General features: G+C 37.0%; 6 protein-coding genes across 11 annotated transcripts; 1 reads left to right on the top strand and 5 right to left on the bottom strand.

The window, feature by feature from the left end:
- Positions 1-1,192: 1,192 nt before the first annotated feature.
- On the bottom strand, positions 1,193-8,271 carry plxdc2a (plexin domain containing 2a; the record flags this gene model as incomplete). The annotated part of the gene is made up of 13 exons (XM_079877257.1): positions 1,193-1,836; positions 2,087-2,247; positions 2,382-2,574; positions 2,654-2,714; positions 2,820-2,901; positions 3,105-3,200; positions 5,084-5,183; positions 5,279-5,397; positions 5,488-5,610; positions 6,133-6,202; positions 6,310-6,450; positions 6,529-6,740; positions 8,184-8,271. The coding sequence occupies 13 exons, from the start codon at positions 8,269-8,271 to the stop codon at positions 1,609-1,611; spliced, it is 1,674 nt and encodes a 557-aa protein (XP_079733383.1). The 3' UTR covers positions 1,193-1,608.
- A 2,065-nt stretch (positions 8,272-10,336) lies between these two features.
- LOC307161033 (MAM and LDL-receptor class A domain-containing protein 1) lies at positions 10,337-34,079 on the bottom strand. The gene is made up of 51 exons (XM_079875486.1): positions 33,971-34,079; positions 33,126-33,254; positions 32,712-32,840; positions 32,526-32,625; positions 32,227-32,389; positions 31,867-32,110; positions 31,233-31,355; positions 30,645-30,772; positions 30,337-30,571; positions 29,981-30,249; positions 28,813-28,903; positions 28,502-28,633; positions 28,230-28,355; positions 26,980-27,107; positions 26,734-26,902; positions 26,231-26,350; positions 25,988-26,145; positions 25,069-25,164; positions 24,878-24,968; positions 24,680-24,802; positions 24,498-24,600; positions 24,233-24,383; positions 23,125-23,350; positions 22,835-22,961; positions 22,614-22,743; positions 22,440-22,518; positions 22,148-22,312; positions 20,811-20,936; positions 20,508-20,723; positions 20,257-20,376; positions 19,962-20,114; positions 19,726-19,802; positions 19,477-19,647; positions 19,156-19,356; positions 18,892-19,000; positions 18,568-18,690; positions 18,385-18,481; positions 18,068-18,224; positions 17,789-17,903; positions 16,920-17,063; positions 16,648-16,835; positions 16,373-16,538; positions 15,330-15,551; positions 15,052-15,230; positions 14,640-14,868; positions 12,914-13,073; positions 12,708-12,822; positions 12,475-12,595; positions 11,837-11,927; positions 11,696-11,762; positions 10,337-11,616 (listed from the first exon to the last, which is right to left on the bottom strand). Exons 1-51 carry the CDS (start codon positions 33,996-33,998, stop codon positions 11,533-11,535), a joined length of 7,194 nt encoding a protein of 2,397 aa, XP_079731612.1. The 5' UTR covers positions 33,999-34,079; the 3' UTR covers positions 10,337-11,532.
- A 5,169-nt stretch (positions 34,080-39,248) lies between these two features.
- Positions 39,249-51,984, top strand: mrc1b (mannose receptor, C type 1b). The gene is made up of 31 exons (XM_079877432.1): positions 39,249-39,393; positions 39,585-39,968; positions 40,546-40,722; positions 40,883-41,035; positions 41,168-41,281; positions 41,546-41,683; positions 42,931-43,110; positions 43,228-43,385; positions 43,507-43,623; positions 43,738-43,853; positions 44,106-44,254; positions 44,353-44,552; positions 44,670-44,791; positions 44,987-45,059; positions 45,153-45,306; positions 45,415-45,450; positions 45,567-45,733; positions 45,879-45,940; positions 46,041-46,141; positions 46,314-46,456; positions 46,742-46,844; positions 47,042-47,184; positions 47,327-47,371; positions 47,464-47,560; positions 47,666-47,895; positions 48,253-48,418; positions 49,413-49,568; positions 49,672-49,785; positions 49,942-50,130; positions 51,044-51,076; positions 51,303-51,984. The coding sequence occupies exons 1-31, from the start codon at positions 39,330-39,332 to the stop codon at positions 51,515-51,517; spliced, it is 4,299 nt and encodes a 1,432-aa protein (XP_079733558.1). The 5' UTR covers positions 39,249-39,329; the 3' UTR covers positions 51,518-51,984.
- A 760-nt stretch (positions 51,985-52,744) lies between these two features.
- cacnb2b (calcium channel, voltage-dependent, beta 2b) lies at positions 52,745-88,871 on the bottom strand. 5 transcript variants are annotated; one of them, XM_079877795.1, is made up of 14 exons: positions 75,803-76,231; positions 67,525-67,602; positions 65,863-65,985; positions 65,626-65,765; positions 64,035-64,096; positions 63,783-63,805; positions 63,589-63,669; positions 63,206-63,264; positions 62,975-63,084; positions 60,921-61,072; positions 58,583-58,678; positions 57,907-58,080; positions 56,888-56,936; positions 52,745-55,840 (listed from the first exon to the last, which is right to left on the bottom strand). In XM_079877795.1, the coding sequence occupies exons 1-13, from the start codon at positions 75,818-75,820 to the stop codon at positions 56,928-56,930; spliced, it is 1,125 nt and encodes a 374-aa protein (XP_079733921.1). In that variant the 5' UTR covers positions 75,821-76,231; the 3' UTR covers positions 52,745-55,840; positions 56,888-56,927. The 5 variants fall into 5 exon arrangements, with proteins under 5 accessions (XP_079733921.1, XP_079733922.1, XP_079733918.1 ...); XM_079877796.1 differs by having other exon boundaries at positions 56,912-56,936; XM_079877792.1 differs by lacking the exons at positions 56,888-56,936; positions 75,803-76,231 and adding an exon at positions 88,446-88,871.
- Positions 88,872-91,120: 2,249 nt separating this feature from the next.
- Positions 91,121-93,696, bottom strand: tmem236 (transmembrane protein 236; the record flags this gene model as incomplete). Its single annotated transcript, XM_079877144.1, has 4 exons — positions 91,121-91,774; positions 91,864-91,987; positions 92,899-92,971; positions 93,449-93,696. The coding sequence occupies 4 exons, from the start codon at positions 93,694-93,696 to the stop codon at positions 91,164-91,166; spliced, it is 1,056 nt and encodes a 351-aa protein (XP_079733270.1). The 3' UTR covers positions 91,121-91,163.
- Positions 93,697-95,706: 2,010 nt separating this feature from the next.
- On the bottom strand, positions 95,707-108,832 carry stam (signal transducing adaptor molecule (SH3 domain and ITAM motif) 1). 2 transcript variants are annotated; one of them, XR_013821724.1, is made up of 15 exons: positions 108,615-108,829; positions 106,001-106,085; positions 105,843-105,918; positions 105,621-105,716; positions 105,390-105,536; positions 103,457-103,547; positions 103,173-103,368; positions 102,593-102,687; positions 101,320-101,408; positions 100,248-100,335; positions 100,097-100,151; positions 99,774-99,927; positions 99,500-99,630; positions 96,802-97,265; positions 95,707-96,720 (listed from the first exon to the last, which is right to left on the bottom strand). XR_013821724.1 is itself a non-coding variant. In XM_079876131.1 (14 exons), the coding sequence occupies exons 1-14, from the start codon at positions 108,652-108,654 to the stop codon at positions 97,058-97,060; spliced, it is 1,551 nt and encodes a 516-aa protein (XP_079732257.1). In that variant the 5' UTR covers positions 108,655-108,832; the 3' UTR covers positions 95,707-97,057. The 2 variants fall into 2 exon arrangements, 1 of the variants encoding a protein (XP_079732257.1); XM_079876131.1 differs by having other exon boundaries at positions 95,707-97,265; positions 108,615-108,832.
- Between the last annotated feature and the right edge of the window lie 2,551 nt (positions 108,833-111,383).

Raw genomic sequence — 111,383 nt, 5'->3', positions numbered from 1 at the left:
GAAGTTATAAGCAAAAATAGCCATTTTTCATATCTCCGGACCAGTAGGTGGCGCTGCGCCGAAACGCAGCATGTAGCCTCAGGTCATGCTTGTGAGTACATGTACCAAGTTTGGTCTGAATACGATAAACCGTTGCGGAGATACAGCCTTACGACTGTTTTTGCTAGCGCTACGTAAAATGTATTCATGCGTTTATCGAAAACGGTTTGACGAATCAACAAGATTTTAATAACTTTTTGTCACCACTGCCTGAAGATGATCCGATTCAATTTTCGTGCAAATCGGACAAACCGTCTAGGACGAGTTCGAAAAAGTACCTTTTTAGGAAAATTCAAAATGGCGGCCATGTTTTTATGACGGAAAATGACGATATAGGGTGCAATCGAATCGGCATGAGCTCAGGAATCAGAGGAAAAAAGGATTTCGCTGATTGGCCTTACGGTTCAAAAGTTATTAGCAAAGTAAAAGTGAAACTTTGGACAGGTGGTGGCGCTAGAGGGAATGACTTAGACACACCAAAATTGGTGTACTTAATGTTGGGACTGTCCTCTATCAGAATGTCAAACCAAAACAACTTTCCCGCAATCGGTTCTATGGGCTGCCATAGACTCCAAGAGCGGAAGAAGAAGAAGAATAATAATAATAAGAACGCGAACGGATACAATAGGTGCCTCCGCACCTTCGGTGCTTGGCCCCTAATAAAATGACCATAAAACCAGAGAGAGCGAGCGAGAGAGAGAGGGAGGGGGGGGGGGGGTATTAATTCAACCCAGCAAACCCTTGAGTTTTTCCAATGTTTGGGCCCAGTCTTATCTTAATGGTACTGTTAACAGATTTTTGTCGGTGACATTCCGATTACATAACCTGAACAATTTTATGGTGTTCATATATTGAAATCGTTGTTAAGGTCTATATTTCAGTTGTTCAGAGTAAAATATACCAGTCAAAATACATATTTCAAAGCACACAGATATTATGAGGAGGACTGAGGGATGTTGATGATCCAATACCTTTGATGTGCACGATTACTAAGAGTGCTATGTGTGTTTTCTGTGTTTGATCATTATTGTATCTCAGTGTTTCTCTCATACACTGCAAAAATATTTTAATCAAGAAAATTTCAAAGATCTAACAAAGTAAGGATTCTTCTTTACAACTAGATTATCGAGAGTTATCCACATGAATTTAGATTTATTGGATCAGTTACACAAGAGTACAAAGGTATTATGTTGCAAAAATACATGCTGTATATCCTTCAGGCTTCTATGAGGTGTTTGCAATACACATGCTTTAATGACCCATCTGGTTTGGGGACATTCCCAGGAACATTATCGGGCCCTGGTAAAGAAGTGGCCCTTTAGAGAGAAATGAAAAGCTCAAATGTGAAGGTTTTTCCTGAGCACTGCAACTCCACTGGCGTCACTGGGTTGGAAACGCGTTTATGTGTCCACATTGTTTATATTGCACTTTGGTGTGATGGTACAATAGATCTCTCACATTTGTAGCACTCCCTGCTATGAGGTCAAACAAATACCCCATTTATCCCAGCAGCCAGTGCTACTTCCTCTCAAAAACAGAGGAACTAATTCACAAACCACTGAATTCACGTTAGCGGCGTTCCATGATGAGAAAACGTTCTCTTTGGTCAGCTACAATAAATCCTTCCCTCTGGTCCGTCAGAAACAAGCTCTCTCTCCTGTCCGACACAAGAAAACTGTCTCTAGGGTTCATCATGATGAATCCTTCTTTGTCTTGTCCCATTGCCTCTACCTCGGCATATGACGGATGTCCTGAACCACGTCGAAATGTCATGGCAGGCCAGTGCGTTGGTCGTCTCTAGATATCAAGAACAAAATTACAACATTTTCAAAGCACCTACATATAATTCAATTTGAAGGCTTGGTACGCTACCATTCAAAGGCTTGAGGTTGGTAAGATTTATAAAAAGAAAACTGAAAGAAATCTCATGCTCAGGCTACATTTATTCTACAAAAATATGGTTAAAACAGTAATATTTTCAGGGTTTTTTCAAAGGAACATAATAAATTTCCATTAGCTGAATATGCTTTAGTTACTTAAAGCTCACCTCTATGAAGAAGAGACTGGCGCTGGAGGTGGGATGGTAGTACATGTATATAGTGGCCAACACAGCGACCACCATGAGGACCATGGTTACGAGGATGCCAATGAGCAGACCAGTCTGCTTCTTCTCCTCTCTCTGTTTCTCTGTAATTTCCATCTGAGAGTCTGAGAGAGAGAAGAGGATATTTACGCCTGCTTGTAAAGAACAACAACCACAACTACATTTGTACATTTTCCGAAAGAAATGTGAGTGGCACTTGCCAAAATGATCTGCAGTACATGACAAAACTGATGCATACCATCAGTGAGGAAGCTGGTAGGAAGGTTTCTTATGAATAAAGGTGTGCTGGTGATTTTGGTGGTGAGCGAGGAGGCTGACGTGGTCGATGTTGTTGTTGTTGTAGTTATAGATACAGCTGTTACTCCTGTCTGCACAGCTGGAGTGCTGCTTTTAATGAAGGGCCGTTTTCTGTCACAGCTCTGGTTTTTTATCTTAAAATACATCCACAACAAGTCAGTAAAAATGAGAGATGGTGGACTGTAAAAGAGGAACGAAAGAGGATCTATTCACCTCACTTAAGCACCCACTGTCAACCCAGTCTTGACGATACTGGTCAAAACCACTGGAACATCTGCAGAACAAGGATTATTTGCAGCTGTTGAGTAAATGTAGAGTTGAAGCACACCGCACTTTTCTGGCTATTCACATCAAAAATACAAGTGAACCAAGTGTATACCTCTGTAGGCGACTACACCAGCTACAGTTGAAACCGATCTGAGCCGTAACACACATCTCACAGCTGGAGAACTGAAGGCAGGCTGACAGCAGGAGGAGCAACAGAGCAACATTTTAACAAAGACGTGGGTACTACTTTCTGTTTTCTCACAATATGTGATTAACTGTACTGAAGTCAAACATAGAATTGGTCTTAGTTCTAGGGAAAAATATGAACCGCTGTTTTCTGTGGATGTGATGTATTTGGTCTAAGCTGAATCTAGTTGTGTCAGCAGTTCAGACTCACTCGGTAGAGGAAGCATCTCAACAGCAGTGACGGCCATGATCTTGGATTTTAAGAGCTCTACCCGATGATATTCATATATTGTTCTCCTTCTAACATCTGTCATGAAACAAAAGACAATGGAAGGCCAGTATCGTTATTGTTAACTAAAACTATCGCTCAAACAGTAGAGCATTGGCGCTTGCAACGCCAAGGTCATGGGTTCGATTCCCAGGGAAAGCAAGAACCGATAAGAATGTAAAATGTGTACCCTGAAATGCAATGAAAGTCGCTTTGGATAAAAGTGTCTGCCAAATGTGTAAATGTAAGCTAAATATAAATATTTCATGAATAACTTGGTAACACTACAATAAGGTCCCATTAGTTAGTGCATTAACTGACAGTGAGCAATGCATTTGTTACATTATTTATTAATTAATCTTTATGTTAGTTCATTTCTGTCCTGACAACTCTCGGAGTGTTTGTCATGGTAATGGATTTGACAATTTTGATATATTTGGTCTTGACGGTCTTGAATAGATCTGCTGCTGCTGCTGCTGTTATTGCTGCTGCAGAGCAAGTACGGGACTTGCTATTGCCAATACACACACAACACTCAGCTGTGAGCAAGTAAGACATGCTGCTGCTGTACAATATAGCGTACATGAATTACCCAGAGTAGATCAATACAGGTGGAGCTGGGGAAGGTGGAGGGTTTCTGTAAGCGCGCTACACTGCTAAGGCAAATGCTAACCAAGTATTTTAAGGTTGAGCACGCAAGCTCATTGGCTACTGATACAGCAGGAACCAATCAGCTGTGCCCTATAGAGAATAATGTGATTGCAAGTGGATTGAGTTATAGCAGAGAATGTCTAATAAGGGGAGAACTTCCACTCTCAGTAAACTTCCAGCTTCTGAACTGGTTGCAGTTCCACTCTGGTTCCATATGAGGGCGCTCACAGGACGAGTGCAGAATGAATGGAGGTCTATGGAGCTCAAAATCCACTTTTCCCAAGTTATAATTTTTTGTCTAGTAATTTGAATGTTGTATCCGAAAGGAGATGCAAAGAAATTACACATTGCTGTGTGTTAGATTTTTTAGAGTCACTTATTTGCTTTAAAAAGTCTTTTAAAATGTCAATGACGTCATACACATCGTACGACCAGAGATACTGCTTTACGGCAATCCTTCAGTCACTTTGGTGCTTTCGCGCTCTGCACTTTCTTTTCTCTCGAGGCATCGACAACACAGCCGACACAGGTAAATACACGTGCTAGAAGAGTTTTTGTTTTGTTGTTTTAAAATACACACACACACACGATGCCATCAAGCGGTATCTCTGGTCGTAATCAGTCCTTCACTGACCAATCAGCGTTCATCAGCAGAATGCTAGCGTGTTATGGGCAACAACAACTCAACCTGTAAGAAATCGAAAGGACATAAGTACTCGTTCATTCAACTCAGATTTGAGATTTATCAACGGCAATCGGGTGAAAGAGACAAATTTAGCCGTCTAGCGCCATAGACTCCCATTCATTTTGCACTAATGGGCGATCGCCCCCAGTGGAACTCTGGTGGGACTACAACCAAAATTCGGTACAATAGGACTTAATAGGGAGTGGCCAGGCTCTCCGTAGATGGGTTCTGGTTATAGATCTACTAGCCTGCACCATCTAGAGTTTCATGACAGAACTTTGTATTAAAAAAATACAACTCTTCATTGTTAGTTCATGTTATAGCTCAGGTCCATTAAGATGAAGTACTACAATTGCTACAAATAAAAATGAAATTCAAATAAAATAAAATAAAATAAATCAAAGCTAAAACGAAATATTGAAAACAAATAAAAGATAAAATATAAAATTCAAATAAAAGCTAATTCAAAATATTAATAAATACTGTGATTGTATATAAATAATACTAAAATAAAACTAGTGAATTTAGAATTAACAGGTCAAAGAGAAGAGAAGGATAATTTTCCCATTCAAGAAGAGTTTCTTACTGGGAAGCTGTTCGATCTTATGAAGAACCACAAATGCATCAGAAAGCCCGACTTTCACTGGATGATTCACTGAGCTGATCTTATTAATGTCAATGGGAACCTAAAAGCAGATGAAAGCCGACAATCAGATATTGCATCATCAACACCATTACAGTGATGGCGGCTGCATGTAAGAAGTATCTCAAAAACATCAACCTCTTTATATGCAAAGGTGATTCTTCCATCGTTGTATAAAGCTGCCTGGAAGGTGAAACTGCCGAGATGTGATGCATCCTGGAGATACACATGGTCCCACTGCACAACAAGAGCTGTGGCTAACAGATAGGAAGTAGATTAATAATACAGCCATTTACATATATCACATTCAACAATGAAAATCAGGACACTTGTCTGTTCCATTTTACCATTATCACAGTACTTGACTGTTGAATTCTGTGAGATGCTGAGGTCAAAATTAGCCATGAGAGGAGCGATGTACTGAGTAGCAGTCAGCATTTTGTGGAGAACATCTCCAGTGTAGATGAAACCTGAATAAAAGATGTATTAAAAAAAATATATAATTTTTTTTTTTCAAGAAAGCAATACTTTCATTCAGCAAGGATTGATGTGACAGTAAATACATTTACTATGTTACAAAAGATTTATATTTCAAAAAAACTTTCCATTCAACTAAAAATGATGTATCAAGGTTTCCTCCAATATATTAAGCAGCACAACTGTTTTCAACATTAAAAATAATATGAAATGTTTCTTGAGCACCAAATCAGCATATTAGAATGATTTCTGAAGACACTAAACACTGGTTCAGCTTTGCCATCACAGGAATAAATTACATTTTAAAATATATTAAAACATTATAGAGCAATATTGTTTTACTGTTGCAATATTGTTTTATTTTTAATTAAATAAATGTAGCCTTGGTGAGCATAAAATGAACTATTCTGAAAAATGATGTATGTAAAATAAAATATACTTAAAAAGTTAATTTAAAATATATTTGTGAATAATATTAAAATAAAATATAAATCACTCATTTGTTTTGCACTTACCCCCTGTCGCTACATGTATTTGCCTTAATGAATGCCCGTAGAAAGGGAAATTGAAGGTCAAATTCACTCTCTATAAAAACAAAAACAAAAAAACAACTCAACTAAATTTCATTATGTGCACAAAAATGAGTAACAGTTACAAAAATTACCTTTAAGAAAACTTTGTAACTGACGTACCAAAGTTTGTCGATGTGTGTTGGAGAGAATTTCATGAACTCTTCCCATGTTCATTTGCTCAATATTTACCCACAAATCCTTGCCTGCACTGTCTGTGGGCCCATAGAATTTGGATGTGTAGTAGACATGATCCATATCTCTCTGATGAGCAAATACACCCGTTATCTCAGACGAATGAATATATGAGAAGATATATAAGAGATATTCCTGGATGTTCACCTTAATGGATAAGTTGCCATGACTGTCATTTGTCACAACTTCAGGAAAGCGCTCTGAATCTAATCTGCCGTGCTCTTCATAGCGCTCCAGACTGATCTCACCCACAGGTTTGGATGAGAGCATCCATCTCTTCCATCTTTTATTGTAAAGCTTGAGGTTTCCACCAGCACTCTCTTGCTTGGAGAGCCTCTCAAAGGCGAAGTTAGAGACACCTGATGAATTAAGATTATTCACATTTTACGAGCTGCATTGTCTGTGTTGCTACGCAAAGAGATTCATTCATAAACGAAATGCATGCTAATAATTGTTCTCTGAATCAAAATGAACATAAATGTTTGTGTTTCACATAAAACAGACGATCACATACTTTCAGCTGTTTTGATAACTGAAGAATGTAACATTGACAAGGATTTTTAGCAGCTGTGGGACTGCAAATGACCTGTAATGCAAATAAACACAGTTCCTCACATCCTGCAGTGACGGGAGTGTGTCCAAAGTACTTCTTTCACAGAAGAGGGTGAAACATGCTCTGAATTCCTCAGTGCTGGACGGGTGGAGTGTGAGGGCAGGGCAGTGTTTTGACTGGGGTAACACACAGTTCGTTCCAGTGTCCTTCTCATTTGATACCTCAAGCACAAAGGTGCATTCCTTTTTTTTCTGTTTGGCATTGTGACATGTCCTCTGGTTTATCACATGCTGACAGATCGCAGGGTACAGTGAGCAGGCATTTGCCAAAAGCTACTTGATGAGTAAAGATATGATGATAAAAAGATAAATTATTATACAGTTACACTATGACTAAGCCGGGCAATATAACTCTTTTACCCCTGTTTTCACAGACAAGGCTTAACCCAGACTAAAATGCATGTTTTGAGCTGTTTTTGAAAGCAACTTGCACTGATATCTTATAATATGTCAGTGCCATTGTTTTGCCTTTAGATGCACACCAGTAATGTTTTATAGGGCACATTTATAAATATTACTTAAATGTCCCAATTGAACTAAGGCTTAATCCTAGCTTAATCTAAACCCTGTCTGTGAAACCAGGCCTTAATCTTTCTGTTTTACTTCTACTTGAGAATAATGGCTGCCAATGCTTCTTAGATGATTTATGGGCCAGTTCATTTCTTTTTTTTTTTTGTCTGGATTTCAAAAATATATTGAAAATCCAATACAGTCAATGATTAGAATATGCTTGTTCTATGATAAAAACAAAAAAAATTGTATGGTGCTAAACAAAGTATGTAGGTGGTCTGTATGGAGAAGATACTTTTTATCTTCTAGGCTAAATCATTGTAGTTTTATTACAGTAATAGAATAAGGAATACAATGTACTCTAACGTTTCGATTCAATTTCAATTCATGTATTTTTAAAGCACATTTAAAGACACGTTGATCCAAAGTGCTGTACAAATTGAGCCATAACATAAAATAAAACAAAGCCCAACCCATTAATGAAATCAGAGGGCTAATCAGTATTAAAAGCCAGAGAATAATATTTTTAAGTGCAGATTTAACACATGAAAATTAATCTTTCTAGTTTGCCAGCGAGTAAAAAGAAAAAGCAGTAGTAAAGCATAGTAATTACTTTTCGTCACTATATGTGATATTTTAGACGACTGAACGAACACATGCAAAATAAATGAATGACTTACCATTGGATGGCAATTCCTGAATGGCAAATTTAACCTGAATAAAGGCGAATATTCCTAAGAAAATATATGGTCTTGCCGGTAGTGCCATAACCAATTACATTTAAATTGTCTTTGCACATTAATATCGAGGGAGAAGAAGCCAAGTACGATGTTGAACTGCACGCGAGCGACGCGCATAATCCGGTGGCACGTTCAGATCCGAACACACCCACGCGAGACTGTCCAGTGACGCGCGTATGAGAAGTTCATTATGGGCCATTCTACAGAATTGGTTCAAACATCTGAGAAACATCTTCAAATCTTCATCACAAAATGTGTCTTTTTCCAAAATGTTTTAATGTATGCAAATAATTTGCAGCAGATTGTATAACATCCAAGTACACAATTTTAATTGGGCAGTTAGTTCTCATTATTATAATTTCAGAAAGTTTTAAAATATTTTGCCTCTCCTCAAATTTGTCATTACCGAAAAAACTATCATATATAATTTAATAACAAGGGTTAAATTGACCTATTAATATTTTGTTTACATCTACCTTGTAAATATATATATATATTTGTGCAAACTTTTTATTCAAAAGTTTTCACAGGTAAATCAATAACAATTACAATTTTAACAATATTACAAGTGTATTTTATGAGAATTGTATTTTCAAACCAATCTTTCTTTGTAAAAGGCATAAAGTTAATCTGATTTCAAAGTTAAGGATTAGTTTGAATATACATTGAACCAAACACCATCATAACATCTTAGTTGATAATTCAGTATAGGCCTACTTTATTTTTGACAAAACATCCCGTTTCAGTCGAGAATGCACATTTTGACAGTAATGTTTTGGTAGCAACCACATCACATAACAGAATTTGAACTTGCATACTAAAACATACTACTAATGATTTGCATAATTGTACTAAAATTTTGTTTATTTCCACCAAATAAAGGATTATGTGTTCCCTTTTGTCACTACCAAAACAATGATGTCTGTTTTGACTGTTTCGGTAGTGACAATTTTAGATACTTTTGAGCCTAGCTCAAAGATGCTAAACAACACATGTTAGCTAGCACAGTTCTGAACAGTTGTACACACATAAAAAAGTTTTATGGAAAAACACCCCAAAAAAGTCTGCTTAATTGCAGAAAAAAAAGTGTTTGGTAATGAGGTTCATTAAAGTTACACACAGATTTTCTGACTTTTGAACACATTTACCTCAAGATTATGGGATCTATCTACTTACTATGTAGCTGTGTGAGAGAGGGACACACAGGAATATTTCCTGATCAAAAATGTAAGGATGTTGTTAAAATCACTCTCAGCCAGTGGACTAAAACACTATTTCAGTAGTGACATGAAAACACAGGACACATTTTACAAAGAAATTATAAAATAAATGTTTTGATCTTCACTTTAAAAAAAAAAAAACAATGGAAAAAATTGCAAAAATATATATATTTTTTAATATTTTCATGAGTTGAAATTTAGGGGTTAGGGTTCGGGACAGCCCCCGTCCAATGCAAATTACCCAAGAAATGATGGTTTTATATATATATTACGCTTATTGATATTTTAAATATTATTGTGGGTTTCCATAGTTAATAAAAGGATCTTAGTAAACATCTAAGATTTGAATACTTAAATGATTTTTAATGTTTTTTTTTGGTTGTGGGAAAGCAGTTTGCACCAATTCTGTAGAATGGCCCATATAGTCAAGTCAAGTCAAGTCAAGTATATTTGTATAGCGCTTTTCACAATACAGATTGTATCAAAGCAGCTTCACAGTATTAAATTAAAATAATACAACAAGGTTTGTTTCTAGTGGAATTTATTGATTGATAAAATAAAATAAAATATCCCCAAAAAGTCAAAGCTGGTCAATAGCCGCAGAGATATTGTTAGAAAAACTAAAACCTTGACTTCCTAATTATGTGTACTTGTTTTATATAATTATTTTATTTTGGTCTGGTTAATTTCATGGCATCTGTTAATTTCTGACACAGCTGAAACCTATAATAAAATGTTGATCAAAAAAAAAAAAAAAAAAAAAAAAAGAGGCCCATATAGGCTCCTTTAAGCTATTTAAATAAACCTGTAATATTAGCCACCACTGTCAATGTATTATGAAATATTTATTATAGTATACTCCTAAATGTAGTTGAACTTGAAGGGAACATTGCCGCACCAGTTTATTTTTTGTGTGTGTGTGAGTTGCACAAAGTGAAACTACTGGTACAACGAAGCACAGAACATAGTATTCAACCACATTGAGCATATCACTCCGGAGTCAACAATGTCTCCTGAATGTGAACAGCAGACTTTGTGTCAGCATAAACAGAGCCATAATAAGCAGTGGATTAGCAATGTTTTTAAACAGAGATATCACCGGCATAAAAATCAGCTTCCACCTTTTACTTTCATTTATCTGGGCACTTAACACTCACGTATTGCATCCTTCCATGTGGGCCTACTTGTAAGTGTATGGATGAATGTGGTTATGTGAGAGAGTGTGTGCTTGTTTGAAAGGCAGACAGTAAGAGAGAGTATTGGCTTACTGTGAGGAAACTGGTTCCTATGAGAAATGAGTGGATTAGTCGAGTGTGACATGTCTCATAGGGCTGAGAGGATTCTCTGGCCCATAGGTTTGGAAAAGTCAAACAGCCCTCTCCTGAATCATGTTAGGTCAACTCAAGATTCAGGGGTTTAAAACAAGTGAAATATCAGACATCCAAACCTCTACTTGCAAAGATTTCTTTTTGTTTTAGGTGAAGTCTAAATTGTCTGGTTTCATGGGTCAAACCCTATTTCCAGTACATCAGAAAGTTCTTGTAATTTGTTTCTCTAAATAATGTTAGTTGCACATAAGTAGTACGTCTCGTCAACATATTTCAGTGCAAATCTAAGTAGTATGTGAATATGTAAAAAAAAAAAAAAAAAAAAGAAGAAAAATAGTGTTAAAAATAAATGAAAACACCTTTGAAATGGCACTGTGGCATGCATGCAAGTGCCACATGCTAGGCCTGAATTTGCATGACAGACAATATAAATGATATAATCTAGAAGTATATAAATGTTTTACTTTTATACTATATAAAAGTTATTATATAGTACTTGAGATCGTAAGAAACACATATAGCCAATGAGCCATTTTATTGTATTTCCAGTACATGGTGCTGTGTTTGGCAATGATTCAGTCAGCCAGGCATTTAAAGGCCATTCGGCTACTGTTATTCCAAATGGTTGTGTGAATTTAGTGTGGAGGATTCCAGATTATTTTTCAATATAATAGGAATATGGATGGTCATAAAGATGACATGCGATATATTTGTTTCTATGTGAGTTTGGGATTGCTCATTTTATGTGAAATATTCGTCATTTCCATTTGTTGAAAGCGAAATATTGTCATTGGAGCTGCCGTTCTCTGCTGTGGATGTTAAACCCTGGCAAAAACAGGAATAGAAAACCTTAAAGATAAATTCTTACAACATTATATGCATGTAATTTAGAAAAAATACTCACACTCATGTTGCAGTCAAAGGGGCTATAAGTAGAGTTGCTAAGCACGTCATCTTCAAGTATAGATTCCCTGTAAAGATACAAAACATGTTTGTCCTCTTTTCTTTTTTTGTCATTCTAATGAATTGAGTAGTACATACATACCTTTTTCTTTTTTTATTCAGCACAAAAAGGACAACACCAACAGTAAATATCACCACAAGTGTCACTCCCACTCCAACACCAATACCAACAGCTGAACAAACCAACAAATGTTTTTGTATAAGGAAATACAATGAAAATTAAAAATCAAATACAAATAATTTTTTATTTTTGGACCAGTTCATGCTTCCCTGAATGAGGAAATTAAATTACATTTGAGCATTTGAGTTCTCAATTGAGCAGCCATTTTGAGAGTTTGATTTATTATTTGATAATTTGAGCATTTGATTTATCATTCAAGCCACTGTTTTAAGAGATTATTTTTTATCAAAATGTCTTGTTTGAAATATAAATATCACAACTTTTTGATCCAAAATGCCATGTTTCGATTTATGAGGAAATATGAGGAACTGAAATCATGATGGATCTCTACATTTTTGAGATGAGATGAGCTGATGAGATTATGCTGCGGAAATAATAATAAAAAAAAAAAATTCCTTGTCCAGTAAAAAAAAAAAAAAAAATCATGACCAGAAATGAGAATCATTCTCAATTCACCCTCTATATGCAGGTGTGGCAAAGAGTTTGGATCCTGTGTGAGAGATGTACATAAGACTGGCAGGCATTAATATATCTCTTACTGTCACTAGAGTGTGGAAGTGGTGAGGTGGGATCTGAGTCACAAGGCCCAGGAATAATGTGAACATCATCAATAGCTATACTTCCTTTCGGACCTTCTCCCTTCAGGAATTCAAATATAAACTGTGGAGAGAGGAGGAGACAATGATGTACAAATGTTTTGTGGTTTTGCTTTGAGTAAATCTTAAAATGATTCCCATTGATCCTGTGAATTCTGCATGATAGAGTTTGATACCCAGAAAGGCTCTCGGTATGACACATAGATGTTGCCTGTCCTCCACACGTCGCCCTGATCTCCTGACTCCACCCATACTATCTGGCCACGCTTATTCCCGCTGTTATGGATGGTCCTAGGAAAGACAGAGTCTCAATGAATTGTGATGAAAGTACATACACATAAAAGGTGGGGTTTTTTTTCTTTTTTTTGTCATGGTTCTGTACCTGTTATTGACGTATAATATGAGCGTCCCAACTTTGTATCCATACATATGATACCAGAATGTAAAGCAGTGCCCCCTGCTGTCAGGTGTGAATATCTCACTCAGAATCATGGCAGTGTCTCCCCAGATCCCCACAGAACTGTCCATATAAAGGTAATAACCTACAGGCACAAGAGCATCACAGAACCTGTTTACACCTTAAATGAAAATGTGACCACCTGTGATCATTTTTTAAATAAAGGGTCCGATTTCATCACTATATAAATTACTCACTTCTTTAGTGTGTTACTGTGTGTTGATAAAAACCTGTTTTTTATCAGATTTTGATTCATCCCTGGGAATCAAATCTGCTGAATAATTTACTAAAAAGACTCATTTGTTCATTAAAGGTGCAGTAAGCGATTTCTGAGAAACACTGTTGATATTTGAAATCACCAAAACAAACACGCCCCAACCAAAAATGATCACACCTCATCATCTTGATAGCTCCGCCCACAAAAGGCACCTCCCCCCTCATGAGTGGACACGCCCCTTACTGCTGATTGGCTTCAAGTCTGTTTTGGTGCAGGTTCTGATCCACTTTCAATAGCGTTTCTCGGAAACCGCTTACTGCACCTTTAATTCGTTCAGTGATTTGAATCAAATGAATCACTCATTCAATTATTTACTCAACTGATTCATTAAAAACACCTAATTATTTACATCCAAAACAAGTCTTACTATCCTAAATTAAAGGTTGTGTGCTTCAAATTTACAAAGAGACTCCAGAAAGACTGGTGTTTTCCAAATTGTTCATGAACTAAACTAATTTTAATGCACAAATATATTGTTTTTCAAGACCAATTATCTTGATTGACAGGTGACAGATGACTAGGCTTCCCTTAACTCTTGTCTGTATTTGCAATTTACACCACAAAAGTAATGAGGTTAAGTGTATTTGATGATCTCTAAATATAGTTGGAATGACTAAATCACAAAATTTGAAACCCATTGTAACCAAAATTAAAAGCTACACTATCTAGTTCGCTGAAAAATAAAACTGCAATGCGTTTTGAGAAATAACATTATTTTGTTTCAATGTGACAACAATGATAGATTATGTGTATAGATATGTGAATTACATGCAATCCCACAAAAATGCATCCCAACAGCTCTAAAAAGTAAACCAAGTTTTTCAAAGAATGGTTGGGTAAAATAAAGACTTGAAGAAGATAGATTTGTTTTACACTCTCATTGTGTAGCTTTAACGCTGTGATTGGATCACCCGAAACAGATCTTAATACAACAAGTAAACAGAGTCACAGTTTAAGATGTGCCCGAGACATAATTCCAAATTCAGAAAGGCACGGAAAATGAATAACGCATTCTATGGTACCGTGCTCCCTCTATGCAGAGAATGCGAGATTGCGAATTGGAAAGTGAAAGTACAAAGCAAGCGTGCATTCAAAAGTGATTTCATAACCCGCATATTGATAGCAGCTCCCTGATGCCCACACATTATATATACAATATAATTACCCAACTATATAATTGCAAGCAAATGCAAACCTATTGAAATATATTTTTCCTCCCATCTCATTTCCCTTCAGGTTTTCCATAGAATGCGTCATTTCCTTTCCGAACATGGTATTCAGCTTCGGGCACATATCAGATCTATCTATATACTTCCTTCATAAACTAATTCTTCATCACATTTTAATGAAGCTCAGTGAACTCCTTCAGCCCACCTGTGGAAGTGTTGGTGGTGTGGTCCACACTGGGTCGTGTGTGATTTCCAGTATGTGCCTGGGCTCTGAGCCAGTCTGCATCATCCACCTCTATCAGATTCATCCAGCTGCAGAAGTTTGCCTCAAAGTCACATTGTCCTGAAGGAGTGCAGGGATAGTTTGAAACCTGAACATCATCAAGCGCTATGACTCCCTGTTCAGTCTGGCCTGCAATTCCCTCCACCACAATCTGAAAAGACAGCTGTATTAATGAGGACACTCCTGCAGTTCCACATCATTAAACTCAAGGGTACAAACTGTAGTATAACTTGTGGCAGGGTTTAAAGGCCATTATTTGCAATAATATGTGATTGTAATTCTGAAACAATGCGCTGGACGTTTCAATCAGTCACCAGATGCAGCGCTGACTCACTCTGTAGTTTGACCCTGAGAGGGTTAGAGGGGTCTGGGCAAACCTCCACAGTCCTCCCTGCTCTCCAGACTTGGTCACCAGCAGGGGCCGATCTTTGTCTGAGAACTGTTGATACACATTTAAGGTCCCAGTGCCCTGTCCATCCATGTAATACCATAGCTGGAGACACTTGGCATCACCTGGAATGAAGATTATGTCTTCTCATGAGAGTTTTCTACCCTGAAATTAATAGTTTACATATATCACAGATAACAGAAAGATACACAGTTTTCTCTCACCTGTTTGAAGCAGAGGAGATGTCATTATAGCTCTATGTCCTTGCACATGGGTAGGTGCACTTTCCATATAAAAGTAGGATCCACTCGCTGTGTTGGTTGTATGGTCGAAACCAGGTCCAGATTTAGATTTTACATTATTTCCTGACACTCGGATCCAGTCCAGGTCATCATCGGCCTGTTGTTTCCAGCCACAATCCCCCTCTTCAAAGTCACAAAGGCCCTCTGAAACAAATATTATCTGGTGATATTCATAAACATGTATTTATCAATATGTAAAGATGCGCTGATATTAAACTTCTGTCCAATATTTTTTTTTGATAATATTTAAAAAAATTATTAAAAAAAACAGACTTTAAAAAAAAAAGACTTTTATTCTACAAGTGTATTTAGGCATTACATTATAATGTGTAATATGTAAATTAGATATTCATTTTGAGAATTGCTAAATATTTAAATTAACAGAATTATTTAACTATTTTGATATACTTTTTTTGTGTTTTTAAAGATTAACTTTAATTGATCTGTAGATCACTGCAAAGGCAATACAAATTGTATGTTAGTTAGTGATTAGTAAATTAGTGATTAAATATTCTATTTTGGCTGTTACCAAAATATCAGCTGATAACGAAAATGTCACGCATCTTTATAAAAATTATTTAATCAACTGTAAATGTTAAAAAATATGTTATTTGTGAATAATCACTACTCAAACCTAGTTCTATAAAGAATTTTCATTTAAAGTTATACAATAAAGTTTTATGGTCAAGATCCCCTTAATCAAATCACCCGTCTTCCAGGCTCACATTTTTTGTATGGTATATTTAATCAGATTGTCTTTGACATGAATCAAATGCATTAAATTTGGTCAATGGTCACTAAGCTGACAGTTTGATACTGAAGACAGTAACTAGATGGATGAATACAACATTATGTTACAGCTGTGCCAAATGCTTGTGGTGCTCTAATAAGCATGGAGGACAATTCAACAGGGTAATGTGAAAAACAACAGACCAAATACTAAGCTTAGCTACGTTATTAATTACCTGTGGGAGCACAGGCACCCTTAGTGACGGATAAATCATCTATAGCAATGTGCCCAGACAGTCCTCCAACTGAAGCCTCAATTAATATCTGATGAACATCTGTCAGTTTCACATGACTCTGAGCCAACTGCCATTCGTTCCTCTGAGACCCTTCCCTTAGCCACATCTACAGTTTTAGAGACAAAAACATTTTTTGGAGTTAGTATAAAACATTTTGCATTCCTTACATGTGACATTAGAAAATGCCCAGAAAATGTTTTTCTTTTGAGTCTTACTAATGTGATGTGGTTGGATGAAATGTCATATATAGACATTCTTAATGATCCCACTGTTGCTCCAAACATGTGATACCAGAACGTGAAGCAATATCCATCAGGTCCAATAGGGGGCGACAGAGGAGACTTCAAATGAGCCATTTCCCCAGTTCTGGCATGACTTGAGCTCTTGATGTACAAATAATACCCTGTAAAATGACAAAAGACACATAATTAGGACATACATGATGATTGACCTGACACGGATAAGGTGGAAATGGTTGCTGGCTTACCCTTTCCACTGGTGTGGTCACCCAAAGGACCTGTATTTGGAGTCTCAGTCGGTCCGCTCCATCTCTCCCAGTCTAGGTCCTCTGCAGCTCCCTGGATCCACCCACACAAGTCCTTCTCAAAGGAGCATGTGACCAAGGAAAAGTCTGGAGTACAGAGGAGAAGTGAGACATGATCTCATCATCATAATGTGGGCTCAGGTCACTGAGCAAAACTTTCTCAAATTTAAAAATGTAAACTACTGTTCAAAGGTTTGGGGCTGGTGAGAATTATTTATGATTTTGAAAGAACCAAGGCCTTGATTTGATTGATCAAAAATACAGTAAAAACAGTAATATCGTGAAATATTACTTCAATTTAAAATAATTGTTTTCTATTTGAATTTATTTTAAAATGTAATTTATTTCTGTGATGGCAAAGCTTTCAACAGTCATTACTTCAGTTTTCATTGTCTCATGATCCTTCAGAAATCATTCTAACATGCTTATTTGCTGCTAAATACAAATTTCTTATAACTATCAGTTGAAAACAGTTGTGATGGTTACAATTTTTGTGGAAACCATAATGCATTTTTTTTTTTTTTAAGAAATCTTTGATGACATTCTTTTGTTACATTATAAATGTCTTTACTGTCACTTTTGATCAATATCATGCAAACTATTTTTTCTTTTTTATCTTACTGACCCCAAACTTTTGAATGGTAGTGTAAATAAATAGTCACAATATTTCACTTTAATCATTTCTAGACTACTGCCATGGCCAGGTAAAATAGGATAAGCTTGTATTATATAGAAGAAACAGGATCATTATGCAGTTCAGATTTGTATACATTTCCATCTCAACTACTGTAACTTCTCAGCAGATTCCCCACCTGGAGGTTGGAAGTCCTTCTCACAGTTGTGGAAGGAGACATCGTCCAGGGCAGTTGTCTGAGTTGTGGGCAGGGAACCTTCCTTTTTGAGTGAGGTCTGGCTGCTAAAAATTAACTTAAATGGGACACAAAGAAAATATGTGCATATTCATGCAGAACACTTGTACATGCAGAACACTTATTGTGTATAATTTGAGCAAGGGATCCTAGAGAATGAATCCCAAAAGATCAGACTCATGATGGGTGCTTTGTGTTCCATACACATTCACTGTGACATACCCTGTAAGGCTGGTCTTGTTTGCCCAGTGGTAAGTGTTCTGGGACCCACTCAACTGAAGTGCTGCTGGATCGTGACCAGAGCAGCTTCCTGTCCTCTCCCTTCTGCAGGATCACGCTGAGATTGCCTGCACTTCCAGCACCCATGTGGAAGTGAAACCTAGTGCGCAAGAGAAAGTAAGGACAGTTGGGTTCAAGGAACATGGCAAGTGTTGTGTAACAGTATTTGTCTGTTTCACAAAAACAATATTTTACTTCCCTCCACATTAAAATGTGGTCTTGACCACAGTTTTGCACAACATAATTATGAGTGAACTCACAGAAGCTGACAGTATGCAGAGCTGATAGGCAAGGATGGGCTCTGAAACAGAGCCTCGTTCTTAGACGGATCCATTATAAACGTCTGCATGTAGTGCCCTGAGGATAGGTAAAGGGTAAAAAGAAATATGAATCATATTTACTTTGATATGTTTTTGTCGTGGATTGATATAGCATTTAATTACCTGTTCCAGTGGTGTGGTCAGTAGGCAAGTCTGTGTTGTCTGTGGCCTTTACCCATTGCCACGTGTTAGGACCTACACTTATATCACTCCATTGGCACTGTCCATTCTCAAAATTGCATGGACCTAGACAGACAGACAGACAGATATATATATACACATATACATTCATACCGATAGATAGATAGATAGATAGATAGATAGATAGATAGATAGATAGATAGATAGATAGATAGATAGATTTTAGAACATTTGAATTTTGACTATTATATGTTATTTTTATACATATTAATCCTGAAGAAAGAAAATAGCAAGAAAATGACTCACCACAGATTTCTTCATCCTCCCCTAGAGGGCAGTCTAGGTCATAATTACACTGAGCACCAGCTGCAATGCATGTTACGCCATCTGACCGCCAGCAGTGAAATTCATTCTCCTGAATTTGACAAACCATGTCAATTTATTAATAAAAAGATACAGCTTTCACAATTATTTTTCTCAAAAAGAGTAGCAAAAATGAGAGAGAATATTCACTCTTCATCTTTGTACATACAGTAGTATAGTCAGTGTATGCAACTGAAATTTCCTGACCTTACAAGGGTTGACTGTTGGTGAAGCTGAAGAAGCATCAGTCACTGGTGTAGTTGCTGTAGCTGGTGTCATCGTTGGCTCAGGTGTGACTGGCAGCTCGCTGTTGTCAGGATCATGAGCACATGTCACAGAGAAGGAAATATCATCCACCGCTGTTTGCGATGCATGAGCCTCACCATTTCCCACATACTGGAAAACAATCTGAAAATAAAGGCAGTTTTATTTAAAAATGATGTTATACATTATTTAAGCCAAGAAATTATGTAAATGACACATATACTGTAAAAAAAAAAAAAAAAAAAAAAAAAAAAAAACTCTGACCTTGCTCTTAACTGCGGTAGAAAAGGTGACTTCTGCTCTGTGCCAGAGGAAGCTCTGTGTCACAGTCTTGTCCCAAAGTATATTGTCATCATCTCCATTACTTAGCGTCCTCAGCGTGACGACTAGCCTGGAACCAGCGCTGTCACCATGAGAATAGTGGTAGAACCTCACCTGCAAGAACAAGGTGCATCAGTACATACAGTATGAAAGAGACTTTGCATTACATTATTTGATCGACACATGACTCACGGTGCAATCAGAGCTGGGCAGCAGGGTGCTGGAGATGATCTCTGCTGTCAGTTCATGTTCTGGAGTGATGAAATGACCTAGAACATGCCACATGTCCTTCAGAAATCATTCTAACATGCTCATTTGGTGCCTTAAAATGCCTTGACTGTCACTTTTGATCAGTTAAATGCATCCTTGACCATAGTGACACAAAACCTTTGAATGTTAGTGTACAGTATGTGTATTATTTTGAGCACCTGCTGCAGTGTTGCGGGTGTGGTCTCTTGGTGGTCCATGCTTAGGCCAGGCTTGTTCTCCATTCTGCAAAATCCAGCCAGCTTGCAAGTCACTATTCTCCCACGAGCACATGCCCTGCTCGAAACTGCAGCGATGCTTATAACCCTTTACATCTAGACCCACAAAAGACAAGAGGTTATACAGTTCCTCATACAATGTTATTGTCCTTCAGAGTTCATCAGTGCCTTTAAAACTTTGACACTATGTGGCCTTGACAGAACCACGTTTTTGATAGCTTTAAACCGAAATTCATACCACAGAACTCTTCATCAGTGCCATCACCGCAGTCATCGCTGTAGTCACACACTCTGTTCAGCTCCACACACACATGGTTGGAACATTTGAACATGCCCTCTTGACAAGAGTCATGAGGCTCTGAAGGAGAAATAATGGATAATGGACTAATGTCTTGGCCCATTAAATAATGCTGTGTTAAAGGTTAAAGTGATCTGAGAGCTTTAAAATGGATTTATCAGTAAGAATAAGTTGATGTGTTTGTAACCTGCCTGGAAGAGTGCAGTTGAAAAAGGTAATGTCGTCTATAGCAATGTCCCCGAGCTCGCTGAAGGTTCTGGTAGCTTCAAAGAGGAGAGTGAAAACCTGATGGGTGCGACCCACACTCAACTCTGCCTGATGCCACTCATCTCCATGGTTACTAGACATCCACCACAAGGGTGTCCTCCTTGGACCTTCTTGGAGGTACACTTTCAGTTCCCCAATGCCTGGCAAAGACGAGATTGCATTAACTACAGTACAAATCTTTTAGTATTACCTGAAGTAATTTAACACATAAAAATGTCTAGTCTTACCCTCTCCAAACATGTGGTAGTAGAATTCAAGCAGACACTCATTGCTGGCCTCTATCATGGCAGGACTCTGAAGAGCAGCATAGCTGTTCTGGTCACCATGGCTGGCTTCTACTGCCATGTACCAGCCTACAACAAATATATGTTTTTATTATTAAATTACACTGATAGCATTCTGTTTTTGCATTATATATTAGTTATGGGAATTCTGACTCATTCAAATAGTTTGTTTCAAGAACTGGTTAAAAAAAAAGAAGGATTCAGCAATTCTTTACGTCATTATGTGGTCCATGAAATCCCTGACTGGCATATCACACGGTCTAAAATTCTCAAGAACAGCCATATACGTATGTGCAGTTTTTTTTCTATTAGGTTGTACTATAAGGGTGTTTATTGTAATTGAATTTATTCCAGTTCAGTTGGTTGCTGTCATGATTCAACTCCATTCATGTTATGATTCAATGCCATTTCAAACCTAAAAATTGTTTGCGTTTACAATAAAAAACAATAAAAAAATAATAAAAAAAGAAGAAATTAATACTTTTATTCAGCAAGGTTGCAATAAATTGATCAAGACTCTGAAGAGCAGCATAGCTGTTCTGGTCACCATGGCTGGCTTCTACTGCCATGTACCAGCCTACGACAAATATGTTTTTATTATTAAATTACACTGATAGCATTCTGATTTTGCATCATATATTAGTTATGGGAATTCTGACTCATTCAAATAGTTTGTTTCAAGAACTGGTTAAAAAAAAAAAAGATTCAGCAATTCTTTACGTCATTATGTGGTCCATGAAATCCCTGACTGGCATATCACACGGTCTAAAATTCTCAGCAAGGTTGCGCTAAATTGATCAAAAGGGACAAACATGATGTTTATAATATTACAAAATATTTCTATTTTAAATAAATGCTGTTCTTTTCAACTTTCTATTTAGTAAAGAATCACAAAAAACTGCATCACAATAATAATATGTATTTATGAAGGAATAATATGCAGCACAAATGTTTTCATTGATAATTACATATGTTTCTTGAGCACAAAATCAGCATATTATAATTATTTATGAAGGAAGACTGAAGTAATGATGGAGTAAAAATGTAGCTTTGCCATAACAGGAATAAATTACATTTTACAATATATTAAAATAGAAAACAGTTTAAAATGTAATAATATTTTAAAATACTCCTGTTTTACTGTATTTAAATTAATGCGCATAAGAGACCTCTTTAAAAAAAATCTTAAAAAAATAAAAAAATAAATAAAAATCACACCAACCCCAAACATACACATTATATAATACATTCCAGGTTAGTTGTTCTCCAAAATATTTTACCCAGCTCTGTGCCAGTAGTGTGGTCCACTGATGGGCCAGTGTTGGCGGTGGTTGTACCATTCTGGTCCCGCTCCCAAACACACTGCCCGACACTGATATCTTTCCATTCACAAGTGTCTGTCTCAAAGTCGCACCCAACAAACACTCCACTTTCCACGCTGATGTCTGAATGTTAGTCAATGAAAAGACACTGACAGCAAACATCCCTCAAATAATGCTTATTTTTCTTGAGAATCAGCTACCATCAATCATTCAAAACAATTATTTTTCACTGATTAAAAAGACAGTTTACCTTTGCATGGCTCATTTGTCAATCTAATGTCATCCACTGCAATGTATCCTTCACTGCCTGTTTGAGCCTCTATGCGAATCTGATAACAGGTTTACACAGGTTATATGATATGATTACACACAAATGGATACAATATGATGGTGAAAGTTTAAGAAATAGATAGGTATTCCACACCTGAAAGGGTTTGGTCTCAGCCACAGTGATAGAGACATTTTCCCAATTGTTCCCAGTGACCTGTGTTTCAAACAGCAGTTCTTGCTCTGTTGCACCTGAATCTAATAGCAGTCTAAGGATCCCAGGGTCACTGCCAATAGAAAAGTGCACAATAAAAACTGCATTATCACGCCTGACAGTCAAACAGTGGAAGAGAGTGCAGAAAGCAATTAAGAACAGACCTTCCATTTATTTGGTACCAGAACTCCAAACAGGAGTCACTGGTCAGCCGGATCCTTTCAGAGGTCAGCACTGAACTACTTTTTTGGCCTTGCCTGTTCCTCTGAGATGGGCTCAAAAGAAATTTGCCTGAAAAAAGATCAGAAAAAAACATCATGTGTTGTGTCTCATCAGCTGTCCTGCCATCTCATTTTGACTTGTGTCAAATATTGGCATTATCCACAAACATAACTACTACAGGAAATCAGGAGATCAGGGAGGTTAAGTCTGACATTTTTCCTCCAGTCCTCACCATCTGCAGTGTGAGTAGTGTAATCGAAAGGAGGACCGCTATAGTGACCGTCTGCATGAATCCAGTCATGTTCATCTGTGAATCCATTAGCAACATTCACCCATGTACACTTTCCTGACTCAAAATCACAACTTCCTGCTTGGGAACAAGCTCCAGTTTTAACAGAGACATCATCCAGAAGAACAAACGACTCCGAGTTTTGACTGAGCTCTGCTCTGAACGCCACCTGTGTGCGCATGCAAAATTAGATGAATAACTGCAAAACAAACCACATGACATACAGTAGCCTATACTTATTTCCATGACTGAGGATACTTCAACACAGGAACTGCAGATATTTTGCAATTTTGTTTCTTACTTTCAAAATAACATTTTTAAAAAGCAAATGAAAGTTACCAAAGTATGTAGAATAAGAATCAGGTAAAGAAAAAATGTATGACCCTACAGTCAAAATAAGAACAGACGAGAAGCAGTGATGAATCATCAGACTAGTTCTGTAAAACAAATCAGCTGATTCATTGAAAAACTCTGACTCAAAAGAATGATTCATTCTCAAAAGAATGATTCATTCACAAATTCCTACTTGGTTAGGATGATCACAGAAAAACAACTTCAATTTTGTTTCGTTTCTCACCAAAAGCGATCTTATAGTTTCACAGAACATAGGGGGTGAGTAAATGACATTTTCATTTTACTAAGAAATAGAACCAAAGTCCCTTTCAAGGAAAGTCTGTTCACTCTGCGGCCATATATGCAATGCCTCTGGGCAGGTATTTCGGGTTCTATCCATTTGAATGGGGGAATCCCGAAATCTCAAAAACTGCTTGCTGAACTCACAATTAAATAACATATTTCAAATCAGAAACAAAATATGTTGTCTTATGCTCAAACAGCATTAAAAAAAAGCTTATTTTTCAGGCTAGACCAATGCGCATGTGGAGTCCTAAGCGGGAGTCTAATAGTAATTCAATGACTTTACCATCAGCGATTGCCTCTTTTACTTAGAAGGCGGGACATATTCTACCCTATTACGTATTGCAGACTAATCCGTTCATTAGTAATAGGAGTGAACCGTTTTTCTATATCTATAGTCTTTGATAGAACTCACTCTGAATTTGGAAGGAGATGACACAGTGACCTCTGCTACCTCCCAACTATCAGAAGTCGCTCCAGAAAGAGACCAAAGTGCTGGACCCAGCTCCCCATTCAGAAGAACATGCACTGAGAGTGAATCACCTGAGCCTGCAGACAGCCAATACCTACAAAAAACAGCCTTTATCAAAACATTACTCTTAACTGGGTTAGAACAGAGCTTAAATACAAAAACTGGATCCATAATAGACCAATATAAGACTATATTGAGAGAAGCATACCAGAACTGTACGCAGGACTCTGTAGATGGGCTATACTCTGGTGTCAGAAGATTTGAACCCTCTGGTTTCTGAAGATTGGACCCAAGCACAGCCATTGAATGGCCTGCCATGTGACAAACACATGACATGGGTCAGTACATAAAAAAAAAAATCTTTCACAACAAAAGCGATTGTTCCCTCACCAAGTTCAGTTCTGTACGTATGGTCAGTATGGCCACTGCTGCCGTTCACATGGAGCCAGATATTGCTGTCAGTCTTATCGGGTTCAAAGCCACACAGCAAGGGAGACTCAAATCCACACGGGTCTTTGGTAAAGAGATCACTTTAATAGCTGAGAATGTCTGGTAATTAGATAAGATGCTTTGAACGCTTTGACTCACTGTGTTCCACACAGGCTCCTGCAGTCACTCTGAAGTCATCAATGGCTATGAAGCCGCTGCCTCCTGCTGTTCTGCTCCCTGAGAACTTTACCTGTACAAGGTGATAGCTATGCTCTACCTGTTGCTTTGTTGGTAAATAAGCATACATGTGGATTGATATTTACAGTAGAAAATATGTCAGGGGGCCTTACTCGATCAACGTCTGCAGTACTAATAGAGACTTGTGCGTTCAGCCACTCAGAGGTCTGGGTGCCTCTTCTTGTCCATGTGATGGTTTCCATTGTTTTCTGAAACCAACAATACTAATGTTTTTAAATGACAAAAAAAATTCCTTTAAAGGGGTCATGAACTGCATTTGATTAACATAATTTTTCCTGAGGTGCACTTACCCAGCTCCATTTTCTACCCTGATTTTAGACCTCTGATTTGAACGCTCAGTTGGAAGTGGCGTGTCTGCTGTGAGACTTCAATGTAAATGGCCACTACTGTGATTGGCTAATGAAATAAGTATTATATGTAGAACTCTCTCGAAAACTTTTACAATGTTACTTTTACAGCTGTCGAGATGAACTAATCTTGAAAAGTGTTTATAGCCGTATATTTAGATCTATTCCCACCGCATGAAAGGTTGCAGCATTGTGGCCGATGACAGAAAAGTCTGTTGAGCGCATGAATGCAGTGATCTCCTTATTGCAACTTGATTTCTGCACTCTCAGGAATGCTTTAATTTTAACTAACAGTACAAATGCAATGTAAATAAGAGATTGTGCAGTGTAGACATCACCATTGATTATAATGGGAGTTTTGGCAAGAGTCCAGTCATTGATAAACTCATGCTGTGTGATTGACAGCACCAACGATAATAAAGGGAGGGTTATTTGATCTTCCTTTCTGAGTTTCTGTATATCATTTAATCACAATTTAAATAACAGATTATTTTTCATGCTACTAAGATAAACAATGGAAAATTGTTGAAAAAAACTGACTGATTTACTGACGCATAAATAGCAATACATTTTGAGACAAAGATGACTGCACATGAATCCTTACATATCAGAAATCATATCACTACATATCATGACGCAATTACACATGCCATGTTGAAAGTACCGTCTCAATAAGCAGATCTAAGTTTCCAAGAGATGGTCCTAACATGTAGTACCAGAATCCAATACAGACATCAGTGCTCTGAATTATCATCGGCGCTGAAATGACTGCTGTCTCACTGGTTTTATGTTCTCCAGACATATTTACAATGAGATAAAACCCTATAAGACAAAATATGAAAATGTATGACAAATTATTATAGAATGACCTGATCTGCCCACTAAAGGGTAAAATAATGAATCTTACCATTGTAATTTTTTAAGGTGTGGTCATATAAAGGTCCTAGCCATGGTTCATTCACCTTTCCACCCACTTGATGGATCCAATCAAATCCATCATCTGTCTCCTGGATCCAGTCACATAGTCCTGAAAGCAAAAATATGGAATAATTAGCAGACAACTCACAACACACACACACACACAGGTTTCTATGTTTTGGGGACTTTCCATACACAATGATTTTTATACTGTACAAAATTATATGCCATAACCCTAAACAGAACCCTCACAGAAAACTTTCTTCAATTTTTATCAGCATTTTTTTTTTTTTTTAAATAACATCAAGTATGATTTATAAGCTGTTTTGTACATTAAAAGTGCAAAAGTTCTAATTATAATTTATTATTATTATTCATTTTTTTACACCATAAAATCAGGCTTTTTTAACAGGTGTGTAGAAGTTTTATCTCCACTGTACAAATACATACATATACACATACACATTCATGTTTTGCTCATTCATCTCTTACCCTCCTGAAAGTTGCAGTCCAAGGCGGACGCAGGTGGAGAGGTTGGCTCGGTTGTGGGTACTGGTGTTGTTGGGATCAGGTCAGAGCAGCGCGTATTCCTCCTGATATAGATGTCATCCAAAGCAATAACACCTGTGTCTGTGTATCCACTCACGGCTTCAAACACAATCTGCAAACAGTGAAGTTTAAGTCAGCTATTGTCAAGTATCTGATGGTGTGGCATGTGTTTGTGCATCAGTCTCTCACCTGGTGTCGTTCAGATGATTGGTAGTCTACAGTGACATGATGCCACACATTCTGATAAATGGCAGATCGACTCCACAGACCACGTAGAGAACCGGACTCATTTACATAAATTGCTAGTTTAAGCTTTTCTACAATAATAAACACAAAATATACAATGGAAGAAAAATCATGGTGTTCATACTGCCTCAACTAGTCGTAGGAATAGACATTAACAAATCAGTAGCACTTTATTTTACAGTCCTGTTCCCCATGTATATACTATGTACTTCTAATTGCAATAACTGGATAATAACTAGGCACTAACCCTGAACCTACCCCTAAACCTAACCTAACCCATGTAGTTACCCTATATTACCCAGTACTTTCTTAGGTAAGTTCAATGTAAGTACACGCAAGTGCACGTACTGTAAAATAAAGTGCAACCAATAAATCATTTTAGATTTTAGACTTTTTGACTCAAAGGCCCCCTGTTGTCCAATACAATTTTTGAAGGCTAAGAAATTTCTGGTATTTCTGCTGTAGTTATGACATTAAATAGCTGCTTGCTTTCAAACTTTTATATATTAACAGAAACTGGTATTCATGAATTCAATTAATTGATCACAATTAATTTTGTGACTCCAGAAGTTTCAAAAACTGTGTGTACTTCAATAAAAAAGTAGTTCAATAAAAAACTACTTTTTAGCATTTTAAATTAGGATTACAATTTGATTATTTTAATATACTAATTATAATTGATTAATTTAAATACTTTTGAAGTCACCACAAAAATCTACATTGACAATTCTTGTTTTTCTTATAGAATATTGCAATATTTATTCATCAAAATAAATAAAGTATTAGTCTTTCAACAAAATAACTTCCTCCCACTTGCAGCGACATCTCCATTTTATCTCTTTTTGAACTGAAGTGTGCATACGATGAACACTTTACTATGCCATGAGGCGACGCAAGAGGATTTTTGAATGGCAGTGAAGCAACGTAACTGACGCTAGTAGGTCACATGATAATGACAACATGACGAATGTAGTACGTCCATATTATATTCATACTACACACATTCATACTATAAAGAACATACTTTTTTAGCGGTCGTGAAGAAATTGCTTATTCAAAATAAGTACCTACTCAAGAGAGTATGCGATTTTGGATGCAGCCACTGTTTTAGATCATTCTAAACAATCAAGTCTCTCTTCCAATAATATTTCGAAGTCTAAAACACAATTGAGGTTCTCTATGTAGATGCTCACCAATGCTCCACTTCTGCATGTGGAACCAGAACTCCAAACAGCCTTGAGATTCAGTATCCATCATCTCACTCTCAAAATGAGCAATCTGATCTGGTTTGCCAAATGTGTCAAAGGCCATGTAGTGTCCTGGATAGAAGAGAATGAGTGGTTGTCAAAACACAGTTTGCTGCACTTGTGCACATGGGTTTGATTCCAAGAGTCAATAATTACATAAAATGGAGCACTCTATTACCTGGTGTACATACAGCATTACGTAATGTGTTGATATTTACCCATGGCAGTGTTTGTGGTGTGGTCGACCTCGGGGTCATTACTGGTTCCAGAGGTCCAGCTCCAGTCTACACTGGAGTCGTTGACATGAGTATTCACCCATCCGCACATGTCCATCTCAAAATCACAAAACCCTGAAGAATGATGTGCACAGCTTTATTTAGATGGTAGAGCAGTTTTTAGTATAAAACATTTGTTTTGAAAATATTTGAAGTGCTTTGTGAGGTGAATAGACGTTAATTAATTACTTAATTTATTCAAGATCAGCAGCAATGAAATTATAATCTTGTGATTATGAAGTTCAAGGACTTACCATGAGGGGGGCAAGGGTCATTTAGAACTGTTAGGTCATCAATGGCAATATCATGTTTCTGCTCATTTCCAACCACTGCTTCAAATATGACCTGTTATTCAAGAAGTAAACCAGAGGCTGAAACATAACTAGACTGCATAAATGTGCAGAATTCCAGAGGTCAGGGTTTGGCTGGTTAGCTTTAGCAGTTAGTATGTGTCATAACTACATAATTTCATAAGCAAAAGGCCTCTTTCTCCATTGACAGGTATTCAAAAGTACGCATTCTGACTAAATTTAAAAAATGTGGCCTGAAGCAAAAATGACCAGTCAGTGCAACTGCCATTGAGATGAAAGGGAATACTAATGGATGGCTTTTTTCCAGGAATTATAAGCCTCATTGTTAGAACTTATAATACCAATATGATTTTTTATATTACCTGTATAATAAATAAATAATTACCTGCCTGCACACCACTGCACATGCAGGTCATATTTATTGGGCAATAAACATTATTGGACTTCCTATCACTTCCTACCAAATTATTATACTGACCATCTTTAATGCTCCCAGTTAATGTTTTACAGGTACTGGCATTGAACCTGTTTATGGCTCTACTTAAAAAAATAAAATAAATGGATGGCTGTATGAGTGTGTGTGTGCAGACACGCTTCACATTCATACTGCACATGTTATTAAAAGCAAGCAGAGAACATAATTAGAAGCTGTGCCATCCACAATGAGCCAAAACCTCCCAGTACGAGCATAAAATATGTGAAATTAAATTACATAAGAGAAGAGTACTTAGACACGTTTTACAAAATAAAAAAAATAATTACAGAAAACATGTGTAAAATCATATCAGTAACCCTATAAAAAATGTTCATTTTACATGGAGCTGGTCGCCACATGTAGGATGACATGTTGAGATCACCTGACCATTCAAATACTACACTCTTTATGTTATAACCACCATATTGTTGGACACTTTCACTCCTAAAATAAATTAATCATGTTTGGCTGTTAGTAATGTGTTTCTTCAGTGAATCTAGAATCAGAAACTGAAAACTTTTCTTTTACTTTCACGCCACCATTAGTCAGTTTAAGTCCCAGATGATAACATACTGTAAGCACAGTGCAACATATACAAAATTACTGAGTGTACCTTTTAAACTCTTCTACACGCACCTTATATGGGCTGTGAGGACTTATGACTGTTGCTCTGCCGTGCCTCCACTGTTCTCCTTGATCTCCACTCGCACTCCACACGGGCATTTGAGATCTGGCACTGTGCAGCTCCTGGACATAGATGTTAAGAGAACCCACGTCTCTTCCATTCATGTGGTACCAGAACATCAAGCACTCTCCGTGCTCAGAGGAAGGGTGATTGACATCCATCAGCATGCTGCCTCTGCTGCCACTGGGGTTCTTCCACAGCTGTGCACTCAGGTAAAAGCCTATGGATAAAAACAATATGAACTATCATCACATTGTTGCTATTACTATGATGTCTGGTATGCTGTAGCTAAGGTGGATATTCAGACCCTTATCAGTCTCTAAAGTATGGTCCGTTGCAGGGCTGGGGGTGCCAGTTGCCAGTTCTCCATTAGTTCTGATCCAGGTAAAATCAGCTGTAGGGTCGGACGACAGGCCGCATAGAGAGCCTTGGAAGGTGCATTCCCGCTCAGCTGGGCAGGACCCATTTATACTGTTTGACACCTGCACGTCATCTATGGCGATGTAGCCTTCAGTGCCTTCCAGGATGCCCTCAAATATAAACTATTGGATGCAATGCATGAGAACAAACATGTACACGTATATCCACCTGGGTATAGTGTGTATGATTCAGTACCTGAATTGGTTCTTCACTGTCTGCGAAACTAAGGTCCACAAAACGCCACTTGTTGCCTTGAGTCCCTGTCCTCATCCATATAAGCGTCAGATTTCCATTAGCATGCTTGGTGATGAATCTGAGAGAGCCTTCAACAGCCACAGACACCCAGGATTATTATAACCACATGTAAATATGTACACGCAAATAAGTAATAACATATGCTGTAACATAAATATGTGTTTGGTTAGTTTTTGACTGTTCACATAAAGAGCTTAGACAAAAGCCATCTCTCTGACCAACTTAAAAATCACCAATATGTTTTTGTGAGGTTTAGGGGTAGATAAATGAAAAGGATGCACAGACCCTGATTTGTGCAAATGCAAATGATTTGCGCACCATAAATATGAATTCAAAATTGACCTTATACAAGTTCTTACACATTCCTGGTCTCATTATGCAGAATTTGTTGGTGCACATTATTACATGAAAAACATTCTTTCATGAAATGTCCACTTTTACAATCCAAACAATTCCAGATGAAAAAAATAAATTCTGGCTCCATACTTTCTTTATCAAGAGCATGAAGAGAGCATGTTCTTAACTCACCAATGTTTCCACCGTAGATTAAATACCAGAAGCTGACACATTTGGCCTGCTGTGGAAAGCTGGTCAGTCTGGCTGTCTCAGGTGGTTTGAAGGACCGTTGTGGTGCTATGTACATAAAATAGCCTGCACGAAATAAAAAATATTTGTTTACTTTAAAGTGAAGTTTTATATTTTTAGGTTTAAGTTTGAGGTTTATATATTAATTACATTTTTTGCAACTAAAGTTTTACTAAACCTTTACCCAATTGATTTAAAAAAAGACAGTTAAGAATAAAAAAACCTAAAAAATAATAATAATGCTGTTCTTTTGAACTTTCTATGCATCAAAGAATCCTGAAATAAATGTGTCCAGATTTCCACAAAAATATTAAGCAGCAAAACCATTTTCAACATTGACAAGGAATGTTTTTGAGCACCAAATCAGCATATTGAAATGATTTCTGAAGGATCATGTGACACTGAAGACTGGAGTAATGATGCTGAAAATTCAGCATTGCCAAATAGAAAAGTTATCATTTTAAATTGTAAAAATATTTCACAACACAACTGTCTTTTTACTGTATTTTTGTTCAAATAATGCAGCTTTGTTGAGCATCAGGGGCTTCTTTAAAAAACGTTTAAAAACCTTACTGACCCGAACCAGTGGTGTGATCATGTCCAGGTCCCTCATAACCAAAAGAAGGGTTCTGTCCATCTTCTCTCCTCCATTTTATTTCAGTTGACTGGTCATGGTACCAGGAACAGGTGTCTTTCTCAAAGTCACAGCTGAGCTGGTCTGAAGCTGCAGGGATGTCTCCCTCTGCACAGTCTATCAGTGTAATGTCATCCAGCATGATATCCTGCTTTCCGATGAATGTAGGATCCACGGAAAATACAAGCTGTGTTTTTGAAATGGAATAAGAAAGCATTAACACAAAATCAGTAAAGCTCTTCCAATTACAGTGTCCAAAAATAATTTGGTGCGACTGAGATGACTGTGAATGCAGTGCATTACCTTCAAGCCCAGAGGAAGATTTCCAATTAACAAACAAGCATTTTCCCAACCATTAGTCTGGCCCTTTTTAATCGACCATAACTTTACAGATGAAGTGTTACCAATCAAACTCAGGGAAAAGTAGGAAGAGATATTCCCAGGATCATGGAGATGATACCAAAAGCTGAAATTAAACGATTACAAAACTGTGCTCACACTACTAAGCATTAAAATAATAATAATAATAATAAAATAATGAGAATCTGAGTGATTAGAAAATAATTATTTAAAAGTGAGTGTTTGATGTGCTGCTTCTCCACCTTATCTTGCATCCGAGTGCAGTGGCCCTGGGAAGTGTGTGCTCCAAAATTGCTTCCGAAAAAATATTTACAATATCACCTTCTGCATGCATAACTCCACCTATAAATAATACAGAAGTCTAATTATCAAAAGTTCACATGATATCAAATCAAATCCAAGGTGATTGTCTTAGTCCAAAGGCCTACCCCAAGGTGATCCTGTGGTGTGGTCCACACCAGGGACAGCACTGATGTTTGCCATCTCTCGACGCCATTTAAATTCATCCTTACTGGAGTTAATCCATCCGCAAGCATGTTCCTCAAAGTTACAAGAGCCTGTGACAAAAGATTTCTTAATCTTATTTCTTAAATTGTGAACCTAGCATTGTATTGTAAAGCTATTATTTTCCATGTATTTGCATGCAGGTGTTGCACGGAACAGATATCACAATTGTATAGCTGTAGTCCTATACATTTGTGATATCTGTTCTGTGGTGTTGCATGCAAATAACTGGAAAATAAAAGCTTTACAATACACGTTAGTAAATATTACTACATGACAAAGATGTGTTATCAGCAAGGGAGAACATAATTTGATTAAGATGACAATGCTGTAACTACCACAGAACTCCTCATCTGATCCATCTGCACAGTTGGGGTGGAAATCACACACTTGCTCCATGGAAAGACAGTCTTGGGACTGAATACACTGGAACTGCCCATCAGGGCAGGAGGCCAAGCCCATCGAAACTGCATATAAAACGCAAACTAATAAGTGGTTACATTTGTTTTTTGTTATACATAGATTTACATCTTCAAAAGAATAGGAATGCGCAGTTTATTTTATTAAAATTTGGAGAGTATTAGTATCAGGTCTCAGTCAAAAATGTCATTCTTTAATCATCAGTGGTGTGAGGACCCTATTGGAATTGCTTTGTTTATTTTAATGTAGCTCCAAACATTAAGTCCTGTCAATCATCATTACGAGTGTATATAAGCTACTTATAAGACCCTCTCTTAAGGAAGTCTCACCTCCGTTAAGCAATAGTGTGTCTAGAGGGACACTCAGAAAAAGACACTAGTTCCAGGAAGCAATACATTGAATGAGTCTTTAATAATCAACATAATTAATTGCAAACTGTGAATCCCAGCGACAATTCTTCCAGCGTCCCTCCTCCTCATGTGGGGGGGGGGGCAACCACATGCAGATTTCTAATTTTAACCATAAACATTTAGATCAAATGAGGATGCATAAATGAAACACAAATTCAAACAGATTTCAACTGGCACCTGATCATATTAAGGAAATAATTTCATAAAACGTTACATTATGCATGCAAACATAAGCAGCTGGTTCTGATGACCTTGCTGACCTTTACATTTAACCGGCTCATAGGTTCACACAGTAAAATGTACCCTTGTTTATTGTATTTGAACTGATACAAAAAGAAAAAACATGGCCTCACCAAGTAGCAGTAGAAACAGTCCCCTCATTTTGTCGAGAACATGGATGAAGAGTTCCTCAGTGAACTAGTCCGTTCCTCCAATGTCTCTTGTTTGGCAATGCATGAATGTGAAGCCAATGAAACTTCAGAGACTAGAGATCATTCTTTTTGTAGATAATTTATAATATGGTATGTTTATCAGTGCATGTTAAAGTTCAGTGGACCCAACTACCTCAAATGTTACTTTTCACCTTCCTGCTTTTTACAACTCCACGTGGCCAGATAAAAAGCATACAGTCTGCTGTATATAGTCAGTACTGGCATTCTTACAGTTGTTGAGGAATTGCTCCTCTCACGGTTTCCTTAAAGTAATCATTTGGTGAGAATAATCCTTAATTTATGGTACTTCAATACTGAAGTTATACCTAAGATTTCAGAAAGTAAGACAAATCCTGCAAAGCAAACATGTTTTTCTTTTGTTACATTGGCAATAAAAACAGCCTCACAAAGACTTCCCTAACTTTGGTTACTGCCATAATCCATGACATCATTTTTTACTGCACTGTCCATGCTAAACTGCAAGATCTGAGTGAACTTTTCTCTATCATGCTTACGTCAATAGTCTTCACTGAAAAAAAAAAAAAAAGGAATGCATAATCATTTGCTAAAAGGTTAAAATGATTTAAGTCATTGTGTAGCAAGATTAAGTAGCATTACATACAGTTGAATATACTATGTAAAAATGCTCAGAACAGGTCCATAAGAACAGGTGTAAAAATGTGCCCTGGTTTGGGTCCTTGTACAGCACAACCATAATTTCAACAGACACTATAGATGTATTGAGCAAGCAGAACTGCATACTTGGAAGTCTCACCTCCGTTAAGCAATAGTGTGTCTAGAGGGACACTCAGAAAAAGACACTAGTTCCAAGAAGCAATACACTGAATGAATCTTTAATAATCAACATAATTAATTGCAAACTTTGAACAGTCTCAAGTTACTTAGCACATTAAAAGGTGAATTTTGGAGACTAATAGATAGCTTTCTCCATGTGTAGACATATATATATATATATATATATATATATATATACTAGGGCTGTCAAAAGATTAATCGTGATTAATCGCATCCAAAATAAAAGTTTGTGTTTACATAATATATGTGTGTGTACTGTGTATAATTATTTTGTATATATCAATACACACACATGCTTGTATATATTTAAGAAAAATGTGTAATTTATATATATATAAAAAAAATTATATTTATATATAATATAAATTATATATAAATATATACAGTATATGTATGCAAATATTTCTAAAATATATACATACATGTGTGTGTATTTATATATACAAAATAATTATACACAGTACACACACATATATTATGTAAACACAAACTTTTATTTTGGATGCGATTAATCGCGATTAATCTTTTGACAGCCCTAATATATATATATATATATATATATATATATATATATATATATATATACACACACACACACAGCAAAAGGGTAAAGGATGTAAACCACGACCACTAGTACTGGTGGGGAAAAGTTCCCAGATAATATCAAACTATGAAGATGAAAAAGATGATTTAAAATAGGTAAAAACAGTACACGTTGTAATTTACTTCCTTAATCATGCAAAATTAACTCAGATCCTGGAATGCAAATCATGCACAAGAAATAGAGTTAGTATGTCTCTTTTGAAGTGCCTTTATTGTAACGATCACAACAATTTGCCAATATACCTCCTTCTGACATTTTGCAATGCACTAACCATAGATGCCAGTATTCAGACAGGTCTCCCACTTCTTTTCTTGCTCACTGTCCTCTGACTGTCCCCACCCTGCAAACTCAGCACAGAAGACATCAAAACAGATGCGTTTGGAATCACTGTGGAAGCAAGAGCGGGAAATGAATGATTATGTAACAACAGGCGAAAAGGAAGTGAAACCTTCCTTACACTTTATGAGTCAAACTCCACAAATCCAAACACAAGGATCCACAAAGCTTGACTATCACTTTGACCTATGACGTGATCAGGAAAAACAGCAAAGATGGCAAAAAAGAGAGAACTGCTATTAGAAATAATTTCAAGGACATGACGAAATCTTGCTTGCATATACAATATATATATATATATATATATATATATATTTAAAACACAAAAATGGAACCAATTAAAGTACCATAATGAGTTTCTGGACTATAATTGGTATTAAAAATGTTCTTTATAATTTCTAGAAGCACTTGCATTTAACACTGTATGGTGTAATTTTGAGCATACTTTTTCATTTATGGTAAACAAAAATCTGAACCTATTTTTCTAATCTAATGTCAGGATCTGCCACTTTTGAATGGACCAACACTAAACACCATTCTGGGATGCCAAGAACTGTATTGTGCTATAATAAGGACAGAGTAATGAATGAAATTGTTTTGTTTTGTTTTACATTGAAACAAGTCTTGTTTGTTCTTAAATAAATAAAACGTCTGAAGACTGGAATTGTTGCTGAGCTTTGGGATGTGCAGCTGCACAGAAAATAGGCTATCTACAAGCAGAAAGCTGATTCACTTGTTCCTTTGCCCATAATCTTTAATCTAATAAGGCTAAGCGCATTTGGCTTGTTGTCCGCAGTGGAGGGGCTTGAGGAAGCAGCTTCAACTAGAGCTTAGATATACCCCCCAGTGGAACTACTGATGCTTGGATGATGAGTATGGTAACAAGATGCCTAAATTATATTGGTAGAGTTGGGGAGGTGGAGGGATGCCAAAACAGCTGATGCCAGAGCAAGGTGAGCGGCTTATATGCTCCGGCAGATAATTGAAAGATTGGATGGGTTCACTCCTCCCGAAATTACGTTGTGAACTTCCCTAAACAACTCCAGCCAACCACACCTGCCCTCAAGTATGGACTTGCATTGAGGTACTTTTGTGTCAAGGTAAAATAATGATATGACCATGATCTTTATTCATTCGTGATATTCATTCGTTATCAACTCACATTCGGACTGAGATTAAAATATGTTAATAATTTAATATTACTTGTAGGCTAATCAGGGCCCCAATCATCACCATGCTGATATTCTGTGCAACAATACTCTGTTGTGGATGTCCTCACTCGAGAGACCCCATCATGGAGCGAGATGGAGAAAACACAAAAGATTTGAAAGCTCGCTCCCCGCTGGTGGCAAAGTCACATGTCCGATTCAGTTCGCGAAAGAAAACAAAACATTTCCGAATTTTCAGTGTGGGGTAGCAGTCTAAATTGAATTCATAGAGATAAAAAAAAACCTGAGACTGCTACCAAAAAAGATAAGAAGAAAACGCGTGGCCTGCACGCGCCAACAAATACATCACCACTTAAAATGACTCTTGTGAGTCAGTTCATTTAATGATTCGGTAAATCAGAAATTCACGACTCGAGGATCGTTCCAAAATCCTTCACTGAATCATCAGAGCGGTGACTGACCTGAACTCTCAGTCACTGAAAAGCAAGTTATGCTTACATTCACCTTGATGTCTGTCTCGAAATGAAGCAGATTTTGTGCAGACTAATGTTTGTGAAATGCATTAGCCGACATAGCCTAGTTGGACAGTAGGGGTAAAATCTTTGCGTTGTAGGGGGAGCTGCGGCTCGACCGGTCACTCGACTCACCCGTCACCGCTAGGGGCACCTGCCACTCAACCCGTCACCGTTATACGCGCCTGCCACTCAACCAGTCACGGATATATGCGCCTGCCACTCAACCCGTCACCGTTATACGCGACTGCCACTCAAACAGTCACGGATATATGCGCCCATAGATATGCGCCTGCCACTCGACCAGTCACCGTTATACGCGCCTGCCACACTTCCGGTCGACTTCCTTCCCGCTTGCTTGGAATCAGCTATGGAGTTGATTTATTTATATATTTATTTTTCCCTTTAAGAGTTTGTTTAATGCAGCATCCAAATGTTTATAGGTGTGTTTTAAAAAAAAAAATATATAGAATAGAATTAATATATCATAGAGTTGTTGGTGATTAGATGAGATCTGTGGGGACGTCACAATCGTACTGCATTGTGGGACATATAGGTAGCCTACCTGAAGTGTACATATGAAGTAGACTCGCTCCCTCGGTCAAAATCGAGGGAACGAGGGTCTGTCCATATAAACTTCCCTCGTCCACTTCACGAAGTGGAACGGACTTCAAAATGGCGGCAGGGATTCAATTTTGCACCAAATTTTCTAACACCAGTGTTTTAAACATCACAAACTTTTACACTACTGCTTGGACCAGCTCACACAAGACCCTCAACTAGACATTGATTTTTACTTTAGCATAGGTCTAAAGGTTAACAGAACTATACATTTCTTTCAAATAAATTCCACTAGATTTAATATTTTATTATAAAATGCATATATTTTAAGAGTATACTTAAGTATCCAGATTTATCACACTGTTCTGAGTAGTTCTCTTCTCTAAATTAATATATTTGTGTCTGAGATCTTTCGGTGTCTGTAGCAGGTGTGGGGCTGGTGGGGAGTGTGTTTTCCGACAGTTTCAAGGCATGGAATTTGGAAGGCTCCTTCAGGAGTGATGTGCTCACAGGCATAGGACAGCCAGTTCTCATGAAAGATACTGATGTCATAAAGGGTTAAGTATAAATGTATGCAAAATAATGATTGATGGGAGGCAAATCTGTGAAAAATGTATTTGTATATAGATTTATTATTTATAAAGTAACAGGTGGGGTCACAGACAGTGACAGTTCTTATGAGACTGCAGTAAATGTTGTTAACATATACTGTATGCCTACAAGCAGAACAAAATTTTATTATGTGGTAAATAAATTGCTGTCATCACAAGTTTTTGCACAGGATGCGCAGGAACATGAGTACAAGGCATAACAGGAAAGGGGAACATTCAGATCATAAATTTCAAGTGTAAATGTGTTTTTTTACCTCTATTGTTGTGTATGCTGACAGGGCAGAACCATTGCTGGGAAGAGGGAATGCCTCAATGATTTAGGAGTGATAGGTTTGACTTCATCTAGATGTTCTGTAGTGAATTATTGTATAGTACCAATATGGTTTGTGTTCCTCAAATACTCAAACCAAAGCTGAGCAAAATCAAACTGACTAAGATCATTTTCGATAATTGATAAGATTCCTTCTGCTTTTCCAAAGAAGCCTTGTGACATTAGAGTTTCAACAGTTCTGGAGAAAGAGACGTGACAGGATGTAATTCTGATTGGAACAATCGGACCCATTTAAAGGGCAGGTCTACATGAGCAAATCTGAGACTGCAGAAGCTCAGCCAAAGACAGAGAATGACACTGGAATGAACACATGAGCAGCACAGAATATATTTTGGATCAAGATGAAAACAATAACAGTAGTTATTTTGCTTGTATTAGAGCTATCACACTGCTTTGCACAGTCAGGTATGTATTGTTTTCTATATTCAAACTGAAAAAATGAACGACAATAATAATCATTCTTTTTCTTGTTGCAAAAAGTATTGTGAAAAAAGCCACTTAAACTGAAAAAAAAAATGTTTTCATTTTTTTTTTCATTTATGCTTAACTGAGTTTGAATTGCTCAACACGCATTATCTCAACCTATTTTTGTGCAGGAGGAAACTTCTTAATATATAATGTGGATTATAACAAATGCATGACAAGCTTCCTGGAACGACTTACCACCTGTGACCCATTCAGTATCCAACAACAGTTCCGTTGGACTTCAGAGAATCGCATTTTGAACACTATCACAAAGAAATGCCTTGGAGTAGGAAGTAAAGCAGTGGGCAAAAAATTGCAGTGGCTGAAATGTGAAGATGTCAGTGATTTGCAGAAGTGGGAATGCCATGGTGATACATTGCTTCGCCTAAAGAATGAGTCTCTGTACCTGGCTGTAAATGACAACGGTGTGCCAGTGATCTCTGCAGACACTGGAATAAAGAGCAAATGGACAATTCATGGAACACTGAACAGCATTTGCTCTCTGCCTTATGAAGGTATGTGTCTCTATGTGTCTCTATTGAACATTATTGTCATAAAGTGACAGTGCTGTTTTCCTTTCTATGCAAATGTGTGCTATTCCCTCAGGGATCAAAATACTGCATGCTGTGAAATAGAACAATAATTCCCAACCTTTTTTGTCCTTATTAGTATGTGTTCCTCCTAACTAATATTTTGCTAGATACATTTCATTTATTCAAATCACCATTATTATCACTTCTAAAAAAATAAGAATCCTAACTGGGTGAAGACTCTAGTTGCTTCTCCCTTTAATGAGACAGTCGAGCTTGTTTGTCTTTCACAATTTTTCCAACAGTTCCATGTGGTAAGTAGCCTTGTAATAAGCAGGATAATGTACCTTGTTATGCAAAAAGCATCAATTCAATTGCATTTTGCCAATCTTATTTTATCAGCCTATGTTATTTAATATTTAACTGAATGATTTAAATAAAGTTATATATTTGCTTAAAATTAGTTAATCATTTTTATTGCAAATTCAATGTTTTTTTCCACCAGCACTATAAAACACGGTGTAAGTAAAACTACTGATCAACTCTTACATTATTTTAACAGAAATATACACCATTGGTGGAAATGCATTTGGGCGGCCATGTCACTTTCCTTTTCTTTATGACAAAAAATGGTATGCAGACTGTACCAAAGTTGATGAGCAGCATCAACGTCTATGGTGTTCCATTGAGGCTGACTACGGTGTTAATGAGCTGTGGGGCTACTGCCCAACACATGAAAGTAGGTTTATGTTTCAAGTGTTACCTGCACAATAATTAATAAATCATTAAGACTGCAGTTGTTACCTGTCCACCATCAAAAACTAAACTAATAATATATATATATTCTAACAATAAAACATTGGCTTGCATTCATTGATGGGTAGTTATGTTATTTGCAGGTACATTGTGGTCCAAACATCCTCTGACAAATGTCTATTACCAAGTGAATGATAAGTCGGCCCTGACATGGTACCAGGCTAGAAAGAGCTGCCAGCAGCAAGGTGCAGAGCTGCTGAGTGTCTCTGAACCTCATGAACACAGCTTTATAGCAGGTACAGTCCCATCAAAGAAATAGTCTAAATAGAACTGTTCATCATTACATGCACTAATGAAATACTAATGGATATCAGAAATATCCAAAGAACAAAATGCTAAGAAAAAGTGCTCATTCTCGCTTTGTCTAGGAATGGTTCAGAAGACACAAGTCTTACTATGGACAGGACTAAACAAATTAGATGTGTCCAGTGGATGGCAGTGGAGCAATGGACAACCTTTACGTTATCTGAAATGGCTCAGTGGTAAGACTCTCTTTCAATCAAAGGATTCAGTCTTGTTGAATCCCTGTTGATTCCTGGGGAACAAACAAACAGATAACAACAAATATGTATTTTGATAAATAAAAATGTTGCATGAATTTAAAAAAGTTCACTATGCCTTGATTCATCATGTACTAGATGTTTTTGGCCTGTGCTGAATAGTTGAACGAACAAAACAAAACCAGCTTTCACTAGCTAACTGAGCATATTAATGGACTGAAATGATCATTTCTGTCTTTGTTGAAGGATTCCCAACCACACAACCAGGCTACAGTTGTGGTGTCCTAAAAAGCGGTGTTGGTTCTGAATGGTCAAACAAACCTTGTTCGGAAAAACATGGGTACATCTGCCAAAAAGGCCATTCTGTTGCTACTATTCCACCAGGTAGGCTTTCCAACCACTTTTTATTCCATAAAGCAAGCAGCGATTCTTAAACCGCAGTGTCAAGAATGGTGCTATTCACGCAGAAACAAACATATAGCGTGATCTGTGTAGTGCGATGGACAAACAAATTATTTTTATGTGTTTTTCTTTTAAAGATTTATTCATAAAGGCCCACAAAAGCAGGAGTGGCTCTCATATGCTGTGTCCCAATTTGTATATGCTACTATCTGTCCTAAAAAGTATTCGAAATTGGAGTTAGTGTGTCCCAAATCATAGTATGTTGAAATGAGTATTTCATAGATACCCAGATGGTGTATTTTTTTTCTAGTTAGGATACAAAGACCCATGCACTTTATAATGGCTAATATTACCCAACGACTCGTTGCGCATTGCACGCAGATTCGAATAGAACTACAAACACGAATAAAACATAAAAAAAAAAAAAAACTACAAACATGTCGGATGTGTGAGACCGACAGTTAAGTAGAGAGCTTTAGATAAAAGGGTTTGAGAGATTAATAATCATTATCTAACCTGGCGATAAGATGTTATCCACATTATATTTAATCTGAAACAGCATTGTGAACATTTATAAAGATTTGGTCATTTTGGTCGTTTGGTCATTCTCCACATGAAAGACCCATGACTGGCAGTGCTGCTTCATGGATGTGGAGGATTTTAACTGTGTCGTTATAGTTGGGACTTTAATGGACTGCTCTGCTGCTTAGTTATGTGCACCCAGTCACTGTTTAAACTGCCGTCAATCATCTTGTCACAGTTAAAACAGTGACATGGCAGTTTAAACAGTGACTGGGTGCACATAACTAAGCAGCAGAGCAGTCCATTAAAGTCCCAATTATAAAGAAGGAGTATGTCTCAAAGCTTGCATACTATTCTGCTACACACTCAAAAGTACTGTATGTACTTTTTCTTCCCAAAAAGAGTACATACTTTTAGGGCATAGTATAAGTAGGTGAATTGGGATGCAGCAATACATTTGACTGCATGTCATTGCTTCATTAGTCTACTTAAGGACAGGCTATAATAATTTGATAAGGGAAATAAAAATGCATTCAAATGCATTTATATCTCATACTGTATTTCACTTTAAAATGTTTTTGGCACATCATGAGATTGATTAAACCTCTCAAGATGCATGAAAAAGTTTGGGAACCTCATCTATATAGAATAATGGAAGCAATATTAGTGTTAATAATAGGTTATCTTTGTTTTTGTTTTTTGGACAGTTGTGAACACTGGATTTTGCCCAAGCCCTTGGATTCCATATTCAGGCAACTGTTATCTGCTTCATCGCAACAAGCGAACATGGACGGAGGCGCGAGATGCATGTATGCATGAAGGAGGAGACCTGCTGAGTATCCTCAACACAGAAGAGCAAAGCTTTGCCATCACACAGCTTGGATACTGTAAGTTTCGATCATTGGCTTTTAACTGGAATGCATTTTTAATAGTGTTGTTGTAGAAAAGACAGAAGTCACCCCTATATAAGGTTGCTAGATAATAATCTGCATCACTATTCTCAGTGAAGACAGACGAGCTGTGGACTGGTTTCAATGATCGCAAAACTCAGATGCTGTTTGAGTGGAGTGACCAGTCTAGCGTCCCGTTTGCCTCATGGGAGGTGGGGGAGCCGAGTCACAATGCTGTTCATGCAGAGGACTGTGTGTTAATGAGAGGAGAGGTAAGAACTTCATATGCGAAAATGATTTGAGAATTGATCTTAAATTCTAGTTGCATAGTTTTTCTCATAGAATTATCTGTTGCTAAACTAAACATTTGCATAATGACTGTTTCTACTTTAGGAGGGAAAGTGGGCCGATGATATTTGTGAGAACAAGTATGGATTCATCTGCAAGAAGAAGGCCAGCTCTAAAGCCTCGAATAATGACACGGTTGTCACAAGCCCAGGATGCAAAACAGTATGTATATTTGCATAATAAGAAAATGACCTAAAAATGTAGAACTGTCTTCTATGTTCTTGGACATCAGGTGGTGAAATGTACCTACTGACAATTGTCTTATTTTTTGAAAAGGGTTGGACCAGGTATGGGTACTACTGCTACATGGCAGGATCTGAGACAAAGACCTTTGAAGAAGCAAAACAGATGTGTGAAAAAACTGAGTCTCAACTGGTTGATATTTCCTCCAGGTTGGATCACTTCTTCAATTACATGCTTTCTGTCCTTTCTACATCTGACACTGAATTTGCTCTACATTAACTAAAACCTTTAAGCAAATTCTGAAATAAAATGACTTTTCTAAATGTATAATTATGTATTGTTCTAAATAATATTTTAAAATCTAGTGTCAGCTTCTGCCTCATAAAAGAATAAAAGTCCATATAATTAGGACAGCTATCAAGAGCAGTAATTCTGAATCTGCTCATTTTTCCCCCCATTAGCATAGAAAATGCATTTCTGGTTAGTCTAGTGGGAGCACGACCAGAAAAGTACTTCTGGACTGGATTGTCTAATCAGAAGGATCTGCACACATTTGAATGGACCAACACCAAGCAAGTCCCATTTACTCATTTCAACGCTGGGATGCCAGGTATTATGCCAAAAAACATGAAATGTTTGATGTCAATGAAATGATAATGTTTCTGATTTCTCATAATTACAGTATTTCATTTTTTATTTTTTTTTTAGGAAGAAAACAAGGCTGTGTTGCCATGACGACTGGAATTATTGCTGGGCTTTGGGATGTGCTCAGCTGCTCAAATAAGGAAAAATACATCTGCAAGCAGAGAGCTGATGGACTAGTTACTACTCCAGCCCCGTCAACCCATCCTCCCCTGAGCTGTTCTGAAGATTGGACGCCAATGGCGACTAGAGACTTTTGTGTCAAGGTAAAATGGACTTTTTAGCTAGTTTCAAGTTGAATTTTGGAGAAATTTGCTATTTAAACAAAATCATAGACAGATTGTACAACATTTCATGACATTATTTCCTTCTCTTTTTGGCAGTTTTTTAATGTAGCAACATTTCAAATGAAGACTTGGGATGAAGCTCTTGACTTCTGCCGAGAGGTTGGTGGTGATCTTCTGAGTGTCCATCATGATTCTGATGTTCCTTTGAAACATGGAAGGTAATCTCTATCATTCCTTTTGCAAATATATATATATATATATATATATATATATATATATATATTCATCGCCAGCTGTGTACACCACTGATGGATGTAAATACTGTGAATGTGCAGCAAGTCTCATCACTGAAACAGATGAATACATAAATGTATGATCAAAAAAGTAAAGAAACTACATGGTTTTGCTTTTAGCGGGTATCCAGCATGGATTGGTTATAGAATATATGATCCCTCGGTGGGTTATGTTTGGAGTGATGGTTCTTCGGTGAGTTTACAAAGAATATATTAAGAGACAATTAATGCTAGATAGAATTCGAATTTGATGTCATTTCGATTTTTTTATTTATTTATCTTTTAGTCATCCTATCAAAGCTGGTCCAGTGATGAACCAAACAATTTGAACAACATTGAAAATTGTGTTGAAATGAGTGTTTCAATCTGGGAGACTGAAGGAATGTGGAATGACGTGAACTGTCATGACAAAAAGGACTGGCTCTGTCAGATTCGAAAAGGTACAAAATGCCAACCTGGCAAAAATCTAGTTCTGCCATCACTAGATTGGAAAGAAAATTATATTTTCTGTGTCTAACTGACAGCTAACTGCTGTGCCTTCTCTTTAGGAAAGACCCCAAAGGAAGTAAATATTACAAGTCCAGGTAAGTCTTTTACTTCAAGAACTCCAGACTCAAACATTATATTTTGATCACACTGATGAGGTAAATGAGTAACTTGATTTTAAAGCATTTATCTATTTTTTATTTTTTTATTTTAGTTTATAATGAAACAGAGGATGGCTGGACTGAATTCAGAGGTAACCAGTATTATGCGTCTCAATACTCAGCAATGTCTGTGCACGATGCACGGACATTCTGTAAGAAATCACATGGCGATCTTGTGGTTATCAATGATGAAGAAGAGCGGCTGTTCCTCTGGCATAAGGTATGATGGCTGAGTGACATTTTCAGTAGCATATTTGTGGTGCATATCACACAAAACTTGTATCAGTGTGTTATTTTGAGTATGCTTTATATTGCATTTAATTTACTGACATCCTCACAACTGCTGTGCTTTTTTCCTGTTGCAGACTAAATGGTCGCACAGTGATTTTATCATTGGTTTGACAGTTGATCTGGATGGGTCTTACCAGTAAGTTTAAATAATGTAAATGGGTCCTATATGAACAGGTGAACAATACGAAATATATACGAAAAGAACAAATAAACAAATAAATGTTTGCTCTGTAAAGGTGGATGGATGGTTCCCCTGTAGTATTTCATGCTTGGGAAGCAAATCAGCCGGCCTTTAAAAACAATGAGGAAAGATGTGTGAAGATGACCTCGTCTCAAGGTACATCATATCTTCTGATCTATGAAGACATTAGGTATATGTGGAATGTTTTATTGACCACTGATACATTTGGGGAAGGAAATGTTTCTTTATGTATGATTAAATCACTGTTGATACATTTCATACAGTACATTAAATAAACCAATTAAAAAAAGCATTTTGACTGTTACAGGACTCTGGGAAACTGTCAACTGTGGTGATGAATTTAATTTTTTTTGTAAGCGAAGTCAGTCTCCTCCAGTTAATGCCACGGTGGCCCCTACACAAAAGCCAAAAGGAGGCTGTGCTCCCGAGTGGAAAAACTTCGATGGAAAAGTAATTATAAACATATTCTAAAATGATAACAAGTATTGTAATGCTATATATTAGAAGTAAATTATAACCTTCAGTCTAAACAGTTCTGCATCAGCTCAATGAAATGAAAAATGTTTTTGTGCAAAATCTCACACGGAATAAAGCCTTGCTTATGAAAAGTTACAAAAAAATTGCACTGCTGTAATATGTTTTCCAGTACAATATTTGTGAAATATCTTGATTCATATTCATGACAATAAATGATAGAAGAAAATAAATAATGGTCATTTATATAAAACATTATAGTGTTATAACATGATGGAAGACATGAAAACATGGACAGAAGCAAGACAATACTGCAGAGAGCTTGGTGGAGATCTGTCATCTGTTATGAGTAGAACACACCAAGGTAAATGCTCTGTGAGAGATTTCAGCACTGCTCAAAATGATGAATGTAGAAATATCTTGTCATATTCTGTGCATGGAAAATGTGACATTATTCTAAAGTATTGATGCTGTTTTTTTAGCAGTGCACTTTGATTGACTTGATCATTATCATATATTGCATGTTTAATGTATTACATCATATTTATCCATCTGCTGCAGCCTTTTTAACCATGATGATTAGAGATAAAACCACAGACTTCTGGATTGGATTCAGCAATTTGGCAAACGGGAGGTTCAAGTGGACAGATGGGAGTAAGGTTGCATTCACAGAGTGGGCCAAAGGGGAACCTCAAAACTATAGAGTATGTGCATTTTGTCATCATTTATGAGTGAACATTATGAATTTAGGCAGCTTAATAAATGTAAAATTTAACCTGAAGATGTTTTAGCGTGACTGTGGATTGTTTTTTTCTTTTTTAAATGCATGTATTGTTTCTCTTACAGTGGCATTCGTACTATTGGTCAAAATATCACTATTCAGAGGAACAGGTATTGTGATAAGCTGACTAAAACTAAATAGTTTTTTTTTTTTTTTTTTGTGATAACAAAGGCTTCAGTAACGGTGTTTCTTTTTCAAACAGGAATGTGCTGTTATGGGCATGGGTTCAGACTCTTCTGGCAAGTGGGTGGCAACTGACTGTAATTCTACTCACGGTTTTATCTGCAGTCGTGATGTTGGTGAGTTTAGCCAAACACTGCGGACTTGTAGAGAGATTGATTGATCCTCTGCAGAATTTTACCATTCCACTTTTGTTTTCATCGTCTCTTTTTTCACATGTTCAGATCCCGGTATTGCCCCAGTGCCAACTGAACTTCTGAAAACCTTTGTCAAGCTTGGAAATTCATCTTTCAAAGTGATTCAAGAGAACCTAACATGGAGTGAGGCAAAGCGTCGCTGTGAGGCGGATGGGGCTCATCTTGCCAGCATTCGGGACTTGGTAACACAAGCTTACCTTGAGCTGCAGGTCTTCAGAACCCAACAGCCCATGTGGATTGGTCTCAACAGTGTGCAGGTACTGCACTGGAGTGAGAAAGGGAAAATCATAGCGTTACAATTAGTAAAATATTCACCCAAAAATGTAAAGACACCTTTATGGGTTTTTCATTGTGTGGTACACAAAAAAGAATGTTCAGGCTGCTCAGCCATGTAATGAAAGTAAATGATTACTTAGGCTGTCAAGCTCCAAAAAGGACAAATTTTAAAAACAAGTCATTATAAACAAACATTATATGTAAAATGTGTGTGTAAATGGCATGTCTGTTTTTCTAAATTAGGTTTTATTAAATGAAAAGTGAACCATTTATCATACTCTGTATGTGTGATATTTATGACTCCAACCTGCTCATTATATATTTGTATTCATTAACAGTCAAATGGATATTTTCTATGGGCGAATAACTGGCTCATGAAAATGGAGAAATGGGCACCTTCTGAACCACGGCCCAACCGCCCTTGTGCATACATGGGACTAGAAGGAGAATGGAGAACAAGTCTCTGCAATCAAACCTTCTACGGTGTCTGTGAGCAATCAACAGGTGAGATTCAAATATTTTTCTTTTAGACGATTGTATTTTGCTATTATGTCAACAAATAATTGGGTGGTCAGTCTTAAAAGATTCCAGTGCTTGGAGGCAAGATTTAGAATCTGAAAATAAAATAATTCTGTTCTCTCTATTTGCTCTAAAGCCGGGAGCAATGCACAGGTTTCAGCAATTTAAATTGAGTTGTGTTTGTGTGGATTTTTGGTATTGTTATTGTGGGCACTTAAAAATACTATGAATAATTCTGGACATCTTATTGTCTGAATTATATATATATATTTAGAATGCACATTAGCTCCGTTTCCATCAACCCCTGTACACAAAGCTTTTCTGTATTTGACACCCACTTTTCATGAAGAAAAGAATCCAAACAGTATTTAAATGTTTTCAAACACCCATTCAGATTTTTGCATAAATATGTTGTTTATTAAAAACTAAACTAAGTGTGTGAACTAATGAGTGAATGATTCTGTGCCAGAATTCAGAGGTAAAATTTGATCGCAATGGTCATTAATCGGCTTTCGCCCTACATGTCAATATAGCGGCCAGAGACTTCAGATTTTGGCTCAGGATCAGTGGAATCTTTTTGGATTCTCACAATTTTGTCAGGTCCCCTTTGTTTCCATAGCTACTTATTTGTTTATTGATTAACTTCACCTGTTCCTTGTTTTCTTTTCTGTTTATATAGCCCTCATTTTCAGTTTCTTTGTCCGTTCTCATTAGTGTATCGTTGGTTGTATTTTTTTCCTGCGTTTCTCCTGTGCTCTTGTGTGTTTGTTATTTTGATTAAATTGTGAATAAACGTGACTTCTGCGATTAGATCCTGCCTCAACTCTGCTTAGGTGCTCCCGGCTGTGACAGCACCGTACATCAGTGCTCTTGGAACAATGCCCCTCCAATCATTCCACACTGAATGGATAGTGCTTCAGCTGTACAGTAATCCATCACTTTCTCTTAAGCACACTTTTCCATGTGACATTCTCCCCAGACATTCCCCCAACTCTTCCACCTCAGCAACCTGGGCATTGCCCACAAGAAGATGATGACAGTCCTTTAAGGTGGATACCTTTCAAAGACAGTTGCTATGCTTTTGTGACTGATACCAAACCATGGAGCAGAGCAGCTAGACTCTGTATGACATGGGGTAAGGTTATAGATTGATTTTAAAAGCTGTATACCCAATTACATGACAGGTGCAAAGAACAAAAAAGTAACAAAGCTTGTACTTCATTATTCTTTCTCGTCAGGAGCATCTCTTGTCAGCATTAGGGATGTAGCGGAAGAGAAGTTCATAGAGGACAACATCATGCTCCTTGAGAGCTACAAAGAATTTTGGATTGGACTTTTCCACTCCCAGAAAGGTAATGTGCCAAATAATATACCTTCTCAAATGAAGGAATCTCTTCTGTTCAACTCCTTTCCAGTGCCCCAGAGTCTTCACACAAATAGTGAATGAACTCATGGGTCTAAAAGGGTTGGTTACAAATGAACTCACCCTGGATTGTCTAACTACACAGGACACTGGTTATGGTCAGACTACAGCGTGGTAGATTACACTAACTGGGCATCTGAAAACGATTATGAAGACGACTATGGAGATCATTCTTGGAATCCTGACTGCGCATTATTCTGTACCAAATCTAAAAAATGGAAAAAACGACATTGTGATTACACAGTCTTACCGTTTATCTGCAAAACCCCCAAAGGTATGTATTGTAAATAAATACATTTTCACAATAGCATATTTCGTAACATGTTGTAACACAGGAGTAGTTGTCACTTAGAGAAATGCAGTACTGTATCTAAGTATCTAATGTTTTGAGTCAAATGTCCAATGGCATGATTGCTTTTCTATAGCAAAAATCTCTAGTGAATTCAGTCCTCCAAACTAAATTTACCGTAAATTATCATCATATTTGTGCAGTGACTGTTAGGTAACACAATAAAACCCGACCACCTTAAGACAAAAGGTATACTATACAACAAAGGTAAATAATGATAAACTGTGTTCTTATAGGATATAAGAAATACAAGGGTGTTTTTTTTTTGTTTTGTTTTTGGGAGTTTCATTTGATACAATTTTATATTCACAAATTACTGAATTTGTATCATTTCTGTTAGCCAAAACAATGGTTGGATATTTCTCATTTCATAATTATATTGCTGATTTAACCTTCCCGAAAAGCCATTAAATACACTAAAATACATTTCAAATACAAGTATGTTGTGGAAGATGCCATTTTTCCTTTTACTTTAGATGTTAATATTTCATAAAGCTACAGTATTTTCTTAAATTAGTTTCAATAAACCACATGTCCACATATTGTGACATTTTTTGTCAGAATTACCTGCTCCAGTCACAAAAGGTCACTTTATATTTCTCTGGAAAATAAAGGTGGAAATGTTCCATAGCCTATTACATGTAGGAATGTGTATATTCAGAAGGTCACAAAGTAGACAAATTTTTTGCCACTGGAGTAAATCGTGACGGCTAGCTCTAGTCTCCTATTTTATTCCTATGAATAGATATGCTTATTATGATTGTTTAGAGTAAAAGGGAAATGTAATAAAACTCCAACATTTTATTACATTATCTATTTATCCTTTTCTTTCCTGCAGTAATGAATCCAACCACTGAGGCCTCAAATACAGGTAATATGATGATTTATTCATAATGGCTTTTCTTGTGCATTTTCTGTCAAGAAATATTCAAAAATCGAATTTTATGTCAAGAAAAAAAAAAAGAAACGCTTTCAGCAGCCTCTCTCAGATGTTTAACAGTATATGTAAAATAGTGAAATTGTAGTTTGATATAATGTGTATATCACAATTTCAGACTAGATAGTTTATCTTATTATTTTTTCCTCTGTTTTCACAGGTCCTGAACCTCACAGTGTCAAAACCGGTTTGGCTGTGTTCTTGAGCATTGCAGTGGTCAGCATATTGGGAGCTCTAGCGTACGTTTACTACAGAAGTTCAAATAGACTGTCATTGCCTACATTTGAAAATCCCATGTATAATAACACAGAGGCTGCTCATTCAGATTTTAAAGATAACAAAACATTGCTTGGCCACATTGATATCACTGAATAGACCTGTGTTTTATGATGTCCCAGTACTTGTATATATGTAAGAGATACTGTACACTCAGCCAATCATTATCATAAAATAAACAAATGACAGCGATCATCGGGTTTATTTTGCGATAATGGCTGTACTTTATCCTGCTTCGGACATGGCTACTCAGCAAATAAATATTGATTTGGGTAGAAAGTATTTTATGTCAGAAAACGCAGCTATGTAGGAATCAGTTGTCAGTTATACAGTTTAGCAGTCATTATGCAAAAACAAATCTGACTGCAGAATGGTGCAAATGACTAATCAGAATCAAATATTTCAAAGAGTCAACCAACATGAAAGGAAACCACTGATTTAATATGGCATTGCCATTGTCCTGTATAGTTTCCTGTGATGCTACTTCAATGCTTTTGTACAAGTTTTTAAAAAGTTTTTCAAATTTAATAAGAACTGTCTCTAAATAAACTTAAATTTTGCACTGTAATATATGTGTCTGTTTTTGAGCGAACCACCACAGTTACACTCCAACTGCGCAGTGTAAATTGGTTTTAGTATGGAAAAAGTGTGTCATCTTTTGGGGTGCAGTGTGTCAAAGAAAAACAGGATAAGATGACGTAAGGTCAGCTGACTTGGCAGTATTTGGAGTATGAGGACAGTGTTGGAAAACAAATTACCTAAACTTTTACATTTTTAGTTTCAGAAATGTATGCCCTCTTTGAATTCAATGGCACATTTATTTATATATGCCCAGACTAAATCCAGAAGAACTGCGGGAACGTCTCCAAGATGCTTGAAGAAACCTTTAGTCTGTCTCAGTTTTTTCTGTTTCTTCATGTAATCACAGACGGCTGTAGTCAGACTCCTTGTGCATACACAAATCTCACTGGATTATTACAATTAATGGCAAAAAGAATGTTTGGAAATGTAAACTGATATTTCCTACTGACACACTATAGCAAAAGATATAAATAACTGACTTAAAACCATTTTTTTGGGGGGGGTATTAACATACCTACGACTTTTGCACAGTACTGTATATATGTATATATATATATATATATATATATATATGAATGTGTATATATATATATATATATATATATACATATGAATGCTGAATGTGTGCTCAAAATAGTCCTTCATAATATCCTTATTATCTGACTAATCAAAGGTGGAAACACGATGAGAGACACATTTGGGAAAACAATGCACAAAAACATTAAGTGATAAATTTGATGTGTGCATTATTGGTTCAGGAGAACATTTCAATAAAGACAATATACAGTCAGTTTAACTGAATACAGATGTACATCTATATTACAGTGCAGCAGTATCTGTACTCAGTTTTATCAATCCAGTATCTACAAAGGCATTTATGAGGTATATACAAATGCATAGAAATAATTTTCAAGCTATAGTGTTGTCACAAACTAATGCATAGAGTACTCAGGAAACATGTATAAAATGTAAATAAAAGTCATGGTTCCAGGTGCATTAAGAGTATGTACAGATCTGAGTGCTTATATATCTTTCTCATTCCATTTTTAGCATAACTGGAATCAAAACTTTTACCATGCTGTTGTACAAAAGATATTTTCTAAATTATTGTACATATTTCGCTCAAGACATTTGAGTGTGCCTTTTTACTTTATGAACATGAAAGTTACGATTAAGAAAAAAATGAAATCCATTTAATATACATACTGTATATATTTAAATAAATATTTAGAAAATTATAAATACATGCAGCTGGTTGGCTAAAATTATCACATTTTATATATTATAAATATGGAAAAACAAACATGTTCATAAATATCAACAGTGTTCATCTGCAATAATTTTGCATGAGCAAAGAACACATAGTATGGCTCGAGAGTTGATTTAACATGATTACGTTATCAGCTAAAGGTTTTTGTATTGACAAACAACGTATGACGAATGAAATTTACTGAATACATTTTTGTCATGACAATCTATACCTGGCCAAACTAAACACTGAACAGTGTATACATTATAGCCAACATAAAGCCAAAATAAAATAGGTTGCAAATGGTAATTCACGCTGACTTTAAAGTTTAAGATTGTAATTGCTCTCCGGGTACGTTTACACAACAACGATGTGCTAAAAACGGAAAAGTTTCTCCTTTGTGTTTTTCGCGTACAGACGACAACGTTGTCAAAATGATCCCTGTTCACATCGATCCATGAAAACAACAACAAACAAACAAAAAAAAAATGCATGCAGGCCAATAGCGATGTTACTTTGTAAAGAAACACTACACGTCTATATAGACCGAATACGCATGCGCATGACGTCACTGTTTTCACAAATTCGCGTTTTTGTAGTTTACACAGAGCAGAGATGATAACGGTATCATCTTCAAAAAACCTGCACTTTGAAACCTGTTTTCAAAAGCTTGCATTTTCAGGCCCCCAAAACGGCATTGTCATGTAAATGGATGGCCAAAACACACAAAAAGTTTCCTGTTTTTTGTTGAAAACACTGTTGTGTAAACGGCCCCTTAGTGTCAGCAAATGGAATTGCAAAGATAATGGCTTTTCAGAAACATTATGCCATTTGTCAGAAAAATATATAGTCCTGCCGCAAAACCCATGTCATTGGTTGAACCCCGGTTGCTGGTCGAGATGGTCAACTGTATTGTGCCACAGTGTTTATACTTTTCAGTTAAATTAACCTAAAAATTTCTTGTTGTCTCTGTTTTAAGTAAGGATAGGAGAAAGTACTATAACTTTTAAAATATCACCTTATTTTTCAAAACAGAAGCTATTTCCTCTAAATGTGTGAGACTTCTGATTCAATAGCCCCTATAGTTAAATAATGATTATTATATCAAATTAAAATATTATGATAACAAATACCGTTTTGCAGTATCAAAAATTGGAAGCCTTGCACATTCAAGTTAAAATGGCCCCAATATCACATTAAAAATGAGGTGGATTAAATAAATAAAAATGACTAGACTATATTGTAATTGTTTTGATGTTGAAAAAAACTGACCTTTCAATCACTGAGGTGAAAAGCCAACCATAAAAGGGTCTTTAGTTTGCCTAATTTTAATGTAGCCAATAGCAGCACATACTTAGTTCTCATACAGATTATTTGTGGGTAAATGCTAATTCTTGTTACCATTTTAAAACAAATTATTTTCTTAATATTTTCATACCTGCCAGTAGTGTAGCAGCACGTCCCAAAAAAGACCAATTTTACACAAAGAAACAGAAACTAAAAAAATGTTATCTTTCTCAGGGGCGAAAAATGAGAGATGACCAGTTTGCATGTGCGTTTCACAAAATTGTTTGAAACAAATGGTGTATCTGACTGACCGTTAACAACAGGGGAAATAACAAGCAAGGATGTAACCACATACTTGGGACTGGAAGGACCAAACGTGCTGAAATCATTTAAAACAAATATGGTAATCACAGGCCCGATAGCAAGAGGCACATAAAGCCAAGGAAACACAGAATTATACGAATGAAAGGCTCATAATCAAGGAAAGTTAGATTTCGACCAGAGTAGGCGATAACACAGAAGAACAGATAAAGAAAGAGAAACCATGTTGTCCTGAGTACACGGTAGCCAGCATTTAACATAGCAGCATTAAAACAACGTCCTTCTCAGTGATGAATGTACATGTCTTCAGTCCACTCCTCCGCCTCCACGCACCTGTCCCTCTCCCTGTCCCGCTCCCGTCCCTGGTAGTGATAGTGGTTGTGGTGTGGGTGAGCGTAGTGGTGTGATTGTTGGTGCGAGCGCAGCTGTATCGGCTGTCTCTGTTGCCTGTTGTGCTCGTTGTGCTCCAGCTCATAGTCCTGCTGCCCGTGGTGGGAATAATCCGGCTGAATGTCTGTGGTCCCGCCGCGGCGGTGGTGGTGATGTCGATGGTGATGGTTATGGTCCTTTTGAATTGTAGTCCTGTTATGGTAGACCTCGGTTTGATCCGGGTCGCCCTCACCTGGGAGAGCGCGCCTGCTCCGGGACTCCGAAGCGTCTTTAGTGGGAAGCTGATCCATGTCGGTGGGCTGCTGCTGCTGGCGCACGTGGTGCTGGTGTTTGTTGTGGGGCTCGGTCGGTCGGCTGGTGCTGGAGCGGTGGTGATGATGATGATGGTGGTGATGGTGATGGCTGCGTCTCTTTGGCTCGCTACGAAGGAGCCTCTCCTCCTCCTCAGCCTCCTCCAGCACTTCCTCTTCTTCTTCCTCCTCCTCCTCCTCCTCCTCCTCTCTCGTCTCCTGAGCCTGGGGTAGATGCTCCTGCTGGTTCTCTTGATGTCCTTTTCTCTTGGTGGCGGCAGTCTTCTTGCTTTTCGGTTCGTCCTGTATATGGGATACATCAAATGAAAAATGAGTCATTCAATCAAATGAGTTTTGTGGATTTTAGACAGCTTTGAGGCCATTTAGAAAAAAAAAAAAAACCCAGACCAAAACAGTCATTGTACCATTCATTTTCTCCACTGAGGAATTTTGGAGATTTTTAACGATAACATTTAAACTGACAGACCTATTGTGAGGTACAAGGTTGTGTACCTCACTAAGTACTAAGTACACCAATCAGCATTATTTAAAATTATTTTAAAATAATCATGTTGAACTGTGGAATTCCTGGTGAAAAACTACATTATCGTTGATTCTACAATGAAATCTCCACCAATTAAAGAATCGAAACTAGCAAATTGTGCCATTTTAGCACCCGTCCACTACCATGAAGGACTGAGAATGTCTGATTTTGCTTCCTATCAAAGTTTGTAATGTTGGGATTCATCTTGTACTGTAGCTGGTTGGTTTGATTCCTGGTTTATATATCTTTAACTAACTGCTGCACTCTATATTAATGACTTTTTTCCAATCAGATGCTTTCTAGAATTGAAGCAACGAACAGGAACAGAAGAATACAGTAGAGCATGGAACTAGTAATGCCAAAGTCATGGGTTTGATTCCCAGGGGATACAAGAACTGATCAAATGTGTACCTTTAAAGCAGTGTAAGTCACTTAGGATAGAAGTGTCTACCAAGCAGTGTTAGGGAAAGCTACTATTAGTAATGCGTTACGATATTGTGTTACTCCCTAAAAAAGCAATCATACAGGCCTACAAGTAAAAAAAAAATTCAGACATCACCACCAACTAGTCGTTTATTGAAATATGTAGTAGTTCCTAGGTAAACCCTCATGTAAAAAAAAACAAATAATAGCCTAATTAAAAGTACAAGTAAGCAACTGCTTGTTTAGTCTTGTGCAAAGACACTAAACTACAAAAATGGCACTAAACTGCCCTACTATAAAGTTTACTTACAACACCTAAAAAGCTATTACTCATACGAAAATGTAGAACAAACTAGTAGGTACTGACACTAAAGGCATTTTACCTCAGAGACCACCATCTCACTCACCGAAGGTCCTTTAAGCTCAAGTCTTCTTTAAATGTCCAAGAAAGAGGTAGGGAGGAAATTGAAAATGTCACAAATGACACACCACTACGCAAAATTTCAGACTCTATGAAGCCTGTTGATGTTTTCAAGCAGTCATAATTTAGGACTTGTATTTAGGACATAATTAAGTAAACAAAATCTAATAAAATCTGCTAGAATGTGGATAAAAACGGAGAGACATTAATTCAAATAGTAATAGAAATTTGTACTAAAAAATGAAGTATACAAAAATATACAACATTGTCAGTGAGGAGCATACTTGAGATGAAATATTAGATATGTGATGTGTGAGGAAAATAAAGAAAATGGTCTGTAATGTTTCAATTATGTATTTGGAAAATTATGTGAAAATTATGAAAATATTATTTAATTGTGTGTATTTATGATACATAAAAAGCTAGCAATGAGATAAGCCTTTAAATGAGATAAGACAAAGAAGTTGGACATTTTATTACAGAACGCTACACAATACATAATGGGAAATGTGGTAGAAATAACACTGTTTACGATTTTGTAATATATATACGCTACCTTTCTAAAGTTTGGGGTCAGCTGTATCTTTTTTTCTTTAAAATTAATGCTTTTTAATTTAGCTAGGTCATTAAATTGATCAAAAGTGACAGTACAGACATTTGTAATGTTACAAAAGATTTCTATTTCAAATAAATGATGTTCTTTTGAACTTTCTGTTCATCAAAACAATTCCACAAAAATATCAAGCAGCACAACTGTTTGAACGTCGATAATAAGAAGACATTTTTCTTGAACACCAAATCAGCATATTTAGAATGATTTCTGAAGGATCATGTGACACTGAAGACATTTTAAAATGTAACGTATTTCTGTGATGGCAACATTTTTCAGCATCATTATAGAAATCCGTAGGCACTATCTGTACAGTAAATGTTCGATCTCAGTACTTCATCTCCTGTTTTTCCTCAGAGTGTGTCCAGTACCTTAGCAGGTGTGGGGCTGGTGGGGAGTGTGTTTTCTGCCAGTTTCTCCAGCATGGGGTTGGGAGGTTCCATTTCAGGAGGGTGTGTGGCTCTCCAGTAGGCCTCCAGGTAATCAGCGATGTGTTCACAGGCATCTGACAGTTGGTTCTCATCCAAGATGACATCGAACAGCTCCTGTGAGAGAGACAAATGGTGACGTCACAACAAGCGTAAGTATAAGGGACAGTGAAATGAAGCCAATAGCACTGCAGGGAGGCTAATTTATGTAAACGACTGCCTTGGGTGCTTTGCAACATGATGCAGCATAAAAATAACAGTCTCTTGATAATCAGATCAGTTTGTGATTAGGCCCTCCAGCTAGACTTGAATTATAAATAAGGGCAGTGTTAAAACGAGGCCATCAAAGAGGTTTGAAATTTGGGTGTTCATATTGATTTTCTAAAAGTACGGACTCTAAGTTTGTTAGAAGTTATATATCAAGAGCATAACAGGGTGACATTTTGTTTCACGATTAATCGACTGTTCCGCCTAAAACGTTGTTAACTAATCCACAAGAAAATAGAGCTTATCATGAAGATTTTCCAAATCCTCCCTATGGGACATTCTGTAAAGTTAAGAGGGCTGGATTTTAGCAAAGAGTATCAATCGTATTTAAGTATACGGATGGCACACTTACATTAGGACACTGGGCCAGTTTGTCTGCGGCCACCATCTGGACATTCAAATGTTTAGTCTGAGATTTGCCCCTGGTCTTTATCAGTCTTGTGAGAACCTGAACAGCAGATGAAAAGAGGAAGGAAAAAGGGACAGGAAGGATGAGTGGGAGGCATAGGGGGTGAAAGTACACTGGACGTTAGGTCATATTGGGTCACAAGAGAAAGGTTAGTGTTTTTGTGCAATTGGTCTTCTCTCAAAGAAGCGTTTCCTGTGTGAATGTATTAGCTACACATTCAAATGCTTCTGGACAGTTAATGAAATGTTTTGTGTAGCCTAGTGACAGACAGATAGATCTTATTCATATGACAGATATTTATCATTTTGAACAATGTCGTGCACTTTGAAAGGAAATAAATAAAAAGACAGGTGGTTATCAGAAAAACGACAGGTTTATCAAACAAGCTGATACATAGTACCAGATTAGATCTCGCTGTACTGGCAGAATGATCTTGTTTCTGCCTCCTAGTGGCTTAAATTCATTTTTATTCCATTGTAAACCTAACTGAATTCTTGAACATGTTAGCAAACATGGCATTTTTGAGCATTTTCTCAAACTAGGGAAATGACAGAAACCAGCTGGAACTGGTTGGTATACTGAATTAAAGCTGAATGAGGTTTTTTTCTGATGACTATCTATGACTTGGTATTTAATGGATGACTTTGATGGAAGTATTGAACATTATTTATTTCATAATAAGAGTTGAACATAATACTTCACACTGAATAAGTCCTGTTTTGCCATTTAACCCTTTAGAACCTAAAATAATTTTTTTTACAGATTATTACTGCAGAATGTGGTGCATCTTCATGCAGTGGGAACTAATCACCAATACAATCATATTCATACATATTCATTTAATTTCATACAAATTAAATTAACAAAATGTTTTAGAAAAAAATAAAAATAAAATAATAATAATAATAATAATAATAATAATAATAATAATAATAATAATAATAATAATAATAATAATATATATATATATATATATATATATATATATATATATATATATATATATATATATATATATATATATATATATATATATATATATGAAGAGTTCAGATGCAAAAGCCTCTAAGTGCCATCTGAAAATTTCTTCTAGAATGATCATTTTTATCAAGCTCGAATATTTAAGTTCAATGAAAATGACCTATTTACTGTCATTTAAGTGAAATTACTGAACTTTAATATTCGAGCCTAATAAAAATGATCATTCTAGAAGAAATTTTCAGATGGCACTTAGAGGCTTTTGCATCTGAACTCTTCATATATATATATATATATATATATATATTTTTTTTTTTCAATCACCCAAATCTTACTAACAGATCAAAAGTGACACACAATACTTATTTTTCATATAAATGCTGTTCTTGTGTACTTTTTAACAAAGAATTTTAACAAAGAAAGTATCACGGATTCCCAAAAATATTACCTAGCGCAACTGTTTTAAACACTGATAATAATAAGTGATAATTGATAATGTTCTTGAGCATCAAAACGACTGGAGGAACGAGTGGCTTTGCCATCACAGGAATTTTTTTTTTTTTTTTTAGAAACAGGGACAGCGTACAATAAACATTAACCTCAAGGGGAGAGATGCATAGTACCAGGTTTTAGCTCAAGAGCTAATTTCAACCCGCAGTCCCTGGGCAGGCTGATGTTATAATAAAATATATCATACATACATGTATACTGAGATTTACATTGACCAATAAAAAATAAAATAAAAAAATCAAGTCTTCTTATTCACACCTTTCATTTACTATGGTCTACTCTTATAGACCTCCGAACACACACTTACGCACACACATACATCAGTATAAAGTATATAGAATAAAGTATTATTATTATAAATTATCATCAAATAAATTCAGACTGGAAAAGCATGAGAGAATTCGGTAACACTTTACAATAAGGTTTCATTTGTTAACATTAGTTAACTACATTAGTTAACATGAACTAACAATGAACAATACTTCTACAGCATTATTAATCTTAGTTGATGTTCATTTTAACATTTATAATGCACTGTGAACTAACATGAACAAACAATGAACTATTTTTATTAATATTAAGATTAATGAATGTTGTAAGAAATACGTTGATCACTGTTAGTTAATACACTAACTAATGTTAACAAATGAGACCTTATTGTAAAGTGTTACCAAGAATTCTTTTAAAAAACACATTATACAAAATCTTACCGACCCCACATTTTTAAACGGCAGTATCTGTTTCATCAGTAAGCAAATGATTATTGTGAGAATGTTTGAGCATAATTTCAGACCTTAGGTGATGAAATCTTGACATACACCAGGATAGGGGCCAAGGAGGTCTTGCTTAGTTGGATAGGGTGGTTAATGGTGTCGGCATCCAGAACCACAAGCTGTAGGCTGCGTGCTAACTCAAAAATCCTCTCAACCTCTCCTTGGATTTGGGCTGTAGGGACAGATAAAGAAAAAAATGAGGCGAGTCGTCAACCTAAAAAATCCTTATAACATCTTCAAAAAATATTATTCTATCAAAGTACAAAATCAAATCTGCTGAATTGCAGCCAAAAGGACTTAAAATGGAATGGAATGGAATGGAATGGGAAGCTTTTTTATGTCCAGTTCCACTAATACAAGTTTAAAAAAAAAACATTTCATGGTGACTTTTTGCACCATTTCATTAAGTTTTAGAACTGAAGAAAAGCGTACGGTGAAAGTCCCATCTTTAAACCTAAACACATTCCATACTCAGGTCATGCAATATGTTTTTGAAAATAGAGATGATCAAAATATGCTGACAGAACAGTTCCTCATCCACAGGAAGTAACAGAACAATGAAGGTTTAAAACTTGCTCTTTGCTCCAAATTGAGCAAACTTTAGTGCTAAAAAAACATCACAAGTAAGTTCAAAATCAGCTCACATGGTGCTCAACATTATCTTTCACAAACACACTGCAAAAATAATTTTCTTAATCAGTAGTTTTATATTGTTTTCCAGTAAAAATATATAAAAAAAATCTTAAAACAAGATTTTTCTTACTCCACTGGGAAATAGTTTTCTTTTCTTTTTTAAACGTAAATCATGAGGGGAAAAATCTTTAAGTCTTATCTTACATTATTTATATCTTGTTTTAAAGATGTTTAGATATTTTTTCAGAAAAACAAGAAAAAAATACTTCTTAAGCAGCGCAAAACGTACTCTTACACATACACTGAATACTTTGGCTTGCATTTATTTGACCAAAAAAATGATGCACAAATTATGGAATTGTGTGGTGTCTAACACAAGCCGAAGCTTTTAGTTGCAGTGACCTTCACTAAAAGTATCAGGGTTCTTTGACACTTATAGTGTTCTCTAAAAGAGGTAAAGCAGTTTTACACCAACAGGAATGAGTTGGGGAACATAGACAGGCTACTGCTGTAATACATACCCGCGGCATCTGAGGTAAGAGAGCAATATGAGGGACAGAGTGGAGAGAACCAGAACCAATCAGATCCTGTCAGCTAACCAAAGCTAGCTACACACCTCAGATCCACACCCACTAATGTTAAACAGCTACTTAAAGTTCACCCAAAAATGAACATTTTGTTATCATTTACTCACCCTCGAGTTGTTCCAAACTTGTATGAGTTTCTTTCTTCTGCTGAACACAAAAGAAGATATTTTGAAGAATGTTGGTAACCAAGCAGTTGATGGGACCCCATTGACTTCCATAGTATTTTATTCCCCATACCATAGAAGTCAATGGGGTCCAACAACTGTTTGGTTACCCATATTCTTCAAAATACCTTCTTTTGAGTTCAGCACAAGAAAGAAACTCATGCAGGTTGGGAACAACTTGAGGGTGAGTAAATGATGACAAATTTTTCATTTTTAGTTGAACTATCCCTTTAATAATTACAATGACAAGATACAACTTTTTTGTGTTGTGGGAATTGCAAGAATTTAAAAGCAGTGGGAGTTTATCTGTAAGTGGGATCTTTTTTCTTTTTTTTTACATACTGCAAAAAATATTGAATATTTAAATATATTGTGCAGTTTTGCTTATCAAGTACATTTATCTTGTTTTAAAATATGAAATTATTACTTAAAATTAAGACAAAAATACTTTTTTTCGCATTTAACTATCAAACTCTGGTCCTTTTATCCCAGAGTTAAATAGTTGGTAATTATTAATCAGCTTTATCAATACATGATCTGAAGTATATGCATTTGTTTGGGTGCAATGACTGAATTCTTTCAAGATTCTCTCTGATACTGATTTAGACTGAATTAATATCTCAAGTCAATACATTCAGAATATATTATGTATTTGGTATGGAATGACATAAAACACCAAGTAGTGATTACCTAAACTAGAGCGGGTGTTGGAGCGATCCATTATGGCGTGCTTGCTGGGGTTGTTGAGGATCGACCGCTTGGCAAGTGCAATATCTGCCGTCACCCGGGTGATAGTTATTCTAATGATGGATTAACATATTAGAAACAACATTCTATATGACTACACACAATTGTTACAATAGCAAATATTAATTGTGATGAGTCAATAGTCCATTAACTCCTTAATCATGTGTACCATACCTTCCTTCAAATCTGTGTTTTAAAAAATCAAAGAGCGCTTTTTGCATCATGTCCGTAACCTGTACATTCAAATACAAGAGAGTAAATATGCAATTATTAATAACACTTCATAAAAAAACTAAAGTGTAGGTTCAGTTACGTACACTAGAGGGCAGTACACATTTTTACATAAGAAGTGTGGCATAACAGAACATAAGAACATTATCCTCTGCTATAAGATACATTATATACAATTTAAATTGAGAATGATACTTTGTTTTAAGAGTAAAATATTTGTATATGTCTGCTGAGCCACTGGGTCCTTTAAAACAGTACTGTTGAAAATCTTGGACAGTGAATGACTGAACACTGCGCATATGGAGAGAGTGGCAAACGGCCCTCACCTCATAGCCCTTGAGCGAAGGCCCCATGAGCACCACAGGACGCATGGAAGGAACAACATCATATGCAGCCAGTTGCTCTCCCTGCATTTAAAGACACTTGGTGAAAATATGCTTAAATAAGCAGGCAATATATACATATATTAACATAAATGTGTATGCTGGGGTCATAATCAACGCATTATGTATTTGCTCACCGATTTCTTCTTCACTTGCTGAACTAAAGGTAAACATTTTGAAAAATGTGAAATTTAATTACACACACACACAGACACATAAAATGATAACATTATTTATGTTCCACATACATGATGTAATCCCAGTTTAGTAGATGATAACAATTTAGCAATGACAAACAACCTAAATTCAGTAATTTGTCTAATTGTTAATAAATACTGCAAATAATAATACACCATGTAAATAAAGAAAGAAAGAATTAATAGGCGCACCTGTTGGCGGTGGAGCCGTTTTCTTTGCATTCAAATCATCTTTGCCAGCACTAGCCGCTTTACTGTGACGAAAAGAAAAAAAAATTCATAATGAATGTTGGAGCAATTTATGTACATTTAAGGGTGCTTTCACACTAGCACTTTTGGTGCACATCCGGGTTCGATTGTCATCAGTGTTTGGTTCATTTGGATGATGTTAACGGGTTAGTTCACCCAAAAATGAAAACTCTGTCAGTAATTACTCACCCTCATGTTGTTCCCGTAAGACTTTCGTTCATCTTCGGAACACAAATTAAGATATTTTTGATGAAATCTGAGAGCGGTCTCACTCCTCCATAGGCTTCTCTGTAAGTAAAACTTGCTGGCCCATAAAGTTAGTGTAGACAATGCTTAAAATAATCCAAGTGACTACAGTGGCTCAACCATAAGTTTATCAAGCGATAATGAGCCTATATTCTGACGTACAACCCAGAAGCGCTGCGCTGTTACACTACATGAGGCCCACACAGAAGAAAATGAATAGTTGAATAAAGTCGTTATTTTTGTTTGTTTTGTGGGCACAAAAAGTATTCTCGTCGCTTGATAAACTTGTGGTTGAGCCACTGTAGTCACTGTAGACTATTTTAAACATTGTCTTCACTAATTTTCTGGGTCAGCAAGTTTCAATTACAGAGAAGCCTATGGAGGAGTGAGACCGCTCTCAGATTTAATCAAAAAATATCTTAATTTGTGTTCCGAAGATGAACGAAAGTCTTACGGGAACAACATGAGGGTGAGTAATTACTGACAGAATTTTCATTTTTGGGTGAACTAACCCTTTAACACTGTTTTCCGAACTTGGGTGCGACGTACCCGCGAACCGCCCCCGTGTCCGCATAAAAAGGGGTACGGTTCACTGCTGATATGAATGCAATTGTACTAAATCGCGAAAGTGAACCGACATCTCATGACATATGATTTTATAAAACTGTGTTTAAAGGGGTCCTATTATGCCCTTTTAAGAAGTCTTGATTTTGTTTTGGGGTGTACTAGAATACATTCATGCTTGATTGTTCAAAAAACGCATTATTTTTCACATATTTTACATTATTACAGCACCTCTCTCCCCAAGCCCCTCCTTCCGAAATACGAAATGTGCTGTGCATTTGTCGGCCGCATACATCATAAAGGATGTCTTATCTCAGAACAGTAACGATTATAAAATTGACTGTAATTCCTAGCGAAGCGTAAATTGTTGTAGTTTCTTAATGACTTTGGAATGTAGTGGTCAGTTTAACGTTACTGAAATGAAGCAGCCTCAATGATGTATGCGGCCCTCCGGAGGACGCAGCCTTCGAAATGAGACACAGCTAATGTATATCTCATTTCTGCGCGCATTCAGCTGAAATGGACTGCCACGTTTTTTAAAACATTTGCAGTACATTTGTGGCAGATAAGACGCAAGTGCCTTTATGTGCTTTGAAAACAAAACTGGAGTTCATACCAGGCAATCGAAGTGTGAAAGCACCCTAAATGTCTGATTCATTCATGCAATAAGAACACAAAGATACAAAATGAAGACCCCACACTGCTTTAAATGAGTTTTGTTTACTTGGCCAGCGCTTTGGCGGCCTTCCTGGCCTGCACCTCTCTCCTGATCAGAATCATCTCCAGGTTCACTGGGCTGGGGATAAAACCAACCTCTCCCCCTTCCTTTACAGGCCGTCCAATCCACCAGTCATTATTAAACTTCTGTAAACACCAACAACAACAAAACAATACCATATATTAAAAATGATTTGATTTACTTAATGTAATGATTGTGCAGGTGATCTGTGAACACACTGACCTCTTTGATATGTAGGAAGTCTTTTGCTTCAAAGGAAACCCCATGCCCTGGTATGGGGACGTTGTCATCATCTGCAGGAGTGTACGTGAAGTTTGTGCGAACGGCGAAAGCAACCGGCTTATACTGAATAATAGCAACAAAAAGGTAAGACTCTACATTTTGAAAAAACACATGAATGTGACAAATTTCCATCAGGATCTGCTGTAACTGCTGGTGTAAAAAAAATCTCGCTGCGTAATTTCTAACATGTATGGGTGAGAATATTTATGAATCTGTCACTGAGGTTGTGTATGCGTAAGCGTGTGAATGGCAGATACTTTGAGAAGGGTGCTGGAACTGGAAACACTGCTGATTTGAAAAACGGCACATGTGCTGCATTGCCCCGAGCAAGTTACTAATAATAGCTTTCATCCATTTACCTTCAAACCAATTGCAATGCACAAATTCATTCTTGAAGAGCTCCATATCAGCCCAGTGAAGGGCAATGCAGTCTAATGGCAGCTACATGAGGCTTGAGGACAGGTCGGGTTTGAATAGATATGATGAGACTGAATGTACATGAGATCATTGTAATTCAGTCTGCACAGCTCTATAACTTGTCCTTCAAGTGCTGTAAAATTTATGTATAATGTATGTATAATTTATATGGAGTGCAGCAGGGTAAGCAAAATGCGAACATGCAATCAGATCTGATTCGTCCATATTTACTAACCTTTACAGTAACCGGACAAAAGGACAAATGTAGGATTGTGTGTTAGCAACTGAGATTTTGTGATTAACAGTTGGTTTGTTTGGGTAGTGATTGCCAGCTAGGGTTGTGTGTAAAAAATGTGGGAATTCAGTTTTGGGGATTTCAATTTTGCTTTGTTAAATTTTGTTATTTTTGAGAATGTCTTAACAAGAAAATCTGGTATAAATAAAAACATTTAATTAAAGAATTACTTGAGCCTTACTAAGACACAATCAATGTATATTTTTTCTATCTTTAAAAAAACAAAAACAATGCTCCAATGCCAATATATATAAAATTACTCTGTGCCATAACAAAATAATAAATAAATCAAACTAAATATTAATTCTTTATATTATAATTTGGCATTTGATTTAAAAGTGAGTGAAATGTCAGCTCAATGGCAGTCTGGCTGTTTATAGGCTGGTTATAAAAGCCGATGCTCTGTGGGAGATGGCGGACTGAAGCAGGACGTGATGCTGTCTGCTCAGTACCTTAATTAAAAAGGACCTCAGGCCGCTCATTCGCACAGGCAGGGGGTTTCATTCAGTTTTTAAAGCCTAGCTAAACTGGACCGCTGATGAAAGACCAAGCATTTGTCGTTGCTCATTTCCAATTTGCTATGGTGCTTCTTATCAGTTTTTGGACTGTGTAACGAATCAGGAGAAAAGATACAAGTGATTTGCGTTTGTCAGTTGTGTGTAGACCATTGATTTGGTAGAGTACAAGATTTAACACTGTTGCGCTTTATCAACCAGGGCATTTGCTAATTAGCTTTTTCGACACAGCTACCTTGTTACTTTGACAGAGGAAAAGGAGCCGTGCAAAATTTATGAGCACATCTAAAAAACGTGATATATTTCCGTCCTTGTGGCCAACGTCACTGGTAGCAGGAAATGGGCAGCCGAGAGAATTATGGAGTTGCAATCTACCTTGGCCTTGTCGAGCTGGACTTGTGCATTCTTCTCCTTCTCCTCAGTGGCCCCTGTGTCCTGACGTTCCGCCGAACCCTACCACAGTCAAACAAGAGTAAAAACTACCGTTATTATTATTACATACAGGCTCACTCTCTTTAACAAGACATTTCTCTCCATTCTGTCTCATTCTGAGCAGCAAGCAAGCACTTGCCTGTGCACAGTGTTGAATGTAACACTCAGGACAATTATGCTGAAACTATGCCGTCTTTGATGATAAAATAAAATGAGGCATATGCTCTGATAGTTGTTTTCAGAAGAGATCCCTCCACTATATGATGACAGTGTCATCAAAGTCACAAATGATCCCAAGCTTTCTCCTTCAAGGCTCCTTCATTAAATTTTATTAGCTACTCCTCACAAAGGGCACTGTTCAAAGTCAATGTCAGGCAATAAGATCTCAACGTAAAACCGTTTAGCTCTGTCAAATTGAGCTTGTAAATTGATATGAGCATTTTCTAATATGGCAAAGTGCTACCACAACACAAAGACTGGGTTTATAAAATTCCATAACATAAATGTCCATAATGTTTTCAATCTAGTGATGTGAAAATAAGTTATGATACTAAATCTTTTATAAGTCCTGCTGACCACATGGAAGGGATTGATATTACATAATATATTACATGGCACCTTCACAACTTGTTTATGAAAAAACAAAGCTGTAGAAATGTGAATTCATCATCACATTGTCTCCTACAATAGGTTTACATGCATCCAAGGTCAAAAAACACTTTAATTTTCTCATAATATACATTGCACATCACCTCTTTCTCACAGTGTCTGAAACGGTTCAGTCATGGGTCCAGTCTCTCTAACCCCTCCTTTCTGAGAGCCTACTCTACTCTGATTGGTCAGATAGTCCAGTCTGTTGTGATTGGTTGACCAATGACAGCCTGTGCCTGAAGCAAACCGCCCATTTCCATATCTGAATTTCAGCTCCAGAAGCTTCCTCAGCACTTGTATACACAGTGATACGAACAGTGACAAGTTCTCATCCAAGTGCATGCAAAGTGAATTTGCTTATACAGCGCAGAAAACAGCATCATCTCAACATGTCGACGACAACACAAATTCTTCCAGGCCTCAGCTACAACAACAGTGTTTGAGGGCGAGTCAAAGCAGACATTGTTTGCAAGCAGACAATGAGGCTGGCATTATGCAAATTTGTAACAAACCAGGTTTGAGTAGGAAGTTTGACTCGAATTACTGACAACTCTTCCAGACAGTTCAGAATCAGTTCTTTCTTTGGGAGACTATGGCCCGGTTTCACAGACAGGGCTTAGACTAAGCCAGGATTAGACCATAGATCAATTAGGACATTTAAGTAATTTTTATAAACATGCTTAGAAAAAAACATTACCGATGTGCATCTTAAAACTAAAAAGGCACTGATATATTTTTAAGATCAGTCAGTGCAAGTTTATTTCAGTGGAAACAGCTCAGACTTACATTTTAGTCTAGGACTAGTCTTAAGCCCTGTCTGTGAAACCAGGGGTATAACTCCATTTATCATGCATTTTGATCTTTGAAACTTTGCAGACCTTTTACATTCACATAAAGCTATATTATACACTACAGGAAAGCTAATATCCGAAAAAGCATAACAGGGACACTTTAATTTTTCCTAACCTACTTCTTGTATTCTACATGTCTTTAATCAGAATATTTAAGCAAAAACTGCAAAAACATATTATGACTATATATAAATATTCAATCCTCTTGCCTAATTAACTTGGTTAACTTTAGCATATTATGTCACTAGATATGTGCATATGAGAATAACATTTTAGATACTCTCATTCCTATAAGAATCAGTCCATTTCTAGAATAAGCGTTAAAATTTTAAGTTGAAAACAGTTTCACAATGTCAGCAAAAGTCATGATGAACCTCACTCTAGCACACTCTCCCAAAGGCACACCTACACATGCTCACATGCACACCAACATGCTGACAGTAATGGCACAGTGACAAGCCCCTCGAGAGACACTGGTGCTGCGCAGTCTGACAACGTCATATTGACCTTAATATAAGGCTGATAACCTTGCCGACAAGACCAGCACTACTGGTCACCAGCACGTGTTGTGTTTTGGATGCTGGAGTGCTGATAAACAGCATGCCTATACCATTTTAAAAGCTAGACCAGCACCAAACCAGCCTGATCCAGCATGGAAATTCATGCTTTTGTAAATCAGTGTCTTCTTTAGGGAAAGGAGGACAAAATGAGATTGCACATGAAATGATCACATCAAAGCAAAATGTTAATTAAAGTTGCAAATGGTGTAAGTGTTTCATAAAGTCTGTCAAGAACATCAATGTGAGCTTGAATGTTATTATTAATGAATATTGTGAGTGTTTAAAACAAACAGGCTTGGATAAACTGACTCAAGGGCACGCAGCAGCTGGAAGATATGAGGCTAATTAACAGAGAAGGTGGTGAAACAAGATTGAGAAAAGGAGTGAATAAAATAAGGAATTGAGGAGACTGGGATAATTGGGTTCCCATAGGCACAGTCATGTAGAGGTGCTCACTTTTGTTTACTCGTGTTTGCCATAGACATCTGTTCACGCAGTGCCGCCTCTCCTGCAAGTCAATGTCATGGAGAGAGCAGTACAAAACGCTGCTGAATTATTAACCAATGCCACGCTCACCAAGATGCTCTTTTCCAACCACAGAGTTTAGTGGGGATTCGAATCATTAAAGTGTGATGCCTCTCCACAATACTGAAAGGGAATAGCTGATTTTTCTGAGCCAGCGATCAGACCATCTCTTTTCTATCTAGTCATTGTTCAAGGTACTGCCATGTTGTGCAAAAAAATCTACAAAGCAACTGCAGAGAAATTTTGTGACGAGAACTTTTTTGGACACCAAACTCTAGACTTCAGTGTTCCTTTATCTTCATAGGTACATTACAGATGGGCTTGCGATTGATTTATTATTCCAAACCCAAATTAACAACCAACAAATTGAGTGACAGCTAGCCAAATTTGAATTCCCTCATCTGACCTACAGTGGCATTTAGAGTTATTCCTCTTTGGAGAACTAATGGTTGCCATTAAACAAACCAAACCAAATGTAATATTGCACAAAGAGAACAGACTGTATTTATTTAATGTATTATTTAAGTAATGTCTTTGCCATGACGCTTTGAACAAACGCTGAGAGACTAGACCGTTTTCAAAAGCAAGTCAGAATTTTGACTAGGCTGCTCCAAAAAAAATATATATATATTTTAAACAGTTTAGAGCTGATTTTGTGTTTTAGGTCATTGTCCTGCTGCATCACCCAAATAGGCTTTAGATTCAGCTCATGCACAGATGGTTAGACAATCTCTTTAAGAAGTGTCTGGCATGTTGCAAATGATCCAGTTCTTAATGTAGCAAAACATACACTATCAGTCTGCCGCTAATATGATATTGTTACAGTAACAGTGGAATGATGCACTCACTTTACATCAGGAAGACCTGCATCCTCCAAAGAGTTCCATGGTTAGTTTTCACAGGGCTAATATGGGTAATTGTAGTAATTATAATAATTTAGAAACTGTGATTTGTATTTTCACAGGTGTCTATTGTCTAAATATAAAATTGTATATGATGTTATTTCTATTCTTTGAGAAAACTTTCACTAAAAAGGAAATTGGTGAACTACTTTTCCCACAACACTAATAAAAAGAAAATGTATTTTAAAAAAAGTTCAGACCAGAACGAAAATGTATAATTTCTTGACAAATATTCACAGATTGCAATAAAAAGTATGTTGGTAGTTTTAGGGCATCATCAATAAAATATCAAAAGAGTGCTGCTAAGTGGTGCACTTTTTAAATTTGAGGACAAATAACACTTAGTGGGCCCAGTGTGGCCAACTAACTTAATATTCAACATTATTGATCTAAATGCATTGACACTATGGTATGAGAAGTGAACTGAGCTGGAAGATGATATCACTGTTTTCTCTCATTTCTAAATTTATAACTAATGATTTTTACAACCGGAATGAATCAACACTGAACTTACTTATGCTGGACAATGACACTATTTTCTTCTAGATCTGCTGTACAGCCGAAACAAACTTTATTGCATTATTTTCCTGTTTTCACTGAATCTGTATTGTAAAAAGCGCTATATAAATAAAGGTGACTTGACTTGACTTAATGTAAATTCCTTCTACACCTTTTATAATACTCAACTGATTGAACAGACCTGACAGTCATCATTTGCATTACTGTATTTGAACTAAATAATACATTTTCTAAGACACTAAGTCACAGCACTGTATCTTAAAGTAAATTCAGTGATTGTCTGAATGGCACATACTCAAACATGGCAAAGAAAATTAGTCCAAACACACTGGGTCAGCAAATTATTACTGAAAATAGAGAACAAAGGAGAGATTACCAATAATTGCCACTGGTTTTATAGTATTATTATTAGAGTATTATTAACTTCCAAACAAGTATGACACCTTATAAAAAAATTTTTTTAAAGCTACAATTAATGCAATTGGATGAAAAATTCAATTCCAAACATTTACTATAAACGTAATTCAGATTGAGGATATTATGAAATACAAATGAGGAAAATTCCTTCTATCAGTATTTTATCAATGCAACCAAGGACTGTGTGTGTGCCTGCATTAAAAGCTGTAAGGGAAAGAGGCGAGAACAGACGTTGCTATGGAAACCTCAAGAAAAGGAAATGTGCTAGCTGTGCAGTAAATTTCTTATGAGGTGCATGACTTTTAAAATCTAGATTTAGTACAATATATTGTTCTAATCATTAAAATAAGTAGTAATGAAAGGGTTTTTTAATTCAAACAACTTAATTAATTGTGTTGTGTTTTTTAATAATTAGGATAGGTAAAAGATTGTGATTAATAGCCACAAGTACGTAAAAGTCTCACATAGTGGATTTTGTTTAGTCTAGTGCTATAATGGTTTGAGTCATAGGCCGAACTCCAACATCCACCTACTGCAACCTGTGTGACTCCTGCTACCGCACCACAGAACATGTCATAAGATTTGGGTCAGATCCATTTAGTGAGTCAGCACCTTTTACTTCAACACAGGGAGTACAGTGGGAGCCACAAATGCAGTGAAAAATATTCTCTCTGAAAAATGACTTCAGACAGTAACGCTATATGCTTTATTACAACTGAGAGTTAATTAAATATATTTAAAGCTAAGTTCAGCCTCAGGTGAATGTATGGGTGAGGATTTCCTGAGCTCTGAGTAGACAAAACTGAGGACAAATCTGTGGATGGTGGAGCAGCACACTTTCTTATTCGAAACTGAGCCCTAATCTAATTAAGACTATAAGATTAAGATTTCCTGACTGTTGCTAAATGAGCTCTGGCAGGTCGCCCAGGTATTCAACTGATCTGTATTCATTACTATGCCAAATGTTACTGTTTGTGCACTATAAAGTAATGACTGTATAGATTTTTTTTTACAATTTATACTTGTAATTTGTAAGTAAGTGATGCTATCATCAAGAAATAGATAGATAAACATGCAAGTACAGTGAAGAATGTCTTATCAATTTTATAATCCTGTAATACTAGAAGTGGCACCTCTCCACTTTAAATAACACACAATATATCATAGTACGAAAAAGGCTCTGCTAGAATAACTGGTCGCTATGTTAAATGATAAGAAGTATTTATCACATTTATCAGTTTTAAGAGATGATTTTAGAGTTTTCCTATAGAAAACACTGCATATTACCAAAGCATTCAATAACACTCCCTTCAAAGACATATCAAATGTTAAATAAAACAGGAACTCACTCTAAGGCTTTTTTTGACTCACTCTCATTGATAATGTTTTACCCTGGTGGACAATGACAATGTCAACCTGTATTTTTATATCATCTTAAAGGTGCTCTAAGCGATGTTTTTTAGGCCAAAACCTTTTGTGTCACATTCAGCAAACATCTCCTCACTATCCGCTAGCTGCCTTTCCCCTGAACACGCTGTAAAAAACCGCGGTCTCTGTCCACAAATGGCAAGAAAAACAAACTGGCCCAGCCTGGACAATGAAACATAACAAACAGTGTTCCAGCCAATAACCGACAAGAAGGATTTGGGGGTGGGGTTTGGGGGGTTAGTGCGTGTGCACATGAAGGGGGGTGTGGGGAGTGGAGGAGAGAGAAGCATGAGGAGGGAAGTTAGCTAGAGAAGAGATGACCTAACAACGACTAACGTTAAAATGTTACATTCTTGAGAATTTTGATCACGACCAAAGAGCAAATAAAACAAATAACAAAGAATAGGGAAAAGGAGAAGGAACGCAAAGTCCCGAATTTACATCGGAAAAGAGTTCAAAAGGTGGCGAGAACTCCGCCGGCAGAAGGGCTTCCAATCCAACATTCAGGTGGCTCTGTTTTTTCTAAATGGTTCATGACTGTTTCAGGAAGCACGGAAGGGAGGGGGAGGGGACAGGATGAGGAGGAGGGAGGGTCGAGCTAGCCTCTGTTTTGTTTGACAATACTTCAAACGTCAACAAGAAGTGATGTCACCCAACATCGCTTAGAGCACCTTTAACACTAGTTAGGGGCAATGTATAGCAGGTACAGATACGGCCCGTTCTGTAGGCATACTAAACACAAAAAACAGCCCACTATGAGAACTGCGGGAGAGACGTTAGGCCAATACACTCGTGGACAGTACGTCTCTCTTTCTGGCTGTTGCTCCTGGACCACATGATTGCTTCTCTGTAAGGAGATTAAGATGGCATGCGTCAATCCAGGATTTGGAGAGAAAGAGACAAATACAAATTCGTTCTGTCCAGTGGACAACACTGCAGACAGAGACAGTTTCACACGTCCTCACCAACCTGCAGCTACAAAACATGGACACTGCAACAACAATTTTTTTTTATGACTGACAAAAGTTATTGATCTTCAATTTGTTTTTCTAGTAAAAAGATCTACGAAAACTATCTATGCAAAAAAAGGAGATTACATGACAAGTAAAAATAAATAAGGAACTTATCTTATTGAGTTTATTTACATATTTTGCCAACGGGGTAAGAAAAATAAACTTAATTTAACACGAAATCTAAAAACAAGTATCTCCTTCTTTTTATCTTGTCCAATTAATGTATATTGTTTTTACACACACACACACACACACACACACACACACACACACACACACACACACACACACACACACACACACACACACACACACACACACACACACACACACACACACACACACACACACACACACACACACACACACACACACACACACACACACACAAATGCATTAGAAACCAACAAGGGGGTTTAATGCCCCTTTGCCAGGTCAAGAGTTTTAGTAAAGCAAACCTTGTCCAGGTGTGTGTGTGTGTGTGTGTGTGTGTGCGTGCGTGCGTGCGTGTGTGTGTGTGTGTACTAGTACAACTATCTTTGTGAGGACCAGTTTGAGTTTTAGACCATTGGAGTGAGGACAGAGAGTAAAGTGAGGACATTTTGCCCGGTCCTCACTTTCTGAGACCCCTTTAAAGGCCTGTTTGAGGGTCAAGACTTGGTTATAGGGATAAGATTATAATTAGGTTAAGGGTAGGTTTAGGTTATGGATTCGGGTTAGGCACTTAGTTGTGATGGGTAAGGTTAGGGTAAGCGGCTAGAGATTGCATTGTGTCAATGAATGTCCTCATGAAGATAGATGTACAAGAATGTGAGTGTGTGTGTGTGCATTAGAAACAAACAAGGGGGACTAGTTTAATGCCCCTTTGCCAGGTCAAGTGTTTTAAGCATCTAGTAAAGCTGACGAGAACATGACAGTTATCCAGGATTCCCCCCCCCAAAAAAAATACACACAAAAACCCACACCTGTTCTATATTTAGAGATCATTTGAGAAACAGCTGAGTTTTGTAATCCTGACAATTGGAAAAGGATTATGTTCATAACACTGCTCAGCACAATTCCATCACTTTCAGCATTGCAATGATTGCGCAACCTGTCACGTGGAGGTTACATTTTCAGCACTATTTTTCTTTTGACAGAAAACATCCAGCATAGGTAGTCGCTCTGTACCCCACTACTGCTGCACACGCAGTATATTCTACGTGGTACATAAAAGCAATGATGCAGAGCAGCTCAAGCTCACATGGATTACATCTGAAAGCAACAGATGGCACTCTCCTCGAATGACACTCTCATGTCTACCTCATCATCACTCCCTCACACACACAAATGCACTAACACAGAAGATGTTTTACCTTTTTCTTGGGTGGCATGCCCACTTGCTCGTTTTTCTTTTCGTTTCTCCACGATTAACAGCTTAAGTAGTGGTCAATTTTGTGCTCTCACAGCCGAGATTGACCAACGACTGAGAAATATCCATGTACTATCCCTTTTAATCTGTTCCGTCCCAGGACAGCCAGCCAACTTTGTCAGATGAACCCTAAGCAGGTTTTACGGCATGTTTTGCGCGTTTTGAAATTCATAACGTCGCGAGCCTCAGGTTTATCTGATAGTTGTCGCAAACGATGAGGACCGAAAGTCTCTCCATGAGTGGACACACAAGCAGTGTGAGAGTCTCTCGCTGTGAGTGGAGTTTGCCACACTATACTCCTCCACCCTCCCCCGCTTTGAAGGGCTTTATTCCACATAGTGGCATCTGTTGCTCCAAGCACGAGCTGCAAACCCGCGCGATTAGCAAAACTGATATTCTGTGTATAAGGTAGGATATATTCGTAAGTACAATTCATAGACATAACGTTTTTTACACGGAGATAACGATGTTAAAGGGATAATGAAAATTACACCATGATTTACTCAACCTCAAGCCATCCTAGGTGTATATGACATGCTTCTTTCAGACGAATACAATCGGAGTTATATATATATATTTTAAATGTGGCTCTTCCAAGCTTTATAATGGCAGTGAATGGCCTTTTCTGTTTTGAAGTCCATAAAAGTGCATCCATCCATGATAAAAGTACAATATCTTCCGGCAGAAGCTACATGAACGCATTGCTTCACTTCAGAAAGCCTTTTTTTAACCCCCCAGAGCAGTGTGGATTACTTTTATCATGGATGGATGCACTTTTATGGACTTAAAAACAGAAACGGTCATTCACTGCCATTATAAAGCTTGGAAGAGCCAGGACATTTTTTAATGTAACTCTGTTAGTATTCTTCTGAAAGAAAGAAGAATGTCATATACACCTAGGCTTGAGGGTGAGTAAATCATGGGGTAATTTTCATTTTTGGGTGAACTATCCCTTTAACCCCCAAAAATCGTAACTTTACAACTAAACTTAATCTTGTAGGCCTATTGATATCAGTGTATTTAAAATAAGGGGTAAATTTAGGTTAATTCAGGTCCCAATTAACTAAATCATGACTTAGCGGGGGCCGCTTCAAATGTCATAAGTCGATTTTCGTCATGTTTTACTATATTAGGGAGTACACAAAAATGTGGTCCTCAAGAATAAAATAGTTCCAAAAGGCTACTAGCCTTCAGAATTAAAGGCTTCGCGCCTCCAAGCTACACCTAGTACAGGAGTTAGCCTACTAAACTAATCAGGTTGAGTAAATGATTCAATTACTAAATTATGAAGACAATGGCTGAATTCGAAATTACATTCTAGAACACTACTTTTACCATTTCTGCCATAACGCTATTCCAATTATTCCTGAATGAAAGTTTTTTTTTTTTTTTTTCTTCAGGCTTGACTGAAAGTGTTTGGAACAAATCGGATGATGGAATGATTCACTCACATTACAGTCACTTGTCGCCACCTACTGGTGAAATGATGTAACCTATAGAAAAAGGTCACTAATATATAATAATGATATTAGTAATAATATTTCCACAGTGAAAAGGCCCATTGTTCATGGACTGTAATATCAGCATAATAGATCGCCACTTGAACAATAAAATTTGACCAGAACTAACAGTTGCGTAAAACTGTTTATTGTACAAAAGTATCAAAATGTTCTTAAAATCAGATATTTTTATTCACACAACAAAACATGACAGAAAATTGGACATTTTAAATGCATAAACAACAGCAGGAGTATGATTCACCAGCATGACACATGGAGCAAACACTGGGCCAAATATTACATAGCCATTATACCAAGTAAAAGGTGAATTTGCACCAAAATACTGCAGTCTGACTGGGATACATAGCTTTTGGAAATACTGTAGACACTATTATTTTTATATACAAACAATTATAATTACTATAGACTAACATTATAGCCCACTAAATACCACTACATTTTTCTAGATGACCTATATATGGCTCTAATCAGATGACAGAGTATTAAAGGTGTACACCTGTGAGCATGCAATGGTGATCCTGTGTGTGTGTGTGTGTGTGTGTGTGTGAGAGAGAGAGACTCTTTTAGGATGTGCATTTCTCTTCAGTGTTTGCATATATCTTGTAAACTTGTTTTGATAGAAGTAAGGAAAAACTCTAGATAACATCCTATAAAGAAGTCAAATACAAAAAAAAAAAACAATGGGAAAGCACTAACTCAAACCTTGCAGAGAAAAAAGTGAAAAAGTGGATCAGAACCATACATGCAAGACACTAAATATTGTGCCTTCAGTTATTGTTTTTCTGTTTAAATGCATACTTATCAAATATATTAGGCAATTAAATAGTCATGAAAATAATTATGGAATTGGTCATAAGTAATTCAGTCCATCAAAAGTCTTTTGATTATAATTTGTTTTCTTAAAATTAACGCTCAATGCCACAAGAGTTAATGTTGATGCATTCTGTGTTCTTATAAAATGTACACATTAATTATTAACCAATATTTCATTCAAATGCTCGATTACTCACTAGAAATGAATATATCTGGTTCTTTTCGTTTCTTTAGATTCTTACAAAATTACATTTTTATCATCTAACCTAGTAAAAATTACAAAAAAATTGTGTTGTAGCCAAGAGTATGAACAATACATCCATCCTTTTTTAATGCTTCTCTCTTTTAAATGTCATCAACCCACACACATACACGCACAAGCAGTCATGATCATTCTATGAGTCAACAGATGCATTTACTAAATTACTCGTTGACAAATCTTAGCGCGAGACACTTTACGTCAGTCACACTAACTGAATTTCTGTGGAGTGTCCGTTGACTATAAACATGTCTGCTACATTGTCTAAGTATAGATTGCCTTAGCCTACAATGCAATCAAAAATAGGGACACAGCTCTTTGCCTGTTTATAAAATTATTTTATAGGCCTGCACATTTAGACATACATAAATATTACACACAATGAACATGCATTGATAATGTATGCATGTGAAAGCACATGCAGTTGGATTACGCTTTTCATACACACACAGACAAAAACACACACACAGTGAATCTATAAGCCTCTTACAGAGGGGTGTGTGCAGTGTAAAGCCACGCTCAGTAATACACTTCTCAGAAGGGCACAACTAGGCAGACACGCACTGCTGGAGTTCCAGCTTCAGCACCTCTCTCATCTGGTCCATTCAACCTCACACACACAAACACATCCAGCTGGAAGACAAACATCTGTCTGACCTTACAATCACAGCAGAAATGATCAGCCTTTCGGTGAGAGACTGCAAAACCCTAACCCAATGATCCTTCGTTCTTGGTGACAAGTGACACTTCATCCAAATATAAGAATTTTGTCATCATACCCTCATGTCATCTCAAACCTGTTTATCTTCTTTCTTTCTTTCTTTCTTAAAAAAACAAACAAACAAACAAAAAAAAAAACATCAGCATGTATGTTTTAACTATATCCATTCAATGAAAGTATGGGGTCCAAAAAATCTTTTTTTGTGTCATACAGGACCAGGTGAACTCTCCCATTAAAAAGCAGAGTTTGTAAGTTTATATGAACTTTCTGAGGGATTCAATTCGGTTATTTAATGATAAATCAAATTTAGTCCAGTACCAACTAGAATATCTGCCTCTTTTTTGTACCTAAAATGTTGGCTATGTAACTGTCTACTTTACAATACTCCAGAAGAGCTTATTTTGTGTTTCTGGGAGTTTTTTTTTTTTTCCTCAGTAATCCTTGTTCTTAACAGCATTCAGGTCACTCATTATGCCTGTTTGAAATGCGTCCTGGCATGAAAGCATCTTTCCCTGCACATCTGTTTGAATATGGCATTATAAATCAAATTTATAGGGTCTTCAGGGACCATGGAGCAATTTTTAGTCTCGCTGAGCAGCGTTTTCAAACCTCAAACCACTTTCGCAAGATCATCGTGCTAATAATGTCAAACTAAATTATATTTTACATAAAGGCTAGTGTTGTGGGCTTTGATGGGCTGCTCCCTTTATATGCTAATGAGGACCATGTTTAAAAAAGCAAAAAAACATTTGACAGTCACATCATTATAACCACAAACTGGCCCTCACACAGTGTCAATAAAGAGCTCAGTTCCATCTAAAGCCAAATGTCCCAACGAAATCCATGTGCCTTGAATGACAATTTAGCTAGACACACACTTACAATGAACCTTAGGGCTTACCCTTTTAGTTTCAGACAGTACTCACCCAAGAGACGTTTTTATTCTTAAGAGTTCTAGGCATTTCTGCAAAGAGGAGAAGGAGAACCGGCGACTGATGCCCTCAAGTTCCAAATTCACCTCTGAGATCTGTGGCCCATTTGCGCTGGTGTCTGGTCCCACCGAAGTTAGGCTTTGATATGATACACAGTGGCCATTGGCCACCACCTACATGATGTATACTGACATGACCATAACATGAAGAAAACTACAAAGTTTGATCTTGTCTCTATCATTTTCTCCCTCCTCAGCCCCTCTGCCCGGCAATGCATTATAATACTGCATGGATATGCAACGTAACATCTGGATGATGCTCCGCCCCATAGTACTGGAGGCAGGAACTCATGAGCGGCCAATCCAGCCCAGCCAACAGCTGGGAGAGGAGATTTAAAATGATATAAAGAATAAGGTGGAGCACAGGGCACGTCCTGCCCAGTGTTGTCAGACAGATTGTATGTCTCTCTAAAACAGGATGAGCAATGCTCATAATCCTACGGCACAGTTCAAAACACTCCCTGTCCTGCCTCTGGAATAGGTCAAAGCATTGAGTGCAGCAAAACAGCACAGTATGCTTTTCATAACCATCAACTAATACCAGCCTTATCTCTGTAAATATGATGGGTTTATTCTGTAATAAGTTTGGTAGTAACAACAAATTAAACAGATCTGACCAATGCTGAAAAAAGAATTGTGAAAATACTATAATGTATTTTAATGGATAAGTATGTGAATGGCGCTCTGTGGCACGGCAGGGTTTTTGAACAGCTCTTCACTTCTAGTACAGGGTGCGACCTTCTTTATACTTAATCTTATGTAGGCTATCTTGCAACTAATGTTAATTTTTCTCTTAATACTCAACGTTGATATACATGAACAACAGGTCAAATTAAATTTCAATCAGCATCGAACTGTCAGTATAGCAAATAAAATTTTGGGGTGGCCAATCAGATGTCAAGGGACACCCCTCTGGCTCCACCACTTGCAGTGGCCAATTATTGGGATTATTTTGTACATTGCAATGGACTATTTTTTTATCACATACTTTTTAAGATAATATACAGGTAAAATATTATAACCCAAACTAGCAAGTACAACACGAATATTTATACCATGTAACGAAAACAAAAAGTTCCAAAAGCAGGAGTTTCCAAAAGTGCGATAAGATTTGCACAAGCCGCTCCTTTCTATTTTAAAATACTATAGAAAGATCAAACAGCCACATAATCTAAAAAGACTGAAGAGAAAAAGAGAAAATATCATCTTGCACCAAAATTAATTGGGAGGCTCCCCCCCCCCCCACACACATTTTATTGTAGTTACTGAGGTCAATTTTGAACACAAAATAAATAAATAGGCCTAAACATTTTCAGTATAAGAAAATTAATTGCATGTACTTAATTGCAGTTATCAACCAACTTTGCAGATGATAGGTAACCTAACATTTTGTAAATAAATAATTCTAACAAGGGGACCCCCCTAAAGCAGTTTACTCTTCAACCCCCAATGTTCAAACCAAATCTACGTCCTTGGTGAAGTTTAAAACTTTGTACTGGTGCCTACATTCATTTCCTTAATTCAAAACCTCCTCAGATTTGCCACTCATGTGACACATGATTCTTCACATAAAATAATAAAATACTCAGCGTTCCAAAGGGTTATGAAATACATGAGCCCATTGCTGAAGTTTCATGTGTTCTTTAATCAAACGTTTTTGGGGGGCATCTGTCAACTCTACGAACTGTTAAAAAAACACTCAGAGTGAGGGAAATGGCTTATCAAACAAAATAGAATGGGTTTGCTCAACCTTTTCATTTAAATTATGTGGTGTATGTCAATGCCAGAAATTGGCATTAACAGAGGCATGTCCTTCATCCACTGCCATCCTGTCTCCAGTATTCTGGCAGAATATGATAGAAACGGGTTCTCTTCCATTAGCCACTGCCAATAGCCAGATAAACACTTAATATAATTCAAGTTCACTCAAGATCAATATCTGCCAAAGAAAAACAAGAGTTGAACGTCATATTGGAAGAACATTAAAGTCAAAGCTGAACTAGGCCGTGTTTCAAACCCTTCCACTCATATTAAAGCCTTAATACTTCACCTTGTCAAGTTCAGCTGCTAAGTGACAGCAATTCCATTTAATGATTTCTTCATGAAACTATAATGGATTAAGTCAGTTTCCTCACAATATCACACTTATGTGAATCGCATCTAACAAAAAAAAAAATCACACAAAAAACAAACATAAGGTTTGAGAGACAGAGAAGAGCCTTTTGTCAAGAGAAGTGGTAAATGTGTCTGCAAGAGATCTCATGTAAGCCTGGATGAAATCGAAATTATGTCTTTTAGACACAAATACTTGCCGTATAATCCATGTTAGGTGATACAACAGAAACCAAGAACACACGGCAAGCAATTGGAACAGGCCGCACCTCCCAAGTGCACTTCAGAGGCTTAACATGAAAGTTCAATACATTCAACACATCAATATATCACACAGAGAAAACCCCACTTCACATAATCTCTTTAGTCTTGTTTTCTAATAAAAAAATATCTAAAATCATTTCAGTAAACATGAAAACACATTTGCAACTTGTTGTCCATATAATGTGATGTCAGAGGGAAACAGGACATTCAATGCTAATTATAACTGCATACTACTACCATACATGTATTGCTGCAGTACAGTAGTGTGTGCAAATTTTCTGTATGCATACATAGAATATTATACGACAGAGGTTACAGTCTGAAATACTGCATCCCACAATGCAATGTACTTTACTTTTAAAGGGCACCTATTATGACTCTTTTCACAAGATGTAAAATAAGTCTCTGATGTCCCCAGAGTATGTATGTGAAGTTTTAGCTCAAAATACCCAACAGATCATTTTTTACAGCATGTTTAAATTGTAATTTTTTGGGGCTCAGAAAAACGCGCTGTTTTAGTGTGTGCCCTTTAAATGCAAATTAACTGCTGCTGCACGGCACAGGGGGCGGAGCCTCACGAGCTCGCGCTAAGAGTCAGGACAATCTCATCTGATAATATCAGAACAGAAACTCTCAGTTGCGGTGTTCATTTCGACTCGGAGTCGGACAATAATGCCCACAGAGCCAGAGAATATATGCTGTATGGACATAGAACAGGTATAGTTTAGTTTAATTATGGTTATAACTTATTTGTCATCTGCTTTTATCCACTAATACAAGCCTGCTGTAGCAAACCCCGTCCGAATGATGACCAAAATATACTGACGGGTTCAGTGAAGTTTATTATACATCACACAAAAGATGAGCGTTAGTTTTACTCCAGAGAATCTCTGTAAGAGCTGAATAAACATAGTATAAGAAGTGCGCATTAAAGTCTTATCCATAAACTCTCTCTCTCTCTCTCTCTCTCCCTTTCATTATCAACAACATACACAGCGAAGTACACAAAACACTCGTTACAACTAACAGTAAACAAATATACACACCTTTTCAGTGGGTGCTAAATAAACTGGTAAACCTTATATCCGTAAAATGACTCGAAGAGCTGTCATAAAGAGCGCGCTCGCACTTTCATTTCGTCCGTGTCCAGTCCATAGACTGTAAAAAAAGATGGACGACGCCCCTTTGCTCTCTTCCATTGATGAGAACTAAAGCCGCCAGAGTCCCGATATGGCGCTGACATATTGGAACTTGAGTCTGCGCAGTAGCGATCTCGGGACCAGACCTGCGCAGTAGTGAGCAGGAAGTAAAGCCGCGAAATCAATGCTCCGCCCTCACTCGCCTCAGGGAAAGTGCATTCTGCACACTTTTTTAAAAATTGATTGCAGTACGACAAGAGGCTTGTTAAAATAAAGTAAATACAATCTCCTCAGTCCTCCGAAGATCCCGAAAAAATGTCCGTTGGTGCTTCAGTGACTACTTCGCTCGGAGAACCTGTCAATCACAGCTGTCAATCATGACGTTACACCACCGCATCACGTAACTAAATAAAAAACAACTTATTTTTGAAACAGACACTTGAACTTACATCAGCGTGATAAAAACGACAGCAAATGAAAGAAACCACCTTTGGAAAAAGATATTTGAAGTGTAATTTAATTGTTTAGTTGGTTTCACATCCCGTTGAATAACACGGGGAGGCGGGGCTTATGACCTATACTAGGACCAGTCACCGGGGGGCGATCGAGACGTTTTGGCTTCACTTTTCAGGGCTTGTGCGGCACGCTTGGTCCAGTCACGTTAGGCCTGTTGCTCCGGACGGAGAGTGTAAGCTTGATCACAAACAGTACAGATCCATCCTTGAGTAACAACGGGAGTAAATGAAGACTGCTGTGCTATGTTCATTCTTACATCCATCAACAACACACCTCAATCGCTTAGGAGACATTCTTGTCTACAGCTGCTCAAGCGTCGAACAATGGCGGACTCTGTGTCCAGCTCACTCAGGGCGGGTCTAGGCTCAAACTGAAGTGTCACTCAACAGTCGTGGGAGGGGCCTGCTCAATTCTACGTCACATTGCGCCGAATCTGAGAACAGCTCATTCTGAGACAGTGCTTATGATTTATTAAGATTGTAAAAAAACCACTGGGTGGATTTTTTATCATTGTAGGGTGGTTTTGCTCACACACTGCCAACACACATTTATGTTCAAACACCATGTAAAAGTGAATTTTGCATAATAGGTGCCCTTTAAGCATGATCAGATTATCCAAATTTAGGACATTTCTTCACAAAACTAGATTTAAAATACAAAATAATCGTTTTTTTATAGCCTACCCAAGATGCTAAGTTGACTCCACTTGCTGATGACCACAATCATGTGGTCGTGATAAAAACGAAGCAGCTTGAAGTGTTTATTATGAAATGTTTATCACTTTAAAAAAAAGGCCATACAGTTTGTAGTATACAATATGTATACAGCAAAAAGTTGTATACTAGCATTCCATTCTGAACAAAACCTAAAATTTGACTAATTAACATTTATTATTATTATTATTATTGCTATTATTATTATTATTATTATTCATATTGTCAGCGGCTGTTGCAAATAAAGATGAGAAACGGATATAATCACAGCAGTAATGATTAAACTCAAACTCAAAACAAAAACTAGAAGACCATGAACAGAACAACTGACAATTTAATGAACTGAAAGAAATGCAGCTTAAGCAAACCAATCAACGAAATTAACAGGTGCAAAACTGATAATCAATTCAATGAAAAAACATAAACTAACTGAAACTTAGGAAAACAGAACTAAAACCCACCCAAACATAAAACATAAACAAAGATTACCCTTAAAGGGACACTATGCAAGTCTGAGTGTTTTTTTCTCTACGAGCTCCCCCTAGTGTCTGGTAGTATAATGCTTTCAAACACTCTGTCGTAAAAACGAACTGTTGTCCCTCCCCCCTCGCCACGAGCAACCCAGCTGATCAGCTGTCAACCCAGCTGAGCAGAGGAACCGGCTATTTCAAAACCAGTTATGTCTACCGAGGCAAGTAAAGCAATACTTTCTTTCCAACTGATGGCGATTTTTTTATTTATTGTGTTGTCATGCATACTAGTATTTTTACCGGGAACGAACGATATGAACGAGGCGAACTACTGCTTTCGTGTTTGTTTGTTTGTTTGTTTGTTTTTGGGAGAATGGGCATGAGCATAAAAAAAAAATATATATCGGAGGCTAATATTTGTCTAAAGTTATATTAGCAAGGTCTATAAGTTCATCTGGTAGAATGATGGTTTACCTTTGCTTGTCTAAGAAAACATCAGAACGTTTTTTCTAGCTCGATCATGATATGTGCAACATTTTGCGCGTCTGATATTGCCTACCATCAGACGCGTTGACTTAGTGACATAAAATAAAAGTGTAAGTTACACAAATAAAACCGACAGAGGAACGGCCAAACAACTACAGAAATCAAACGTGTTTGCTATGACAATGCCTAACATCAAAGTTATAGTATCTAGCGTACTAGTAAGCCCCTAACAGACAGCGATCATAATAAAAACCTTTACAGACAATAGCAAACATCCTGAGGTCGCAATTACTTGAAATTTAAATATTAAACAGTTTATTCCAAAGATACTTAACTTACAAGTGCAACAGCAGGATCAGCATCCGTTTTGCAGGCTTCTGTTTCTCTCAGTTCTCACCATTCTGAAAAAGCCGGTCCGATATATTTACTCGAGTCTGACTTCTTGCTCGGTCAGTCTCCCGTTTCCTCTTTCGTTGGTCCTCCGACAAAGATTTCCTAGCTTTCTGCTTCTTTTTTACAGGTTCAGCCTCAGCCATAACTCAATCTATCGTTGCCCTTTGCTTATAGCTAGCCCGCCGGTGCTTGAATAGGGGCGTGTACGTGTGCAGTGCCGTCAAGCAATTCGTTACATCGCGAGACCTGATATCACGCGATACTTCCTGACACCGACCCGCGTCCCAGGCTGCGTTCCAGTCCAAAATTGTCATGCCCTTCACTTGCTAACTTCCCTTCGTCTCGTTCACTCGGATGTACGTCATTGCGAGTGCCCACTACTGGCGGAAACTGCAATGGGCTGAACTGGAACGTCCTAAGCCCTTGATCACTTGGAATCAGCTGTGGAGTTGATTTATTATTTACATTTTTTTCCCTTTAAGAATTTGTTTAATGCAGCATCCAAATGTTTATAGGTGTGTTTGGGTTGTTTTAAATTTAAAAAAAATTATAATTAATATATCATAGAGTTGTCTGTGTGGTGGTGATTAGACGAGATATGCGGTGACGTCACAATCGTGTTGCATTGTGGGACATATAGGTGCCTGAAGTGTACATTTGAAGCAGACTCGCTCCCTCGGTCAAAATCGAGGGAACGAGGGTCTGTCCATTTAAACTTCCCTTGTCCACTTCACGAAGTGGAACGCACTTCAAAATGGCGGCAGGGATTCCCCCGAGGGGAAGTGCTTAGGGAAGTTCGCAAGTGCGTGTCTAAAAGTGGACTGGAACGCAGCACCAAAGTTGCAAGTGAGTTTTTTCCGCTCTCGGGCACCAGGGGGGTGCGAAACCACCACCATTCAACCCGAAATAAGTAATATAACCATTCCACTGACTCCGAAGCTGTTCAGTTAAGGTTAAAAAGTTACCTAGAGCACCTTTAAATATAAGGCTGCGTCCGAAATTGCATACTCCCTACTCATTTTGAAAAAAATATGTTCTAGGCCTACATAGTATGAGTGTGTATAATGTAATCAGGACTACATTCGCCATTATTATGTGTGACCTACCAGCATTAGTTGCGTTGCTTCACTACCATTCACAAATCCTCTCCCGTGGCCATGGGATAGGCTAGTTTCCCCCATTGACATGACCTGGACAGATGACCCCCCTCATGTTGACTAGGCTACTTGAGAAATTACTACTAATAAAGGTAATTTCTTTGAAAACCATAGATTAATATCCTATGCAGTGCTGGACTATATTTTACTTACAAATCGCACTATGTCAGTTTGACTACTCATAGCTAAAGACATTGATCGTCCTGTGCCGAAAATACCAACGGCACATTTCTGAGGATTTGCAAACATCTGACGCAGCGGTTACAGTAAAAGACGGCGCTTTTTTATGATTCCTTTCTTTGCACTTTGAGGTCTGCGCCTGACACTGCATACGGTCTGAGGCACGATAAGCCTATTTACTACCTGTTTGCTTTGACAGCTTTGGAGCTCAATGTGCTTCAGTGTGACTGTGATCCCCTTCCGCCTGCTCTGGGGGATTTAGGTAAGGCATTCATCATGACACACACACATACACAGTGACTCACGCGTTTCTCATTCTGTTCTTTTACACACACTCTCGTTCTCTTTCTCTCCATGCGGCAGCCCAGGTGGCAGTAAAAACATGGCTTATAATAGCAGCAAGGATATTTTTAGCCCTTACGTTTTGAGTCGAGTTCCCGCTGAAAATACGTACTCGTACGTCAAGTGTTATGAATGACAAACTCAGAGAGATACTGTGGAGGTAGTATGTAGATCATGGGATCTTTTCAGTTCTGACCTCTACACTCAATGCAACTGAGTGAACAGGTTGCCATTTTGAAATAATAAAAGTCCAGAACAAAACAGTCAGGACATTATTAATTACATAAACTTCACCTCTGTTTTTATCATTATACGTAATATACAGAAACACTCAATGGAAACTTTGAGGCTTAGAATGACAATACCCTTATTTCACACATTCAAGTTCTACATAAAGTGCATTTTGTGATATTTACTCAAAATTGTATGTTTACAGGTTATATCATCATGTATTTTCAACCAAGAGCATCCTGACAGTGGAATTCACATTGAGCATGCTGCAGTTACTCACATAGGTGGACTGTTCTCTCCGCCAGTGTCCCAGACCACAGCAATACATCAAGAGAACATCCAGTGGGGTCCTGATGATGGTGCAGCCAAATCACTCTTTCTGTGAGACACAGCCTCTGGTTCCCTTTCTGTAAGGGACAGCCATCACATCAGTCTGATGAGAGACACAGCAGCAGGTAACTGTCTCCGTTCCACGCAGCCTCTGGTCCAGCCCATCGGTTTACCGAGCGTGTAAAAAGCGAACATTCCTCCACAAACAGTGATGAATGCGATGCAGTCAGTCAAAGTGAGTGATTCACATCCTCCTGATGCTTGAGACCAACAGGCTCACAGTCTGCTGGCTCCAGGTGTGTGCGATTTTGTTTGATCCGCTCCGCTCCCGTTGAGTTCCTCGCCTTATTTATTTATGCCCTCCCCAGACAACCCCACCCCCCACCCCACCCCTCCCACCGCACCCCTTTTTTCAAAGACAGACACAGGCTCAGAGTTTAAAATTGATACACGGTGTGAATGTCATTTTCCTGCCTGACTTTCTCTGCGTCAGCTTTTCCCCGCCCACTCCGGCCAATCAGAATCCAGAAGCGAGCCACGTCTGGGTTACCTTGTCTCCAGTCCACACAGGCAGAGGAGGCTGGAGTCCACCGTCTGCTGTCTCTCCTCCCTGGTCTCTGCTGTTTCTCTACCTCCACGACCGCTCCCGGCTCTCGCCTCCTGTGGATACGGGCTCTTTCTGTCTCTTTTCCCTCAGTGTCGTCTGGGGCGCTCCTGATTACCTGCGTTACCCCCTTGTGTCCTTTCTGTGGCTGTAGTTTGCCATTTTCCCTCGCTCCCGGTTGCTACACTGCGTGCTCGAGCACTTAGTGAAGCTCGTAACACAAGAGAAACACAGACTGAATTCAAATGCGCTCCCTTCTTCCTCTCATTGAATCTCAGCCCCTTTTCTGCATCATGGGCTTTATCAGTCAGTCCACTCCTCTTCTTTATCTTTATACTGTATCTGAGTGTCTGTCCTTGCTGTCTCCTCTCCCTCTGTTGTCCCCTGCTGAGGAGGCAAGCGAGAGCTCATGCAATTTCATTTGCAGCATCTGTTCACATGCTGACTGTCAAGTTTAAATGGAATGAATTAAAATTAAGCTCTATTCTGAAATCTGTGGGAGGCACACTGAGGCGAACAATTCAGTCACACTCAGAGATGTGTTTTTATCATCTCCTTTCGAGCGAATAAATTACACCTCATTGTTAGATGGGAATAATGCCAAGCTGAGAAAATAGGCTTGAAATAAGCATCAGACAGACAAAAGAAGAATATTATATTCAGAGATTTCTTCAGGAATACTTACGTTACATAAAGCAATATTCTGGTGGTCATAGACTTCAAAAATGTTTGAATGTTTAATAAAATTTATTTGACTATATATATATATATATATATATATATATATATATATATATATATATATATATATATATACAGGACATTTCATGTAGTTTTATTGCAAAATGCTGGAAAAAAACTGATTTTGGAAGTAAAAAGTATTAATTACCATATAATTCTCTGTGAAAATCTATGACAGACGATACATGTACTTCTAGAAATAAAAAGTATAATTTAATCAAATTTTAAGTGAAAATCTACTAAAGACAATGCATGTTCTTTACAGTAAAATTTTGAAGTTGAAAGTAAAAAGTTTGAAAAGAATTACCTTAGAATTAGCTTATAATTAAAATACATTTATAAAATTAATAAATCAATAATGTTATAATTTGATCATTTGAAAATGATTGGAAAAATAATGAAATATTTGTTTTTTTTTTTATTAAAAATCCTGTAAAATTGACTAATGTCCATATTATCCTTATTATTAAAATTCATTAAAAAAATATATATATTTATTAAAATGTACTTAATAAGTAGTAAAAGAGTTAAGATCTAGTAAAAAGAATGTAGAACTGTATGAACTCTCTCACACTGTCTTAGCTCTCAAGGTTACAAATGCATTACTTAGTATCTGACAGCAACAATAACATATCAAGTGTGCCCATTTATCTTGAAATTAAAAAGAAATGATGGATGGAGTTATGGTTTGCAGCAATACGAGGATTCATTTATGAGATGCAAGGGGATTTCTGATCATGGAAATTCAAAAGCTTCTCTGCATCTTATGATATGCATGAGAGTAGAATCAAAGTATTACTGTTCAGGCTTTTTATGAAAAGCAATCAGTTTTTACATGATCAAAACATGTCCTGGCATAATATGAGCTTGCATTATCTTAAGTCAATGGAATAGCTCCACTCATATGCTGAAATGAAATCCAACAATAAATGTTTGCAATATCAGATGTTCTTAATAAAATGTTATATTCTACAAATTTGAATTACAGTTGGCATAGTGAATTAAAATGTACATTATTTAAAAAAAAACCAAATGCATGGATTGTGATGCATAGAAAAACACCAAAAAAAACAGAAAGCCTTAAACCATGTAATGTACTCAAAATATTAACAAATAAAACAGCATTTACCAATATATTTTTCAATAAATATTAATAGAATGACTAAACATTCAGATCCATCTATAGTTTTGGTCATCTGAAAAACAAAAAATAACAATCATGAAATATACACTTTCATTCGGAGACTGAAACATATTTACAAGTTAAAATTCACGGGCTGTAAATCTATATGGATTTCTTCTGCTATTTTTACCACAATGTCCTCAGAACATGCTTCTTTTGTCCAGCAGCTTTAGTTTAGTCATAAAGACAAAGTACACAAAAGATACCACAGCAAGAATGTTCTTTAGTATGTACAGCACGGGGGTCACGTAACCGAAGACCCCCACCAGGCATATGCGTACCACCAGAAAGGGCAAATCTTGGGAAAGGACACCGGATGAAGCCAGCAGAGGACTGTCTGGAGTTATGACAGCACGCAGGATGGACAGATACGCCAGTATGTAAATGGGAAACACCCACGCTGAGTAATACACCGAATCAGTCCCGGCCACCCTCACCATTTCCACGGTGTCAAACCAGAACATGAAGGTGGCCATAAAGAGGTCATGCCGGGGGTCTCGTATCCAGACGAAGCGAAAGGGACCTGAGTGAGAATGAGAGGAGTAGAGATATGCCGCGCTGCTGGTGCGAGACGGGCCGTGCGCATCTGCGTCTCCCCAACGGCCTGAGAGTGACCCGTTCCTGACCGCCGACCTTGGAGACGTGTCGCCGTCCCGTCCGTTAGCCTGCAGCTGTGAGGACACTGATGTCACCTGCTCCAAGTGAGTCAGAACCGGAGCCGGCATCTCAAAATCCAGCTCTAATCCGCTTGCTTTTTAAAAAGAGCATAAAGGTAGAGCACAACAACAAAAAGAGACAGATCATTTAATTGGCCTGTATTTATTGGCTATTATCTCTTACCCTGTCCTGTCAGACGAAGAGGACGAATTCTCTCCACTATGTCCACACAAATGAGGGAGAACAAGACCAGAGAGACGGGGAGCTCAGTGAAGCGGTCATACTTAATGCCAGCGTCAACCTGAACCTGCACAACCATAATTAGGCCAGAAGGTTGCTGAGAGAAGAAAGTGCTAGGAGCAAAAAGCCTTTTAGCATCCCAAGAGAAAATAGAGTTGGAAGACTGACAATGAGTTTTAGATGTATCACCAAAAACCAATCAAAAACCGTGAGAACCCCTTTAGAAACTGGCAATGCATTGACAGGTAATGCACATCTGAAGACTACGGACCTCGTGATTTTAACCAGACTTAAGTTGGCTGTAATACAGCTCCATTCACATTCCACAGTCTATAATACCCCATCTTTGGGTTAATAGTAAATCTAACAGTGAGTTACTGAGTACCTCAGAGAGGATCTGTTTATGAAAGTTCGTGTTGATGAGCCCTACGGTTTTTATTACATACCGAAACTGCCATAATGTCTCTCACACACAGTATTTATTTCGTACTTTCAGAACAAAGAAACAGCATATGGTGTTTGTATATGTTCAAATGGATACAGACTTTTTAAAAATAAAAGTTCTACATTTTACAGCCTGATTCCATTAAGAACCGTAATAACCAGGAAACCATACATGTAGTCATGTTTAAATCAACCTAGAAACCAATATGTTATTAAGAACTAATAACATAACATGAAACATTTTAATCTCCAAATAACCATATGGCAAATCGAAAAACAACCTACATTGAACCAGGGAAGAACCTTTATTTATTTTTTGTAATTGATAATATGGATTCTAATAATATTTTATTTTAATATACCATTATTACAATGTAATTACAAAATAATTGTTATTAACAACATGTACTTTAGGTTTAGTGTTAGTTGCTTGTAATTATGCATATTAACTTATTAAAACAGGAAATGCATTCAAATAAAGTGTTGCCGCATATTCATATAGTAATTTCTTAATGAGACTGAATAATGCATTACCTTTGAGTTGGCTATGATGATAGCAAAGCATGGTAAAGTGCTGAGAATCACATATGCAAGAGTAACAGGTCTCCTGCAGAAGAAATAAGAGCGTTTTCATTATTAAACACAAATAGCATCACAAACCAAGAGACACAGGTTAGAAATTAAGAGCATAATTTCATATTTTTCATATTAGAAGGGGGAGGGGTCCCATGCCTTACTTATTATGCAGCTTGGTTTATAGTTAGTTGACATGACATTTTTAGACATGTTGTTTGACATGCTATAATTCATCTAAACGTTTTCAGTATTTTCCCACACAATTCTATCATTAGTTTTTTTGACTATACTGAATATATTAAAACAATTTGTTATTACACCGCAGAACCATTTACAGTGAAGGCAAAAAAACAAAAAAAAACGGTGATTCTGAAATGTGAAAATTGAAAAGAAACAATCAAACTAATCAAGAAACGAAATTCAAACTAAAAAGTTACTGTTCAATAATAAAAGGGTTCATGGATCAACTAGCCTCATATAAAAATGGAGAAGCAGCGGTTATACTCACCAGTTAGTCACTTCTGAGAACCGTTGAGTCTTAAGGATGAAGTATTTCAAAGGAACCCACACAAACAGGGTTGCAGACGCCATATAGGCCACAGAGGCCGCCACCACCAGCCAGTAGGCAGTGTTACTAGACTTCACAAGTCGAATGACTGAAGCAAAGCGCTCCATAACTACAAACACAGGAATACAGAGACATGCGAACTGCAGCAGCTCATAAAGGATGAGTTTGACAGTCTTCCATGAGGGCATCTTGACAGTATGAGTCTTCAGTAAATCCCCACGAGTGAGCCGTCACTGAATGCATCCAGTGCATCTCCCACAACACTGAATGACTGAACGCGCTGGACTCTGTACACTGGCACTGCTTACACTGCATTCTTACCTGTGCTCTTTTATTGGCACGGTAATGAAGCAGTCATTCTCTTTTTATGGAGTTATGGAAGAAAAATGTGTCAGTAGCAAACTGAAAAAATTACAGCCATAATGATAAGCTGTAATGTCCCCATCAAAAACATGTATTAATGGTGTTCTTAGCACAAAAACGTGCTTTAAAAAGTGAGGATGAAAGTGTCTTATTTTATTTTACATATCTAGTAGTATTTTGCGGAGACTTGTAGTCTGCACAGTAAAAAACAACAACAACAAAAAAACTCTTAACAGTATCTTTATTTTTTCAGTAAAAATATCTAAACTCTCTTAAAACAAAATTTACTAAGTTGATGGAAAAAAAATACATGCTTCATAAATATATTAAAAAACTTGACAATAATTGTCAGAAATACTCAAAATTATTTTTTTTTTTAAATGTTTTTGAAAGTCTCACCAAGGCTAAATACATTTAACCAAAAAACACATAAAACTGTAATATTGTGAAATATTATTACAATTTAAATAAACTTTTTTCCATTTTAATACATTTTAAAATGTAATTTATTCCTGTGATGGCAAAGCTGAATTTTCAGCATCATTACTCAATTCATCATGTCATATGATCCTTCAGAAATCATTCTAATGTGCTGATTTGCTGCTCAAGAAACATTTCTTATTATTATCAATACTGAAAACAGTTGTGCTGCTTAATATTTTTGTGGAAACCATGATAGTTTTTTTTTCCGTATTCTCTGATGAATAGAAAGTTCAAAAGAACAGCATTTTTAATCAATTTAATGCATCCTTGCTGAATAAAAGTACCAATTTATTTTTCTTTTTAAATCTGACCCTAATAATAATACACTGATTCTTGAGACAAGGGACAAAACATGTCATACACACAAAAGCCCTCTTTATATTAAAAATGAATAAATTCATCAAAATAAAAATACATAAAAAGTTACATCTGAATTTAAACTTGCCTCACCATTAGTTACATTTATGCATTTGATAAACACTTTAATCCAAAGCGACTTACATTTCAGGGTACACATTTACATTCTTATTAGTTCTTGCTTTCCCTGGGAGTCGACCCCATGACCTTGGCGTTGCAAGCGCCAATGCTCTACTGTTTGAGCTACAGGAATGCTCACAATGTTAAATGGCCAAACAAAGTGTTTTCATTTTTTGTTGTTGTTGCAATTTATCGTGTTAAAACCAACTGAACTACATTTTTATTTTATGTCTGATTTACCTAAGAACGTTGGTTATATATGCTTAATATTAAAAAGGAGGGTAGAGAATTAAGGAAGTTAGGAACTGGATTGTTCATCATTGTTTGAAAACAGAAAACATTTTTTAGAGAATGTATTTTAATCACTTAGCTCATTTACCAAACACCATTATTATACAACTGAAGACTTTACACTGCTGTTGGATGGATCAAATTAAAATAGCATGCTTTTTAGTGCGTCTGACAAGATTTGACACAAATTAAGTTAATTAGCAAATTAAAAATTTTTTTCTTTCCTAAAAACCTGTTCCCTTACATTATTCATTAGCTGAGACCTTTGTCTACAAATATATCCATTTCTAATAATGTATTATTAAACAATGAAAACTAACATCTAAAGCATGTTTTTGTAACTTATCTGAAGAATCAGTGAATCATAGTTACAGAGTCTGTTTTGTCTTGTTAAATTAGCACACTTACAGAATCGAATGTAAATTATTATATTTTTCACGTGAAACTACTTATACTACACTCATTGCAAGGAATGTCTTGCTGTTGTAAACTAGCTCCTTAACCAATAACTAAGCCACTAATAAACCACCTGTCTGCCTGAGCAAAGAACAAACTAGTGACGCGTAAACATGAGACACAACATGTGCTGTACATTTGGCCTAGTTTTATTGTGAATACTAATAATTAAGATGATTAAAATAGTACATACAAACAACTGGGTACATAGAACTGATACACCAAAAACAGTCATTTTCCCTGTGGATAAGGTTGACGTAAGGATTATCATCTCCGTGTGCAAATGCTAAGGTGTTACATTAGAACTGGCCCGTGGTCCCAATTTCCCAGAATGTTCTCAATGAAACGTCAGTAACTCACTGTAGTTACATCGAGACAGAGATGTGGGGTACTGCCTTAGTTTAGAGTAGGAGATTCCAATGAACCGAGTCTGTTCGCTTTAGTGTCAGTCTTATGAAGTTAGATCAAGCATTCAACACGCTAAGTTTCCAAAATCCAAGACAAGTTGCATGAGTATTTCTATCATCTGTTTCGAAACGGTTATGGAAAAAAGGGGAGGGTTAGAGTGCAGGGTTAATGCCATTCGGGTTCTTCGAGAGCTTAGGAAATGTACGTTTTAAATGGACACATCTGAAATGAGGGTAATGAAAAAGGTAAATTAAAAGTGCATGATGTGGAGTAACATTACTCCTCAACTTCCCATGTGCCCTTTCTACAGAAGCAGCAGCTGCTTTGAACGTTACGCTCTAAAGACAGAGGTGAGCTCTTGAATATACACATCTGCACACAGGCAGAAAATTACATCCTTCTATTAATGTACTGTCAATTAAAACAGCAAAACGACAATCAAAATATAAATAAAATACACTAAAAAACATTTGATCTTTTTTAACACTGAGAAGTGAGCTTAAAGACATTGGGGTGATGGGCCACTGTCAAGACAATGGCAGTGTTTCGCTATATGGTTCTGGAGGAGAGATGCGAGATGACTTCTGTGGGCCTGAACACTCTCGCATACACACACAGACACATAGTGATGACAAGTTTAAATGATGATGTAACCTCCCCTTTAGGACCTGTTGTGACAAACGCTGGACTATCGGGGACTGTACAACACAAGCATGCTCTCTTTGTGTGTTTTCCTGTAAGAAACGTCCAGTTAATTATTAATGAAATATAATGAAAATGCCAAATAAATGGTATAACTTAGTGTTTCTCATTACCTTCAGCAAAATGTTCTTATAAAAGAGAAGAGACCAAAAAAAGTATCAATCAGAACCGCTCTGTGAGAACACCACCTGTTAGTAGACAACAATCGGCACATCCTGTCATGATCAGAATCAGTTTTTGATGTAGTGCGTCTTAAAGAAAAGGAGAAGAAAATCTAAGAGATATCTGTGTGTGAGCTGAATGTTCTTTGTTTATGACTGTAAGTGTGTGTGTCTGTATGAAACCACAGAGGTTGAGTCTCTAGGGGTCCTATAAGAGGGCTTTCTCAGGGTATGGGGTCTGTAGGTTGTCTGCAGTAGCAGGGTGGCTTTGGGAGGAGGGCACGTTGTAGCCATGGGTCTGGGTCATGGTCGCTGGAGCGCCGGGTTGGGTCTGGTAGTACTGAACATCAGCTGGGGCCAGGCTGCCAGGAGAGGGGCTGTAGACTGGAGGCTGGCTCATGTACATATGGGCATCACTGATAAACACACGTGACAAAAACTAATCAGACTTTTATAGAATTATACAAATATAATAATTTCATCAATGTATTGCTACAGATTTTTGAAACGTACAGGAAGTTCAGTCGACTATGGCAAAATTGGTATCTATGTTCTTGGCATGACCCAAGGAATCTATTAAGACCAGGGGCCGGTTGCATAAACATAGCCATTATGTTAAGACAGTGTCTTAAGAACTAGTATGACCAACTAGCAGTTAGTTAGGGGTAATCAGTCTTACTGTTTGGTATCAAATTTGAACAATGTACGTTTTTATGTAACTAAGTTTTAAAAGTTATGAATATAACATTTTATAGAATAAGCTAATTTAATCAAAAGTTATTATCATTATTGGAAATTTCTTTATAATTTTTGACCACAAGGTGGCGCTGCCCCAAAACGTTTTGAGTACCGTCAGGGCATGGTGCCGAAAACACATACCGTGTTCCGTAACGATACCCCAATGCGTTAGTAAAATATAACATTTAACGTCAAAATTCAAAATGGCCAACACCCAAAATGGCCGATATGGAAAAATTGGGTATCGTTTCGAATCGGCATCCTGCACTGAATCTAAAGAGACCAGTTTTGTGATTTTTTTTTTCTGCCAAACTGTTCAGAAGTTATAAGCAAAAAGAACCATTTTTCATATCTCAGATCATGGTTGTCGTAACAGAAACCACGTTTGGTCAGAATACGCTAAAGCGTTACTGAGATATAGCCTAATGTTCATATCGGCATACTATTTGTCAAATTCGTTCAAACGTTTTTCAAAAATGGTTTGACGAATCAACTTGAATTCCATAACTTTTTGTCAGAATTCATTTGGTCTGAAGATGATCTGGTTAAACTTATTTAACCTAGGAGATCGAAAATTGTAAATGACAGAAAAATTTTCATGATGGAAAATGATGTCATATGGTGCAATCAAATCGTCCTTGCCAAGGAATCAGAGGATTTTTTTTTATTAGTTTTCAAAAGTTATTAGCAAAAACGTAAGTGAAATTTTTTACAGTTGGTGGCGTTAGAGAGGTTGAGTTAGATACTCCAAAATTGCTATGGTGACAGATCAGGCTGTCCTCTATCTGTGTGCCTAATTTCATAACTTTCCTGCAAGCGGTTCTAAAGGCTGCCATAGACTTCTAGAGCGGAAGCAGCAGCGGCATAATAATAATAATAATAATAATAATAATAAGGCCAAACAGATACAATAGGTGCTTACGCACCTTCTGCCCTTGGCCCCTAAATATAGCTGCAAGCAGCCATTAAGGGGCCAAGTCAAGTCACCTTCATTTATATAGCGCTTTTTACAATACAGATTGTTTCAAAGCAGCTTTACAGTGATAATAGGAAATGAATGCAACAAAGATTGTTTTGGCTGTACAGCAGCTCTAGAAGAAAGTCATTGTTTAGCTTTTTTAATTAAGTTTTTAAATGAAGCATTTCCGATGTAAAAATCATTAGTTAGTAACTTAGGGGGCCACTTACATGACACTGTTTTCGACAGAAAACTTTTATGCGTTCTGGCAGTTCATTTACACAACAACGTCGTTTTGACACAAGCCAAGCACAAAGGCGGCACGATAAGTCATGCCAGCATGGCATGAAAAAAAATTAATTAAGGAAAATGATGTTATAGGGTGCAATCAAATCAAAAACCAAAGAATCATAGGGATTTTTTTGTTTTGTTTCTACCCCTTACTGTTCAAAAGTTATTAGAATAAACGTGAGTGAAAATTTGGACAGCTGGTGGCGCTAGGGGGATTGAGTTAGAGACTCCACATCTGCTATGGTAACAGTTCAGACTGTCCAAATTTCATAACTTTACCATGCGCAGTTCTATAAGCTGCCATAGACTCAATAGTGGAAGAAGAAGAACACTAACGATTACAATAGGTGCCTACCCACCTTCAGTGCTTGGCCCCTAATAAATAAAAAACTAAAATAATAATAATTGTATAAATGCATTGATACAGATTTTATTTTTATTATTGTAAATTTAAAAACAATGACAACAACAATAATATATTTTTATCAATGCATTGATACAGCCTTTTTTATTATTGTAAATGTAATAACAGCAACAAAATAAAAATTATATTTCATATAAATGCATTGATAAAGCCTTTTATGTTTTTATTTCTTTAAATACTAATAACTTCAAAATATTGAAAAACTCTTATATTTGTGAAATATAATAAATTGTGATTACCTGGGAGGCTGCCCAGCCATTGGTGTTCCGGTTTGGTTCATTGCAGAGAGCTGCTCCATTGGAACATTGTATCCCGGTACTGATGTGCTGCCCATTGCATACTGCCCTCCAGTGGATTGGCCAGAGTACACCTGAAAACAAAACACAGAGACTTTCTCTAATATACCATTGCCAAAACAATCAACAACAAACAGCCATCATAACAAATTATATTTAGCATTAAACCATATCAAACTTATAATATACACACTTTAATCATTTGACAGATTCTCACCTGCTGGGAACCGTTTGGGGTCTGCTGCATGTAGTACTGCTGGCTCTGTAGTTTAGCATACATAGTGTATACTGGGTCTTCATTCATTAGCTTAGCATAGAGAGACAGTGCTTCCATGACCTTCACGTTCAGGTCAGACAGCTCTGAGTGTTTTCTGAAAGCATGACACATTTCCTACATGTGAGATCTATGGGGAATGACGTGCACATTGGTTTCAATGGATTTCATTTGCTACAAATAATTGGAGGTTTGTTTATACGCTTTGCTAGATATATGGAAGGATGGATTCTTTTTTATTTAAATTAGTTTTTAGATGGGAATACCTGTCAATGTCCTCCAACTTCTGATCAATGAGTGGACCCATCTGGTTGCAAGCAGCTGATTGTGGGAGGGGGAACAAATTTGAATCAATGTGCTCTACAACACAGATCCAACGTACTCTGTCAGAGCATACGGATATGGTTTTAGACTCACCCTCCAACTGCAGGAGTTCACAGGAGTCCGACTGGTCGTCTGTTGGGTCTGCGCTCTGGATCATCTGAAGCAACTGGTCCATTTTCTCCTGCAGAACATTCAAACCATGACACTTCTATGAGAGCTGAACACAGTTCTCCAAAGAGAGTATCTGACATCTTTGAAATTAAATAGTGAATAGTGGATCATTCATTTCACTGTCCAATTTCATGTGTGTCTATAGCCGCTTTCCGACCAAGTAGTTACAGGAACTTAGTTATAGGAACTGTCCACTTCTAAACATTTCTATGAACTACTCTCCCCCAAACTCGGTTTTGCTGTTTGCGTTCGCACTGGCCAAGTGGCCATAGGAACTGGTAGGAGGGGTAAGGGAGTGACGCAAGCACGGTTACTTTTATTTTGACGGCGCGACAGACCTTTATTTTGGCGGCGCTGAGAACGCCAGAGCAAACAATGCTCGCATTCTCTGTGTTTATTAGTTAGCAATCTGTCTAACAGTACTGTTTAATATCTTATTAGATAGAACTGTTATAGAAAGTAGACAGTATATGAAAAAAAGGTTATTAGCCTATGCCGTGTGGTTGATGTCCAGTGTTGCTAGCTGGGCAGATAAACATAATCATGTTTGGCTTGGTCCCCTCAAAGTTGCGTTGAATTTTCTCTTCAGCATAAAGGTTTAGAGACCCATCTATCACTGTTTTCCATGTTTGTATAGTTAGTTTCTGGAGTAAATATATAGGCTATAATCTGTGTGTTTACATTCTAGCTGTTTTAAAAATGGCGGGTGCTGGTGTTTCGCGTGCATTCGGTCAATCAGCGTACACTAACGTCACGGGTAGTTCCTATAGTGCTGGTTTAGACCCTACTCTGAAGTAGGAGCTAAATTAGTTCCTCCAAATGGAGTTCCTAGAACTAAAATCGTTCCTAGTTCCTGCGGTGCGAACACGCCGACATCCGGGTATTTTAACCAATAGTTCTAGGAACTGTGAAAAGGTTCCTCCGGTCAGAAAGCGGCTTATGGTTGTGAGGGGTGTGTATGAAGCCAAATGCTGTGAGATATATGCAGCCTCACCTCATCAATGTAGACAGGCTCTGGCTCCGGTTCAATCGTCTCTACCTGGACGTCTTCACTGAACTGCACAGTCTTCTTCTCTGTTTTCACTAAGGACAGAGAAATATTAAAGATGAAATAATGTAATGTATTAAGCAGAAAACCAAAACCCCAGAGGATATTAGCTGCTTGTGTTAATGAACGTCAGTCGGCTATGAAGCACCTGCCGTTTACTTCTGTTTTATTTATTTTAAAACTTCCGTTTACCATTCACCGGTTCCCCCTTCTTCCCTGCGCCATGAACTGTGTTACATTTATATTAAAAAGCATTTTAAATAGCACATTAAAATAAAACACAATAATAATAATACCTAAAGAGGTAGGGCCTAATCTTTTAATTTTTCTGTCTCGTCTTCTGTCCAAACATACCGCGCCATCTTTCAAGAATCACCGACTTTTACGTACGCCAGGTGACATGTAAATTCAAAAAAATAAATAAATTACCATTGCAGTTTTGTGAAATATTCCTTTTTCGAACTGCCTGAAAAACCACCTCATGCTAGCGTAAAAACTTTTTTGCAATAGATTGGAGTTTTCGCAAAATTGACGTTTACATTTTGGGCATTTTCGTTATTGACGGTTACATTGGACTTATTTTAAATTCGCAATTTCAATTAAAATTTTTAATTAAATCTGGAAATAAACATTTTAAAATTAAAAAAAGATTCTGCACTATTTCTAGGTCCTCAAAACAGGCATTTTGTGACATTGATCATGTGAACTCCATTGTACAGACAGCCAGATGTTCTTTCAGTGGAGCTCAAGATGCTCTTTTGATCATTCTCAAATCATGCGGGAGAACATGATCATCAGATTTTACACAAATTTGTAGAGTTCATGAAGCTCGAATGCTGCTGTCAATAAAGCAAGAGCCATATACAAAGTAATGGCAATTATGAGAAAATTGATAATTATGAGAAAAGAAAGATAAAAAAATATACTTAAAAACTTTTAAAGACTCTTATGCTCACCGAGGCTGGATTTATTTGAAGAAACACCAAAAAAAACATTTCTTACTTTTATCTATACTTAAAACAGTTTTGCAGCTTAATATTTATTTGTCGGGCTTCTTTGGTGAATAGAAAGTTCAAAAGAATAGCATTTATTTGAAAACAGAAATTTTCTGTTACATTATAAATGTCTTTTGATCAATGTAATGCATCCTTGCTGAAAAGGAAATATTGTGTTCACAATTGAAGGGCTGCAAAAGAGTAGATGTGACAGCTTTACTCACTCATCTCAGGCTCTGCTGTCAGGTCTGCTGTCACGAAGTTTGACGGAAAAAGCCCAACACCCTGGTACGTCTCGCCCTTCCACCAGTTAGGGTCACTGTGATAGAGAAGATGCTTAAGCCCCCTCCCACCAAGTTTAATTTAAAAACAAAAACTCATTGGCTGTGTTTAGAATCATTCACTCCATCTTTACAGAGCGCTGAATGAACAAATTACCAGTGAATAATACAAAAGCCCTATTCAGACGGGACTAGTTTTCTAATCACCCAACATCTGTGATTTGATGCGTAGATTTGGACGGGACTAACATCACTGTTAGTCCTGGGAATTTTACTGATGTTGTGTGAAAAAAAACACAGAAATGGCAGATTTGGACAGGATTAAAATCCATATAATTATGTCTGTGAAATGTGAATTTTTCCCATATATATATATATATATATATATATATATATATATATATATATATATATATATATATATATATATATATGTATAAAAAAACTAGTCCCATCCAAATACGGCTAAAGGGAATGATTTCAAACACAGCCTGAACCATCCATTGTGACCATCAATGAACACCTGTCATCCATGATGGTGATGATCTCGCCTGATTTAAAGGTGAGCTCATTGTCCTCGGCTGCCTCAAAGTCATAGATGGCCCTGACCTTTCTGCCCTCAGTCTTGTGAGAGGTGAGGAGGCTGCTGGTGCTCGGGTAGAGGCCAGACAGAGAGACCTGAGGCTGCTGCCGCTGGTCCTTCAGAGACAGTTCGATCGCTGAGAAAGAGAGACACAGACAGAGAGATTACCTCTCTTTCTTCAAGGAAATTCATTACTGACTTCAGCATTACAGATTTGTGCCCACCTTTAGCAAGGTCTTCTTCTTCCTTCTTGTTTGTTGATGTTGCAGGGTCTTTAGCTACCAATGCAGGACTGGCTTTAGCTTGTTCTGCTGCCTGAACAAATAAAGTTAAACATCTCATTTCTAAACACTCTCTCTGCCATTGACGGACATTTCCGTCATTTGTAACACAACATTTCCTGCGATTGATGGACATTTTTCCAGCTTTCTGTGATTTCACTGTTATACGGTAGGGGGCGCTATTAGGCATCTTCTAAAAGAGTACAGAATCTCTTGATCAAAACACATGTGAAGAAGACACAGAAACAAGCGATATCATGTTATGTAAATATGTAAAATAATGCAGTCATCAACATTAAACAGCATATAATTCAAAACTACCTAACGTTACTGAATGAAATGTTGACCTGACAAGCTGTAGGACTGTGAAGCTTTGGGTCTCCATCTACTCCATCTATGTTTTGATCATCGTTCTGAATCCCACCCGGATGTAGTATTTGACACGAATGGGATTTTCTCAGCTTTTTGATCAAAATGTTGTGTTGTCAAGTGTTGATAAAAAAGGAATGCATTTTTTTTAATTTTGTTTAAAAGCAGAGGGTCTGTTCTTTCTTTTGATATATTCATATATATATATATTGCATATTCAAATATTCATACAACAAAATATTCTGGGGACCATGAAACTTGTGAAAATGATCACAAATGCTAGCAGTGGCATAGCAATGTTTTTCAAAAACGCTGGTGGGGAAAGAGTTAAACATTAATCATGCACATATTTTCTTGTATTAAATCTAAATACTAATTCACATAAAGTCTGCCACTACAGAACACAAGGTTACAAATTTCCAACAAGTTTTTCATTTACTTTTTTTGTTATTCCATTTGAACTGTGACTTAATAGTTCAGCATTTAAAAAAAAACTAAAAAACATAAAAAAAAAACTGAAAAGTGCATAAACACGGTTTGTTTGAGCAGCCCAACATAATGGAAAAAATACATTTTTGCAAAAAAAAAAAAAGAAGATGAAAAAAGATATAATAATAACAAAATATATATATATATATATATATATGCACACACACCAATCAAAAGTTTGGGGTTCTGATATTTTTTTTGTTGTTTTTGAAAGAAGTCTAATATACTCACCAAGACTGCATTTACAGTTAGAAAAAAAAGAAAGAAAAAAAAAAAGAAAGTAATATTGTGAAATATTATTACAAATTAAAATTATTTTCTATTTGATTATATTTTAGTCTAATTTATTCCTGTGATGATAAAGCAGATTTATTTTAGCAGCCAGCACTCCAGTCTTCAGAGTGTCACATGATCCTTCATAAATGTACATTTATTCATTAAACACAGACAATAAACAGGAGAAGTGCTACTAATACAAAGTTTCAGACATTGTTCAGATTCAGAATAGTAAAAGCTACAACAAGGACGGATTAAGAAATAGTGAAAGCACTGACTTTTTTTTCAGCAGGATGAAATCATTCAAATATGCTGATTTGCTGCTCAAGAAACTTCTCATTATGTTCTGATTAATATTTTTTGTGAAAAAAAAAAAAAAAAAACAGGATGCTTTGATTACCATAAAAGAACAGCATTTATTTGAGACATAAATCTTTTGTAACATTATTAATGTCTTTTCTGTCACTTTCGATCATTTAATGCATCTTTGCTGAATAAAGGTATTATTTTCTTTAAAAAAAAAAAAAAAAACCTTCTTGCTGACCCCAAACCTTTGAACGGTATTTCCTGTAATATCAGATTAAGCATGCTTTTTTTTGTGCTGAAGATTCAGATTTTCCCTTTAAACTGAAACTGACCTCCTGTCCTGACACACATTCAATTCCCTACATACTTGTAGAACAAGTAACTACAGCATTTCACAGAATCCAGTGAACCGGCAGATCCTGGTAGAACTGCTCACCTGAGAGCCCACCGCAGGGAAGATGACGCCCTGTTCTCTGAGGTTCTTGATCATGGCCGATATGAGGCTGAGCTGGGGGTCATTACGGAAATCCTCAGCCCATTCCACCATGAGAGCCTTCAGCTTCTCACACACTTTTGGGTGGCCCTTGAAAAGAAAAGCCAAAGCATCAGCCTTATGCTCCAGGACAAAACAATGAAGCATAGTAGTTCTACAAACAAAAGTACGTACCTTATTTAGCACGTTGCTAACTTCACTAGCAAATTCCCTGGAGCAGACCTCTAAATGGAATATTTTTCCACAGTTTGACACACATGCACCAAGTAGCTATGGAAGAGAAAACACTTATTTCATTCTCAAAAGTTCATTAATGGCCTCTGATGTCTGCATACTTGAGATGGAACCGTGCTTCCTGCGCATCCACTAGAAAGCATTAAGAATTGTTTGCCTTACCGTCAACGCTTGCATGGCAACATGGGGATCCTTGTGATTCACTCTCCTCATTATAGATCGCAGGCATTCTTTAGGCCTTCAGAAGTAGAGCAATAACATTAAACACCCATTCATCTAAAAGACACTCTCAAAATCATTCTGAACACTTGTTCACTAACCCAGTGCGAGACTGTCCGATCTTGTCACAAATGTCCAGAATGAGGCCCCAGTCCTCAGCTGTGTTCATCTCACATGTTGCTTTCTCTGCAAAACAATAGTTACTCGAATATTTATCCCTCATATTGACAAAGGTTTCCTGTGATCCCACAGATTAAACAGCATAACGTTTATATACAGTACATCGAATAAAAGTGTATCTATCTGTAAAAGGCCCCAGGTCGTTCAAGCAAAATCGAAGAACTGATGACGTCCTTTCGAATGAAATCAGGCCAAGACGAAGTTTGTTTTGTGTTTGTTTCGGGAATTCGAAACAGCTAGCCAAAGTGAACTTTCCGGAAAAAAAAGTAAACACCGTAGAACTATCATTGGTCTGTTGCGATTACGTAATGATAAGGTGTGCGAGGAGGATCCGCCTTCTTTGACGTGGAAATATTCTCCAGTTCAATCCGTCAATGTCAGACTTCAATGAGTAACATGAACACTCTTTCTAATTGAAAGAGACACTGACACTGTTCTTCATGTTTGATACTGTTTAAAAGCAAGCAGTTTACATCACATTGCTATGATCAGATGGTGCTGTTCTATCATCGCTGTCATATTAGTTTTCTGTTTATTCGGTTATTGAGAGGAAAGCACACAGCACATATTTACATATTCATTTAAAGGCCGTTCTCAGCAGTGTGGGTGGCGTTGGATGTTCGCTAACAGTATATCTTTTACTCCTAAGTGAAGAACGAAAAAGAACTTTGCGTGAGTTTATCGGGGCTTTTACACCTCATTAAAGAAACCAGAGTCAGAAATTATTAGTTTTTGAGACAAAAATGCAACCGAAAGGGAAAAATCACCCTTTTATGAATTATATTATTATGTTATAAGTTCTATTATTATATCTGTAACTATACACTACCTTTGAAAAATTTGGGGTGTAAGATTTTTTTTTTTAATGTTTTTGAAAGTCTCTTATGCTGAAGGCTGCATTTATTTGAAATATTTATTTATTCCAGTGATGACAAAGCTGAATTTTCAGCATCATTACTCCAGGCTTCAGTGTCACATGATCCTTCAGAAATCATTTTAATATGCTTTTCTGGTGCTCAAGAAACATTTCTTAGTATTATCAATGTTGAAAATTGCTTATTTTTGTAAAAATATGATATTTTTTTAGGATTCTTTGAATAACAGTTAAATAGAACAGCATTTATTAAAAACAAATCTTTTTAACATTCTTAAAATTATTTAGGCCTATTACAATTTCAATTTAATACATCCTTGATGAATAAAAGTATTAATTTCCTTCAAAAAAAAAAAAAAAATCTTACTGACTGACTTAACTTTTGAATGGTAGTTTATATGTCAGATATCTGTTTATATTTACATGACATTTAAGAAAGCGGGTTTCAAAAATCTCCATGTTAATTGTTATAATATGTTACAAATAATTATTTAAAGCAACTTTTGTATTTGATGTGGATTTGATTTTATAATTAACAGCCATAATTTCCATTGTAAATAAAAAAAAAAGTCCCATGCAAATCAATTCCAGCAGGCAGCAAACATTCCCCTTAAAACAAAAAAGGTTAATGTATGACACTTACAGAAAGCAGAAGGTTAACTACAGTGACCTACATTTGTTGTGAGATTCTGTTGATCAATCTAGCAAAGTGTCAAATAGAGGACAAAGGTTAACTCTTACACAAAAACACACCTGCCATGGCCAGTATCTGCGATTTGGTACAGAGATAACTTACCACTACAAAACACTAACAATAAGCAAAACCGACCAGGATATTAATTCTATATATAATACAGTCTTATACCATCAAACAGCCAATAACATCTGCAGCCCCAGAACACCAGTCACTGCCAAAATATGACATTCCCACATCACCATGATTTCATCTGCAATGTTTGATCAACTCATATGTGATTGTATTAACTAACCTACAAGTGCATGAACTAAATATGAAATATAAACGCGTTAATATTACATCAACGCATTCTGGCTTTAACGGTGGTCCAATCATCAACAGGCTCATAATACAGTGATAATATACACAATACAACACTGAAATCTTATTAAAAGCTTATTATAAAGGATACAGTCATGCAGTAGGAACAGTATCATTTAGCAAAACAAACACGGATAATAACATATAAGAGGTGCAGAAGGGGCATTTGCAGCGTCACCGTATGAACCGTTAGCTCGAGTCAGTCGGTGTTGAATAAAAACATTAAAAGTGTGAGATGGCTCAAATCATCTGAAGTAAACTGCAAAGCGCCTGTTTTTACTCAATTGTGCACTGTCAGTGCCATAAAAACACAGAAAATTAGATCTGCTCGCTAACAATCATAGCTTCTTCAGCTACAAACTTGACTAGCTATCAGGCTAATAACATGTCTAGCTGTGAGAATGTTGTCATTAATGCCCAGGTTAATAGTGTCAAGGTAAAACCGCTGGTGGGAAGTATTAAATCACCGGAATCCCATTGCGAAAAAAACACAAATATTTAAAGTGAACTCGAAAGGAAACAGAAAGCCGGTGGGTTGCCATGAACAACAAAAGACAGAGATGAGGTCCCGTTAGCTCGCCTGCTAACTGCATGACAAACTTACCAACATCTTGATCAAAGGGATTTGACGTGAAGAGAGGCATGGCCGAGATATACACACAACGAAATCTAAGCTCGATCCTCTTCTTGTTCGTCTCCCTGTCAGCACTTGGTTAAACGTGAATTAATAAACATAATCAAATAGAAACTACAGTCAGTGTTGCTGATGGGATCCCCTCCTCAGTCTCTTACTCAGTCTCGCAGCAGTGCATTCTGGGTAATAGAGGTGTCGCTGGAGTGCACTGCACATATAGACAAACAGTTTGGCATATCCAAATAAACATGCGCGGGATTAGATGTAACGTTACTGTACGACATGTATGTTATTCGACACTGGAATTTGTTAATCGGATCGTGTAAATGATGAATTAGTGAAGGTTATGGAAAATACAGCTGATAAATCATATGACTTAATCACATGGTAGACTGTCTGACTCAGCAGCAGTCACGAGATAATATAAACACATTTTTTGTTTGTTTGTCTTATTAGACACTTGAACATAATTTGTGACATTTGTGATTGGGGAGACCGTGGAAGTGGTCACAACAGTAACTATAAAAGGAGTGAGGTGTAAAAATGGAAATGATAAATGTGTTTTCTCTAACAACAGTGCCTTTATATGTTGGTTTCAAAGAGGATAATTCATGTTACAAAATCATAATTTTTTTATATGACTTTTAGGTAAACAAGTAAACACATACATTAGACAACGGGATTTTCCTTATAAAAAAATGTAACATTTAAATATATACATTTATGCTCACCAAGGCTGCATTTATTCGATTAAAACAGTAATATTGGCACATTAATTCATTGTATGTGGGCTGGGAATGTGATCAAATAAAAGAGTTTTGGAAAGAAATTAATAATATGATATGGCATATAGTCTCAGTGAGATTGCCACTGGATCCTGGGCTTTTCATTATTGGTATTCATCCAGATAACTGGAAAATTAAAAAGGACACTCAAGTATTGATAGACGTGTATTCTACATGCCAAACGGCTCATCGCCATTTATTGGAAAAAGATAGAAAGGCCTACTATAACTCCATGGTTAAGAGAAATATCTTCATGCATTGCAGTGGAAAAGATAACATATATTCTTAAGGGTAAAGAAGACCAATTTAAGAGGATTTGGAGTCCCTTTTTATTATTTATTGAGCAAGGGGATATGAACAATATAATAGAGGAGGAACAAAATGCTTGATTAGGTATTACATTCATTCGGAAATATATTTTAATTTGCACTAACCCTATTTTATTTTATTTTATTTCTCTTATCTGTGGCTATTACTGATTGCAGTGTATTGTTAACTCTGACTTCCAAAGTACATACTTTATTATTCAATGTTGGTTTGTGCTATTGCACTTTTCATGTTATATGAGCCCCGGTGTGTTTTTTTGTGTGTGTGTGTGTGTGTTTTTTGTTTTGTTTTTGTACATTATATGTGATGTTACAGACATGTGATGTACATTGTTGTGTAAGTGTTTAAGAAAATGCAATAAAAACAGTATTGCGCAAAAAAACCCCAGTAATATTGTGAAATATTTCAATTTAAAATATTGTTTTCTATTTTAATATATTTTAAAAAGGCTGAATTTTACACACACAAACACGTTATGTCTTATGGACTTTCCGTTACCATAGACTTAATGATTTTCATACTGTACAAACTGTATATCCTCTAACCCGAAACACAACCCTCACAGAAAACTCTCACAGAAAACTTTCTGCATTTATATATACAGGGGATGCAATGAAACTGAAACACCAAGTTTTAGACCACAATAAGTTATTAATATGGTGTAGGGCCTCCTTTTGCAGCCAATACAGAATCAATTCATCTTGGGAATGACAGATACAAGTCCTGCACAGTGACCAGAGGGATTTTGAGCCATTCCTCTTCCAGAACAGTGTCCAGGTCACTACGCGATGCTGGTGGTGGAGGAAAACGTTTTCTGACTTGCTCCTCCAAAATGGCTCTAAATATTTAGATCTGGTGACTGTGCAGGCCATGTGAGATGTTCAACTTCACTTTTAAGTTCATTAAACCATTCTGTCGCAAGTCTTGCTGTGTGTATCATGCTGATACATGGCACCCTCTACAGTGTACAATATTTGAACAATCAGGTGCACATGGTCATCCAGAATGATTCTGTAGTCTTAGCAGTGATGCGCCCATCAATCACAGTAGGGAATGGTGAACTCATCAGAGAACAATACATGTTCCAAATTGTCCACAGGCCAAGATTTGCACTGTTGGCACCATTGAAACCGACATTTGGCATTGGCCAAACTAAACCAGAATTAGCCCGACCATTAATATTGACTCTGTGGAGCTGCCGACAAACAGTTTTGATGGAAGCGGAGTCGAGGTGTGCATTTAAATCTGCAGTGAGTCGGGCAGCTGTGGTTTTATGTTTTTTGGATACAATCTGGGTTAGTAGCTGGACATCCCTTTCAGACAGCTTCCTCTTGCGTCGACAGTTACTCCTGTTGGATGTGGTTATGTCCTACATGGTGGTATGCCGACCTTACCCTGGATAACATAGCTATCAATACATCACAAATACTTGCTGTCCTGATCACAGATGAGCCAGCGAGATGACCGCACCAAATTCTGTCCTCTTATTTGTTCTGCTCTACTGATGGAATGTAAAATCAGTGAAGATTGGCCACACAATAGAAACTATATACACACACACACAAACACTGGCAGACAAGGCAATACAGGAAATGAATACATTCCACATTCAGACATAAATAATAAG

The sequence above is a fragment of the Squalius cephalus genome (genome assembly GCF_949319135.1).
Source record: "Squalius cephalus genome assembly, chromosome: 7".
Taxonomy (NCBI): Eukaryota; Metazoa; Chordata; class Actinopteri; order Cypriniformes; family Leuciscidae; genus Squalius; species Squalius cephalus.
This window is presented reverse-complemented; position numbering and strand designations above follow the sequence as displayed.

What these genes read in the sequence shown, in the direction of transcription:
- LOC307161033 (XM_079875486.1), bottom strand. Translation starts at nt 33,998, where the DNA reads ATGAGGGGACTGTTTCTACTGCTACTTG. An exon ending in GTACTGCAGACGTTGATCGA is followed by an intron (nt 24,969 to 25,068) that starts GTAAGGCCCCCT and finishes CACCTTGTACAG; the next exon opens with GTAAAGTTCTCAGGGAGCAG. An exon ending in GGGTGCCTGTGCTCCCACAG is followed by an intron (nt 15,552 to 16,372) that starts GTAATTAATAAC and finishes TATTTGTTTCAG; the next exon opens with AGGGCCTTTGTGACTTTGAA.
- stam (XM_079876131.1), bottom strand. Translation starts at nt 108,654, where the DNA reads ATGCCTCTCTTCACGTCAAATCCCTTTGATCAAGATGTTG. An exon ending in TTGCCATGCAAGCGTTGACG is followed by an intron (nt 105,717 to 105,842) that starts GTAAGGCAAACA and finishes TCTCTTCCATAG; the next exon opens with CTACTTGGTGCATGTGTGTC. An exon ending in TTAGCAACGTGCTAAATAAG is followed by an intron (nt 105,537 to 105,620) that starts GTACGTACTTTT and finishes TTTCTTTTCAAG; the next exon opens with GGCCACCCAAAAGTGTGTGA.
- cacnb2b (XM_079877792.1), bottom strand. Translation starts at nt 88,493, where the DNA reads ATGTATTGCTGTGGTCTGGGACACTGGCGGAGAGAACAGTCCACCTAT. An exon ending in GCCGCCAAAGCGCTGGCCAA is followed by an intron (nt 64,097 to 65,625) that starts GTAAACAAAACT and finishes TTTTCGTCACAG; the next exon opens with TAAAGCGGCTAGTGCTGGCA. An exon ending in CTTCGCTCAAGGGCTATGAG is followed by an intron (nt 63,265 to 63,588) that starts GTGAGGGCCGTT and finishes TTGAATGTACAG; the next exon opens with GTTACGGACATGATGCAAAA.
- mrc1b (XM_079877432.1), top strand. Translation starts at nt 39,330, where the DNA reads ATGAAAACAATAACAGTAGTTATTTTGCTTGTATTAGAGCTATCACAC. An exon ending in GCTCTGTCAGATTCGAAAAG is followed by an intron (nt 45,307 to 45,414) that starts GTACAAAATGCC and finishes CCTTCTCTTTAG; the next exon opens with GAAAGACCCCAAAGGAAGTA. An exon ending in TGTCTGTGAGCAATCAACAG is followed by an intron (nt 48,419 to 49,412) that starts GTGAGATTCAAA and finishes CATTCTCCCCAG; the next exon opens with ACATTCCCCCAACTCTTCCA.